Consider the following 144,179-nt stretch of genomic DNA (forward strand, 5'->3'; position numbering starts at 1 on the left):
ACTTGGAATTGTAAATTGGGACCTCAGGCCTCTTTCTAGAGCTACGACCTGAAGATCACTGACGTCATCATTATTCAACAATTTTTTTCTTTTTCACAGTTGTCTTGAAAGCACCATAAATCCAGAGAATGCCAGACTTTGACGGCAAAGTTTGATGACAAAAACTTGCCCACGAAGGACAAAAATTTGCCAACAAAGGACCTTCCTGTTCAAGTGAGCAGAGCACAACATGTTGAGTCCAAAAATGTCTTGTATGTTTGTGCATAAATTATATAATATGCCAGGGAGATATGTATAGTGTAGCTAAGAAAGTAATACTAAGTGTATCTTGTGAAGTAAGCTGCTAGTAGCCCATGTGCCTCACCCTAATAATTTGGTCTATTTTCACCTCTTCATTTCGCCTACTGTTCTGACTTGGTGGTGCACATGTAGCCTATAACCTGTTTTGAGAAATGTAATCATTGAATATTGTAAGAGCTTTCATTGTCTGCTTATATGCCCCATTTCTTTATCCTACAGTTCTGACTTGGTGTGCAGGGAGAACACTGTAAGAACGGCCCATGTTCTGAATTCTGTCGCTGTAATAATTATATTAACTACATCCGTCCTAGCTCGCTCATTAATGTCTTAATCGAAATTACGGATGACCTCTTATTCACTTGTTATCCCCTTTTTTCCATAGTTTGTACATCTCAACTGTCAGTAGAAACCACATTTGTTTAAGCAAGTCAGCCATATCAGATATGTTTTTTAAAAAAGCAGTAAATGAGGCTGAATGAACTGTTTAGCTGCCAGACAAGGCTCCGCTGATAGCCAGGTGTAGCTGTCAGCTACCCAGATATACATGCTAAAATCGCCACTGCACACCAAATGTGCTTGATGGATCGTGGTAAAAGAGCAGGAATAGGTTTTTGTAGGCTACAGTCCAAGCTATGTCTTCCAATGGTGCGACTGCTGTCAGCATCCAAAGATTATCCAACTTGAGTAAAGGCTTGGAGGTAAGGATTACAGTAGTGGTGTAGTCTACAGCGATACGGATATCACTTATTATTGATATCTACATAGCGCATTGATGTGAATCACACTCCTGCTCTGTGCTCTCTCATTTAGCTATTTGCGCCTGACGGATTGTGGTTGTTGTGGATGGCTGGTCACAAATCTAAATGTGTATTTGAACCCAATAATGGTTGAATTCAATAAGTTTATGCTGCCTATCAATCATTGTTTTTGAAACCAGTGGACAGCCAGTGAAAAATGCGCTCTTGCAACAGCTGCATACCGCGGATCCCAGCCTGTGGAATAAAAGTGAGGTTTTTATTGCTCAATCTAATACATGCTTATATATATAAACAAATCCATAGGCCTGATGGACACGTGCTCGAACTCACACACTTTTGATAGACGTATAGGGTCAATCTGTAGTTGCCTCATCCATTTTCGGACTCATAACTTTTTTCTCAAATGTTTGTAAACATTGTAAATGTGAACAAACACTGTATAGCCTCATAACATGGTTAAATATATAATTTGTCTGAGCGTGATTACATTTGTCCAGGCCCATCCCTCAGAATTTTACCAAAACAGAGCCGGGGCAACTGTTTTGTTATCATTTCATCTGTGGATGAGCCCTTTAATCAGCTGCATATTATCAAGATATCAAAGTGTCTCTAAGAAAAAGGTAAACAATAGGCCTATAGCAAATGCAGCATATGTAAATAGCACTTTTCAGTAGTGCTCAAAGCATGCCATTCCATGAGCGCAGCATTTATTTTTCAACTCAAATCAATGAGACCAATCAGTCCTCCATGACAACAAAATCATGAACAGAGTAAGGCTGGCTAAAAAGTCTTTCATTTTGGGGTTATGCTCAGGTAAAACAATTTGACTAATCTATATTTCCAAGTCCTAATCTTGAAAATTAAGGAGTATAACATTTATTGGAATGACTGGAATTCTGATAGACTTTGGTTTTTAATGTAAAGATATACTTTAATCATATTATTATATGTAGTAGAAAGCGATGGGTTAGAAGCCTACATAACCAACCGATAAAGTAAAATGTAACATCCATATATGGCCAGCTGTGTTAACTTTAACATGGATTTATCCTGCAATAGATGTCGTTCAATTTGTAACATACATTTTTGTCTTCTTCTAATGCCTCTTAAGGGGAAAGTAATCTAAAAGTAATCAGATTACGTTACTGAGTTTGGGTAATCCAAAAGTTACATGCAATTTTGGACAGGTAACTAGTAACTGTAACGGATTACATTTAGAAAGTAACCTACGCAGCACTGTCAAGGACACAAGGTAGAGTTTGTATCTAATGTAAGCAACAAGGAGGGTTATCGTTAGGGTGGTCTTCTGGCCCATATTAATCTTTCAAAGCTATCATTGGGCAAAAACAGATATTTTAAAGAGATAATATTTGAAAGAGCTTTATATGGCCTACATAATGCTTCACATATCATTTAAAAGCAGATGTCATACTATATAACAGTAGGAGTCCACAACAACTTTAATGTTACACCACTCACACATGATGTCTTCTGCCACAGGTTGTTTTTCTTAGTCACTGTTCACCATGCATCCTTTAGCAAGCTTAGTGGGGATGTCACTGCCCTGAAGTATGAGTCATCCTTTAGCCCTAAACAAGCTTAGCGGGGATGTCACTGCCCTGAAGTATGAGTCATCCTTTAGCCCTAAACAAGCTTAGTGGGGATGTCACTGCCCTGAAGTATGAGTCATCCTTTAGCCCTAAACAAGCTTAGTGGGGATGTCACTGCCCTGAAGTATGAGTCATCCTTTAGCCCTAAACAAGCTTAGTGGGGATGTCACTGCCCTGAAGTATGAGTCATCCTTTAGCCCTAAACAAGCTTAGCGGGGATTTCTCTGTTTTCTCACTTGGGTCCAGTACACAGGTATATGAGTGATCCTGTCTACTCAGAATCAAAATACAAGCCATTCCAAAGTCTCATCTTATTCATTATTCATGAGCATAGTAAGATGCACTTTATCCAGGCAGACTCAGGCCAGGATGAAAACAAGATCACAATGAGCCGAAAGACCACAGTTGACTTTTAATAAAGGCAATTTCACTGATGTTTGCAGAAATCACATTTGTTGTAAACCTGTAGGCTCAAACGAGAATGACCATGAGTTAAATGCAATGTGATGTCGGAACATTGCGATTTGAATTCTGGCCTCTTGATTCTAAAATAACAGCTAGAACATATTGTGATTAAAGTTCTGGCTGTCCCTGTATTTCTAAATATAGACAGGAATAATAGCTGAGATATTTTATCGTTCACTGGGAAGTTTGTGTTCCAGGGGAAAGAAGAAATAAAATATTTAACATCATGTGATTTATACAATGTTTTACAGTCATTTGCATATCCATTTTCATTATGTGTTACCGCAATCAACTATACCTTCACAGAAGACGAGGGGTCTATACTTGCAAACATTAGAAAATGTTTAAAGTTAAACTTTTTCTCTGTCTTAAAATCCACATCAGCCAATTAAAATCATAGATATAATTGCACGTGTCACGCCCTGACCTTAGAGAGCCTTTTTATTCTCTATTTTGGTTAGGTGTGTGACTAGGGTGGGTACTCTAGTTTGTGTATTTCTATGTTGGCCTGGTATGGTTCCCAATCAGAGGCAGCTGTCTATCATTGTCTCTGATTGGGGATCATATTTAGGCAGCCTTTTTTCCACCTATTGTGTGTGGGATCTTGTTTTTGTATTGTAGCCTTTTTGCACTACAAAGCTGCACGTTTGTTTTGTTACTCTTTATTGTTTTGTTGCTGGTTCACATTAATAAACATGATGAACGCCTTCCACGCTGCACCTTGGTCCAATCCGTCCAACAACGATCGTTACAGCACATGATAGAACGTTACATTTAGCTGTTCCCATCAGATAAGCTGGCACACTTAGCCTTATGCGAACAACACCAGCTGGACTTGATTATTTCCTGTAACAAATTACGCTTCAGCCAATCAAGACTTTATATCCACCAACCAATGATATTTTATAAAATAGTTATTTATTTGGACGGTCTATCTATATACCCAGTCACTACAAAGATACAGGCGTCCTTCCTAACTCAGTTGCCGGAGAGGAAGGAAACCACTCAGGGATTTTACCATGAGGCCAATGGTGAGTTTAATAGGGGCAGCAGGTAGCGGGGCCCATGCTGACACCTTGCAGCAGGATAATAACCAAAAATACAAGGCCAAATATATACTGGAATTGCTTACCAAGAAGACAGCGAATCTTCCTGTGTGGCCAAGTTACAGTTTTGACTTAAATCTACTTGAAAATCAATGGCAAGTCTTGAAAATGGCTGTCTAGCAATGATCAACAACCAATTTGACAGCGCTTGAAGAATTTTGAAAAGAATAATGTTGCACAATCCAGGTGTGGAAATCTCATAGAGTCTTACCCAGAAAGACTCACAGCTGTAATCGCTGCCAAAGGTGCTCCTACAAAGTATTGAGTCATGGGTGTGAATACTTATGTAAATTAGATATTCTTGTATTTCATTTTCAATACATTTGCAAACATTTCTAAAATCATGTTTTCACTTTGTCATTATAGGATATTGTGTGTAAATGGATTTGATTATTATTTTTTAAATCAATTTTGAATTCAGGCTTTAACACAACAAAATGTGGAATAAGTCAAGGGGTATGAATACTTTCTGAAGGCACCGTACACACTGAGTATACCAAACATTAGGAACACCCTCCTAATATTGAGTTGCACCCCGCCTTTTGCCCTCAGAACAGCCTACATTTTTTGGGGCATGCACTCTACAAGGTGTCGAAAGCGTTCCACAGGGATGCAGGCCCATTCTGACTCCAATGCTTCCCACAGTTGTGTCAAGTTGGCTGGATGTACTTTGGGTGGTGGACCAATCTTGATGCACACAGGAAACTGTTGAAAGTGAAAAACCCAGGAGTGTTGCAGTTCTTATAACAAACCGGTGCTCCTGGCCCCTACTACCATACCTACCAAGGCACTTCAATATTTTGTCTTGCCCATTCACCCTCTGAATGGCACACATACACAATGATGTCTCAATTGTCTCAAGGCTTAAAAAGCATTATTTAATTAACCTGTCTCCTCCCCTTCATCTACACGGATTGAAGTGTATTTAATTAACAAGTGACATCAATGAGGAATAATATATTTCACCTGATCAGTCTATGTCATGGAACAAGCAGGTGTTCTTAATGTCTTGTACACTGACATACTAAGGGAATATGCAAAGTATTATATATGAGAAGTGTATGATAAGGGTAACGTGCAATGTATCTTTTAAGGTGAGTGTGTAATGTACAGTGTCTATTTTGTATACAGCATTATTGTGTGTCTAAGACAATGTACCCCTTAGGACATTAAAGTTCATCCTATCCTATCCTGATAAAGAAAATCAAATATGGATCAACATCTAAATATTGCTTCGAGAGTTGATCAAAGCTCAGAATGCCTATATTCTTGATCTTATACCCCTGACAGTAACTGTGGGTTCGAGCCCCCCTTTCTTGTTAAGGAAAACAATGGTCACTGCTGGTCCTTGATGCTCGATTGAAATAACATGTGATGAAGCGATGAAGCGGATAATTATCCCTGTGAGAAGCAAACATAGATAAAAATGAGGGAAATGTTTTATTAACACTCAAACATAGTGTGTACGTGTAATAGGACTCTGACTATGAAAGTTAAAAAATATTACATTTGTAGAAAAAAAATAATCTGAAAATGTTGCAAAAGTGCGTCAATCCCTGCAAACAATAATGAGTCTTTAGGACATCCCCAGGACTTCACAAAATGGTTGCCTAAAGCCGCCAGGACGTTGAGTCATGGTACCCTGGAGGTTTTATCCAGTTCCCGGTTGGTCCTGGAGGGGAAGTCCACGAGAATGTTTTTAGGATGTTCTTGGGACGTTATGTTCTTGTCCCTTGGAAGTCTTGTCTAGTTCTCGGTTTGTCCCGGGGCCATCCCAAAGGACATTTTTAGGACTTCCTTGGGATGTTGTGTAATGGTCCCCTAAAGGTCCCATGAATGTTTTTGGGACGTTGTGTCATTGTACCCTAGAGGGACATCGTCCCCTTTGTCTCGTTCCTGGTTTGTCCTGGGGATGTCACCTGATGGTTGCAAAGAAACGGTTCATTACAGGGACATTCCTAAAAAGGTCCCCGGGACAGAAAAAGGTCCCTCATAGAACGTTCGCTTGGCACCATCAAACGACGTGCTAAGGACTACATAGGACGTCACTTGATGGTGCCAAGAGAACGACATCCCCAGGACAAACCAGGAACGACAATGAAATGTCCTGAGAACGACAATGAAAGTCCCGAGAATGTATTTTAAACGTCCTGACATGGTCCCAATTGAAGTCTTGGGAACTTACAAGGAACTATACAAAGCTCACCCAGAGAGTGTTTCCTTGAGAACATCACGTAACGTTATTAGAACGTTCTCAGAACATCCTAAGAATTTCCTAGAAAAGGTCCTGGCATGGTCCTCAGTGACGTCCTGGTTCCTTACAGGGTATATACATTTGAAATTAAGTCATACGTTGGGAAGAAAAAGTATGTGAACCCTTTAGAATTACCTGGATTTCTGCAACAAAAGACAAACACAGTCTGCTTAAACTAATAGCACACAAACAATTATAATTTTTCATGTCTTTATTGAGCACACCTTGGAAACATTCACAGTACAGGGTTGAAAAAGTATGTGAACCCTTGGATTTAATAACTGGTTTGCCCTCCTTTGGCAGCATTAACTTCAACCAAACGTTTTCTGTAGTTGCGGCTAAGACCTGCACAACTGTCAGGAGGAATTTTGGACCATTCCTCTCTACAAAACTGTTTCAGTTCCACAATATTCTTGGGATGTCTGGTGTGAACCGCTTTGTTGAGGTCATGCCACAGCATCTCAATTGGGTTGAGTTGAGGACTGACTGGGCCACTCCAGAAGGCCTATTTTCTTCTGTTCAAGTTGATTTACTTCTGTCTTTTGGGTTGTTGTCCTGTTGCATCACCAAAACTTCTGTTGAGCTTCAATTGGCGGACATATAGCCTTACATTCTCCTGCAAAATGTTTTGAGAAACTTGGGAATTATTTTTCCCGTCGATGATAGGAAGCTGTCCAGGCCCTGAGGCAGCCCCAAACCATAATGCTCCATCCATCACAGTTTACAGTATGGATGAGGTTTTAATGTTGGTGTGCTGTGCCTTTTTTCTCCACACATAGCATTGTGAGTTCCTTCCAAACAACACGACTTTAGTTTAATCTGTTCACAGAACATTTTTCCAGTAGCGCTGTGGAACATCCAGGTGCTCTTTTGAGAACTTCAGACGTGAAGCAATGTTGTTTTTGGACAGCAGTGGCTTCTTCCATGGTGTCCTCCCATGAACACCGTTCTTGTTGAGTGTTTTTACGTATTGTAGACTCGTCAACAGAGATGTTAGCATCTTCCCAAGATTTCTGTAAGTCTTTAGCTGACACTAGGATTCTTCTTAACCTCAATGAGCATTCTGCGCTGTGCTCTTGCAGTCATCTTTGCAGGACGGCCACTCCTAGGTAGAGTAGCAACAGTGCTGACTTTTCTCCATTATAGACAATTTGTCTTACCGTGGACTGACTTTTAGGGATACTTTTGTAACCCTTTCCAGCTTTATGCAAGTCAGCAATTCTTAATCTTAAGTCTTCTGGCATCTATTTTATTCAAGGCATGATTCACATCAGGCAATGCTTCTTGTGAATAGCAAAATCACATTTTTGTGAGTAGTTTTTATGGGCAGGGCAGCTCTAACCAAAATCTCCAATCTCGTCTCAATGATTCAACTCCAGGTTAGTTGACTCCTGACTCCATTTAGCTTTTGGAGAAGTCATTAACCTAGGGGTTCACATACTTTTTTCAACCTAGACTGTGAATGTTTAAATTATGTATTCAATATAGACAAGAAAAATACAATAATTTGTGTGATATTAGTTTAAGCACACTGTGTTTGTCAATTGTTGTGACTTAGATGAAGATTATTCACCCCTTTGTTGACTCTCCCCAGAGCAATTGCCTCCCTTCCAGAGGCCGACCCAAACATCGCCTGTGGAAGGGAGGCACTAGAGGCGGCCTGCTGGTTCGACTTAGGAGGCACACCACCCATCGCTTCCGAGTATATTACTCGCTAATGTTCAGTCTTGGGATAATAAAGTTGATGAGCTTAGAGCAAGGATTTCTTTCCAGAGAGACATTGGGGCCTGTAACATACTTTATTTCATGGAAACATGGCTCTCTCGGGATACTCTGTTGGAGTCAGTAAAGCCAGCAGAATTCTCAGTACATCGCACAGACAGGAATAAATATCTCTCCGGGAAGCAGGAGGGTGGGGGGAGGGGGTGTTTCATGATTAATGAGTCATGGTGTAATTCTAGGAACATACAGGAACTCAAGTAATTTTGTTTTCCCAACCTAGAATACCTCACAATTAAATGACAACCATATTATCTCCCAAGAGAATTCTCCTCCGTCATCGCCGCGGCCGTTTACATCCCACCTCAAGCCGAAACCTCAACGGCCCTCAAAGAACTTCACTGGACTTTATGCAAACTAGAAACCACATATCCTGAGGATGCATTTATTGTAGCTGGGGATCTTAATAAAGCAAATCTGAGGATTAGGCTGACGAAATTCTATCAACATACTGACTGTCCTACTCGCGCTACTAAGACTCTCGACCATTGCTATTCAAACTTCCGGGATGCTTACAAGGCCCTCCCCCGCCCTCCTTTCGGCAAATCTGATCACGACACCATCTTGCTCCTCCCGTCCTATAGGCAGAAACTCAAACAGGAAGTGCCCGTGCTTCATACTATTCAACACTGGTCTGACCAATCAGAATCCACGCTTCAGGATTGTTTTGATCACGTGGATTTGGATATGTTTTGGGTAGGGTGCGAAAACAATCTAAACGCACACACAGATACAGTGACTAAGTTCATAAGGAAGTGTATAGGAGATGTAATACCCACTGTGACTATTAAAATCTACCCTAACCAGAAACTGTGGATAGATGGTAGCATTGGCGCAAAACTGAAAGTGCGAACCACCACATTTAACCATGGCAAGGTGACTGGTAATGTGGCAGAATATAAACTGTGTAGTTATTCAATCCGCAAGGCAAATAAACAAGCTAAATGTCAGTATAGAGATAAAGTGGAGTCGCAATTCAACAGCTCAGACACGAGACGTATGTGGCAGAAACGGAATACAAAAGGAAAACCAGCCACGTTGCCGAGACCGACGTCTTGCTTCCGGACAGGCTAAACACATTCTTTGCATGCTTTGAGGATAACACAGTGCCACCGACGTGGCCCGCTACCAAGGACTGTGGGCTCTCCTTTTCTATGGCTAACGTGAGTAAAACATTTAACTTCTTATGGATAGGGGGCAGCATTTTCATGTTTGGATGAAAAGCGTGCCCAGAGTAAACTGCCTCCTACTCAGTCCCAGATGCGAATATATGCATAGTATTATTAGTATTGGATAGGAAACACTCTGACGTTTCTAAAACTGTTTGAATGATGTCTGTGAGTATAACAGAACTCATATGGCAGGCAAAAACCTGAGAAAAAATCCAAACAGGAAGTGGGAAATCTGAGGTTTGTAGTATTAAACTCAACCCATTGAATATACAGTGGGATATTGGTTATGTTGCACTTCCTAAGGCTTCCACTAGATGTCAACCGTTTTTAGAACAGTGTTTCATTCTTCTACTATGAAGGGGGGCTGAATGAGAGGGGAATGAGTCAGAGGTCTGCCAGCAGCCTCGAGCTCAGTCATGCGCATTCACATGAGAGGTAGCTCTCGTTCCATTGCTTTTCTACAGACAATGGAATTCTCCGGTTGTGACATTATTGAACATTTATGATAAAAACATCCTAAAGATTGATTCTATACATCGTTTGATTTGTTTCAACGACCAGTAATATCACTTCTTGGAATTTTCATCAGACATTTCCACTGGACTTGCCCGCGCCTCGTGAGTTTCGATTTGTTTACTAAACACCCTAACAAACGGAGGAATTTGGACATAAATGATGGACTTAATGGAACAAATCAAACATTTACTGTGGATCTGGGTTTCCTGGGAGTTCATTCGGATGAAGATCATCAAAGGTAAGTGAATTTATAACATTCTTTGGCTGGAAAAATGGCTGGGTTTTTCTGTGACTTGGTGGTGACCTAACATAATCGTTTGTGGAGCTTTCGCTGTAAAGCATTTTTTAAATCAGACACTGATTCAAATTTCAAACATATAAGTATTATAAGTATTATAAGTATTAGGCACCATTTTAAAGATACAATTCTTGTTAATCCAGAAACTGGTGCCTAATACTTATATGTTTGAGAAATTTGATTTGTGAGATTTCTGTTGATTTGTATTTGGCGACTTGCAATTTCATTGGCTGTTGGCGATGCTAGCGGAATCCCAGTCTCGGACAGGTTAAACGTGTTAACCCTCACAAGGCTGCCTGTCCAGACGGCATCCCTACTCGCATCCTCAGAGCATGCGCAGACCAGCTGGCTGGTGTGTTTACGGGCATATTCAATCTCTCCCTATCACAGTCTGCTGTCCCTACAAGCTTCATGCTGGTCACCATTGTTCCTGTTCCCAAGAAGGCAAAGGTAACTGAACATAATGACTATCGCCCCATAGCATTCACCTCTGTCATCATGAAGTGCTTTGAGAGACTAGTCAAGGATCATATCACCTCTACCTTACCTGACACCCTAGACCCACTTCAATTTTCTTACCTTCGCAATAGATCCAAACACGATGCAATCGCCGTCACTCTGCACACTGCCCTATCCCATCTGGACAAAAGTAAAACCTATGTAAGAATGTTGTTCATTGACTATAGCTCAGCATTCAACACCATAGTACCCTCCAAGCTCATATTTAATCTTGAGGCCCTGGGTCTGAACCCCGCCCTGTGCAACTGGGTCCTGGAGTTCCTGACGGGCCGGCCCCAGGTGGTGAAGGTAGGAAACATCACCTCCACTTCGCTGATACTTAACACTGGGGCCCCACAAGGGTGCGTGCTCAGCCCCCTCCCGTACTCCCTGTTCACCCATGACTGTGTGGCTAAGCATGCCTCCAAGTCAATCATCAAGTTTGCAGACGACACAACAGCAGTAGGCTTGATTACCAATGATGATGAGACAGCCTACAGGGAAGAGGTGAGGGCTCTGGGAGTGTGGTGCCTGGAAATTGTAAATGAGAACGTGCTCTCAATTTGCCTACCTGGTTAAATAAAGGTTAAATAAATAAAAAAATAAAAAAAACAACCTCTCACTCAATGTCAACAAAACAAAGGAGATGATCGTGGACTTCAGGAAACAACAGAGGGTGCACCCCCCTATCTACATCGACCGAACCGCAGGGGAGAAGGTGGAAAGCTTCAAGTTCTTTGGCGTACACATAACTGACAAACTGAAATGGACCACCCACACAGACAGTGTGGTGAAGAAAGCGCAACAGAGCCTCTTCAACCTCAGGAGGCTAAAGAAATGTGGCTTGTCACCTAAAACACACTTACATTTGTACAGATGCACAATTGAAAGCATCCTGTCGGACTGTCACCGCCTAGTGCGGCAACTGCACCACCCGCAACCGCAAGGCTCTGCAAAGGGTGGTGAGGTCTGCCCAATGCAGTAATGGGGGCAAACTACCCGCCCTCCAGGACACCTACAGCACCCAATGTCACAGGAAGGCCATAAAGACCATAAAGGACATCAACCACAAGAGCCAATGCCTGTTCACCCCGTTATCATCCAGAAGGCGAGGTCAGTACAGGTGCATCAAAGCTGGCACCGAGAGACTGAAAAACAGCTTCTATCTCAAGGCCATCAGACTGTTAAACAGCCATCACTAGCACATTAGAGGCTGCTGCCAATAAGCATAGACTAGGAATCACTAGCCGCTAAGGAATGGAACACTAGTCACTTTAATAATGTTTAGATATCTGGCATTACTCATCTCATATGTATATACTGTATTGTATACTATTTTACGGTTTCTTAGTCACTTAATACTGTTTACATATCTTGCATTACTAATCTCATACATATATATACTGTTTTCTATACTATTCTACGGTATCTCATTCACTTAATAATGCTTACATATCTTGCATTACTCATCTTATATATATATGCTGTTTTTCCTATACTATTCTACTGTATCTTGGTCCGTTCCGCTCTGACATCGCTCGTCCATATGTATATAGTCTTAATTCATTCCTACTTAGATTTTTGTGTATTGGGTATATGTTGTGAAATTTGTTAGATATTACTTGTTAGATATTACTGCACTGTCAGAGCTAGAAGCACAAGCATTTCGCTACACCCGCAATAACATCTGCTAATCTCGTGTATGTGATAAATAACATTTTATTTGATCAAATCGAATCAAATTTTATGTCAAATTTGTGCAGAAATCCATGTAATTCCAAAGGGTTCACATACTTTTTCTTGCCACTGTATTTTGTCTGAAATAGCCAAATTGATCATCTTCACCAATCATTTATTTTGCTATCAAAAACATTTTTTTGAAAGAATATTTTTTTTCCCCGTGTTGTCTATGTATGGAGAACATTTAACTTACTATTACTAATATTGGTTGTCCTTTCTGGATTAATTTTGGTTGTCAATTCTGACCATATTTTGGGGGGTTGAAGATATACATTTTTGTTCTTTTGATGTGTAGAGGGGGCATCAAAGTTACTCTTGAAGTATTTGGTTGTGAAACAATCTATTTGGTTGTGAAACAATCTAAATTGTCAATCAATATACACTACATGACCAAAGGTATGTGGACACCTGCTCGTCGAACATCTCATTCCAAAATCATGGGCATTAATATGGAGTTGGTCCCCCCTTTGCTGCTATGACAGTCTCCACTATTCTGGGAAGGCTTTCCACTAGATGTTGGAACATTGCTGCGGGGACTTGCTTCCATTCAGCCACAAGAGCATTAGTGAGGTCGGGCACTGATGTTGGGCAATTAGGCCGGGCTCGCAGTCAGCAATCCAATTAATCCCAAAGGTGTTTGTGGGGTTGAGGTTAGGGCTCTGTGAAGGCAAGTTAAGTTCTTCCACACTGATCTTGACAAAGCATTTCTGTATGGACCTCGCTTTGTGCAGTGGGGTATTGTCATGCTAAAACAGGAAAGGGCCTTCCCCAAACTGTTGCCACACAGTTGGAAGCACAGAATTGTCTTGAATGTCATTGTATACTGTAGCGATTTATTACAATAATGTTCCATTATTAAAGTGGCCAGAGTTGAGTCAGTATGTTGGCAGCCCCTCAATGTTAGTGATGGCTGTTTAACAGTCTGATGGCCTTGAGATAGAAGCTGTTTTTCAGTCTCTCGGTCCCTGCTTTGATGCACCTGTACTGACCTCGCCTTCTGGATGATAACGGGGTGAACAGGCCCTGGTGGTTGATGTTATTGATGACCTTTTTTGCCTTCCTGTGATATCGGGTGGTGTAGGTGTCCTGGAGGTCAGGCAGTGTGCCCCTGGTGATGCGTTGGGCAGACCGTACCACCATGTGGAGAGACTTGCGGTTGTGGGCAGTGCAGTTGCCGTACCGGGCGGTGATACAGCCCAACAGGATGCTGTCAATTGTGCATCTGTAAAAGTTTCTAAGGGTCTTATGGGCCAAGCCAAATTTGTTCACCCTCCTGAGGTTGAAGATGTGCTGTTCCGCCTTCTTCACCACACTGTCTATGCGGGCAGACCATTTCAGATTGTTAGGGATGTGTACGCAGAGGAACTTGAAGCTTCCACCTTCTCCACTGCGATCCTGTCAATGTGGATAGGGGCGTGCTCCCTCTGCTGTTTCACGATCGTCTCCTTTGTTTTGTTGACATTGAGTGAGAGGTTATTTTCCTGGCACCACCCTGCCAGGGCCCTCACCTTCTCCCTGTAGGCTGTCTCGTCATTGTTGATAATCAGGCCTACTATTGTTGTGTCGTCTGCGAATTTAATGATTGAGTTGAAGGCGTGTGTGGTCACGCAGTCATGGGAGAACAGGGAGTACAGGAGGGGGCTGAGCACGAACCCTTGTAGGGACCAAGGGTTGAGGATCAGAGAAGTGGAGGTGTTGTTTCCTACCTTCACCACCTGGGGGCGGCACGTCAGGAAATCCAAGACCCAGTTGCACATGACGGGGTTCAGACCCTGGGCCCGAGCTTAATGATGAGTTTGGAGGATACTATGGTGTTGAAGGCTGAGCTATAGTCAATGAACAGCATTCGGACGTAGGTATTTCTCTTGTCCAGATGGGGATAGGGCAGTGTGCAGTGCAATGTCGATTGCATTGTCTGTGGCTCTATTTGTGCAGTAAGTCAATTGAAGTGGGTCTAGGGTGTCAGGTAAGGTAGAGGTGATATGATCCTTAACTAGCCTCTCAAAGCACTTCATGATGACAGAAGTGAGTGCTACGGGGAGATAATAATTTAGTTCAGTTACCTTTGCTTTCTTGTGTGCAAGAACAATGATGGACATCTTGAAGCATGTGGCGACAGCAGACAGGGATAGGGAGAGATTGAATATGTCCGTAAACCCTCCAGCCAGCTGGTCTGCGCATGCTCTGAGGACGTGCCAAGGGATGCCGTCTGGGCCTGCAGCCTTGCGATGTTTAACACGCTTAAATGTTAGACTCAAGTTGGCCACGGAGAACGAGAGTCCTCAGTCCTTGGGAGCGGGCCGCGTTGGTGGCACAGTGTGCAAGATGCGCAGTCTGTGTTTAACTTCATGGAGAAACTTGTTGATCAAACCTACGATGGTGCAGTAGTAATGGAATGTACCTGCTATTTGTATTTCTAGTCTCCTTCTAGGGACCACGCCCGATGACCCAATCTGCACCCACCGCATCCATCGTCTATAACAAACAGGGCAGGCAGGTGTATTGAGGGTGTGCAACTTTTATTTTCTGTTAAATAAATAAAATACATTTTCATCAAAAATTGGTCTACGTTTGCATCTTTACAGAAAACATGTGTTGCGATTGGAGCTCTGGATTTGCTATGCTGCATTTTGAAACTGAAATAGCAGAGATGTGCTTTGGAAATAGCAACTTAGATTACATTTGATGTTTGCCTTTCCGTACCACATATAGCCTACTACCAAATATGGTGCAAATGCATGCTCAGATGTCACCTTAATGTGAAGAACTACAATGATTTTCTACGCCTGAACAGGTAAAATAATTTGGGTGGTGGAAATTGAATTTGAGTCTGATTTAGCCCATTTTTCTATCAGACATACGAGGATGAACATTACGTTTGTAAGGATATCTATTGAAATTATGCATTTTTATAGAAACACGATACATACACGATCAGGTAATGACTACAGATATGATAAAAAAAGTAATATGTGGATTTGTTCATGCCTAAGTATAAAGGCTTAGATATGTTGGTATGATGACTCATAGCCTTTCTAGAGTTAGAATTTTTTTCAAATCAGGTGCGTGTCTTGAACATATATCTCACCCAACATATCTCCCTGGACTCCTAGGGTAGCAGGGGGATTTCTGAGGTCCGGATTGGATGCATGTAGAAACTGTCCCATTATGGAGAATATCCTAGCTCCATATGTGAAATTAAGGACATGCGTATCTGGAGCATGTCTACTCCTTATATCTAATAAAATGTAAAATATCCGGAAATATATAGATAAAGATATCCCCTGATATTGACCCTTTTCACCCAGTGACACCAGCCCCTTTCCACTAACTCACCACCTCTACCGAGCTATGGCCCAGGCCACTTCCTACAGGAGATTCCCAATTTCCATTAATATTGCAAAAACAACAGGAAAAATGGCTCCTGTTGGATCCATAACTGATTTCAGGACCCTGTTGTTCAAAGATAATTTTTAAAAATCCAAATACCTTCAAAGATCGTCATTGTAAAGGGTTTGAACTCTGTTTCCCATGCTTGTTCAATGAACCATAAAAAAAAAAAACGTTCCACTGGTGCATGTTCATTAAGACACTAACAGCTTACAGACGGTAGGCAATTAAGGTCACAGTTATGAAAATTAGGACACTAAAGAGGCCTTTCTACTGACTCTGAAAACACCAAAAGAAAGATGCCCAGGGTCCCTGCTCATCTGCGTGAACGTGCCTTTGGGCATGCTGCAAGGAGGCATAAGGACTGCAGATGTGGCCAGGGCAATGAATTGCAATGAGACGCCTAAGACAGCGCTACAGGGAGACAGGACAGACAGTTGATCATCCTCGCAGTGGCAGACCACGTGTAACAACACCTGCACAGGATCAGTACATCCGAACATCACACCTGCGGGACAGGTACAAGATGGCAACAACAACTGCCCGAGTTACACCAGGAACGCACAATCCCTCCATCAGTGCTCAGACTGTCCGCAATAGGCTGAGAGAGGCTAGACTGAGGGCTTGTAGGCCTGTTATAAGGCAGGTCCTCACCATACATCACCGGCAACAACATCGCCGATGGGCACAGACCCATCATTGCTGGACAAAACAGGACTGGCTACAAGTGCTCTTCACTGACGAGTCGTGGTTTTGTCCCACCAGGGGTCATGGTCGGATTCACGTTTATCGTCGAATGAATGAGCGTTACACCGAGGCCTGTACTCTGGAGCGGGATCAATTTTGGAGGTGGCGGGTCCGTCATGGTCTGGGGCGATGTGTCACAGCATCATCGGACTGAGCTTGTTGTCATTGCAGGCAATCTCAACGTTGTGCGTTACAGGGAAGACATCTTCCTCCCTCATGTGGTACCCTTCCTGCAGGCTCATCCTGACATGACCCTCCAGCATGAAAATGCCACCAGCCATACGGCTCTTTCTGTGCATGAATTCCTGCAAGACAGGAATGTTAGTGTTTTGCCATGGCCAGCCGAAGAGCCCAGCTCTGTATCCCATTGAGAACATCTGGGACCTGTTGCATCGGAGGGTGAGGGCTAGGGCCATTCCCTCCAGAAATGTCCGGGAACTTGCAGGTGCCTTGGTGAAAGAGTCGGGTAACATCTCGCAGCAAGAACTGGCAAATCTAGTGCAGTCCATGAGGAGGAAATGCACTGCAGTACTTATTGCAGCTGGTGGCCACACCAGATACTGACTGTTACTTTTGATTTGATTTTGACCCCTCCCCCCCTTTGTTCAGGGACACATTATTCCATTTCTGTTTAGTCACATGTCTGTAGAACTTGTTCAGTTAATGGCTCAGTTGTTGAATCTTGTTATGTTCATACAAAATTTATACATGTTAAGTTTGCTGAAAATAAACACAGTTGACAGTGAGAGGACGTTTCTTTTTTTGCTGAGTTTATATACATGGTCAATCAGTAACAGTACCAAATGTATAATGTGCAGGGATACTCTTGTCCTCACTACTCATGGGGTAAAACTATAAACCATCAAGCTGCTGATTTTCCGGTATAGTGATTTTGCCAGCGACCAAGGTGAGGTACATGTCATTACACAGGAGAATGCTGTCTGACCTTTGCCTGAGGTGCAGGGAGACAGAGCAATAGAAAACGTGCAGGGTGTAAGTGTGTCGCCACTGCACATCACAAGCTCACCCCCGCAGCGGTTACAGTTACAGTTAAGATTAGGGTCAGTGTGAGGTTTAGCAATGTCATGTGCAAGTTGCAATTCACTGAGTCACAGTTTATCACAAGGTGTAACTGGGCCCAAACCAGACAAGTGCATCTCAACTACAACTACCTTTTCAACTGGTTTCCTACCCTGGACTGATGCTGTAAACAAACCACAAAAGTGCAATGGAAATCAGTCGGTGGGCAAAACAGTGAGTTTAAAATCAAGAGGACGTGGTCTGCCACCTTTCCCATCCTCTACGATTGAAATGTGTTGTTGTCTCATTTGTTTGGTGACAGCAAGGTCTGCAGAGGTCACAGCACTTTGCTAGTGTTTCCATCCCAGAATCCATCACCACATGCCACACTACTCATCTCAATTTCGCCAAAGCACCGAATCCCTCCGTCGACACCGAGCGACTGTTTCCACTCCCTGCTCTTTATGAACCTGGCACCCTGGTTCTGGTGCTGTCAGTCCTCCAGCTCAGCTAAATGTGATTGATTGACATTGTTGTAGCTGCAGAATTGTAGAGAGTGATGAAGAGAAGAATAGAAAGAGAAGAATTCCGGGACTGAAGGCAAATAAAGACTGGTCAGAGGGTTACAAATATCTCCTCTACTGCTATAATAATACTTTATAATGAGGACAGAAACACAGTTGTACAGTGAGGGAAAAAAGTATTTGATCCCCTGCTGATTTTATACGTTTGCCCACTGACAAAGAAATGATCAGTCTATAATTTTAATGGTAGGTTTATTTGAACGTGAGCGAAAGAATAACAACAAAAAAATCCAGAAAAACGCATGTCAAAAATTGATTTGCATTTTAATGAGGGAAATAAGTATTTGACCCCCTCTCAATCAGAAAGATTTCTGGCTCCCATGAGCCTTTTATACAGGTAACGAGCTGAGATTAGGAGCACACTCTTAAAGGGAGTGCTCCTAATCTCAGCTTGTTACCTGTATAAAAGACACCTGTCCACAGAAGCAATCAATCAATCAGATTCCAAACTCTCCACCATGGCTAAGCTCTCCAAGGATGTCAGGGACAAGATTGTAGACCTACACAAGGCTGGAATGGGCTACAAGACCATCGCCAAGCAGCTTGGTGAGAAGGTGACAACAGTTGGTGCGATTATTCGCAAATGGAAGAAACACAAAATAACTGTCAATCTCCCTCGGCCTGGGGCTCCATGCAAGATCTCACCTCGTGGAGTTGCAATGATCATGAGAACGTGAGGAATCAGCCCAGAACTACATGGGAGGATCTTGTTAATGATTTCAAGGCAGCTGGGACCATAGTCACCAATAAAACAATTGCTATCACACTACGCCGTGAAGTACTGAAATCCTGCAGCGCCCGCAAGGTCCCCTTGCTCAAGAAAGCACATATACATGCCCGACTGAAGTTTGCCAATGAACATCTGAGTGAAAGTGTTGTGGTCAGATGAGACCAAAATGGAGCTCTTTGGCATCAACTCAACTCGCCATGTTTGGAGGAGAAGGAATGCTGCCTATGACCCCTAGAACACCATCCCCACCGTCAAACATGGAGGTGGAAACATTATGCTTTGGGAGTGTTTTTCTGCTAAGGGGACAGGACAACTTCACCGCATCAAAGGGACGATGGACGGGGCCATGTACCGTCAAATCTTGGGTGAGAATCTCCTTCCCTCAGCCAGGGCATTGAAAATGGGTCGTGGATGGGTATTCCAGCATGACAATGACCCAAAACACACGGCCAAGGCAACAAAGGAGTGGCTCAAGAAGAAGCACATTAAGGTCCTGGAGTGGCCTAGCCAGTCTCCAGACCTTAATCCCATAGAAAACCTGTGGCGGGAGCTGAAGGTTCGAGCTGCCAAAATCAGCCTTGAATCCTTAATTTTACATTTACATTTTAGTCATTTAGCAGACGCTCTTATCCAGAGCGACTTACAGTAGAGTGCATACATTTTATTACATTTTACATACTGAGACAAGGATATCCCTACCGGCCAAACCCTCCCTAACCCGGACGACGCTATGCCAATTGTGCGTCGCCCCACGGACTTCCCGGTTGCGGCCGGCTGCGACAGAGCCTGGGTGCGAACCCAGAGGCTCTGGTGGCGCAGCTAGCACTGCGATGCAGTGCCCTAGACCACTGCGCCACCCGGGAGGCCTGGGTGACTTAGAGAAGATCTACAAAGAGGAGTGGGACAAAATCCCTCCTGAGATGTGTGCAAACCTGGTGGCCAACTACAAGAAATGTCTTACCTCTGTAATTGCCAACAAGGGTTTTGCCTCCAAGTACTAAATCATGTTTTGCAGAGGGTTCAAATACTTATTTCCCTCATTAAAATGCACATCAATTTATAAAATTTTTGACATGCGTTTTTATGGATTTTTTGTGCTTATTCTGTCTCTCACTGTTCAAATAAACCTACCATTAAAATTATAGACTGATCATTTCTTTGTTAGTGGGCAAACGTACAAAATCAGCAGGGGATCAAATACTTTTTTCCCTCACTGAATGCTATACTATGCAAACACATTAGATAGTTAGATTGAAAAGCAGCTGGTTAGATTGGACAGCAGCTGGTTAGATTGGATGGCAGTTTTACCTGAAATTGAAAAGAAAATGGCATGAAACAAAATTGAAAAATATACACTGCTCAAAAAAATAAAGGGAACACTAAAATAACACATCCTAGATCTGAATGAATTAAATATTCTTATTAAATACTTTTTTCTTTACATAGTTGAATGTGCTGACAACAAAATCACACAACAATTATCAATGGAAATCAAATTTATCAACCCATGGAGGTCTGGATTTGGAGTCACACTCAAAATTAAAGTGGAAAACCACACTACAGGCTGATTCATCTTTGATGTAATGTCCTTAAAACAAGCCAAAATGAGGCTCAGTAGTGTGTGTGGCCTCCACGTGCCTGTATGACCTCCCTACAACGCCTGGGCATGCTCTTGATGAGGTGGCGGATGGTCTCCTGAGGGATCTCCTCCCAGACCTGGACTAAAGCATCCGCCAACTCCTGGACAGTCTGTGGTACAACGTGGCGTTGGTGGATGGAGCGAGACATGAATTCCCAGATGTGCTCAATTGGATTCAGGTCTGGGGAACGGGCGGGCCAGTCCATAGCATCAATGCCTTCCTCTTGCAGGAATTGCTGGCACACTCCAGCCACATGAGGTCTAGCATTGTCGTGCATTAGGAGGAACCCAGGGCCAACCGCACCAGCATATGGTCTCACAAGGGGTCTGAGGATCTCATCTCGGTACCAAATGGCAGTCAGGCTACCTCTGGCGAGCACATGGCTGTGCGGCCCCCCAAAGAAATGCCACCCCACACCATGACTGACCCACCGCCAAACCGGTCATGCTGGAGGATGTTGCAGGCAGCAGAACGTTCTCCACGGCGTCTCCAGACTCTGTCACGTCTGTCACATGTGCTCATGTGCTCAGTGTGAACCTGTTTTCATCTGTGAAGAGCACAGGGCGCCAGTGTCGAATTTGCCAAACTTGGTGTTCTCTGACAAATGCCAAACGTCCTGCACGGTGTTGGGCTGTAAGCACAACCCCCACCTGTGGACGTCGGGCCCTCATACCACCCTCATGGAGTCTGTTTCTGACCGTTTGAGCAGACACATGCACATTTGTGGCCTGCTGGAGGTCATTTTTCAGGGCTCTGGCAGTGCTCCTCCTGATCCTCCTTGCACAAAGGCGGAGGTAGCGGTCCTGCTGCTGGGTTGTTGCCCTCCTACGGCCTCCTCCACGTCTCCTGATGTACTGGCCTGTCTCCTGGTAGCGCCTCCATGCTCTGGACACTACGCTGACAGACACAGCAAACTTTCTTGCCACAGCTCACATTGATGTGCCATCCTGGATGAGCTGCACTACTTGAGCCACTTGTGTGGGTTGTAGACTCCGTCTCATGCTACCACTAGAGTGAAAGCACCGCCAGCATTCAAAAGTGACCAAAACATCAGCCAGGAAGCATAGGAACTGAGAAGTGGTCTGTGGGCACCACCTGCAGAACCACTCCTTTATTGGGGGTGTCTTGCTAATTGCCTATAATTTCCACCTTTTGTCTATTCCATTTGCACAACAGCATGTGAAATTTATTGTCAATCAGTGTTGCTTCCTAAGTGGACAGTTTGATTTCACAGAAGTGTGATTGACTTGGAGTTACATTATGTTGTTTAAGTGTTCCCTCTATTTTTTTGAGCAGTGTATATTTTTAGCATTGTATACTTTTGTTTCTTTGATATGCACTGCAAATGCAAGTATTTTATTTTGAGGTATACCTGATATGAGCTGGTGGTTTGAAAACTGGGTCTCCCGCGCTCTATGAGCTAGCCATCGGAGCTAAAGCCTAGACATTAGGTCTTCAGTTATTATTAAGGTTATCCATCACATAAGCATGGTTCACCAAACCACAGAGTTGGTGGATATTAACAACAAATAATACATTTTACATTAAGTTGTTTTTGTATCTGTCTAGTAATGACACTAGGGGAAATTGTATTATTGCTTAATAATAATGGTTTTGAGCATTTAATTTTTTTTGTTGACAAGCGACTCAACCCCAGGCATGAAACACATTTTTAATGAGGGCCAATACATTTTAATGAGGGCCAATACATGTGGGTATACTTTGGCTGCATATTACATTCTGACACTTTTGTCCATGTGACATGCTCATGAGAACTTTAATCAGCATTCTGACGTTGATTCCTTTGACCTGTCTTTCTGATATAACTCGTCATTAATTTCTCTGTCTTCCCACACATACAGAAGTTGTATTACAGAGGTGTCAACTGTACAAGATTTCTGGCCAGAGCTACGCCAGCAGTCATAAAGAGTTTTCATAACTCAATCTCAATGGATATTTTTCTCAAAGTAGCAGATAAAAAGTTAGATGTTAGGATGAAATTGAGCTGCCACATAACTTTGGCAGCATATACAGTACCAGTTAAAAGTTTGGACACACCTACTCATTCAATGATTTTTCTTTATTTGTACTATTTTCTACATTGTAGAAAAATAGTGAAGACATCAAAGCTATAAAATAACAGATATGGAATCATGTAGTAACCAAAAAAGTGTTAAACAAATCAAAATATATTTTATATTTTATATTCTTCAAAGTAGCCACACGTTGCCTAGATGACACCTTTGCACACTCTTGGCATTCTGTCAACCTGCTTCACCTGGAATGCTTTCCCAACAGTCTCGAAGGAGTTCCTACATATGCTGAGCACTTGTTGGCTGCTTTTCCTTCACTCTGCGGTCCAACTCATCCCAAACCATCTCAATTGGGTTGAGGTCGGGGGATTGTGGAGGCCATGTCATCTGATGCAGCCCTCCATCACTCTCCTTCTTGGTCAAATAGCCGTTACACAGCATGGAGGTGCGTTTTGGGTCATTGTCCTGTTGAAAAACAAATGAAAGTCACACTAAGCGCAAACCAGATGGGATGGCTTATCGCTGCAGAATGTTGTGGTAGCCATGCTGGTTAAAAGGTACCTTGAATTCTAAATAACTCACGGACAGTGTCACAAGTACCCCACACTATCACACCTCCTACACCATGTTTCACTGTGGGAACCACACATGCAGAGATCATCCTTTCACCTACTCTGCGTCTCACAAAGACACAGCGGTTGGAACCAAAAATATCAAATTTTAACTCATCAGACCAAAATACATATTTCCACTGGTCTAATTTCCATTGCTCGTGTTTCTTGGCCCAAGCAAGTCTCTTCTTATTATTGGGGTCCTTCAGTAGTGGTTTCTTTGCAGCAATTTGAATTTGAAGGCCTGATTCACATGGTCTCCTCTGAAGAGTTGATGTTGAGATGTGTCTGTTACCTGAACTCTGTGAAGCATTTATTTGGGCTGCAATTTCTGAGGCTGGTAACTCTAATGAACTTATCCTCTGTAGCAGTGGTAACTCTGGGTCTTCCTTTCCTGTGGTGGTCTTCATGAGAGCCAGTTTCATCATAGCGCTTGAAAGTTTTGCAACTGCACTTGAAAACACTTTAAAAGTTCTTGAAATGTTCCGTATTGACTGACCTTCATTTCTTAAAGTAATGATGGACTGTCATTTCCTTTTGCTTATTTGAGCTGTTCTTGCCATAATATGGACTTGGTCTTTTACCAAATAGGGCTATATTCTGTATACCACCCCTACCTTATCACAACACAACCAATGGATTTAAAAGCATTAAGAAGGAACATAGATTCCACAAATGAACTTTTAACAACCCACACCTGTTAATTGAAATGCAGTCCAAGTGACTACCTCATGAAGCTGGTTGACAGAATGCCAAGAGTGTGCAAAGCTGTCATCAAGGCAAAGGGTGGCTACTTTGAAGAATCTACAAGTTTAACACTTTTTTTGGTTACTACATGATTCCATATGTGTTGTTTTACAGTTTTGATGCCTTCACTATTATTCTACAATGTAGAACATAGTAAACATAAAGAAAACCCTTGACAGTAGGTGTGTCCAAACTTTTGACTGGTACTGTAAGTAATGTATGTCATCACCACTCTTTAATGTTCATATTTATCACATCAGCTTCTTTACCTGGTTATAGATTTTTTTTAAAGTCTTGTCATAGAAAGTCTTTCACTCTTTTAAATGTTTTCTATAGATGGCAAAATTTGTGTGAGGTTAAACCTTGTTTAATGCATCTCTGACATAGCTTAAGTGGTCATGGGACCCCTTATGGTTCCACCTGACAAAACTTAACCAAATACCTCAACCATAGGTCAAATATTGTCAATTATATCTACTTTCATATTAGTAATAATCATATTTTTTTAACAGTGAAACGTAAATATATAGACTTTAGTCAGCTCTATAGCATGGTAGGATGTTCTTTATAAAAATCACATAATATTTGTATATTCCATTTAGCAGAAGCTTTTTTCCAAAGCGACTTATAGTCATGCGTGCATACATTTCTTAAGTATAGGTGGTCCTGGGACGCGAACCCATTAGTCGGGCGTTGCAAGAGCCATGCTTTACCAACTGAGCTCCAGAGGAATACTTAATACGGCTCAAAGGGCAGTATTCTGACATGAGATCACTGCACTTAACACACTTTTCTCCCATAAAGTCAATGAGTGATTTACACTCAAGTCCGAGTTGTGTGCCTTAATCTCAAATGAATCGGGTCAAATGTAATTAGCTCACCGTAACACATCGGATGAGTCAGTGTGAACTAAAATACCTAGCATCACAAGAGGTTTAATGTAAACTGGGACTAGAAAGCCCAAGCTTATCTTCCAAGCAATATGCATTCTTCTAAGGCCAGCTTAATGAGTCTAAGGCCAGCTCTAATCACATTGTGCATATCGATATATTAACCCTTTCTTCCTCACATTAACTATCTCCTTCCGCACACACACGCACGCACGCGCACGCACGCACACACACACACACACACACACACACACACACACACACACACACACACACACACACACACACACACACACACACACACACACACACACACACACACACACACACACACACACACAAACCTATTCTCACTCTCACCAGCTCTCTGGGGTCTTTAAAGTACTCCTGCCCATTCACCACAAGTGTGTTGACTGGACTGGCAAAGAGTGCAACTGCATCTTCAGGGGCTGGCTGAATTCTTAATGCAGCTGTCGATCGAATATCGGAAGTATTGTCACCATTAATGTTGTTAGAATTATGACAGTATTTCATTGTCAAGAACAAATCCTCCGGGTGTTTGACTTCGATGAACTCAGTCCATCTACTGTGAAGTGATTGATTCTCAGGACATTCTCAGCTTTTGGTCTAAAGACATTGGGCCAATTTCCTTCCATGTGAGCATTTTTCTGTAATATACTGTAGTTTATTTAATCAGGAAGTCTCATTGAGGTCAGAAGACCTTCTCCTACCTAGCCAATGTAGGAAATATATAATCTTCTGCCATGGCTCTGTACTAAATCCAGACACTTGGTTGTTGATTGTCAGAGCTTGTCTAATGTATTCATTATTTATCCAATATTCTTTTTTAAAGAACCAGTCAAAATTGCTGTCACAATTTCCTTTGTCTTGTGTCTTTTATCAAAATGTACAACAGTTGATAAAACTAACACTGTAAAAGTCTGAATTTGTTTTATCAGTGTTATTTATTGATAAGTGCTGGTTAAAAATTAATACAATTTTATTGGTCACATACACGTGTTCAGCAGATGTTATTGCAGGTGTAGCAAAATGATTGTGCTAACGGTCCCCAGTCCGGAGCCTGCAACGACGGTCCCCAGTCCGGGGCCTGCAGCGACGGTCCCCAGTCCGGGGCCTGTAGTGAGGGTTTCCAGTCAGGGGCCTGCAGCGAGGGTTCCCAGTCCGGGGCCTGCAGCGAGGGTTCCCAGTCCGGGGCCTGGAGCGAGGGTCCCCAGTCCGCGGCCTGCAACGAGGGTCCGCAGTCCGGGGCCTACAACGAGGGTCCCCAGTCCGGGGCCTGCAGAGAGGGTCCCCAGTCCGGGGTCGGCGACGAGGGACCCCGCACCAGAGGCGCAACCAAAGTGGGGGGAGCCAGATGGGGTGGGGGGGGGGGGGGGGGTTGGGGGGGGTACCGTCACGCCCTGACCGTAGAGATCTTTTTATTCTCTATGTTTAGTTGGTCAGGGTGTGACTCGGGTGAACTATGTCCTTTGTTTCTATGTTTTGGCCGGGTATGGTTCTCAATCAGGGACAGCTGTCTATCGTTGTCTCTGATTGGGAATCATACTTAGGCAGCTTTTTTTCCTTTGGTATTTGTGGGTAGTTGTCTTTGTTAGTTGCTTTATAGCCTTAGTAAGCTTCACGGTAATTTCCTTGTTCTTTGTTTTGTTGGCGACATTTATCAAATAAAGAAATGTACGCTCACCATGCTGCACCTTGGTCTGGTCATTTCCACGACGACAGCGATCGTGACATCGCAATTCAAAGGCTCAGACACGAGAGGTATGTGGCAGGGTCTACAGTCAATCACGGACTACAAAAGAAAAACTAGCCCCGTTTAGACAGACTAAACAACTTTTTTGCTCGCTTTGAGGACAATACAGTGCCACTGACACGGCACGCTACCAAAACCTGCGGGCTCTCATTCACTGTAGCCAACGTGAGTAAAACATTTAAACGTGTTAACCCTCGCAAGGCTGCAGGCCTAGACGGCATCCCCGGCCGCATCCTCAGAGCATGCGCAGACCAGCTGGCTGGTGTGTTAACAGACATATTCAATCAATCCTTATCCCAGTCTGCTGTCCCCACATGTTTCAAGAGGGCCACCATTGTTCCTGTTCCCAAGAAAGCTAAGGTAACTGAGCTAAATGACTACCGCCCTGTAGCACTCACTTCCGTCATCATGAAGTGCTTTGAGAGACTAGTGAAGGACCATATCACATCCATCATACCTGACACCCTAGATGCACTCCAATTTGCTTACCACCCCAATAGGTCCACAGACAACGCAATCGCCATCACACTGCCCTAACCCATCTGGACAAGAGGAATACCTATGTAAGAATGCTGCAACCTCAGGAGGCTGAAGACATTCGGCTTGTCACCAAAACACTCACAAACTTTTACAGATGCACAATCGAGAGCATCCTGTCGGGTTGTATCACCGCCTGGTACGGCAGCTGCTCCGCCCATAACCGGAAGGCTCTCCAGAGGAAGTGAGATCTGCACAACGCATCACCGGGGGCAAACTACCTGCCCTCCAGGACACCTACACCACCCGATGTCACAGGAAGGCCAAAAAGATCATCAAGGACAACAGCCACTGCCTGTTCACCCCGCTATCATCCAGAAGGCGAGGTCAGTACAGGTGCATCAAAGCGGGGACCGAGAGACTGAAAAACAGCTTCTATCTCAAGGCCATCAGACTGTTAAACAGCCACTAACATTGAGTGGTTGCTGCCAACATACTGACTCAACTCCAGCCACTTTAATAATGGAAAACTGTATGTAATCAATTTGTCACTAGCCACTTTATATTATATAATGTTTACTTACCCTACATTACTCATCTCATATGTATATACTGTACGTTATATCATCTACTGCATCTTGCCAGCTTGATGTAATGTATCACTAGCCACTTTAAACAATGCTGCTTTAAATGTTTTCATACCCAACATTACTCATCTCATATGTATATACTGTACTCTATACCATCTACTGCATCTTGCCTATGCCGTTCGGCCATGACTCATTCATATATTTTTATGTACATATTCGTAGTCATTCCTTTACACTTGTAAGGTAGTTGTTGTGATATTGTTAGATTACATTACTTGTTAGATATTACTGCATGGTCGGAACTAGAATCTCACCGTCCCTCTGGTCTCTGCTGAGAAAAGGGGATACAGTCTGTCACGTAGAGTAGCCCAGAAGCCTAAACTGGAAAACCTAACCTCTATCAAAATAAAAAGATGGCAGAGCCGCAAAAGTTCTTCTGTGCAAGGGTGTTTATTTACATAGTGATTCCAGAACAAAAACAACAGTTCTGCCATCAAACATATACCTTATGGGCCAGCTAAAAACAATGCTGCCCCATCCACAGCTCAATCCTAAATACCTTTCCATGAACTGAAAGAGAGGCTCCTTTTGTAGGGCTAGCCCCTCCCCCCAGAACAATTAACACTAATTAATTAGGCAATTACCTATACCAACCTACATTTTCCATTTAACTAAACATACTAAAGTATGTACATTGCAACACGTTTTTTATGAAACAATATCACAATATAACGTTTACAAAATTACATCACTACTGACAGTGTCTTTCAATATGCCCATTTACATTAATGAGCCATTTGGGACAGGCACTACAAAGTCAGCCCAATCCCTTAGCTCAGGTCCTTATCCAGCATACCTGGAAGCTACAGAGATGGAGAGAGAGAGGAAAAGAACAAACAAACAATGCGCTCATCCACAACATCGATAAGTATAATAAATATTGCTTATCTTAAATATGAACACTGACATAATGTATGTACTAAGACAGAGAAGTTAACTTGTGTGTCGACCCAAATTGTTAACTTATCTGATAACGGAGCAGGGAGGAGTGATGAATGTGTGCATACATTAAAACTTCTTGTCAATAGGGGAGCGCTGTTTTCACTTTGGAAAAAATCGTGCCCAAATTAAACTGCCTCGTACTCTCTTCTAGATCGTACAATATGCATATTATTATTACTATTGGATAGAAAACACTCTCAAATTTCTAAAACTATTTGAATTATATCTGTGAGTAAAACAGAACTCATTTTGCAGCAAACTTCCATAAAGGAAGTGAAAAATCGGAAAACGATGCTCTGTTCCAGGGCCTGCCTATTCAATTGCCTAATATTTATCGATATGCATGCACTTCATACGCCTTCCACTAGATGTCAACAGGCAGTGGAAGGTGGAATGGGATGTCTAGCTTGATCTGAGGCTGAACAAGAGCTTTTGGAGTGACAGGTCCAAGTACGTCGACATTGGCTTCTGAAAAGCGTTCGGTATACACGGCGGATATCTCCGGCTCTGATTTTATTTGATACATGTGATAATAACATCATGAAGTAGTTTTTTTCAACCGAGTTGGAATTTTTCGTTCTTTGCGTCAAGAGAAGATGGGCATGTTCGCGCCACATGGCTAGCTAAGGTTTCTAATTCGACAGGAGAAAAGGACATTCTAAAACGAAACAACGATTTATTCTGGACCTAGGACTCCTTGTACAAGATTCTGATGGAAGCTCAACAAAAGTAAGAACAATTTATGATGTCTTTTCGTATTTCTGTGGAAAATGTTATTTCTATTCTCTGCCGTTTTGGCGGGCGCTTTCGCGCAATAACGCAAGCTGTTTGTTATGGTAAAGTTATTTTTAAAAATCTAACACGGTGGTTGCATTAAGAACCAGTGTATCTTTCATTTGTCATACAACAAGTATTTTTATGTAAAGTTTATGATGAGTTCTTCGGTCAGATTAGGTGAGTGTCCAAACTAGCTCCGGACATTCTGGTGAATCGATGCTACATATTCACAATGTATAACCACGGTTTGCAGCTCTAAATATGCACATTTTTTAACAAAACATAAGTGTATTGTATAACCGGATGTTATAAGACTGTCATCTGATGAAGTTGGTCAAGGTTAGTGATTAATTTTATATCTTTTGCTGTTTTTTGCGAATGCTATCTATGCGGTGAATAAATGCGGTTGTGTGTTTGGCTATTGTGGTAAGCTAATATAATGCTATATTGTGTTTTCGCTGTAAAACACTTAAAAATCGGAAATATTGGCTGGATTCACAAGATGTTTATCTTTCATTTGCTGTACACCATGTATTTTTCATAAATGTTTTATGATGAGTATTTAGGTATTTCACGTTGCTCTCTATAATTATTCTGGCTGCTTTGGTGATATTTTTGATGGTGGCTGCAATGTAAAACTATGATTTATAACTCAAATATGCACATTTTCGAACAAAACATACATTTATTGTATACCATGTTATAAGACTGTCATCTGATGAAGTTGTTTCTTGGTTAGTGACTAATTATATCTATATTTGGTCGGTTTTGTGATAGCTACCTATGCGGTAGAAACATGGTGAAAATATGCGGTTGAGTCTTTGGCTATTGTGGTTAGCTAATAGAAATACATATTGTGTTTTCGCTGTAAAACATTTAAAAATTGGAAATGATGGCTGGATTCACAAGATGTTTATCTTTCATTTGCTGTATTGGACTTGTGATTTCATGATATTTATATGCTATTATTTCCTTATGGCGCTATGCTAGGCTATGCTAGTCAGCTTTTACTGATGAGGATACTCCCGGATCCGGGATGGGTGTTAAGTAAAGGGTAAAGTACCAAATGCTGCCCGCGGCCAGTGACGTCACATTACCTTCCTCCTGTCCTGAAGCGACCAGGTTCGGGAGCCTTGATAGGTAGTCCGCCGTGACGTTTTCTTTTCCTGTCTTGTGAAGGACACAGAACCTAAAAGGCTGGAGCTCTACATACCACCTGGTCACACGAGAATTCCGGTCCTTCATGGTCTGGATCCAGGTCAGTGCTCTGTGGTCCGTGTGCAGGTCAAATTCCCTCCCAAGAAGGTGGTAACGGAGGCTATCTAGGGCCCACTTTATAGCCAGGCACTCCTTCTCGATTGTAGAATAACTGGTTTCCCTGGGCAACAACTTCCGATTCAGGTATAGCACAGGAAGCTCTTGTCTTGGCTCCCCTTGGGCCAGTACAGCTCCAATTCCCACAGCCGAAGCGTCCACCTGCACGAGAAACCTCTTCTGAAAATCAGGGGTCTGGAGAACAGGGAATGAGCACAGTTGTTTCTTCAGCATCATGAATGCTTCCTCACACTCCTCAGTCCACCTCACAGGGTTGCTGGCCACCTTTGAAGTGAGGTTGGTCAGAGGGACAGCGAGGGTCGAAAACTGCGGAATGAATCTCCGGTACCACCCTGCCAGACCTAGGAAAGACTTCACCTGTGTCTTGGTTCTAGGTTGAGGGCTGTTCCTGATGGACTCCACTTTGTCCACCTGAGGCCGAACTTCACCCTTACCCAGCTGGTAACCCAGGTACTTTGTCTCCTGTTTCGCCCACTCACACTTCAGGAGGTTATTAAGCGTGAGGCCTGCATCATGGATCTTCCCCAGGACTCTGCTAAGATGCTGTGTGTGCTCCTCCCAGGAGTGGCTGTAGATCACCACGTCGTCCAAGTAAGTAGCACAGTAATCGTCACAGTCCTGGAGGACCTTGTCCATCAGCCTCTGGAAAGTCGCAGGAAAGCCAAACGGCATGACCTTGATCTGGAACAGGCCCATGGCATCCGGAACGCAGTGTAGGCCATGAAGGCCAAACGGCATGACCTTGATCTGGAACAGGCCCATGGCATCCGGAACGCAGTGTAGGCCTTGGATTGTTCATCCAGGGGCACCTGCCAGTATCCTTTGCAGAGATCCAATGTGGTGATGTAATGAGCTCTACCTATTCTCTCCAGTAAATCGTCAATGCGAGGCATGGCGTAGGCATCAAACTGGGAGATGGCATTCACCTTACGGAAGTCCATGTAGACGCGCAAAGCGCCATCCTTCTTTGGGACAATGACAATAGGGCTGCTCCATTCACTTGAAGATGGATCGACAACATCCATTTCTTTCATGGTGTGGACCTCTTCCTTGAGGACTACCACCAGCCGCTCAGGCACACGGTAAGGATGCTGGCGGACAGGGTTCTGGCCAGGCTTCAAACAAATGACGTGTTCTAGGACTTTGGTTCTTCCTGGTCTCTGACTGAAGAGGGCCGGATACTTGCCAAACAGCTGCTTCATCTCATCTTGCTTGTCTTCTTCCAGGTGAGCCAGTATGACTTCTGCTCATTCTTTCCATGCCTCTGTGACCCCATCCGACTCGTCCTCTTCTTCTACTCTGCGGACCAGAAAGGACTTTCCCTTGGAGAGTTCCTCTTTCTCCTCCCAGGCCTTGAGAAGGTTCACATGGTAGGTTTGCTTCTTCTTACCCTTGTCCGGAAGCAGCACCTCGTAGATCACCGGGCCCATCTTCCTCCCGATTAGGTACGGTCCTTGCCACTGCGCAAGGAGCTTGCTGGTAGATGAGGGAAGGAGGAGCAGGACTTTCTGTCCTGGCTCAAACTCTGTGGCGAGCATGCTGGTCATATCCTGCCTTCTGGGCTTGCTGAAGGTTTGCCCTAGCTTCGTCTCGGTACCGCTCCAACCTGTCTCGCATCTGGAGGACATACTGGACAATCCCCTGTCCTGAGGTAGCTACTGGGGAATCTTCCCAGCACTTATTCAGCCGGTCCAGTGGTCCCTGCACAGGCCATCCATAGAGGAGTTTGAATGGCAAGAAACCTGTCGATGCCTGAAGCACCTCCCTGTAAGCAAAAAGCAGGAAGGGTAACCACTTATCCCAGTCTTTACCAGTGTCAGCTACACACTTCCTCAGCATGTTCTTGAGCATTTGATTGAGTATCCGTTTGGGGATGGTAGGGAGTGGTCCTCAAGCCTTTAATGCTCAGCTGTCGGTGGAGTTGAACCATCAGTCGCGAGGTGAAGTTTGTCCCTTGGTCTGTCAGGATTTCATCTGGGATTCCTACACGAGAGAAGAGCTGAACAAGAGCACTGATTATTTTTGGAGTGGTTATGGAACGGAGTGGGAAGGCTTCTGGGAACCGGGTGGCATAGTCACAGATCACCAATATATACTTGTAACCTGCGCTACTCTTCTCCAAGGGTCCAAAAATGTCCATTGCAATTCTCTTGAATGGGGTAGAGATAACTGGCAGTGAACATAGAGGAGTCCGGTCAGACCTACGGACAGCACTGGTTTTCTGGCACGTGGGGCATGATTTGCAGTATGTTTGTACATCAGTATACATGGAGGGTCAAAAGAAACGGGAGCCTAAGATAGGTCTTATGTTGCCCTAGATGACCTGTATGTGCAAGGTTGAGAACAAGTGGTCTACAGGTAGATGTCACCACCAACTTCCTGCTATCTGCCTCTGACCCAAGGTAGAGTATGTGGTTGTCTACCGTGTAAGTCCCCCCACATGAAGATTGACTGTCCCCAGCTAAGGCCTTGTCAAATAAACCTATCAAAGTTGCATCAGACTTCTGCAGTGTAGCAAAATGTTTTGGAACATCCCATTGCACCTCTAACTCAGACACATCAGCAACGGGTACAGGGCTTCCCACATACATCTCAAGACGCCGCTGGCGTTGTGACTTTCTGGGCCCTTTGGTTCCCCCCTCGCACAGACTTCGCTGTAAAACACTTAATAAACACTTAAACACTTAATAAATCGTAAATATTGGCTGGAATCACAAGATGCCTGTCTTTCATTTGCTGTACACTATGTAATTTTCAGAAATGTTTTATGATGAGTAATTAGGTATTTGGCGTTGGTGTCTGTAATTATTATGGCTGCTTTCGGTGCAATTTCTGATTGTAGCTGCAATGTAAACTATGATTTATACCTGAAATATGCACATTTTTCGAACAAAACATAGATTTATTGAATAACATGTTATAAGACTGTCATCTGATGAAGTTGTTTGTTGGTTAGTTTGGTTGGTTCTTGGTTAGTTAGGTTGGCTTTGTGCATGCTACCTGTGCTGTGAAAAATGTCTGTCCTTTTTTGTAGTTGGTGGTGAGCTAACATAAATATACGTGCTGTTTTCGCTGTAAAACATTTAAAAAATCGGACATGTTGGCTGTTGTCATAAGTGTACTTTTCATTTGCTGTATTGGACTTGTTAATGTGTGAAAGTTAAATATTTCTAAAAAATATATTTTGAATTTTGCGCCCTGCACTTGATCTGGGTGTTGCCATAAGTGTACCGACGTCGGGCTTGCAGCCAGAAGAAGTTAATCAGACTTCCAGATCAAGTGATACAAAACAAAAATGATCCGGGAACTTTTTACCCCTTTTTCTCCCAATTTTCGTGATATCCATTTGGGAGTTCCAATCTTTTCCCAGCGCTGCAACTCCCGTGCAGTCATGGGAGAGAGGAAAGTCGAGAGCCATGCGTCCTTCGAAACAGGACCCTGCCAAGCCGCACTGCTTCTTGACACACTGCTCGCTTAACCCAGAAGCCAGCTGTACCAATGTGTCGGAGGAAACACAGTACAGCTGGTCGACCGAAGTCAGCGTGCATGCGCCCGGCCCGCCACAAGAAGTCGCTAGAGTGCTAATGGACAAGGACATCCCAGCCTGCCAAACCCTCCCCTAACCCAAACGACGCTGGGCCAATTGCGCGCTGCCTGATGTGTCTCCCGGTCACGGGCGGCTGCGACACAGCCCAGGATCGAATCCGGATCTGTAGTGAGGCCTCTAGCACTGCAATGCAGTGCTTTAGACCGCTGTGCCACTCGGGAGGCCGGATCCAGAATTCTAAATAATATATTGGGTCGGGTATGTGCAATTTTAACTGACTTGTCCGGAAGGACCCATACAGATCCAAACACGACTGCTGCAGTAGAGAGAGAAAGAGAGAAATTGTATGATTTACAGTGCATTCAGAAAGTATTCAGACCACTTGACTTTTTACACATTTTGTTACGTTACAGCCCTATTCTAAAATGGATTAAACAGGTTTTTAGAAATTGTTGCAAATAAAAAACAGAAAACCTTATTTACATAAGTATCCAGATCCTTTGCTATTTGACTCGAAATTAAGCTCAGGTGTATTCTGTTTCCATTAATTATCCTTGAGATGTTTTTACAACTTGATTGAAGTCCACCTGAGGTAAAATATATTGATTGGACATGATTTGGAAAGTACACACTTGTCTCTATATGGTTCCACAGTTGACATTGCGTGTCAGAGCAAAAACCAAGCCATGAGGTTGAAGAAATTGTCCGTAAAGCTCAGAGACAGGATTTTGTCGAGGCACAAATCTGGGGAAGGGTACCAAAACATTTCTGCAGCATTGAAGTTCTCCAAGAATACAGTGTCCTCCTTCATTCTTAAATGGAAGAAGTCTAGGAAGACTCTTCCTAGAGCTGGCCGCCTGGCAAAACTGAACAATCGGGGGAGAAGTGCCTTGGACAGGGAGGTGACCAAGATCCCGATGGTCACTCTGACAGAGCCCCAGAGTTCTTCTGTGGAGATGGGAGTACCTTCTAGAAGGACAGCAATCTCTTCAGCACTCCACCAATCAGGCCTTTATGGTAGTGGCCAGACGGAAGCCATTCCTCAGTAAAAGGCACATGACAGCCCGCTTGCAGTTTGCCAAAAGGCACCTAAAGGACTTGCAGACCATGAGAAACAAGATTCTCTGGTTTGCTGAAACCAAGATTGAACTCTTTGGCCGGAATTTTTAATTTCTAATTTCACCTTTATTTAACCAGGTAGGCTTGTTGAGAAAAAGTTCTCATTTACAACTGCGACCTGGCCAAGATAAAGCAAAGCAGTGCGCCACAAACAACAACACATATTTACACATGGAATAAACAAACATACAGTCAATAACAAAATAGAAAAAAGTCTATATACAGTGTGTGCAAATGAGGTAAGATAAGGGAGGTAAGGCAATAAAGAGGCCATAGTGGTGATTCAATTACAATTTAGCAGCTAAACACTGGAGTGATAGATGTGCGGAACATGTATGTTCAAGTAGAGATACTGGGGTGCAAAGGAGCAAAAAAATAAATACCAGTATGGGGATGAGGTAGTTGGATGAGCTATTTACAGATGGGCTATGTACTAGTGCAATGATCTGTGAGCTGCTCTGACAGCTGGAGCTTAAAGGGTCTCCAGCTTCAGATATGGGTCTCCAGCTTCAGCGATTTTTGCAATTCGTTCCAGTCATTGGCAGCAGAGAACTGGAAGGAAAGGTGACCAAAGGAGGAATTGGCTTTGGGGGTGACCAGTGAAATATACCTGCTGGAGCGCGTGCTACGGGTGGGTGCTTCTATGGTAACCAGTGAGCTGAGATAAGGCATGGCTTTACCTAGCAAAGACTTATAGATGACCTGGAGGCAGTGGGTTTGGCGACGAATATGAAGCCAACGAGAGCATACAGGTCACAGTGGTGGGTAGTATATGGGGCTTTGGTGACAAAACAGATGGCGCTGTGATAGACTGCACCCAATTTGCTGAGTAGAGTGTTGGAGGCTGTTTTGTAAATTACATCGCCAAAGTCAAGGATCGGCAGGATCGACAGTTTTACGAGGGTATGTTTGGCAGCATGAGTGAAGGATGCTTTGTTGCAAAATAGGAAGCCGATTCTAGATTTAAATTTGGATTGGAGATGCTTAATGTGAGTCTGGAAGGAGAGTTTACAGTATAACCAGACACCTAGGTATTTATTGTTGTCCACATATTCTAAGTCAGAACCGTCCAGAGTAGTGATGCTGGGTGGGCGGGCAAGTGCGGGCAGCAAATCGGTTGAAGAGCATGCATTTAGTTTTATTTGCTTTTAAGAGCAGTTGGAGGCCACGGAAGGAGAGTTGTATGGCATTGAATCTTGTCTGGAGGTTTGTTAACAGAGTGTCCAAAGAAGGGCCAGAAGTATACAGAATGGTGTCATCTGCGTAGAGGTAGATCAGAGAATCACCAGCAGCAAGAGCGACATTATTGATGTATACAGAGAAAAGACTCGGCCCGAGAATTGAACCCTGTGGCACCCCCATAGACCCCCATAGACTCCGATTTGACACACTGAACTCTGTCTGAAAAGTAGTTGGTGAACCAGGCGAGGAAGTCATTTGAGAAACCAAGGCTATTGAGTCTGCCGATGAGAATGTGGTGATTGACAGAGTCGAAAGCCTTGGTCAGGTCGTTGAATACAGTTGCACAGTATTGTTTCTTATTGATGGCAGATATGATATCGTTTAGGACCTTGAGCGTGGCTGAGGTGCACCCATGACCAGCTCGAAAACCAGATTGCATAGTGTTGAAGGTACGGTGTGATTCGAAATGGTCGGTGATCTGTTTGTTGACTTGTCTTTCGAAGACTTTAGAAAGGCAGGGTAGGATAGATTTAGGTCTGTAGTAGTTTGGGTCTAGAGTGTCTTCCCCTTTGAAGAGGGGGATGACCGTGGCAGTTTTCCAATCTTTGGGGATCTCAGACAATATGAAAGAGAGGTTGAACAGGCTAGTAATAGGAGTTGCAAAAATTTCAGCTGATAATTTTAGAAAGAGAGGGTCCAGATTGTCTAGCCGTGCTGATTTGTAGGGGTCCAGATTTTGCAGCTCTTTCAGAACATCAGCTATCTGGATTTGGGTGAAGAAGAAATGGGGGAAGGCTTGGGCAAGTTGCTGTGGGTTGCAGGGCTGTTGACCGGGGTAGCCAGGTGGAAAGCATGGCCAGCCGTAGAAAAATGCTTATTGAAATTCTCAATTATTGTGGATTTATCGGTGGTGACAGTGTTTCCTAGCCTCAGTGCAGTGGGCAGCTGGGAGGAGGTGCTCTTATTCTCCATGGACTTTACAGTGTCCCAAAACTTTTTTGAGTTTGTGCTGCAGGATGCAAATTTCTGTTTGAAAAAGCTAGCTTTTGCTTTCCTAAATGCCTGGGTATATTGGTTCCTAACTTCCTTGAAGAATTGCATATCGCGGGGGCTATTCGATGCTAATGCCGTACGCCACAAGATGTTTTTCTGCTGGTCAAGGGCAGTCAGGTCTGGAGTGAACCATGGGTTAAATCTGTTCCTGGTTCTAAATTTTTTGAACGGGGCATGCTTATTTAAGATTGTTAGGAAAGCACTTTTAAAGAATAACCAGGCATCTTGTACTGGCGGAATGAGGTCAATATTCTTCCAGAATACCCGTGCCAGTTTGATTAGAAAGGCCTGCTCACTGAAGTGTTTTAGGGAGCGTTTGACAGTGATGAGGGGTGGTTGTTTGACCGCAGACCCATTACTGACGCAGGCAATGAGGCAGTAATCGCTGACATCCTGGTTGAAGACAGCAGAAGTGCATTTGGAGGGCAGGTTGGTTAGGATGATATTTATGAGGATGCATGTGTTTACGGATTTGGGGTGTACCTGGTAGGTTCATTGATAATTTGTGTGAGATTGAGGTCATCAAGCTTAGATTGTAGAATGGCCGGGATATTAAGCATGTCCAAGTTTAGGTCACCTAACAGCACAAGCTCTGAAGATAGATGGGGGGCAATCAATTCACATATGGTGTCCAGGGCACAGCTGGGGGTGGTAGGTGGTCTATAGCAAGAGACAACGGTGAGAGACTTGTTTCTGGAAAGATGTATTTTTAAAAGTAGAAGTTAAAATTGTTTGGGCACAGACCTGGATAGTAATACAGAACTCTGCAGGCTTTCTCTGTAGTAGATTGCAACACCGCCCCCTTTGGCAGTTCTATCTTGTCGGAAAATGTTATAGTTAGGGATGGAAATTTCAGGGTTTTTCGTGGCCTTCCTAAGACAGGATTCAGACATGGCTAGGACATCCGGGTTGCAGAGTGTGCTAAAGCAGTGAATAAAACAAACTTAGGGAGGAGGCTTCTAATGTTAACATGCATGAAACCAAGGCTTTTGCATTACATAAGTCAATAAATGAGAGCGCCTAGGGAATGGGAGTGGAGCTAGGCACTGCAGGGCCTGGATTAACCTCTACATCACCAGAGGAGCAGAGGAGGAGTAGGATAAGGGTACGGCTAAGGGCTATAAGAGCTGGTCGTCTAGTACGTTCGGAACAGAAAGTAAAAAAGGAGCAGGTTTCTGGGCACGGTAGAATAGATACAAGGCATAACGTACATACAAAGGTATGGTAGGATGTGAATACAGTTGACGTAAACCTAGGCATTGAGTGACGATGAGAGAGGTATTGTCTCTAGAGACATCAATTAAACCAGGTGAGGTCACCTCATATGTGAGAGGTGGGACAAGAGGGTTAGCTGAGCCATATTGAGCAGGGCTGGAGGCTCTACACTGAAATAAGTCAATAATCACTAACCAAAACAGCAATGGACAAGGCATATCGGCGTTAGGGAGAGGCATGCGTAGCTGAGTGATCATAGGGTCCAATGAGTAGCTGGATGGGCTGGAGACACGACGAGTCAGACAGCCAGCGGGCCTGGGTTTGCAGGCTAGCAGAAGGGCCTTAGAGGGACATCGTGACGGAAGAAGACTGTTGTAGCCCCCTTGTGTGGTTACGTTTGCAGACCAGTCAGGATGGATCAGCAGGGGTCCGTGTAGTAAAAGGGTCCAGGCCAATTGGAAAAAATAGATTTAGTAGCCCAAGAAATTGACTGATAGACCATTTCAGCTAACAGTCCGGTATGCTCTAGACAGCTAGCGGGCCGCGGCTAGCAGGCTAGTAGATGGTCATTCAGGGGACGTCGCGACAAAGGAGCCTGTTGAAAAACCCCTCGGGCGGATTAAGTTGGTAGTCCAGTCGTGATGGATTGTCGGGGCTCCATATCGGCAATAAAAGGGGTCCAGGCCAATTGGCAAAATAGGTATTGTAGCTCAAGGAGTGGCTGATGGACCTCTTCAGCTAGCCAGGAGATGGGCCTAGTATAGGCTAGCGCCAGGCTAATTGGTGCTTGCTTCGGGACAGAAACGTTAGCCAGGAGAAGCTAATCGGATAGCAGCTAGCAAGCTGCAATGACCCAGGTGAAGAGGTTCAGAGCTTGCGGTAGGAATCCGGTGATATGGAGAAAAAGGAGTCCGGTAAGCTCTGGGTTGAATCACACTGAGCAGAATGGCAAGAGTTGTCCGGTCTAAAGGTTAGGGGATGACCGCTAGTTAGCTGGCTAGCTTCTGTTGGGTGTTCCAGTTCTAAAGTAAAGAAAATAGCCGATCGATACCATATTGGGTGAGGCGGGTTGCAGGAGAGTTTGTTGAAGTTGGGGTTAGGAAAAATATTTAAAAAATATATGTGAAGAAAAAATATATAAAAAGATATATACCTGGGACACGACAAGACGACGACAAAAGACTGCTATGCCGTCTTTGAAAAACAATGCCAAGTGTCACGGCTGAAGGAAACCTGGCACCATCCCTACTGTGAAGCATGGTGGTGGCAGCATCATGCTGTGGGAATGTTTTTCAGCGGCAGAGACTGGGAGACTAGTCAGGATCAAGGGAAAGATGAACAGAGCAAAGTACAGTGAGGTCATTGATGAAAACCTTCACCAGAGCGCTCAGGGCCTCAGACTGGGGCGAAGGTTCAACTTCCAACAGGACAACAACCCGAAGTACACAGCCAAGACAATGCAGGAGTGGCATTGGAACAAGTCTCTGAATGTCCTTGAGTGGCCCAGCCAGAGCCCGGACATGAACCTGATCGAACATCTCTGGAGAGATGTGCAGCGACCCTCCCCATCCAACCTGACAGAGCTTGAGAGGATCTGCAGTGAAGAATGGGAGAATCTCCCCAAATACATGTGTGCCAAGCTTGTAGCATCATACCCAAGAAGACTTGAGACTGCAATCATTGCCAAAGGTGCTTCAACAAAGTACTGAGTAAAGGGTCTGAATACTTATGTAAATATGATATTTAAGTTTTTTATTTGTAATACATTTGCAAAGGTCTCTATAAAACTCAAGTTGTGTTCTCATTAATGGGGTATTGTGTGTTGATTGATGAGGAGAAAAACTATTTAATACATTTTAGAATAAGGCTGTAACATAACAAAATGTGGAAAAAGTCAAGTGGTCTGAATACTTTCCGAATGCGCTGTATACTGCTACTCTTTGCTTTTCACAGGAGTGGCATGTGCAGCTTGTTGTTGGCCAATCATAAGTAATCACATTGGCAATAGGCTACAGTGGCAAAAGTTAGGAGATATCTATCATTGGAATCATTGGAGATGGAAATACAATTATGGATTAAAAGTTAAAGGAGAAGGATAGGCTACAATGACCAAGAGCCAACAGCTAGGCTGCACTTTATATTCTGAAAGGGGCTTTGGTGTATGTAACTTTGCACGGCAAGAAAGTGCATGCAGCCTCAATTAGCCTAGCTAGCTTAGCTAACTTAACTAGCTTCTCCTGGTTTGATGCAGTCAAGACAGGTACGATGATGAATAACCTAACTATGGCAGGTAAGAAAGTAGCTTAAAAATTGAATTTTCTGCTGCTTCCCTCACTTAGATCGAATCGGACTGGGTCTGGATCCGACCAGGTCAATACGGAACAATTCTAGTTGTCCTCGGGTCCATTCAGAACAGATCTCTATATTATATATTTTTTTAATAATGCATATCGGGTCCGGATGGGAAAGCCCCAGGTCCATTTCAGAATGGGTCTAACCTTTTGGACCCGCGAAGGCCTCTAGTCTGCTTTCCCAGCTTCAGGGTGAAGCTCAGTCCACCATTGGGGTGCCAGGAAAGAGAAGACCTTTGACTGTGCCGAGTGGGAGCTGATCCCCGTAGGGGTGGGATGGCCAAGATACCAGAGGTGGCAGAATGGAGTGCTCAGATTGGGGTGTAGTGTTTGAGCATAGCCTCAAGGTAGGGAGGGGCAGTTCCCCTTGCTGCTCCATAAGCAAGCACCCTGGTCTTGTAGTGGATGCGAGCTTAGACTGGAAGCCAGTGGAGTGTGCGGAGGAGCGGGTTGACATGGTGTGACATGGGAGAACACCAGGCGAGCTGCGTTCTGAATAAGTTGCAAGGGTTTGATGGCACAAGCAGGGAGCCCAGCCAACAACTAGTTGCAGTAGCCCAGACAGGAGATGACAAGTGCCTGGATTAGGAACTGCACTGCATCCTGTGTGACATAGGGTCGTATTCTACAGAATGCTTTGCAGAGAATGACAGGGTGTTGTCCAGGGTCACTCCAAGGTTCTTTGCACTCTGGGAGGGGGACATCGTGGAGTTGTCAATTTGATGGAGAGGTCTTGGAGAGGGCAGACTTCCTTGTGCACAAACACTTGATCTGAGAATGTACTTCAATTATGCAATTATTAATGAAGCCTGTGACTGATGTAGTAAACTCCTCAATGTTATCAGATGAATCCCTGAACATATTCCAGTCTGTGCTAGCGAAACAGTCCTGTAGCTTGGCATATACTTCATCGTATCATTTCTGTATTGAGTGCATCACTGGTACTACCTCTTTGAGTTTTTGCTTGTAAGCAGGAATCAGGAGAATAGACTTATGGTCAGATTTGTAAAATAGAGGGTGAGGGAGAACTTTGTATGCATTTCTGTGTGTGGAATTTTGTCGCCTCTAGTTACAAAGATGACATGCACAGATTTCAGTTTTTCTGCAATAAAATCGGCGGCCACTAGGAGATTGCCTCTGGACGTGCATTTTTTTGTTTGCTTATGGCCCTATACAACTCATTGACTGCCGTCTTAGCTAGCATCAGTTTGTGTTGGTAAATAGACAGCTACAAAATATATAGCTGAAAACTCTATTGGTAAATAGCATGGTATGCAGCTTGTCATGAGGTATTCTAACTCAGACGATCAAAACCCCCAGACTTCCTTAACATTAGAGATCGTGCACCAGCTGTTGTTAACAAAGAGACACACACCTCCCCCTTAACCTTACCCGAAGCTGCCGTTCAGTCTTGACAATGCATAGAAAAACCAGCTAGATGTGAATTATCCATGTCACTGTTCAGCCACGACTCAGCGAATCATAGGATATTACAGTTCTTCAGGTCCCGTTGATAGGATATTCTCGAATGGAGCTTGTCCAGCTTGTGCTCTAGTGATTGTATGTTCGCCCGTAGAACGGAAGATATAGGCAGTTTTTGCGGTAACTCTTTTGACTCATCATATACACTGCTGTTACTGTTTATTCCATTTCCTGTTTCCTAATCACTTTATCCCTAACTATATGTACATACCTACCTCAATTAACTCATTCCCCTGCACATTGTCTCCTGTGTGTATATAGCCAAATGATCATTAATGATTGAGTATTTTTTCCTTGTTATTATTTTTCTATTATTATTTCCCTATTGTTCTCTCTGCATTGTTGGGAAGGGCCCGTAAGTAAGCATTTCACTGTTAGTCTACACCTGTTGTTTACGAAGCATGTGACAAATAAAATGTGATTTGTATTGCTAAGCCTATATCTCAAATTGGTTCATGAAGCACATATGTGAGCTTACTCCTGCACAGCGCTTTTCCCATCAACAATGGTGGACGTGCATAAAGATGGCTGCCTCCATGCTCTTACCACAACTGTCTTGTTTGGTAAGTTTGTCGTGTTGTACATTGCTATCCATTACCACTTTTTCTATATCGGCATTAGCACAGTATACACGATCCCAATTATATCTCCAAGATGCTGTCAATTATTAAAACCAAGAAAGTAGCTGATTTATTGGTGAACCATGTCGCACCCCGTAGTTTAAAAACTGCTAAAACAATGACGTTATATGTGTACTCTGCCGTCTTTATGCACATTCGCCATTAGAGAAAGCTGTTTACGTTGTAAAAAGTTATTTAATTCTTGACTGCTATTCTGGTACATCACAAGTGTCTAAATTGAAAACAGGCAGAAAGTCTTGTAATGAGATTAGTAAACGTCTGTTACCTTTCCCCAGCCTTTTGATATAATTAACTACAAGGAACCCCGTCGCTTGCATTTTACAAGGCACGCTACTTTGCTTTCACTTTGCATAATGACAAAGTAATTATAACTTCACTCCCATTCTTGCTAAATATGAGAGAGAGGACATAATATTTCACATACAGCATTGCCCTCTACCTTGTTATTATAATGTTTATGGATTTTGGCTGTTGGATCAATGTAATTACCAATACAGCAACCACCTTATCTGTCGTTTGTCTGTCATTCCTTACAACAAACCCACTGAAATGGAGCTACTATAGAGCTAACAGCCCTTCCAATTATGTGTCTGCTCTACCCCCAGCTTTGTAACGAATGAAACAAATGTGTGTCTGGGGGCTGATTCATTGAGCCTGATCAGAATTGAGAGCTAGTCTCAAGTTCAAGCTGTTTCCTCAGCATTTGGATACACGATGCAGTCAAAGCTGGCACGCTGCGTACTGACAGATTGTCTCAGTGTCCTCTGTGTGTCCCTGGGTCCCCAGGCAATGATTCAGTTGACATGTTGAGCCTATTTTACTGTTCGGCAAACTGTTTCCCCACAGTCCCCTGTTTCTTAGCACCGGTCACCGTTCTTTCTCCATTCAGTTCAGGTTTTCCCATCTACAATGCCTTCAGAAAGTATTCACACCCCTTGACCTATTCCACATTTTGTTGTTACAGCCTGAATTTAAAATTGATTACATTGGGATTTTTTTGTCACTGGCCTACACACAATAACCCATAATGTCAAAGTGGAATATGTTTTTTTTGTTTTGTTTACAAATTAATTAAAAATTAAAAACTGAAATGTATTGAGTCAATAAGTATTCAACTCGTTTGTTATGGCTAGCCTGAATAAGGTCAGGAGTAAAAATGTGCTTAACAAGTCACATAATAAGTTGCATGGACTCACTCTGTGTGCAATAATGGTGTTTAACATGATTTTTAAATGACACCCCATCTCTGTATCACACACATACAATTATCTTTACGGTCCCTCAGTCAAACAGTGAATTTGAAGCACAGATGCAACCACAAAGACAAGAGAGGTTTTCCAATGGTTTGCAAAGATAGACACTCATTGGTAGATGGATAAAAAAAATAAGATATTGAATATCCCTTCGAGCATAGTGCAGTGACTAACTAAACTTTTGATGGTATCAATACACCCACTCACTACAAAGATACAGAATCAAATCAAATCACATTTATTTATATAGCCCTTCTTACATCAGCTGATATCTCAAAGTGCTGTACAGAAACCCAGCCTAAAACCCCAAACAGTAAGCAATGCAGGTGTATAAGCACAGTGGCTAGGAAAAACTCCCTAGAAAGGCCAAAACCTAGGAAGAAACCTAGAGAGGAACCAGGCTGAGGGGTATCCAGTCCTCTTCTGGATGTGCCGGGTGGAGATTATTACAGAACATGGCCAAGATGTTCAAATGTTCATAAATGACCAGCATGGTCAAATAATAATAATCACAGTAGTTGTCGAGGGTGCAGCAAGTCAGCACCTCAGGAGTAAATGTCAGTTGGCTTTTCATAGTCGATCATTGAGAGTATCTCTACCGCTCCTGCTGTCTCTAGAGAGTTGAAAATAGCAGGTCTGGGACAGGTAGCACATCCGGTGAACAGGTCAGGGTTCCATAGCCACCGGCAGAACAGTTGAAACTGGTGTAGCACAGACAATTTTTTGTTTATTTATGTATTAGGGTACCTAATGTTTGACCAGGTGGGACGATAGCGTTGAAGATCTTCTTCTGTTGACACTCCAAAATGTCCCAGAAACATCACAAATGATCCTTTTGTTCGATAATGTCCTTTCTTATGTCCCAGAAATGTCCATTTATTTGGCGCGTTTGATTCAGAAATACACCCGTTTCAACTCGCCCAACATGCCTACAAAGTATCTCATAAGTTACCTGTAAACTTGGTCCAAACATTTCAAACAACGTTCCTAATCCAACCTCAGGTATCCTAAAATGTAAACAATCGATAAAATTTAAGACGGAATAAACTGCTTCTAATACCGGATAAAAACAACGTGGAGCACGCTCCAGTTCACGCGCACCAATTCACCTGCACCAAAACAGTAGAGTCCACCTGGAGTGACACTTACAATGAATAGGACTACTTCTTAATTTCTCAAAAGAAAAACATCGAACAATTTCTAAAGACTGACATCTAGTGGAAGCCATAGGAACTGCAACTAGGTTCCTAATAATAAGGGCATCCCATAGAAAGCAATTGGAAAATCCTATGACCTCAATTTCTTTTTTCCCTGGATGGTTTGTCCTCGGGATTTCGCCTGCCATATCAGTTCTGTTATACTCACAGACAGAAACTTTAGAGTGTGTTCTATCCAAATCTAATAATTATATGCATATTCTAGCTTCTGGGCATGAGTAACAGGCAGTTTACTTTGGGCACGCTTTCCATCCGGAGGTGAAAATACTGCCCCCTACGCAAGAGAAGTTAAGATCCACAACATTTATTCCATGGGACAAAACTAGGTCCAGAGTATGACTGTGGCAGTGAGTAGGTCCGGAGACATGTTGGACAAAACCCACTGAGTGGATGATGTCTCCGAAAGCTTTTTGGAGTGGGTCTGTGGACTTTTCCTTGTGAATATTAAAGTCACCAAAAATGTGAATGTTATCTGCCGTGACTACATGGTCCGATACGAATTCAGGGAACTCAGTGAGGAACGCTGTATATGGCCCAGGAGGCCTGTAAACAGTAGCTATAAAAAGTGATTGAGTAGGCTGCATAGATTTCATGACTAGAAGCTTAAAAGACGAAAACGTTGTTTTTTTGTGTAAATTGAAATTGGCTATTGTAAATGTTAGCAACACCTCCGCTTTTGCGGGATACGCGGGGGATATGGTCACTAGTGTAACCAGGAGGTGAGGCCTCATTTAACACAGTAAATTCATCAGGCTTAAGCCATGTTTCAGTCAGGCCAATCACATTAGTTCTTTGACTATAACTGCCTTGGAAGTGAGGGATCTAACATTAAGTAGCCCTATTTTGAGATATGAGGTATCACAATCTCTTTCAATAATGGCAGGAATGGAGGAGGTCTTTATTCCAGTGAGATTGCTAAGGTGAACACCGCCATGTTTAGTTTTGCCCAACCTAGGTCGAGGCACAGACACCGTCTCAATGGGGATAGCTGAGCTGACTATACTGACTATGTTAGTGGCAGACTGAGCTGGCTAAGAGCCTGCTGCCTGGCTTGCACCCTATTTCATTGTGGAGCTAGGGGAGTTAGAACCCTGTCTATGTTCGTAGATAAGATAAGAGCACCCTTCCAGCTACGATGGAGTCCATCACTCCTCAACAGGCCAGGCTTGGTCCTGTTTGTGGGTGAGTCCCAGAAAGAGGGCCAATTATCTACAAATTCTATCTTTTGGGAGGGGCAGAAAACAGTTTTCAACCAGCGATTGAGTTGTGAGAATTTGCTGTAGAGCTCATCACTCCCCCTAACTGGGAGGGGGCCAGAGACAATTACTCGATGCCGACACATCTTTCTAGCTGATTTACACGCTGAAGCTATGTTTGCGCTTGGTGACCTCTGACTGTTTCATCCAAACATCATTGGTGCCAACGTGGATACCAATATCCCTATACTCTCTACACTGACCAGATTTAGCTTTAGACAGCACCATCTTCAGATTAGCCTAAACGTCGATAGCCCTTAGTTAAGGGCTTGTAAGTAAGTATTTCACGGTAAGGTCTAGACTTGTATTTGGCGCATGTGACAAAGAAAGTTTGATTTGATTTGACATAGCTTTATGAAAAATATATAATGTGCAAATATTGTACAATCCATGTGTGCAATGCTCTTAGAGACTCACATGTGTAATCACTGCCAAAAGGTAATTCTAACATGTATTTACTCTGATGGTAGAATACTTTTCTAATCAGGATACTGTTTATTAGTTTTAATTAATTATATACATTTTACTTCCACATTGACTGCGATCGTTGACAAAAAATGACAATTAAATATATTTTAATCCCACTTTGTAACACAACAAATTGTGGAAAAAGTCAAGGGGTGTGAATACTTTCTGAAGGCAGTGTATATAGTGGCCATCTGATGGGGAGTTGAGCTGCTTTACATTTGGAAAAGGGCCGAAAAACCTCCTGTGTTCCTGTCAGTTTTCTGAGCCCTCAACTCACTTTCTTCTCTCCCTGTTAGGGATAAAACAAAGATATCTGTTCCAGTATACCTTAAATCCTCCCGAATAAGTCGGTCCTCTGATCCAGGTCTGCCCCACTCTGGTTTCTCCCCTCCTGTGGCTCTAAAAATGTCTTTAGACAAGGACAAGAACAAATCTGCATTCCACAAAAAAATGGGTCATTGTCTTGCATGTTTAGTTTAATGTATTTTACCCTAAATCTTACTGTATTTACACAGCTCTTTCGTGGGTATAGTTGACACTGTTATACAACCTGGTCTAGTACTTTTTTCAAATAGAAATGCACTTTCTTTGAGTATTAAAACCTCTTAAACTAGAGTATTTTTGGTTATGCTTGAGGACGTTTACAGGATTAAAAGTTCTATTGGGAAAATACAATACAAATGACATCTTTAAAAATGTATTGAAGAATACATTTATTCAAAATAGCTATGACACTAAGCCAGCAAGAAAACACATCTTAAAAATTCCATTCCATTGCAGTGACACAAAATACAATATGTACAACAGTAAACTTACGCCTAGCGCTGTTCTTTGATTCAAAACTAACTCTCCATCTCAACGTCAATTACTTTTTCATTTACTTCCAGTTTTATTGACCCAGGCTTGATGGCAAGTATGTCCTCCATTTCCTGGACAGGGAACTGGGTCTTGTTGATTTTGGAAAGCTCTGGCTAATGTCCACAAAGGTCTTGCTTTGGAGCAGAATGAAGTAAAGGTACACAGCACCCAGCACACACACACCATCATGAACATCAGGAAGGCATAGGTCTGCAGGGACTCCTGTAGAGAGACACACACTCACAGCAAAATGTTTTAACGGTCCACACGGCAATATGACATCATCATACATAATGGGGTGACTTCCTGTAACCGCTTAGAGATGTCAACAACAAAAAATGTCACATCTTCCAAGACTTGCAATCATTTCAAACAGCTTTATTTCCAGCAACAGAGTGTGGCTGGACATAGTGCTTTCATACTGAAGAGCTGAAGTCTTGCAGGCATTTAATGTGGTGTGTTCTATAATCTATCATGTATTTGGCAGTGAGGAGAAAGTGTCTTTTAAATTACTTCTACAGTATGAAGAGTCTAGATTAAAAAGGCTATGTCACGCACTGTATTTGGTCTGAAGCCCACTGGGACTATGGCCTGCTGGGAATTCAATTGCTCTGACCTAAAATACCGTAGCTTAAAAAACTGCCAAACTCATTGCACTGAAATGAACCAAATACATTCAGGCCAAAAGGAATATTGGATTGCTTTGTAGGAACATTTCAGAATACAAAAAAAAAATCTAAGAAATTTAGAATAAAAAAGAAAGCTTTTACAAGAATGAGCCTGTGAAATGATTGGGATGACCTTTTCCTGAAAAACATCAAGATCCAATGTTGAGGAGTCCCAGAGAAATAATAACAAATAAATGAGTAACCACTTGCACTTTTAATCATTCGGCATAATGAGGGATTTTAAACCTGGCCAGGCAGATTACCAGAGGGAGACTGCCTGGGATACTTGACTGACCCTGACTGTGAGTTTTAATCCATTGTTCATGAGGACATGATGCACCTAAAAGCCATTCTCCATACAGTCTAATATACCTGTAATAAAACACATTATCTATACAGTGGTGACTTCAAAGCCAGAACTGCTTCCATTTGATATTCTTCCTCCCAATGGTTTTGTGGGTTCTTACCACGTCACATTGAGACACACGATGTTTCCTCTTTCGAATATTTCATAAGAGGATCAAAAGGGCTGTATTTGTAAGCCTGACCCAGATACTCTGAAAAAATAGCTTCTGTGTTAGCTAAAATCCCTTAGTCCTGTGAGTTTACACCGATAGACGAATCATGCTAGTTACAAACTCATTTCCTGTAACATTTTTAACCTTAATTTCATCGATCAGATGTTTTTCACAGGCCTATTGATTGCTGCAAGCAAGGAGGTGGCTTCTGTTTTAGGAAGCTTAGTTGTCTGTATTGCTGGTTCAGTGCATCTAGCCTCCCTGAGCCACACACCAAACACACACACACACCTAGAGAGAGGTTTATCCTCGGCAGCGGAAATCTGTGCGTGTTGTGCGATGGGGACACAAGGATAATTAAATATCCCTAATGGAGGAGATGAAGGGGATATAAAATATAATAAATGATCAGAAGGTAAAAGTGTCCCCAGCGCAATAATGGAGCTGGGTTTCTGGAGCCTCTTTTTTTTAAATCATGGTCACTGCATCTCCCCCACACAGAAAATAATAATATTTAATTAGAAATGGGCAGGATCAGCAGCCCAGTCAAGCCTAGTCTAGTCAGGAACAATCCTACATTTGTCTAGTAGTTAGTCACAGCCACCACATTCAGGTGTCCGGGTGTCTCCACAGTTCAATAAAATCAGAAATGATAGTTTGACTAAAGTCTGCATGAATGATTTCTTCCACTTACCACATTAACCATTCAATACGTCATCACAACACCCCCAGTTTAGTAATCTCTCATGTCTATAGTGCAGTAGTGTTGTGGGTTTGCAGTTTAACCTGGTCATGTATTGTTTCGGCATTGTCTATCGTAGCCACTTCGGTAATACTGTGATCCTCCTCCATTTACACCTAATGACCAATCCTTGAGGAGGTTATCGGCTAAACAGTGAGAGGAAAGAGGAGCACTACCTTTTTAAGGTAAGATCAACGCTGAAACAATCCCTTTACTTTCCTCTGTAATGAGCTTTGGGAGAGCCAGAAGTAATAGCAATTTAGAGGCAGTGAGCCTCACCACAGCTATAATACAAGCCTCACCACAGCTATAATACAAGCTTCACCACAGCTATAATACAAACATAACCACAGCTGTAATACAAAACATCACCACAGATATAATGCAAGCCTGACCACAGCTATAATAAAAGCCTCACCACAGATGTAATACAAACTTCTCCACAGCTATAATACAAGCCTCACCGCAGCTGTTATACAAACATCACCACAGATATAATACAAGCCTTACAACAGATATAATACAATCCTCACCACAGCTATAATACAAGCCTCACCACAGCTGTTATACAAACATCACCACAGATATAATACAAGCCTTACAACAGATATAATACAAGCCTCACCACAGCTATAATATAAGCCTCACCACAGCTGTTATACAAACATCACCATAGATATAATACAAGCCTCACTACAGATATAATACAAGCCACACCACAGCTATAATACAAGTCACACCACAGATATAATACACCCCGACACAGCTGCAAAGGGGAAGACAGATGTGGAATATGAAAGTTCCTGCACAGGAAGCAGGGAGGGAGTTAGAGCAGCTTTACAACATGACCACCCTTCTCAATATGTTTCCCAGTGCCAGTCATGATGATTTGTCAATGAAAGCTTGAAAAATTATCTTACTATGAAAATGAAAATGTTGCCGAATGGATGTCAACAAAGCCGATGGGACTGTCTGTCACTTTGATTGGTTTAACAGGTCCTTAAAACCTTATGCTTCCTCAATGAGGGAATAATTCAAAGATGAATACATGGCTTAGCCTGTAAGGTTCTTTATTTTCAAGTTTTAGGGCTTCATGTCAATCATCATTATCCATTCATAGCTACTGTCAAATTCAGTGTAATTATCCAATTTCACAAGCATCCCACTGGGCACAGACGTCAGTTCAACGACATCAACGACGTCTTGATTTACAATTGGATGGGTTTTCAACTAACATGAATTCAACGTGAAATCAACAAAAACTGTCACCATGTCATTGAATTTAGATTAAAAGTTCAGTGGAAAAAATATGAAATTCCCTTATGTTGATGACTTTTTGCAAATCCAATCAGTTATCCACATTGATTCAATATCATCACATAGATTTTATGTTTTTGAAATGACGTGGAAACAATGTTGATTCAACCAGTTTTTGCCCAGTGGCATGTCACATTTTCCAAATATAATTCTGCAAAAGAAAATAAATAGAATCTCTGGTCATTGCGGAAATTACACAAGATAGACATCTCAATATCCATGCAATGCACGTCAAATTGTAACGGCCTAGCCATTGTTTCCAGGAAGAATGAGCCAACCGAACTCAGTATTCAACACAACCATGCTGTGATGTCCAGATAGGGATCTGCTTGAGTTAACTGAGGTCTGTAGCGTTCGCTGTCATTGGACAAATGACATCCGTTTCACTTGCAGAAAAAATGACAAAAGGCAGCATGGCAGAGGTTGTGAGCGGTTGTGACACATGAGAGAATATTAGAACAATGTTCTGCCCTTTTCACAGCCCTAAAAATGTTTGGCAGGCAACCAGGCTTAAGCCCTCTCTGACATAGTCGGGAAAACTCTCTGATTGAATTAAATGAGGAATTTAATTGTCTCTTTCTGCATGGCACATCACATCACTGTTGCTTCCTTTTCATTTGGTTAACTTGAATGGATATTTTGGTCCTCATCTCTGCCTGTATTGTCACACCAGGCCAATGAGTCACCTCGTACGAACATCGCTGCGGCAAGACAGCATCCACTTGACAGCCTGCTGAAATTTCTAAGTGAAGCCACAGTCCTGTCTAGGTTTCAGAGTTTGGGAATTGTTTCAATCTCCCACAACCTGGAGCAGACTGGATAATGAATATTGTCAGGTTTCACACCACCAAAGCATTGTGTTTTCAGATTGACAATTGAATTGACTGAGCCCCATTTATCACCTTCAAAAGCCTTCCGACAAACGTATGATGGACAATGTAGCTACGGTGCCTTCAGAAAGTATTCATACCCTTTGATTTATTCAATTTTTTTGTGTTACAGCCTGAATTTAAAATGGATTATACAGATTTTTTTCTCACACATCTACAAACAATACCCCATAAGGTACAAAGTGAAAATAGGTTTTTAGAAATTGTTGCACATTTATTGAAAATGAATTAGAGAAACATCTCATCCACATAAGTATTCACATCCGAGTCAATACATGTTAGAATCACCTTTGGCAGCTATTACAGCTGAGAGTCTTTCTGGGTAAGTCTCTAAGAGCTTTGCACACCTTGTACAATATTTGCACATTATTACTTTTAAAAGTCTACAAGCTTTGTCAAGTTGGTTGTTGATCATTGCTAGACAATTTTCAAGTCTTGCCAAAGATTTTCAAGCCTATTTAAGAGCAAACTGTATCTAGGGCCACTCAGGAACATTCAATGTTGTCTTGGTAAGCAACTCCATTGTAAATTTGGCCTTGTGTTTTAGGTTATTGTCCTGCCGAAAGGTGCATTTGTCTCCCAGTCTCTGTTGGAAAGCATACTGAACCAGGTTTTCTAGGATTTTGCTTGTACTGAGCTCTATTCCATTTATTTTATCAAAAGAAAACTCCCTAGTCCTTATCGATTACAATCATACCCACAACATGATGCAGCCACCACCATGCTTGAAAATATGAAGTTACTCAGTCATGTGTTGTGTTGGATTTGCCCCAAACATAACGCTTTGTATTCAGGACATAGAATTAATTTATTTCTCCGAATTATTTGTTGTTTTACTTTATTGCAAACAGGATTCATGTTTTGGAATATTTTTATTCTCTACAGGCTCCCTTTTCACTCTGTCATTTAGGTTAGTATTGTGGAGTAAGTACAAGGTTGTTGAAATATCCTCAGTTTTCTCCTACCACAGCCATTTTTAAACTGTTTTAGAGTAACTGTGGTGAAATCTCTAAACGGTTTCCTTCCTCTCCGGCAACTGAGTTAGGAAGGATGAATGTATCTTTGTAGTGACTGGGTGTACTGATACATCATCCAAAGTGTATATTCAATATCTGCTTTTACAAAAACAAAAAAAAGTAAAAAAAATTATCTACCAATAGATGTCCTTCTTTGCGAGGCAATAGATAACCTCCCTGTTTTTTGTGGTTGAATTTGTTTGAAATTAGCTGCTCGACTCTGGGACCGTAAAGATAATTGTATGTGTGGGGTACAGAGATGAGGTAATCATTCAAAAATCATGTTAAACACTATTATTGCACACATAGCGATCCATGCAACTTATTATGTGACTTGTTAAGCACATTTTTACTCCTGAATGTATTTAGGCTTGCCATAACAAATGGGTCGAATACTTTTTGACTCAAGACATAGCATCTTTTAATTTTAATAAATTTTAAAATATTTCTAAAAACATATTTCCACTTTGACATTGTGGTTGTGTGTAGGCCAGTGACAACAAATCTCAATTTAATCAATTTTTAATTCAGGCTGTAACACAACATGTCACGTAGAGTAGGCCAGAAGGCTAAACTGGAAAACCTAACCTCTATCAAAATAAAAAGATGGCGGAACCGCAAAAGTTCTTCTGTGCAAAGGTGTTTATTTACAAGGTGATTCCGGAACAAAAAACAACAGTACTGCCATCAAACGTCTACCTTATGGGACAGCTTAAAACAATGCTGCCCCATCCACAGCTCAATCCAAAATGCCTCCTTATGAACTGAAAGAGAGGCTCCTTTTGTAGGGCTAGCCCCTCCCCTCAGAACAATTAACACTAATTAATTAAGCAATTAACTATACAAACCTACATTTTCCATTAACTAAACCTACTAAAGGATATACATTGCAACACGTTTTTTAAACAATACCACAACACAACATTACATCACTACTGACAGTGTCTTTCAATATGCCCATTTACATTAATGAGCCATTTGGGACAGGCACTATAAAGTCAGCCCACTCCCTTAGCTCAGGTCCTTTTCCAGCATACCCAGAAGCTACAGAGATGGAGAGAGAGGAACAGAACGAACAAACAAAGCGCTCATCCACAACATTGATAAGTATAATTTATATTGTATATCTCAAATATGAACATTGACATAAGTGTGAAATGTATGTACTAAGACAGAAGTTAATTTGTGTGTCGACCCACATTGTTAACTTATCTTATAACGGAGCAGGGAGGAGTGATGAATGTGTGCATGCGTTAAAGAACCAAATGCTGCCCGCGGCCAGTGACGGACTTCTACGTCACACAACAAAACGTGGAAAAAGTCAAGAGGTGTGAATACTTTCTGAACGCACTGTAGATAATGTAACTAGACAATGTACCTAGACAAGCTAGATAACGCATTAGCTAGATAACGCATTCCGGTTTTGACGGTTTGTGTGAATGAGCTCCTGTTCAGGTTTGAGTTTCAGCATTTTTTTGAAAGCCTTCATGTTTTTATGATGAATTGCTCGATAAAGAAGCGAACCAAAGATCACAGGGAGGGGTAGAAGAGGCCGACTGACCCTGTCAGAAGTGACCTGTCACAGGGGGAGCATGGGGTGTTGATGTGACTGGTGTTATCCTGACAGACAGCGGGTCGCTGGGTGCTGGGTCCAGGTGCCAGCGAGTGCCCGGTGAGTCAGCTTGAGGGCCTGGCAGCCCACTCCTAACCCCAGGCACTGACCAATGCTGATGTAACTAGCCGTATTTTGGTGTCCGCTGTTATTTCCCCTCATTTCCCCCACCCCACCCAGTGTATTGTATCATCTCCCTCTCTTCCTTTCTCCTCTCTATTTCTCTCTATATAATGATATATAATGAAAAAAAATTAAACGTAGCATATAAAGTGTTGGTCCCATGTTTCAAGAGCTGAAAAAAAATATCCTAATAACGTTCCATTCCCACAAAAATCGTATTTCTCTCAATATTTTTGAACAAATCCCTGTTAGTGAGCATTTCTCCTTTGCCAAGATAATCCATCCACCTGACAGGTGTGGCATATCAAGAAGCTGATTAAACAGCATGAGGCGCACCTTGTGCTGGGGACAATAAAAGGCCAATCTAAAATGTGCAGTTTTGTCACACAAAGCAATGCCACAGATGTCTCAAGTTTTGAGGGAGCGTGCAATTAGCATACTGACTGCATGAATGTCCACCAGAGCTATTGCCAGAGAATTGAATGTTCATTTCTCTACGATAAGCTGCCTCCAATGTCGTTTAAAATAATTTGGCAGTACGTCCAATCGGCCTCACAACTGCAGACCATGTGTATCCACGCCAGCCCAGGACCTCCACATCTGGCTTCTTCACGTCCGGGATCGTCTGAGACCAAAACAAATCAAATCAAAATGTATTTGTTACATGCGCCGAATACACCAGGTGTGAAATGTGAAATGCTTACTTACAAGCACTTAATTAACAATGCAGTTCATAAAGAGATAAAAACATATTTACCACAAACTAATGTAAAAAATAATTAAAAGTAACACAAGAAAATAACAATAATGAGGCTATATACAGGGGGTACCGGTACTGAGTCAATGTGTACAGGTACAGGTTAGTCATGGTCATTTGAACATGTAGGTAGGTGTAAAGTGACTATGCATAGATAATAAACAGCGAGTAGCAGCAGTGTAAAAACAAATGGGGGGGTTGTCAATTTAAATAGTCCAGGTCGCCATTTGATTAATTGTTCAGCAGCCTTATGGCTTGTCGGTAGAAGCTGTTAAGAAGCCTTTTGCTCCTAGACTTGGTGGTCCGGTACCGCTTGCCGTGTGGCAGCAGAGAGAAACATCTATGACTTGGGTGACTGAAGTCTTTTAAACATTTTTAGGCTTTCCTCTGACACCGCCTAGTATATAGGTCCTGGATGGCAGGAAGCTTGGCCCCAGTGAGGTACTGGGCCGTATGCACTACCCTTTGTAGCGCCTTAAGGTCAGATGCCGAGCAGTTGCCATACCAGGAAAGTGATGCAAACGGTCATGATGCTCTCGATGGTGTAGCTGTAGAACTTTTTGAGGATCTGGGAATCCATGCCAAATCTTTTCAGTCTCCTGAGGGGGAAAAGGTGTTGTCGTGCCCTCTTCACAACTGTCTTAGTGTGTTTGGACCATGATAGTTCATTGGTGATGTGGACACCAATGAACTTGAAACTCCCGTTCCACTACAGCCCCGTCGATGTCAATGGGTGCCTGTTCTGCCCACCTTTTCATGTAGTCCATGGTCAGCTCCTTTGTCTTGCTCACATTGAGGGAGAGGTTGTTGTCCTGGCACCACACTGCCAGGTCTCTGACCTCCTCCCTAAAGGTTGTCTCTTCATTGTCGGTCATCAGGCACTGTTGTGTCGTCAGCAAACTTAATGATGATGTTGGAGTTGTGTTTGGCCATGAAGTCGTGGTTTAACAGGGAGTTCAGGAGGGGACAGCGTGGCAGATGTGTTGTTGCCTACCCTTACCACATGAGGGCGGTCCTTCAGGAAGTCCAGGTTTCAGTTGCAGAGGGAGGTGTTTAGTCCCAGTTTCCTTATCTTAGTGATGAGCTTTATCCGGGATCATGCTGTTGATATGACCCATGACCAGCCTTTCAAAGAACTTCATGGCTACTGACGTGAGTGCTACGGGGTGGTAGTCATTTAGGCAGGTTACCTTCACTTCCTTGGGCACTGGGACTATGGTGGTCTGCTTGAAACATGTAGGTATTACAGACTCTGTCAGTAAGAGGTTAAAAATGTCAGTGAAGACACTTGCCAGGTTGCCCGCATATGCTTTGAGTACACGTCCTGGTAGTCCGTCTGGCCCCTCGGCTTTGTGAATATTGAAGTCTTGTTCACATCAGCTACCGAGAGCATTATCACACAGTCGTCCGGAACAGCTGGTGCTGTCATGCATGCTTCAGTGTTGCTTGCCTAGAAGCAAGCATAAAAGGCATTTAGCTCGTCTGGCAGGCGCACGTCACTGGGCAGCTCGCAGCTGGGTTTCCCTTTGTAGTCCGAAATTAGTTTTCAAGCCCTGCCACATCCGAAAAGGGTCAGAGCCAGTGTAGTAGGATTCAATCTTAATCCTGTATTGATGCTTTGCCTGTTTGATAGTTTGTCTGAGGGAGTAGCGGGATTTCTTATAAGCGTCACGATTAGTGTCCCGCTCCTTGAAAGCGGAAGCTGTAGCCTTTAGATCGATGCGGATGTTTCCTGTAATCCATGGCTTCTGGTTGGGATATGCATGTATGGTCACTGTGGGGATGACGTCATCGATGCACTTATTGATGAAGCCGATGACTAAAGTGATATACTCCTCAATGCCATTGTGTGAATCCTGGAACATGTTCAAGTCTGTGCTAGCAAAACAGTCCTGTAGCGTAGCATCCGTGTCATCTGACCACTTCTGTATTGAGCACTGGTACTTCCTGCTTTAGTTTTTGCTTGTAAGCAGGAATTAGGAGGATATAATTATGATCTGATTTGCCAAATGGAGTGTGAGGGAGATCTTTGAATGCATCTCTTTGTGTGGTCTAGAAAATCATTTTCTCTGGAAACACTTATCTCCCTCACTAGCTTTAAGCACCAGCTGTCAGAGCAGCTCATAGATTACTGCACCTGTACATAGCCCATCTATAATTTAGCCCAAACAACTACCTCTTTACCTACTGTATTTATTTATTTATTTATTTTGCTCCTTTGCACCCCATTATTTCTATCTACTTTTTCTATCTCTACTATCTCTACTTTTTTTTTTTTACTTGCTATATTGTATTTACTTCGCCACCATGGCCTTTTTATATTTTTATTTATTTATATATATTTTGTTTGCCTTCACCTCCCTTATCTCACCTCACTTGCTCATATTGTATATAGACTTATTTTTCACTGTATTATTGACTGTATGTTTGTTTTACTCCATGTGTAACTATGTGTTGTTGTATGTGTCGAACTGCTTTGCTTTATCTTGGCCAGGTCGCAATTGTAAATGAGAACGTGTTCTCAATTTGCCTACCTGGTTAAATAAAGGTGAAATAAAAAAACATGTGACACGCTGGTAGAAATTAGGTAAAATGGATTTCAGTTAGTAGCTAGGAGTGCCGCTTCTGAATGAGCATTGTCTTGTTTGCTTATGGCCTTATACAGCTCGTTGAGTGAGGTCTTAGTGCCAGCATCGGTTTGTGGCGGTAAATAGACGGCTACAAATAATATAGATGGGAGCTCTCTTGGTAGATAGTGTAGTCTACAGCTTATCATAAGGTACTCTACCTCAGGTGACCAATACCTCAAGACTTCTTTAATATTAGACATTGCGCACCAGCTATTGACAAATAGACACACACCCTCACCCCTCATCGTATATCATCCATTTTATTTTCCAATGGTTGCACGTTGGCCAGTAGAACGGATGGAAGAGAAGGTTTACTCACTCGCCTATGAATTCTCAAAGGCAGCCCGACCTCCGCCCCCCTTTTCTCTGTCTTTTCTTCACGCAAAGGACAGAGATTTGGGCTTGTTCCCAAGAAAGCAGTATATCCTTTATGTCGTATTCGTTAAAGAAAAAAATCTTCATCCAGTTCGAGGTGAGTAATTGCTGTTCTGATGTCCAGAAGTTATTTTCGGTCATAAGAGACGGTAGCAGCAACATTATGTACAAAATAGGTTAAAAAAAAGTTACAAACAATGCGAAAAAATAAATAAAATAGCACAGTTGGTTAGCAGCCGGTAAAATGGCAGCCATCCCCTCCGACTAGCCACGCAAACAGCTGATGAAACTGTGGGTTTGCACAACCGAAGAATTTCTGCAAAAACTCCCAGAAACCGTCTTAGGATGCTAATCTGCATGCTCGTTGTCCTCACCAGGGTCTTGACCTGACTGCAGTTCGGCATCCTAACCGACTTCAAATGGGCAAATGCTCACCTTTGATGGCTACTGGAACGCTGGAGAAGTGTGCTCTTCACGGATTAATCCCGGGTTCAACTATACCGGGCAGATGGCAGACAGTAGTATGGTGTCGTGTGGGCGAGCGGTCTGATGATGTCAATGTTGTGAACAGAGTGCCCCATGGTGGCGGTGTGGTTATGGTATGGGCAGGCATACAGACAATGAACACAGTTACATTTTATCGATGGCATTTTGAATGCACAGAGATACCTTGACGAGGTCCTAAGGCCCATTGTCGTGCCATTCATCCTCCGCCATCACCTCGTTTCAGAATGATAATGCACAACCCCATGTCGCAAGGATCTGTACACAATTCTTGGAAGCTAAAAATGTCCCAGTTCTACCATGGCCTGCATACTTACCAAACATGTCACCAATTGAGCAAGTTTGGGATGCTCTGGATCAACGTGTACGATAGCGAGTGCCAGTTCCCACCAATATCCAGCAACTTCGTACAGCCATTGAAGAGGAGTGGGACAACATTCCACAGGCAATAATCAGCAGTCTGATCAACTCTGTGAAGAAGGTGTCCCGCTGCATGAGACAAAAGGTGTTCACACCAGATACTGACTGGTTTTCTGATCCAGGCCACTACCTTTTTTCTAAGGTATCTGTGACCAACAGAGGCATATTTGTATTCACAGTCATGTGAAATCCATAGATTAGGGTCTAATGAATTCATTTCAATTGACTGATTTCCATATATGAGCTGTAAAATGTAAAAATGAACTGTAAATTTTTTTATATGTTGCGTATGTTTTTGTTCAGTGTATTTCTCTCCTTCTCTAACTCCATGTCTATACCACTTTCATTCCTTCCATCTCTGGCTCCTCAACTGTCCTCATTCCTCTTTACAGAACATGATCTAGCTGTGTAGTCCCTTATATCTCACTGTGCTGTACAATAAATCACACGGAGGGCCTCACAGTATTTCGATTTTTTCACCTACTCATCTTCTCTTTCTCTCCCGGTCTGCCTGTCTTGCTCTGTCTCTGGTTCCAACTCACCTATGGACTCTGAAGACACAGAATCCGAGGTGTCTTGGGAGAGAGATGTGTATAGAAACTTGTGTATACAGTGGAACCCTTGACATCCTTCAAATTAGGTTACCTTGCTAGGCTGAGTTTGCTGAGAGAATGGTGCCCAGGTTATTCTCCTGTATGGCACAAATGACAGCTGATAATGGAAATATACGGCTATTTATTTCCATCAGGATTTTCTTCCGGTCAAAATGTGTATCAATGTTTTTATTTGTCTGCTTTTATGTTTTTTTATCGGCTACAAGCCGGAAATTAGAGACTAATGGAAATGCTGGGCTTTAGCTCAGAGTTAGCCTTTCACCTCCATTATACAGTGCGTCAATGGTGTTGACTGCAACAGTGGAGTTTGGAGACCTCGGGGGGCTGGGGCGAGAACAGGGTGCACGTTTGATGGAAGGTCACTTCACATCATCGGTATGTTGAACGTTGTCGCCGTTGACAGCTCTTTGTGCTCAAAATTTGGGCGGAAGTTTTTGTCCAAAACTTTACATTTTGCTCTTTGAGTCAACCTTCCAGGGCCCATCTGAATTATTCAGTTCAATATCCTCCATGATTAAAACTCCCAGGTGCAGACCTTTCTACTTCTACCCTCTGTGTCACTATGACATTAGTATAAATCCAAGAAGCACATTCACACACACACAGACATGCACACACACATTCACAAAGTGAAATCCTTAATACCCATTCTTTGCATTCACACAGAGATACAAGCATTCACACATACTCTGACAGAACAAGACACTTTTTACCTTTATTTAACTAGGCAAATCAGTTAAGAACAAATTCTACTAAGATTACAACAATAGAATCTTACAATCTTATCAAATTTGTACATTATAGTAATTGCTTCGGCTGGTGATTCTATTGTACTCCATGCAACACAACGGTGTCGAGAGCTGCCGGCATCTCAGTGTTTTCTGAATCACTAATCACTCATACTGTGAGCCATCTTTCTCGAGCTTCTCCTCCCTGTAACTGATTACCTAATAATGAAATGTTGCTCAATATTAAAGATGGAGTCTTGCACAGAGGTCATGTCTGGATCTGAGAATGAGTCACAAATAAAGAGGTAATTTATTCCAGTGCACGCACACACACACACTCACACATACACACTGCATACACACACACTTCCCATAAGCCTGGCAACAACTACATTTCACAGAGTTGGAATGCCCCTCATTATTTTAGTAATAGGGTTGCTTGCTGATAACCCCCTTTTCGAAGGAATCAAACCATATCGAGAGGTCATACGATTCAAGTGAAGGCAGAGAAAAATATGCGATTGTGTCTTGAATTGAAGTGAAGGTATTCATGCTAGAGCTTTGCCGGGCTTTTCAAGTGCAAATGGATTGATATAGAATAATGATAGACCACACTAGAATTCTCCTCCTTGCAACAGCGCTGATGGAATTAGGGCCTTCAAATGTTCCATCAAATTCAACTGGTCCCTCTTTATACATTTACATTTGAGTCATTTAGCAGATGCTCTTATCCAGAGCGGCTTACAGGTAATTGTTAGACTGAGAGTCTGCATGTTGAGAGTCTGCATGTTGAGAGTCTGCATGTTGAGAGTCTGCATGTTGAGAGTCTGCATGTTGAGAGTCTGCATGTTGAGAGTCTGCATGTTGAGAGTCTGCATGTTGAGAGTCTGCATGTTGAGAGTCTGCATGTTGAGAGTCTGCATGTTGAGAGTCTGCATGTTGAGAGTCTGCATGTTGAGAGTCTGCATGTTGAGAGTCTGCATGTTGAGAGACTGCATGTTGAGAGACTGCATGTTGAGAGACTGCATGTTGTGAATGCACGCCAGAAAGAGAGGAAGAGAGGAGAGAATGAGAAAGGTAAGAGAAAAGGAGAGAGTGGAACGTAGAGACCTCAAGGGGCTGCAGGCGAGAGCAGGGTGCACAGAAGGTTACTTCACATCATATGTATTGAAAATGGAAGCTCTAGCCATAGCATATATATTGTATCTACTTAACAATGTTTTATTCATAGAGATCCTATTCATTTATTAGAGGGGCTATGTCATAAACCCCTCAATGTTCCAGAATGGTATGAACATAGCATAGCATAGAACATAGCATAGCACATAACAGTATTGGTGGACAGTATTTTTACATGAACATCCTACTGGAACTTATGGTGTACAGCCACCATGCGCAAGGACACAGAGACACACACAACCACATATCACACACAATCACACACCCCGTGACTAATCCTTCGATCTCATATCAGCAAGCTCTCGCTCCTCTGTTCCTTCTACCATTTGTCAAGGTCATTTATTTTGTTTGTCACAGCTATACTATTTACTGCTGAGGTTGTTTGTCATGGCTATAGAGCCCCACAGTGGAGGTGTCAGAATACCCATAAAACCTAGCGATCAAACAGGGATTCTTTTTTACTAGGCAAGTCAGTTAAGAACAAATTCTTATTTACAATGAAGGCCTACACCGGCCAAACCTGGATGACGCTGGGCCAATTGTGCGCCACCCTATGGGACTCCCAATCACGGCCGGTTGTGATACAGCCTGAATTGTTCCAATTGTTTTCCTACCCTTCATTTTTCCCACAGGGAACTTTAGTTTCACTTAAAATAAGGGCTGTGTTTTGTGTAGGCTTACCCTAGCATGACCTTTATGTCCATGTAAATCTCTCTATGACAAGATGACGTTTATCAATATATTCTGCTCTATGCTCTGTGATTGAAAATGCTAATTTTCATCAAAGTAGCCATCACACAAGACTACAAATCCCTGCAAGCTCATGCCCATCATCTCTAGCTGACACCTTTGCTAATAGGTATTGTGTCAATTTAAAACTTGCACAAGATATTTCACATAATTGTACATTTAAAGAAATGTAGCCAAATGTATTAATTACTAAATGTATCTAACATTAGATAGTTAATCCAGAGATTCTTACCTTTCCTGCGATTTGGCAGTCTCATCCAGATCATCATGGCATTTGTAGTTCTTTATGATAGCCACATTAGCAGCTAATTACCATTTCATTTTTTTGGGGGGGTGGGGGTAAGTAGAGTCAAATATATTGATAAAAGTCACATTGTCCTAAAGAGATCTACATGGTTATCAAATCATCACGTCATGGTAAGCCTACACAAAACACAACGCTTATTTTAAGCATGCTCAGTCCCCTCCTGTACTCCCTGTTCACCCACGACTGCATAGCCAGGCACGACTCCAACACCATCATTAAGTTTGCTGACGACACAACAGTGGTAGGCCTGATCACCGACAACGACGAGACAGCCTATAGGGAGGAGGTCAGAGACCTGGCCGGGTGGTGCCAGAATAACAACCTATCCCTCAACGTAACCAAGACTAAGGAGATAATTGTGGACTACAGTAAAAGGAGCACCGAGCACGTCCCCATTCTCATCGACGGGGCTGTAGTGGAGCAGGTTGAGAGCTTCAAATTCCTTGGTGTCCACATCAACAACAAACTAGATTGGTCCAAACACACCAAGACAGTCGTGAAGAGGGCACGACAAAGCCTATTCCCCCTCAGGAAACTAAAAAGATTTGGCATGGGTCCTGAGATCCTCAAAAGGTTCTACAGCTGCAACATCGAGAACATCCTGACCGGTTGCATCACTGCCTGGTACGGCAATTGCTCGGCCTCTGACCGCAAGGCACTTCAGAGGGTAGTGCGTACGGCCCAATACATCACTGGGGCCAAGCTGCCTTCCACCCAGGACCTCTACACCAGACGGTGTCAGAGGAAGGCCCTAAAAATTGTCAAAGACCCCAGCCACCCCAGTCATAGACTTTTCTCTCTACTACCGTATGGCAAGCGGTACCGGAGTGCCAAGTCTAGGACAAAAAGGCTTCTCAACAGTTTTTACCCCCAAACCATAAGACTTCTGAACAGGTAACCAATGGTTACCTGGACTATTTACATTGTGCCCCCCCCCCCCCCTAACCCCTCTTTTACGCTGCTGCTACTCTCTGTTTATCATATATGCATAGTCACTTTAACCATACATCCATGTACATACTACCTCAATTGGCCCGACCAACCAGTGCTCCCGCACATTGGCTAACCGGGCTATCTGCATTGTGTCCCACCTCCCGCCAACCCCTCTTTTTACACTACTGCTACTCTCTGTTCATCATATATGCATAGTCACTTTAACCATACCTACATGTACAAACTACCTCAATAAGCCTGACTAACCTGTGTCTGTACATAGCCTTGCTACTCTTATTTTCAAATGTATTTTTACTGTTGTTTTATTTCTTTACTTACCTACACACACACACACACACATACCTTTCTTTTGCACTATTGGTTAGAGCCTGTAAGTACGTGACAAATACACTTTGATTTGAAGTGTTTCTGAAATCCCCCATGGGGAAAAATTAATGGTGGAAAAACGATTGGAACCATTTCCTTGTTTGACTGCTAAGTTTAAGCAATATTATGACTACTGTGGTACGCTATACTGTATACTGCTGAGGTTTACAGTAAATCCCCAACCCACACACCCCTCTGCACAGCAGTCACAGATAGCTCTGTGCCTCTTGTTTCAGTAATGGGCCCTGGGGACATTCCTCTGTTCCTCTGAGATGGAGTCCTGCTGCCGCAACACATTTCACTGATGTGACGTAACAGGGCTCGGATGTGAGGACAAGTCATGCTTCCCCCCAACACGTAGCATTACGTTCCCCCCACTAGAGTGCGAGAATGAGAGGGGCAGGGTCGGGCCCTATGACAGGTTTTCCCCAAACAACAGAGAGGAGTGGTGGTGGTGATTGTACAGTGCCATTAGGACCAACTCGAGGAAGATTTCCGGACAAGAAAACGCTTTGGTCATCACTTCCTCTTTGCTTTTGTGATGTCACGCATGTCACACTTTCATGGGACATCATATGATATAGTGTCAATTAATAAGGTGAAAGTCACCAGAGATGGAGCTGTACAGTAATGAGGTGAAGTTTACCACAGATAGTGTTGTGCAGTAGGTGAAGGTTACCACAGATAGTGTTGTGCAGTAGGTGAAGGTTACCACATAGTGTTGTGCAGTAGGTGAAGGTTACCACAGATAGTGTTGTGCAGTAGGTGAAGGTTACCACAGATAGTGTTGTGCAGTAGGTGAAGGTTACCACAGATAGTGCTGTGCAGTAGGTGAAGGTTACCACAGATAGTGCTGTGCAGTAGGTGAAGGTTACCACAGATAGTGTTGTGCAGTAGGTGAAGGTTACCACAGATAGTGCTGTGCAGTAGGTGAAGGTTACCATAGATAGTGCTGTGCAGTAGGTGAAGGTTACCACAGATAGTGTTGTGCAGTAGGTGAAGGTTACCACAGATAGTGTTGTGCAGTAGGTGAAGGTTACCACAGATAGTGTTGTGCAGTAGGTGAAGGTTACCATAGATAGTGCTGTGCATGAAGTTTACCACAGATAGTGCTGTGCAGTAGGTGGAGGTTACCATAGATAGTGCTGTGCAGTAGGTGTAGGTTACCACAGATAGTGCTGTGCAGTAGGTGAAGGTTACCACAGATAGTGCTGTGCAGTAGGTGAAGGTTACCATAGATAGTGATGTGCAGTAGGTGAAGGTTACCACAGATAGTGCTGTGCAGTAGGTGAAGGTTACCACAGATAGTGCTGTGCAGTAGGTGTAGGTTACCACAGATAGTGCTGTGCATTAGGTGTAGGTTACCACAGATAGTGCTGTGCAGTAGGTGAAGGTTACCACAGATAGTGCTGTGCAGTAGGTGAAGGTTACCACAGATAGTGCTGTGCAGTAGGTGAAGGTTACCACAGATAGTGTTGTGCAGTAGGTGAAGGTTACCACAGATAGTGCTGTGCAGTAGGTGAAGGTTACCACAGATAGTGTTGTGCAGTTGGTGAAGGTTACCACAGATAGTGCTGTGCAGTAGGTGAAGGTTACCACAGATAGTGCTGTGCAGTAGGTGAAGGTTACCACAGATAGTGTTGTGCAGTAGGTGAAGGTTACCACAGATAGTGCTGTGCAGTAGGTGAAGGTTACCACAGATAGTGTTGTGCAGTAGGTGAAGGTTACCACAGATAGTGTTGTGCAGTAGGTGAAGGTTACCACAGATAGTGCTGTGCAGTAGGTGAAGTTTACCACAGATAGTGCTGTGCAGTAGGTGAAGGTTAGCATAGATAGTGCTGTGCATGAAGTTTACCACAGATAGTGCTGTGCAGTAGGTGAAGGTTACCACAGATAGTGCTGTGCAGTAGGTGAAGATTACCACAGATAGTGTTGTGCAGTAGGTGAAGGTTACCATAGATAGTGCTGTGCAGTAGGTGAAGGTTACCACAGATAGTGCTGTGCAGTAGGTGAAGGTTACCATAGATAGTGCTGTGCAGTAGGTGAAGGTTACCACAGATAGTGTTGTGCAGTAGGTGAAGGTTACCACAGATAGTGCTGTGCAGTAGGTGAAGGTTACCACAGATAGTGCTGTGCAGTAGGTGAAGGTTACCACAGATAGTGCTGTGCAGTAGGTGAAGGTTACCACAGATAGTGCTGTGCAGTAGGTGAAGGTTACCACAGATAGTGTTGTGCAGTAGGTGAAGGTTACCATAGATAGTGTTGTGCAGTAGGTGAAGGTTACCACAGATAGTGTTGTGCAGTAGGTGAAGGTCACCATAGATAGTGCTTTATAGTAGTGAGGTGGTCACCACAGATATTATTGGGCAGTAATAAAGCCAACTCAGGCAAGGTGACAACACAAATCACATTGTGTAAGGGGTGCGAACTGGCGGAAGAGAAGTCAGACGCAGGAGAGAAATAACTGTGTTTCCAACGGCGCAGTTTATTAACAAAACCCACCGGAAAACAGAATAATAAAATAAATGGGAACATAACCCAACGCACATCAGGACAGACGTGCACAAGCACTTACAATAAACAATCACCGACAAGGACATGAGGGGAAACAGAGGGTTAAAAAGACAACATGTAATGAATGGGATTGGAACCAGGTGTGATGGAAGACAAGACAAAACCAAAGGAAAATGAAAAGAGGATCAGCGATGGCTAGAATGTCGGTGACTTCGAACACCGCCCGAACAAGGAGAGGGACCAACTTTGGCGGAGGTCGTGACACATTGGAACAACAGTAAATATGTCGTTCCCCACGAATGATGCAGCGTCCCCCCCTTGGGGCAACTGATATACAGTGTGTGATTAATACATTTCTATTACAGTTTTTTCCAACTGCTTACACACGTTTTCAAAACTGTCTCCTTTTTTCAAAACTCTACACACAATTCCCAAAACTGCACACACAAAATGCAAAATGCCTCATATCTCCTTCAAAATGTAACACTGCATTCAAAATGCCATAAACACGTCAGACTGAAGCATTTGCAGAAAATGGCAAACACTGCTTTCATAATAGGGCATTTTTGGATATACCATGTAACACTGTTGTTCTAAATCTAAAGCTCTTTGGTCTTTCATAGGCTTATATCTACATTTCAATACAATGTTCTACAGTGAAAGTAATCTGCTGAGAGGGGTAACAAGTACACTGTAAACACCAATGCAATGTAGAAACCGAAAATATTTATTATGCCAAACATTACTGTTGTATATAGTAGCATACAACAAAACCATAAACATATGTAAACTAAAAGTATATTCTTTAGAATACAGTAAAGAACACAATTGTGTGTGTGGGGTCCCTGGGGGGCAGTCCAGGAATTGGTGGGGGGGGGGGGGGGGTAAGTCACCAGTGCGAAGCAACGCTTCATCTCTTCTCCGGCCTGGGTCTGGCCACAATACTTCGTCCACATCACAAGATACGTTTTCTCTTGCCAAACATCGAGGGAAGTATCTCCTAGCATGGCGTATCCAACCTTGGACAGAGGCAACCTCTATGTCCCCACATGCGTCCTCCATTGCCTGGAGAAGCGGCATGCGGGCATAGGGTTGGCTATCATACACTTTCCAGCGCCAGGCTGAGAGGAATTCCTCTATGGGATTTAGAAAAGGTGAATATGGGGGTAGGTACAAAACTACAAACTGTGGATGGGTGGCAAACCAGTTTTGGACCAGAACAGCCCGGTGAAAACTAACATTGTCCCAAAAAAACACAAATCTAGCAGGCTCCTGATCTGGATCAGGGACAAGCATTGTGTAAATTGCATCCAGAAAAGTGAGCATATGGCCGGTGTTGTACAGTGTGGCATTGTGATGGTGGACCCTGTTTTGAGTGATGGCAGCACACATATTATATTACCCCGACGATATTCTCTGTAACAGACAAAGGGATATACAGATGAGTAAATATGGTATGTCTGAAGTACTGGAAGTAGTGTTGCATACATACCTCTACAAAGTCATGTCGCATATTCTTGACTCTGTCAGAGTTTCTCTCAAATGGCACCTTGTAAAGTTGTTTCATCGTCACTCGGTGCCGTTGGAGGATGCGTTGTATGGTCGACAGGCTTACAGCATTGATGTTGTTAAATATGGTGTCATTATTTAAGATATGCTCTCTTATCTCTCGAATCCTAATTGCATTGTTGGCCAAAACCATATTTATAATTGCAGTCTCTTGTACATCTGTAAACAAGCATCCTCGTACTCCATGATGTCTTTGCCTTTCCACTCTGTACAGAATTCAAACACAGTATGTGTTCAGCATAGGAACTGTAAACAATGTACAAAAAATGTAGTACAGCATGATAACCAACCTCATTCATTCAATGCAGTGCAGTAAATGGATGGCTTAGAGTTACAAATGTTTATGCAATACTATGCAGTCATATGTATTTTACAGTGCATTACTGTAATGCTAAAATAGTCATTAGATAGCTGCATACCTGTTCTCATTTCTGAAGGTTCGAATTATGGACGCCACTGTAAATGGACTCAAGTTGGGCTGGACTCTCAGTCCAGCCTCTCTCATGGTCAAACCGTGGTTGATCACATGATCAACAAGTGTTGCCCTAATCTCATCAGAGATGGCTCTCCTTCCTTCTCTTCTTTGCCCTCGTCCTCTTCTTCCTCTTCCTCTCCCTCCTACTCCTCTTGCTCTCTGTCCATTGTTGGCATCCATTGTTCAAAACAGGTAATCTGACCTTTTTCAAAACAGGTAATCTGACCAGTGATTGGTTAGTGATCAGTTAAGCTATTAGTGTTTGTACATGTGAGGAGTGTGTGTTACCTGGTGAATAAGTGTAGCATTTTGATTGGTTGTGTTTGCAAAAGGAAAGCAAGTCACTTCCTGTTAGATGTTTGTGTTTTAGGTAGAGAATTGTGTGTAGTGTTTTGAAAAAAGTGTTTTATGCAATTGACAACTGAGTCAAAGGCTGAGAAATAGCTTATGGTTTTGGATATTTGATGTGTAGTTTTGCACTTTGAGTGAGAGGTTTCAAGAATCGTGTGACATGAAAAGATTTTGTGTGTAAGCAGTTGGAAAACACTGTAATTACTATAACTCCTTTGGCCAATCAGTGTAATTTTGTAAATGCCGGGTCTCTATGGCAAGACGCATCATTCACCCAAGTTTCATCAAAATCAGGTCCGTGCTGTAATATTGCGTGTGACTAATGTACTGACAAATGTACGGAGACAGATCCATAGTCCCCTCTCCCATTTCATCATGGGAGACAATAATCCAAGTGTCCGTTTCCAAGGTGTGCATGTTGTAATATGCATGTGTGTGCGTGTGGAGTGCGTGTGGAGTGTGTTGTTAATGTGGAGTGTGTTGTTAATGTGGAGTGTGTTGTTAATGTGGAGTGTGTTGTTAATGTGGAGTGTGTTGTTAATGTGGAGTGTGTTGTTAATGTGGAGTGTGTTGTTAATGTGGAGTGTGTTGTTAATGTGGAGTGTGTTGTTAATGTGGAGTGTGTTGTTAATGTGGAGTGTGTTGTTAATGTGGAGTGTGTTGTTAATGTGGAGTGTGTTAATAACATGGAATGTGTTTCTCCCCATCTCTCTACATTAGAATCCTCAGCATTATCTCTGGTCGGTTAGACAGACATAATTGATCATAAATTATAAATGCTATTTTTGAAAGATGATAAATGTTCAATAAGTTGTTCATGAATATTCTCTTTGGTTTCTTCTCTTGCATATAACATGCCTCCTTCCTCATATTACATGTACTGTAGATCATGTATTCTGTGGTCCTCTGTGAATCAGTTGATATAGAATGGTGCTTGCTATGTCAGGATCGTGGGTTCGATTCCCGCTGGGGCCACCCACACGTAATGTATAATGCACACATAACTGTAAGTCACTTTAGATAAAAGTGTCTGCTAAATGGCATATTTATATTATCATGCCTGTATCTTATCACTGGTGTTGAAATATACTATTACGCAACATGAAAGTGTTATCAAACATAGTCCAAATTCCCCAACATCCACCTCAACAAATCTGTTGGTTATACCAACACCTCCCCAGGGTTAATCAGGAGAAAACTCAACGTGGTGTTTGCCAAATGTGGCCAAGATCTCCGTAAGCTGTGATAAAACCCTATTCCAAGAGAGCAAAGCCAAAGAGATCCCACTGGGATCACTAGAAAAGGTAGGCAAGTTCTGTAGGTAAAAGTATTATTAATGAACTCGGCCAAAGACTGCTTTGTTCTAGTGCGCTATACTAATGCAAGGAGGAGATTTGTAACACACAAAGCAGCTTTTAGCTAATGGAGGTGTATCTGTGCACTGCTTTGTGAATAGCGATCAAAGATAATGAGAGAGCGATCCAGGCCAATCTATAGAGTAAAGGCACACAGATAATGAAGGGGTTGAGATGTCCTTGAACGTGGAGGTAGAGAGGACAGATGAGTGAGAAAGTGATTAGCGACAAAGGAGAGAGAGAGATGGGATAAAGTGGTAGGTAAATAGGACACAGAGCGATCAATGGGCACATTTACATGCACATAGTACAATTATTTTCAATATAATAGTTTGATTAAAATGTTTACATGCTTTGCAAGAAGACAAATGTCCATAATAATCCTGTTTACATAGACACATATGAAATTAGTCTACCTGATTGGACTTCGATAAATGCAAAAAATCTGAAAAGGCAGACACCTGTCTATATAAGGTCCCAAAGTTGGCAGTGCATGTCAGAGCAAAAACCAAGCCATCAGATCAAAGGAATTGTCCATAGAGCTCAGAGACAGGATTGTGTTGAGACACAGATCTGGGGAAAGGTACCAAAAATGTTGAAAGTCCCCAAAAACACAGTGGCCTCCGTCATTCTTAAATGGAAGAAGTTTGGAACTACCAAGACTCTTCCTAGAGCTGGCCGCCCCGGCCAAACTGAGCAATCGGGGGAGAAGGGCCTTGGTCAGGGAGGTGACCAAGAACCCAATGGTCGCTCTGAAAAAGCTCCAGAGTTCCTTTGTGGAGATAGATGGTTGTCCTTTTGGAAGGTTCTCCTATGCAGCACTCCACCATTAAGGCCTTTATTGTAGAGTTGCCAGACGGAAGCCACTCCTCAGTAAAAGAAACATGATAACCCGCTTGGAGTTCGCCAAAAGAACTCTCAGACCATGAGAAAAAAGATTCTCTGGTCTGATGAAACCAAGATTGAACTCTTTGGCCTGAATGCCAAGTGTCACGTCTGGAGAAAACCAGGCACCAGTCATCACTTGGCCAATACCATCCCTACGTTGAATAATGGGGGTGGCAGCATCATGCTGCTGGGATGATTTTCAGTGGCAGGAAGACTAGGCAGGCTCAAAGGAAAGATGAACAGAGCAAAGTACAGAGATCCTTGATGAAAACCTGCTCCAGAGTGCTCAAGACCTCAGACTGGGATGAAGGTTCACCTTCCAACAGGACAACGACCCTGAGCACACAGACAAGACCCGTTGCGGACCCTGATGTCTTCCTCCCAGACAAACTAAACAACTTCATTGCTCGCTTTGAGGACAATACAGTGCCACCGACACGGCCCGCTACCAAAACCTGCGGGCTCTCCTTCATCGCAGCCAACGTGAGTAATACATTTAAACGTGTTAACCCTTGCAAGGCTGCCGGCCCAGACGGCATCCCTAGCTGTGTCCTCAAAGCATGCGCAGACCAGCTGGCTGGTGTGTTTACGGACATATTCAATCAATCTCTATCTCAGTCTGCTGTTCCCACATGCTTCAAGAGGGCCATTGTTCCTGTTTCCAAGAAAGCTAAGGTAACTGAGCTAAATGACTATCGCCCTGTAGCACTCACTTCCGTCATCATGAATTGCTTTGAGAGACTAGTCAAGGATCACATCACCTCCACCCTACCTGACACCCTAGACCCACTCCAATTTGCTTACCGCCCCAATAGGTCCACAGATCCACAGACGCAATAGCAATCGCAATCACACTGCACACTGCCCTAACCCATCTGGAAAAGAGGAATACCTATGTAAGAATGCTGTTCATCAACTACAGCTCAGCATGTACCCTCCAAACTTGTTATTAAGCTCGACACCCTGGGTCTCGACTCCGCCCTGTACAAATAGGTCCTGGACTTTCTGACGGGCCGCTCCCAGGTCGTGAGGGTAGGAAACAACATCTCCACCCTGCTGATCCTCAACACCCCAGAAGGGTGCGTTTACAGCCCTCTCCTGTACTCCCTGTTCACCCAGAACTGCGTGGCCATTCACGCCTCCAACTCAATCATCAAGTTTGCAGACGACAGCACAGTGGTAGGCTTGATTACCAACAACAACGAGACGGCCTACAGGGAGGAGGTGAGGGCCCTCGGAGTGTGGTGTCAGGAAAATAACCTCACACTCAACGTCAACAAAACAAAGGAGATGATCGTGGACTTCAGTAAACAGCAGAGGGAGCACCCCCTATCCACATCGTTGGGACAGCAGTGGAGAAAGTGGAAAGTTTTTAGTTCCTTGGCGTACACATCCAGGACAAACTGAAATGGTCCACCCACACGGACAGCGTGGTGTTGAAGGCGCAACAGCGCCTCTTCAAACTCAGGAGGCTGAAGAAATTCGGCTTGTCACCAAAAGCACTCAAAAACTTCTACAGATGCACAATCGAGAGTATCCTGTCGGGCTGTATCACCGCCTGGTATGGCAACTGCTCCACCCACAACCGTAAGACTCTCCAGAGGTTAGTGAGGTCTGCACAACGCATCACTGGGGGCAAACTACCTGCCCTCCAGGACACCTACACCACCCGATGTCATAGGAAGGACCTAAAGATCATCAAGGACAACAACCACCCGAGCCACTGCCTGTTCACCTCGCTATCATCCAGAAGGCGAGGTCAGTACAGGTGCATCAAAGCGGGCACCGAGAGACTGAAAAACAGCTTCTATCTCAAGGCCATCAGACTGCTTAATTAACAGCCATTACTAACATTGAGTGGCTGCTGCCAACATAATGCCACTTTATATAATGTTTACATACCCTACATTACTCATCTCATATGTATATACTGTATTCTATACCATCTACTGCATCTTGCCTATGCTGTTCGGCCATCGCTCATCCATATATTTATATGTACATATTCTTATTCATTCCTTTGTTGTGAAATTGTTAGATTACTTGTTAGAAATATACTGCATGGTCGGAACTAGAAGCACAAGCATTTCGCTACTCTCGCATTAACATCTGCTAACCATGTGTATGTGACCAATAAAATTTGATTTGATTTGAAGACAACGCTGTAGTTGCTTTGGGACAAGTCTCTGAATGTCCTTGAATGGCCCAGCCAGAACCTGGACTTGAACCCGATCGAACATCTCTGGAGATACCTGACAATAGCTCTGCAGCAACGCTCCCATCCAACCTGACAGAGCTTGTGAGGATCTGCAGAGAAGAATGGGAGAAACTCCCAAAATACAGGTGTGCCAAGCTTGTAGCATCATACCCAAGAAGAATAGAGGCTGTAATCGCTGCCAAAGGTGCTTCAACAAAGTACTGAGTAAAGGTTGTGAATACTTATGTAAATATGATTTAAGTTTTTGATTTTGAATACACTTGCAAAGATTTCTAAAAACCTATTTTGGATTGTCATTATGGGGTATTGTGTGTAGATTAAGGGGGGAATCCCTTTTAGAACAAGGCTGTAATGTAACAAAATGTGGAAAAAGTGAAGGGGTCTGAATACTTTCTGAAGGCACTGTACAAACGAATGTCTATAATATTGACAAGATAGTCAAGTGACTCTTTTTGCTCAAATATTTTTTATTGAACACACACACAAGAATGGTGTATAGGTACTTAGTAGAAAATACAAATCTGCAATTCTTATATAAACATAAAAGAGCAGACAGATACAAAAAGACCCAAGAGTTATAGGTAAAAAATAAATAATACAAAATAAGATATACAGAACAAGGACAGGTAAACAGAAAGAGGGCATATCCATCCTTCCATCAACCCTCCCTTCATCATTCATCAACTCTCCCTTCATCATTCATCAACCCTCCCTTCATCATTCATCAACCCTCCCTTCATCATTCATCAACCCTCCCTTCATCATTCATCAACCCTCCCTTCATCATTCATCAACCCTCCCTTCATCCTTCCATCAACCCTCCCTTCATCCTTTCATCAACCCTCCCTTCATCATTCATCAACCCTCCCTTCATCCTTCCATCAACCCTCCCTTCATCATTCATCAACCCTCCCTTCATCATTCATCAACCCTCCCTTCATCATTCATCAACCCTCCCTTCATCATTCATCAACCCTCCCTTCATCATTCATCAACCCTCCCTTCATCATTCATCAACCCTCCCTTCATCATCCATTAACCCTCCCTTCATCCTTCCATCAACCCTCCCTTCATCCCTCCATCAACCCTCCCTTCATCATTCATCAACCCTCCCTTCATCATTCATCAACCCTCCCTTCATCATTCATCAACCCTCCCTTCATCATTCATCAACCCTCCCTTCATCATTCATCAACCCTCCCTTCATCCTTCCATCAACCCTCCCTTCATCCTTCCATCAACCCTCCCTTCATCCTTCCATCAACCCTCCCTTCATCCATCCATCAACCCTCCCTTCATCATTCATCAACCTCCCACTGCTCGCATGACGGGGTAAGCACATGCCATCCAAGGGTAGATTGAAAGTTCACAATTGAGAGTGCATTGAAATGTACAAATGCACAGTTCCCGAATGGTTGAAGTTAGATAGGAGAGGTTGAGTGTTTGCCAAATCACTGAGCCATAATTTGGTATCGGGAACTCCCTTCCTTTTCCAAAACACCAAGATTATAATTTTTTTTGCCGAAATGAGACTGTAAGAGATTAACCAACCCCCCAAAACAACTAATCTGTTTAGGGTTTCTGACACTCCCAGGATGATCAGAAGCGGGTCTGGGTCAAATAACCTCTCCAGAACCTGTTAGAGGATCCTAAAAATTCCACACCAGTAACCATGCAAGTTAGTTCATAGGGCAAAACAATGGAGCAGTGTACTTTCCGCAACCTGACATTCATCACACATAGGGGAGTAATCTGGAAATATCCTATGCAGCTTAGTTTTGGAATAGTGTAATCTGTATTATATGTTGAATTTTATGAGACGATGTCTGGAGTTAATGGAGCAGGTGTGAATATACTCCAAGCTATCTTCCCAGTCTGCTATGGAAATGTCAGTGCCTAGCTTATCCTCCCATGTTGCCTTAATGGCATCTGTAGAAGGTGTGCTAACAGATTAAAAGGCGTCATATAGATAAGATATCAGTTTGCATGAAGTAGGACAGATTTTGATGCATCCGTCAAACATGGAAGATTTAGCATTTCCAAATGTAAAAGGATGTTTTCTAACAGTCTGTAATATGTAGGTATCTGAAAAAGTGACTTCTGGAAAGATTATAGGTTTCCCTCAGCAAATCAAAGGAGGCAAAGGTCCCTTCGATATACACTGCTCAAAAAAAAAAGGGACACTAAAATAACACATCCTAGATCTGAATGAATTAAATATTCTTATTAAATACTTTTTTCTTTACATAGTTGAATGTGCTGACAACACAATCACACAAAAATTATCAATGGAAATCAAATTTATCAACCCATGGAGGTCTGGATTTGGAGTCACACTCAAAATTAAAGTGGAAAACCACACTACAGGCTGATCCAACTTTGATGTAATGTCCTTAAAACAAGTCAAAATGAGGCTCAGTAGTGTGTGTGGCCTCCACGTGCCTGTATGACCTCCCTACAACGCCTGGGCATGCTCCTGATGAGGTGACGGATGGCCTCCTGAGGGATCTCCTCCCAGACCTGGACTAAAGCATCCGCCAACTCCTGGACAGTCTGTGGTACAACGTAGCGTTGGTGGATGGAGCGAGACATGAATTCCCAGATGTGCTCAATTGGATTCAGGTCTGGGGAACGGGCGGGCCAGTCCATAGCATCAATGCCTTCCTCTTGCAGGAACTGCTGACACACTCCAGCCACATGAGGTCTAGCATTGTCGTGCATTAGGAGGAACCCAGGGCCAACCGCACCAGCATATGGTCTCACAAGGGGTCTGAGGATCTCATCTCGGTACCTAATGGCAGTCAGGCTACCTCTGGCGAGCACATGGCTGTGCGGCCCCCCAAAGAAATGCCACCCCACACCATGACTGACCCACCGCCAAACCGGTCATGCTGGAGGATGTTGCAGGCAGCAGAACGTTCTCCACGGCGTCTCCAGACTCTGTCACATGTGCTCAGTGTGAACCTGCGAACATCTTCCAACCTGTGAAGAGCACAGGGCGCCAGTGGCTAATTTGCCAATCTTGGTGTTCTCTGGCAAATGCCAAACGTCCTGCACGGTGTTGTGCTGTAAGCACAACCCCCACCTGTGGACGTCGGGCCATCATACCACCCTCATGGAGTCTGTTTCTGACCGTTTGAGCAGACACATGCACAATTGTGGCCTGCTGGAGGTCATTTTGCAGGGCTCTGGCAGTGCTCCTCCTTGCACAAAGGCGGAGGTAGCGGTCCTGCTGCTGGGTTGTTGCCCTCCTACGGCCTCCTCCACGTCTCCTGATGTACTGGCCTGTCTCCTAGTAGCACATCCATGCTCTGGACACTACGCTGACAGACACAGCAAACTTTCTTGCCACAGCTCGCATTGATGTGCCATCCTGGATGAGCTGCACTACCTGAGCCACTTGTGTGGGTTGTAGACTCCGTCTCATGCTACCACTAGAGTGAAAGCAACGCCAGCATTCAAAAGTGAACAAAACATCAGCCAGGAAGCATAGGAACTGAGAAGTGGTCTGTGGTCACCACCTGCAGAACCACTCCTTTATTGGGGGTGTCTTGCTAATTGCCTATAATTTCCACCTTTTGTCTATTCCATTTGCACAACAGCATGTGAAATTTATTGTCAATCAGTGTTGCTTCCTAAGTGGACAGTTTGATTTCACAAAATCAAACTGATTCACAGAATCAAACTGATTGACTTGGAGTTACATTGTGTTGTTTAAGTGTTCCCTTTATTTTTTTAAACAGTGTATATTTTGGTTTGTTTAACAATTATTTGTTTACTACATGATTCCATATGTGTTATTTCAATGTTTAAGTCTGTTTAAGGATGCCTTTCAGAACCCCATTTGAACACCTTTCCTTTTTGTTTTTTGATTTTGATTTGTTAGTTCCGTTTAGTTGTGAGCGGCATTTTTAGTTTGTCAGCTGGGAATGTGACAAACAACTTAACCATTATGAAACTTCTATTCGATCAAATAAGTTGCGTAGCAAATTAGCAATTACATTTTTTGTTGCTTAAATTTGACACTCATGGACCTCCATACAAAAATTCCTTACTTCGTGGGCTTATTTTGGTGGACAGATTTTGGGCGAAGTAAAACCTCTCACTTCTTCCTCTCTGACATGCCTCTTTTAAGACCTTATGATCTGTGAACCGTACATGACACAGACAACATATTGATGTCATTATACTCCTTATTGTGTGATCACGCTCTCCGCAGCCGATGTGAGTAAGACCTTTAAACAGGTCAACATTCACAAGGCCGCAGGGCCAGATGGATTACCAGGACGTGTACTCCAAGCATGTGCTGACCAACTGGCAAATGTCTTCACTGACATTTTCAACCTCTCCCTGTCTGAGTCTGTAATACCAACATGTTTCAAGTAGACCACCATAGTCCCTGTGCCCAAGAACACAAAGGTAACCTGCCTAAATGACTACCGACCTGTAGCACTCACGTCTGTAGCCATGAAGTGCTTTGAAAGGCTGGTCATGGCTCATATCAACACCATTATCCCAGACACCCTAGACCCACTCCAATTTGGTTACCGCCCCAACAAATCCACAGATGATGCAATCTCTATTGCTCTCCACACTGTCCTTTCCCACCTGGACAAAAAGGAAGACCTATGTGAGTATGCTATTCATTGACTACAGCTCAGCGTTCAACACCATAGTGCCCTCAAAGTTAATCACTAAGCTAAGGACCCTGTGACTAAACACCTCCCTCTGCAATTGGATCAGGAACTTCCTGACAGGCTGCCCCCAGGTGGTAAGGGTAGGAAACAACACATCCGCCACGCTGATCCTCAACACGGGGGCCCCTCAGGGATGCGTGCTCAGTCCCATCCTGTAAAGGTGATGATTGTGGACTACAGTAAAAGGAGGACCGAGCACGCCCCCATTCTCATCGACGGGGCTGTAGTGGAGCAGGTTGAGAGCTGTCCACATCACCAACAAATTGACATGGTCCAAGCACACCAAGACAGGCGTGAAGAGCGCACAACAAAATATATTCCCCCTCAGGAGACTGAAAAGATTTGGCATGGATCCTCAGAAGGTTCTACAGCTGCAACATCGAGAGCATCCTGACTGGTTGCATCACTGCCTGGTATGGTAACTGCTCGGCCTCCAACCGCAAAGCACTACAGAGGGTAGTGCGTACGGCCCAGTACATCACTGAGGCCAAGCTTCCAGCCATCCAGGACCTCTATACAAGGCGGTGTCAGAGGAAGGCCCAAAAATTGTCAAAGACTCCAGCCACCCTAGTAATAGACTGTTCTCTCTGTTACCGCACGGCAAGCAGTACCAGAGCGCCAAGTCTAGGTCCAAGAGGCTTCTTAACAGCTTCTACCCCTAAGCCATAAGACTCCTGAACATCTAATCAAATGGCTACCCGGACTATTTGCATTGCCCCCCCCCCCCCCCCCCCTATTTTACACTGCTGCTAATCTCTGTTTTTATCTATGCATAGTCACTTTAATAACTCTACCTACATCTACATATTACCTCAATTACCTCGACTAACCGATGCCCCGCACATTGGCTCTGTGCAGGTACCCACTGTATATATCCTCGCTATTGTTATTTTACTGCACTTTAATTATGTGTTACTCTTATTTCTTATCCTTATTTTTTTTTAACTTTTTTTAAAACTTTTTTTTTTTACTGCATTGTTGGTTAGGGCTTGTCAGTAAGCATTTCACTGTAAGGTCTACTACACCTGTTGTATTCAACGCATGACACAAATAAATTTGATTTATTGTGTGCTCTATCATATGGAGTATGTCTAGATTCTGAAATACACATAAAAAAATATATATTAATATCTCAAAACTACCCTTTGGGATTTTGTTCAATTTAACACCTTGATTGGAACGATATACTACAATTTACACTACAAGTGGGCTCTCTGCTAATTCTGAAGTTATGATTAATGTTATGAGCGTCACCAACACAGTGAAAGGGACAATGGATTTAAAGTAAACCCTGCTGGTAATTTGCTGAATGTACAATCCTAAATGAGGGTTGTAATTGGTTTATGACCCATAATGTATATGTCTATGTATAAAATGGGTCATTTCATTAAAAGTACCAGAGAACCTACTATGGAAATGTAACGTTTTTGAAAAGTATATTGTTTCAAACAATATATCTAAGAATAAGCTAAATCCAAAAGGGTAGAATTGAGATATGAATATTTGTAATGTTGAATAAATGAATGTGGAATGTTTTTTGAGACATACTCCATATTTGAGAGGACACTATAAGGAGTATAATGCCGACGTTGTCTGTATCATGTACGATTCACAGATCATAGGTTTATAGCAGGCATGTATAGGTCTAAAAAATGCCTGAAATGGCTACTTTCATCATGATACAAATGTAAAAAGCATGTCAAACATCCTTCCTCCCAATTTAGTTTCAATGTGAGAATTGCCAGAACAACCTGAGATACCAAAAACATTTCCAGGATACGCTGGCATGAAATCACCCATAAGCAGAGTACAATAATACCATAATGCTACACTGAACACAAATTTAAACGCAACATGTGAATGGTTGGTCCCATGTTTCATGAGCCGAAATAAAATCAGACATTTTCCATACACACAACAAGCAAATTTCTCTCATATTTTGTGACCAAATTTGTTTGCGTCCCTGTTTGTAAGCATTTATCCTTTGCCAAGATAATCCATCCACCAGACAGATGTGGCATATAAAGAAGCTGATTAAACAGCATGATCATTACACAAGTGCACCTTGTGCTGGGGATAATAAAAGGTCACTTTAAAACGTCCAGTTTTCTCACACAACACAATGCCACAGATGTCTTTGAGAGAGCCTGCAATTGGCATTCTGAGTGCAAGATTGTCCACCAGAGCTGTAGCCAGAGAATATAATGTTAATTTCTCTACCATAAGCTGCCTCCAACAGTTTTAGAGAATTTGGCAGTACATCCACCCCGCCTCACAACCGCAGACCACGTGTAGCAACGTCAGCCCAGGACCTCCACATCCGGCTTCTTCACCTGAGGGATCATCTTGAACATGTGAACTTTTATGTGCCTTAATTACAAACTTCTATTGGTCCATAAACATGAATAAATATTTAAATTATGAGCCTAATTTAGCCAAAACAATGCTGCCCTGAATTTAGCTGGTGCTATGGGTGAAAGTTTAAGTAGAACTACTTTCTGGAGGACAATGCCATGCGGACTCACTGCGTTTACGTTTGAATTCTATAAGAGATGGGTGGGGCTAAGAGGGTGTGAATGATGCTGAATTGGCTTGTCAAAGAAGACCTCTCTAGCACTAAAATCTTTTGAAGGCATTTTCTCCAACTTTTATCCTAAGTCGGATAACACATTTATCAACTGTTAAAGCAGCATAACTTGGTTTCCTCCAACTACAGTGTATTATATACAATGTTGAAGCGCTGTAGTCTGTACTTTTATAGGAATGTAAAAAAAGCAAATCCCTTAGATTTGATTTAAGCCCCCATAGAGAAATCCAGTCACATTTACAAATGTGTGTGGGTCCTAGTCTTTCACCCCTAACTTGGGTCCTTTTGTATGATCATGTTAAATTGTTGTGGATCCAGCTGAAATATCGGTATGTGTGAGTGCATAGGCCTATAAATAAGCTACATTTTATAGTCCAGTCGTAACTCCCAAGCCAAAAACTATTCTCGACACAATGTACCCTGCCCAGCATATTACAAATATAGAGAAAGAGAGTGAGTTTCTGGGAGTAAAAGGAGAAGAGAGTTAAAGAGACTATGTTGCTGCTCTGCCTGGGGCTGTGGGAGCTGTGTAAGAGATGAAAGTGTGCCCTGCAGTTTCAGAAATGTTCCAACCTTAGAATCTAATAGTCTATTATTTCTGACACCATTATACTTTTCTCTTGGAAAACATACAGCACGCACACACATTCTGATAATGGTGGTAAGCACATAGCCACACATTTTGAAAAAACACACACACTCACCTGCATGAACGGAAACAAAAGGCAGACTAGAAGTTGGCGAGACAGTTGACAACCTCGGCAATCATAAAGGCTACGGTACACAGATTGGTACGACTGCTCAAAAGCTCTCCGGTCAGGACAAAGGGTATTCCACCTGAGAGAGAAGAACAGAACAGAAACACGGTCAACTATTAATCCTCGGAGGCTGTCTTAATATGGACACCGTATAGAGTGTCCTCAAAGTATTCATACCCCGTGACTTTTTCCAAATTTTGTTATGTTACAAAATGGTATTCAAATGGATTTAATAGTCTTTTTTATATCTACACAAAATATTTGAAGTATGCTGAAATTATTTTCAAAATTTAGGGAAAATAAAACACTAATATATCTTGATTAGATAAGTATTCAACCCCCTGAATCAATACATGTTAGAATCTTTGGCAGTGATTACAGCTGTGAGTCTTTCCTGGTAAGTCTCTACGAGCTTTGCACACCTGGATTGTACAATATTTGCCCATTCTTTAAAAATTCTTCAAGCTCTGTCAAGTTGGTTGTTGATCATTGCTCGACAGCAATTTTCCAGTCTTGCCATAGATTTTAAAGCTGATTTAAGTCAAAATTTGAACTAGGCCACTCAGGAACATTCAATGTCTTCTTGGTAAGCAACTGCAGTGCATATTTGGCCTTGTGTTTTAGGTAATTGTTCTGCTCAGAGGTGGATTTGTCTCCCGGTGTCTGTTGGAAAGCAGACTGAGCCAAGTTTACCTTTAGGATTTTGCCTGTGCTTAGCTAAATTCCATAAATTTTCATCCCCCAAAACTCCCTAGTCCTTACCGATGACAAGTATACCCACAACATTATGCATCCACCACCATGCTTGAAAATATGAAGAGTGCTAATCAGTGATGTGTTGGATTTGCCATAAACGTAATGCTTTGTATTCAGGACAAAGTATTCTTTTCCAGTATTACCTTACTGCAAACATGATGCATGTTTGGGAATATTATTATTCTGTATAGGCTTCCTTCTTTTCACTCTGTAATTCAGGTTTGTAGTGTGGAAGAGCTACAATGTTGTTGATCCATCCTCAGTTATCTCTCATCACAGCCATTAAACTCTAACTGTTTTAAAGTCACCATTGGCCTCGTGGTTTCCTTCCTTAGGAAGGATGCCTGTATCTTTCTAGTGACTGGGTGTATTGTTACACTATCCAAAGTTGAATTAATAATTGCACCATGGTCAAAGCGATAATTGACGTCTGTTTATTTTGTCTGTTTATTTATGTTTTATACCAAATCTACCAATAGGAGCCCTTCTTTGCGAGGAAATTGGAAGACCTCCCTAGTATTTGTGGTTGAATCTCTGCTTGAAATTCACTGATCGACTGAGGGACCTTACAGATAATTGTGTATGTGGGGTACAGAGATAGGGTAGTCATTCAAACATCATGTGAAATACTATTATGGCACATAGAGTGAGTCTATGCAACTTATTATGTGACTTGTTGAACACATTTTTACCCCTGTACTTATTTAGGATGCCATAACAAAAGAGTTGAATACTTACTGACCCAATATCTTTCAGCTTTTCATCTTTCATCTTTTTGTAAACATTTCTTAAAACATTATTAGACTTTGACATTATGAGGCATTGTGTGTAGATCAGTGACACAAAATTTCAATTGAATCCATATTAAATTCAGGCTGTAACACAACAACATGTTGAAAAAGTCAAGGGGTGTGAATACTCTCTGAAGGCAGTGTAAGTTGGATGAATCCAACTAGACCTGGGTCAAATACATGTGGGTATGGAAGTTCAAAAAACATATCGTTTCAATAAACTGTCTAAACAATTCAAAATGTTATGTGGCCACCTTTGATTTGAAATGTTTAGAGACAGAATTTAAAATGGATTAAAATGATATCTTGTTATTTTTTTAAATCTTTATTTAACTAGGCAAGTCAGTTAAGAACACATTCTTATTTTCAATGACAGCCTAGGAACAGTGTGTTACCTGCCTTGTTCATGGGCAGAACGATTTTTACCTTGTCAGCTCAGGGATTCAATCTTGCAAACTTTCGGTTACTAGTCCAACACTCGAACCACTAGGCTACCTGTCAACCCGCTGAACCGTTTCATGCATTAGAGCCTTAAATTTGTCCTCTGGTGTGACATAATAATTGCTAATATTGTATAAAGATTAAATTAATCTCAAGTAGACAATAATTTTTTTAGGTCATTTTTTTGTTACTTCTGTATTTAAAATCAGTAATCATAAGGAATTGGAATTTGGAATTTCAATTGAAAAACACAATTTTCTGGTATAATGACAATAACCAAGTGTCTCCCCATTACATTTTTAATTTGACAACAAACTAGTTAAACAGCAAATAGTTGACTTGTGTATTATGATGTTACCTGCCTCATGCTTTACAATATTTTTTATATTTCGTTCAAGACAACAACTTATTTTCCTTTAATTCATTAGTGTCACCTCATAGGATTATGTCACACCGATGGACAGTACACAACAGGCAGTCAAATTTGACTGTTAAAACATAATTAATGGCACTCAGAAGTTTCTGACCGCTGTAAAATACATCCTTTTTAAAGGATTTAAAGTGTACTCATTCCAATTGTAGGGCCTCAAAAGTGTCCTGAATTGTTAGTGGGTAATTTGCCCACCTTGTGCCTTCCTTTGATGTGGTAGCCGTTTCTTAGACTCCCTACCTGAATCTAACCCTCATTCACCGTTACCTGTGGTCACGATGGTATGTACAGAAAGAGAAGGATGAAGGGGATGGATGGTCTAATGCAGGGAGTGAGAACCAGGAGTGGGTACATCAAAGCCAGTCTCCAATATCTGCCTGGACCATCACCAGGGCAATGGTAAAACAAATGGTCACCAGCAGGGAGGGAGAAACAAGGTGTGAGAGAATTAAAAATGTAAATATTGCACTCACAACCACTTAAAATGATAAAAATTACAACAAAATACAAATAAGTCTAATAAAAATAAGTGTTATGTGATGAAAAGTTAATCTACAAATGTACTTATATAAGTTTATGAATGGGTTATGTCCCCTGGAGTGACAGCTGTTTCCTCTGTCACACCATGGGAAAAAATTTGTCACGGAAATCTCAGGCTGTATGGTCCACTTTGGGTCTTATTGTAAAAAAATCCATATGATTTCACCACAACTTTTTTTCCTGTCTTTTTATACTTCAATTTTAAAAAAGGATATTTATTTTCAATGACTCAGAAGGCAGAAGGCATCACACTAAAGGGTTAAGAAATTAACCCATTTAATGTCAATGGCAGAAAAGTGCAATATAAAAAAACTGTTTATAATAAAGCGTACAATCTGTTCAGTTTACAGTTTACAATTACACAGCTAACACAATCACTTCAGACTGAAGCTGGTAAGCGCAAAGGAGCTGAATTTCGTTTGACCTATTTTTCTATTGACATTTAAAATCCAATCAATCAAATCAAACTCTATTTGCCACATGCGCCAAATACAACAAGTGTAGACTTTACAGTGAAATGCTTACTTGCAAGCCCTTAACCAACAGTGCAGTTCAAGAAGAAGTAGTATTTACCAAGTAGACTAAAATAAAGTCAAAATAAAAAGTAACACAATTAGAATAACAATAACGAGGCTATATACAGGGGCCACCCGTACCGAGTCAGTGTGTGGGGGTACAGGCTAGTTGGAGTACTCTTCATAAGTAACAAACAAACAGTGAGTAGCAGCAGTGTGCAAAAAGGAAAGAATCCGGTGGCGATTTTTATGAATTGTTCAGCAGTCTAATGGCTTGGGGGTAGAAGCTGTTGAGGAGCCTTTTGGTTCTAGACTTGGTGCTCCGGCAACGTTTGCCGTGCGGTAGCAGAGAAAACAGTCTATAATTTGGGTGACTGGAGTCTCTGACAATTTTATGGGCTTTCCTCTGACACCGCCTTTTAAAAAGGTCCTGGATGGCAGGAAACTTGGCCCCAGTGATGTACTGGGCTGTTCGCACTACCCTCTGTAGCATTTTGCGTGCCCTCTTCACGACTATCTTGGTATGTTGGACCATGATAGTTTGTTGCTGATGTGGACACCAAGGAACTTGAAACTCTCAACCCTCTCCACTACAGCCCCGTTGATGTAAATGGGGGCCTGCTTGGCCCGCCTTTTCCTGTAGTCCATGATCAGCTCCTTAGTCTTGATCACATTGAGGGAGAGGTTGTTGTTCTGGCACCACATTGCCAGTTCTCTGACCACCTCCCTATAGGCCGGCTCATCATTGACAGTGTTGTGTCGTCAGCAAATTTAATGATGGTGTTGGAGTCGTGTTTGGCCATGCAGTCGTGGGTGAACAGGGAATACAGGAGGGGACTAAGTACACACCCCTGAGGGGACCCAGTGTTAAGGATCAGCGTGGCAGACGTGTTGTTGCCTACTCTTACCACCTGGGGGCCGCCCGTCAGGAAGTCCAGGATGCAGGAGCAGAGGGAGGTGTTAAGTCCGAGAGTCCTTAGCTTAGTGATGAGCTTCGTGGGCACTATGGTGTTGAACGCTGAACTGTAGTCAATGAACAGCGTTCTCACATAGGTTTTCCTTTTGTCCAGGTGAGAAAGGGCAGTGTGGAGTGTGATTGAGATTGCGTCATCTGTGGATCTGTTGGGGCGGTATGCGAATTGAAGTGGGACTAGGGTGTCCGGGAGGATGCTATTGATTTGAGCCATGACCAGCCTTTCAAAGCATTCCATGACTACCGACGTAAGTGCCAAGGGGCTGTAATCATTTAGGCAGGTTACGTTATCTTCCTTGGGCACAGGAACTATGGTGGTCTGCTTGAAACATGTAGGTATTACAGACTCGGTCAGGGAGAGGTTGAAAATGTCAGTGAAGACACTTGACAGTTGGTCCGCTCATGCTTTGAGTACACGTCCTGGTAATCCATCGGGCCCAGCAACTTTGTGAATGTTGACCTGTTTGAAGGTTTTGTTCAGATCGGCTATCGAGAGCGTCATCACACAGTCATCCAAACAGCTGGTGCTCTCGTGCATGCTTCAGTGTTGCTGTCACATTCTGTCCCTAGTTATTGTGTTAATCCTTTGTTTTTGGTCAGGACGTGAGCTGGGTGGGAATTCTATGTGTTGTGTTTCTATGTTGGGTGTAATGTGTTGCCTGATATGGTTCTCAATTAGAGGCAGGTGTTTGACATTTCCTCTGATTGAGAACCATATTAAGGTAGGCTGTTCTCACTGTTTGTTTGTGGGTGATTGTCTTCCGTGTCTGTATGTATGTTTGTACCACACGGGACTGTAGTGTTGGTTTGTAGTCTGTACCTGTTCGTGCGTTCTTCGTGTATTTGTAAGTTCTCATGTTTTAGGTCAGTCTACGTCGTTTATTTGTTTTGTAGTTTGTTAAAGAGTTTTCGTGTTTCGTTCGTTCTGTTAATAAATATTCAATTATGTCTTCACAACCCACTGCATTTTGGTCTGATCCCTACTCCTCCTCTTCAGACGAAGAGGAGGAGAGAAACCGTTACAGAATCACCCACCCACAAAGGATCAAGCAGCGGGAAAAAGGGCAGCGACAGCAGCAGCAGAAATCCCAGGACTCCTCGACATGGGAGGAGATTTTGAACGGAGAAGGACCCTGGGCACAGGCTGGGGAGTATCACCGCCCCAAAGCTGAGCTGGAGGAAGCGAAAGCTGAGCGGCGGCGATATGAGGAAGCAGCACGGCAGCGCGACAGGTACGAGAGGCAGCCCCCAAAAAATGTTTTGGGGGGGATAGAGAGGAGTGTGGCTAAGCCAGGTAGCAGACCTGAGCGCACTCCTCGTGCTTATTATAAGCAACGCGTCACTGGTCAGGCACGGTGTTATGTGGTTAAGCGCACGGTGTCGCCAGTGCGTGCCCATAGCCCGGTGCGCTATAGGGCAGCCCCCCGAAAGTGTCATGTGAGTGTGGGCATCCAGCCGGGGCGGATTGTGCCTGCTCAGCGCGTCTGGTCTCCGGTACGCAGTTTCGGTCCAGGGTATCCTGCGCCGGCTCTGCGTGCTGTGTCTCCAGGGCGCTGGGAGAGTGCAGTGCGTCCTATGCCTACGCTCTGCTCGTACCGGGCAAATGTGGGAGTGGAGCCTAAGGGAGAGGTGCGCGTAGTAGGCACTAGATCTCCAGTGCTCATCCACAGCCCGGTTCAACCTGTGCCTGCACTCTGGAGGGTACGGGCTGGAGTAGTATTTCAGCCTGGGGGAGTGGTGCCAAGGCTGCGCACCAGAGCTCCAGTGCTCCCTCACAGCCCGGTCCTTCAGGTGCCTCTTAACATCAAGCCTCCTGTAGGTCTCTCCAGTCTGGTGGGTCCTGTGGCAGCCCCACGCACCAGGCTGTCTCTCCGTCTCCTCCCTACAGTTGTGCCCGTCTGTCCAGAGCCGCCTGCACTGCCAGTCTGCCCAGAACTGCCCGTCTGTCCCGAGCCGTCAGAGCTGCCCGTCTGTCCAGAGCAGTCAGAGCTGCCCGTCTGTCCCGAACCGTCAGAGCTGCCCGTCTGTCCCGAACCGTCAGAGCTGCCCGTCTGTCCCGAGCCGTCAGAGCTGCCCGTCTGTCCCGAGCCGTCAGAGCTGCCCGTCTGTCCCGAGCCGTCAGAGCTGCCCGTCTGTCCCGAGCCGTCCGAGCTGCCCGTCTGTCCCGAGCCGTCCGAGCTGCCCGTCTGTCCCGAGCCGTCAGAGATGCCCATCTGTCCCAAGCAGTCAGAGCCGTCCGCCAGACAGGAGCAGCCAGAGCCGTCCGCCAGACAGGAGCAGCCAGAGCCGTCCGCCAGACAGGAGCAGCCAGAGCCGTCCGCCAGACAGGAGCAGCCAGAGCCGTCCGCCAGACAGGAGCAGCCAGAGCCGTCCGCCAGACAGGAGCAGCCAGAGCCTTCCGCCAGACAGGAGAGGAGGAGAGAAACAGTTACAGTTGCTTGCCTCGAAGCGAGTATAAAAGGCAGTTAGCTCGTCTGGTAGGCTCGCGTCACTGGGAAGCTCACGTCTGGGTTTTCCTTTCCAGTCCGTAATAATTTTCAAGCCCTGCCACATCAGACAAATGTCAAAGCCGGTGTAGTAGGATTCCATCTTAATTCTTGCCACTAGGGGGGTGCCATTTCGACATAGCACAAATTCGTATCCAAATTAAACTGCCTCGTACTCAATTCTTGCTCGTACAATATGCATATTATTATTACTATTGGATAGAAAACACTCTCTAGTTTCTAAAACCGTTTGAATTATGTCGGTAAGTGAAACAGAACTAGACAGAGCAATTCTCCTAAGAGGATTTGAAAATGGTGAAATCTGCTTGCTGTTCCCAGACCTGTGGATAACCCTGACTGTCTTCTATTGGTTGAGATGCACTGCATACGCCTTCCCCTGGTTGTTAGCGAATAGGGAGTCTTGAAATGGCGTCTCTACGTAGTTCCTAAAGTCTATAAATTGATTGGGAACGAAGTGGCTGATTCTTTTCACCTTCGCTCGGGCGCACTGAGGAGCTGGGGACGTTCTTTTGGAACCATCGGTTATACATCTCAGACATTTCCGGCTGTGTTTTTATTCGATATAGGTGTTGAAGACATCGTAATGTTGTTATTTTGAACCGAATTATATCAGTTTATGTCAGTATATTGCGATTTTCGGGTATTTATTTTCTTGGCGCTGTAGAAAGTTGGGTAGCTCTCTTTCTCAAGCTAATGTTTACTGCTATTTGCAAAGTGGAAGACGACATAATACAACCTAGCAACGATTATTTTGGACAAACGACGCCTTTCCCAGGATTCTGATGGAAGCCCGGAAGATAGTAAGCAATTTTTTATGTATTAATTCGTATTTATGTTGACAAATGGCAAATAATTATTCCGCCATGTTTTTCGGTGCATCTTGCTTTAGCGCACGCTGTATCACTGAAGTAACGTTAATTTGAAAATTGTAACCCAGCGATTGCATTAGGAACTAATTTGTCTTTCAATTGCTGTCCAACCTGTATTTTTTTTGTCAAGTTTATTATTAGTTATGGATTAGATTAGGTTCCTGTCCAAGATGACGCCCGACAGATTGCTTGAAGTTCTGGCCACTAATCACGTTGTATAACCACAAATTGTGCTGCTAAATATGCACATTTTCGAACAAACTCTATATGCATTATGTAATATGATGTTACAGGACTGTCATCTGAAGAATTCTGAGAAGGTTAGTGAAAAAATTTATATATTTTGGGGGTTATTACGTTATCGCTATTTTTACCTTGAATCAATGCTGCTGTGTGGTTGGCTATTGTGGTTAGCTAAAATAACGCTATATTGTGTTTTCGCTGTAAAACACTAAAAAAATCTGAAATATTGGCTAGATTCATAAGATCTGTGTCTTTCAATTGCTGTACGCTGTGTATTTTTAAGAAATGTTTTATGATGAGTAATAGCTAATACACGTTGCTCTCTATAGTTATTCTAGTCATTTTAGTGAGAGGTGATGGGGGCTGCAATGGTAAACTATGATTTATACCTGAAATATGCACATTTTTCTAACAAAACCTATGCTATACAATAAATATGTTATCAGACTGTCATCTGATGAGGTTGTTTCTTGGTTAGTGGCTATTTATATCTTTATTTGGTCGAATTTGTGAGAGCTGCTGATGGAGTAAGAAAATGGTGGAGTATGAGAGTGGTGTCTTTTGCTAACGTGGTTAGCTAATAGATTTACATATTTTGTCTTCCCTGAAAAACATTTTAAAAATCAGAAATGATGGCTTTATTCACAAGATCTGTATCTTTCATTTGGTGTCTTGGACTTGTGATTTCATGAAAATGTTATTATATGATATCCCTGTGGCTTTAGGCTAGGCAATGCTAGTCAGCTTTTGTGATGGGGGTGCTCCCGGATCCGGGTTTGTGAGGCGTTAGAGGTTAACCTTTCAGGAGCCTCTACCCCGGGTCCGGGAGCACCCCCCCCCCCCCCCCCACACTGATTAGCATCGCTAGCATAGCGTCACAATTAAATAGTAGCATCTAAATATCATTAAATCACAAGTCCAAGACACCTAATGAAAGATACAGATCCTGTGAATAAAGCCACCATTTCAGATTTTTTAAATGTTTTACAGGGAAGACACTATGTAAATCTATTAGCTAAACACGTTAGCAAAAATCAAAATTTTTCTTTGTCCACCATTTTCTCTCAACACCAGTAGCTATCACCAATTCGGCTAAACTAAGATATTGATAGCCACTAACCAAGAAACAACCTCATCAGATGACAGTCTGATAACATAGTTATGGTATAGGATAGGTTTTGTTAGAAAAATTTGCATATTTCAGGTATAAATCATAGTTTGCCATTGCAGCCACCATCACAAATCTCACCAAAGCTCCTAGAATTACTACAGAGAGCAACGTGTATTACCAATTTACTCATCATAAAACATTTCTTAAAAATACACAGCACATAGCAATGGAGAGACACAGATCTTGTGAATTCAGACAACATTTCAGATTTTCTAAGTGTTTTACGGCGAAAACACAATAAATCGTTATATTAGCATACCACATATGCAAACGTTACCCGAGCACTGATTCAAGCCAAAGAGAGCGATATCGTTATCATCGCCAAAATATATTAATTTTTTCACTAACCTTCTCAGAATTCTTCAGATGACACTCCTGTAACATCATATTACAACATACATATAGAGTTTGTTCGAAAATGTGCATATTTAGCCACCAAAATCATGGTTAGACAATGACAAAAGTAGCTCAGCTGGTCAGAAAATGTCGTGCACCATATTAGACAGTGATCTAGTCTTATACATAAATACTCATAAACTTGACTAAAAAATACAGGGTGGACAGCGATTGATAGACAATTTAATTCTTAATACAATCACGGAATTACATTTTTTAAATTATCCTTACTTTTCAATACAGGTTGCTAATCAGTGTGGGGGGGGGGGTGGGCGGTGCTCCCGGACCCGGGGTAGGTGCTCCCGGACCCGGAGTAGGTGCTCGGTAGAGGTTAACTACCTTATGATGTTTCTAACACCTATAACGAGTAAAAAGATGACTGACGCTATATTACTGGCTAAACCAAGGCTTGGAAAAAGGCCAGTCAGATATCCTTCTTGCGTTGAGCGCAGAGTCCAAAGGAACGCTACTTCCGGTATTTGGTGATTTATAGAGCCAATGATTGCGCAATCGACTCCATTCAAATTGTCACCACTTACTGACATCTAGAGGAAGGCGTGGGCAGTGTTTGTATCCTCATAGGATCTACAGTGGCTTTAAAACTGATCTGGAACCAGAGGCCAAGAGTTCTGAAAACTCACTCACTGGGAGGAAAAGTGCTGTAGAATGAGTTCTGTTCCACTCAGAGACATAATTCAAACGGCTATAGAAACTAGAGAGTGTTTTCTATCCAATAATAACAATAATATGCATATTGTACGAGCAAGAATTGAGTACTAGGCAGTTTAATCTGTAGAGAAAATTATGCTAATGCGAAACAGCACCCCCTATAGTTGCAAGAAGTTAATCCTGTATTGACGCTTTGCTTGCTTGATGGTTCGTTGGAGGGCATAACAGGATTTCTTATAAGCGTCCGGATTAGTCACCCGCTCCTTGAAAGCAGCAGCTCTAGCCTTTAGCTCGATGTGGATGTTGCCTGTAATCCATGACTTCTGGTTGGGATATGTACGTACAGTCACTGTGGGGACGACGTCATTGATGCACTTATCGATGAAGCCGATGACAGGTGGTGTATTCCTCAATGCCATTGGATGAATCCCGGAACATATTCCAGTCTGTGTTTGCAAAACATTCCTATATTGTAGCATCTGACCACTTCCGGATTGAGCGAGTCACTGGTACTTCCTGCTTTAGTTTTTGCTTGTAAGCAGAAATCAGGAGGATAGAATTATGGTCAGATTTGCCAAATGGAGAGCGGGGGAAAGCATTATATGCATCTCTGTGTGTGGAGTAAAGGTGGTCTAGGATTTTTTTCCCCTGGTTGCACATGTGACATGCTGGTAAAACTGATTTAAGTTTGCCTGCATTAAAGTCACTCGCCACTAGGAGCGTCGCTTCTGGGTCAGCATTTTCTTCTTTGCTTATGTAGTTGGTTGAGAGCGGTTTTAGTGCCTGCTTTGTTTTGTGGGGGTAAATAGACGGCTGCGAATAATATAGATGAGAACTCTCTTGGCAGATAATGTGGTCTGCAGCTTATCATAAGGTACTCTACCTCAGGTGAGCAATACCTTGAGACTTCTTTAATATTAGAAATCGCGCACCAGCTGTAATTGACAAAAAAACACACACACCCCACCCCTCGTCTTACTAGAGGTAACGTCTCTGTTCTGCCGGTGCATGGAAAATCCCGCTAGTTCTATGTTGACCGTATCTTCGTTCAGCCACGTCTCGGTGAAACATAAGATGTTACAGTTTTTAATGTCCCATTGGTAGGATCATCTTAATAGTCGGTCATCAATTTTATTTTCCAATGATTGTACGTTAGCTAGAAGAATTGAAGGCATTGGGAGTTTACTCGCTCGCCTCGATTCTCAGAAGGATCCCCAATCTGCGTCCTCTTTTCTGGAGTCTTTTCTTCACGCAAAAGGCGTGGATCTGTGCCTGTTCCAGTGAAAGCAGGATATCCTTCTCGTCAACTTCTCTAGGGTAGGTGAGAAGCATCCCACCAGGCCAACATCCCACCAGGCCAACATCCGGTGAAACTGCAGAGAGCTAACATTTTAAATACACCATTCGCTGTATTAAACATTCTTGTAAATACATGTATCTACATCATTTAAAAGATTAACGTCTTATTAATCTAGCCGCTGTGTCAGATTTCAAAAAGGTTTACTGCAAAAGCAAACATGCGATTTTCTGAGGACGGCGTCCCACACACACAAGTATTACTAGCATTTTCCAACCAAGCATTAGCGTCACGAAAGTCAGAAATAACAATAAAAAAAATCGCTTACCATTGAAGATCTTCCTCTGGTGGCAATGCCAAGTGTCCTAACTACACATTGAATGTTCGTTTTGTTTGATAAAATCTATTTTTATAGCCTAACATGAAACATTTGTAAACCGGTTGCGTCGTGATTTCCGTCTCATTCAACTTTGGACGAAGCGTTCGTGGTAATTACACACACTAAACAAACGTTTATCCAGTCATGGTTGGTTTCATTGCAATCCTCTGGTTGTTACTAACATGATGGCTTTTTTCCCGGGACGTAATTGACCGAAGCAAACCGATTTGAAGACACCAATCAATGAACTCATTGCGCACCAATGGTAGGACCGGTCTATCGTTGATTGACTGTATTTTGGCCCAATGACCACTAATCATCTTGAAATCTAGCTTGGAAGATAGCCAATGAGCTGAGGTAAACGGCAATATGTAATGGTTATTCATTTGAAGACCAGCCTTTGTCGTAAACTCTGGCTTAAAAGAGGTTTATTCGCTATTGCAAATCCTACTTGACGGAGCCACGAGTGTTACGCATAGCAGTACATATTCAATAGCATTTTCAACAAGTTTATATATTTAAATTATGGCGAATAAATCATGAAAAGCTAAAACAAAGTCTAGGTATACAGATTTAACCCAAATTATAGAGGAAATTGATAGACAGCCACCCATCTCACAGCTAGCCTTCAGGGAGATGCTCATCCAGGAGCTTGCTAGCTACAGCAAGTCCACTGCAACACCTTCTGCTCCGTCAACCAGTAGTGTTCACCTGCCCAGATTCATCTCTGCAGGCATGAATGTGCCTCAGGGCAAAAAGGGCACAGTGGGGAGGCGACGTTGTGCCCTTTGTCACAGGAAATGCCCCATCAACTGCACCACCTGTTCAGTAAGCCTCTGCTTTACAGCAGAAATAGACTGCTATGGGCCATGGCACCAGGACTGACGGCTGAGGGTCTTCACAATATTTATCTATTTGTTTATAAAATATGCAATATTGTAAATAGAACATGTGTAAATAGTTACCCTTGTATTTATTATTATTTTTTATATGTTTTTTTTCATATATATTTATTTTTTGGGGGTGTGTTGGAATAGCATTTATGTACACTGCTCAAAAAAATAAAGGGAACACTTAAACAACATAATGTAACTCCAAGTCAATCACACTTCTGTGAAATCAAACTGTCCACTTAGGAAGCAACACTGATTAACAATACATTTCACATGCTGTTGTGCAAATGGAATAGACAAAAGGTGGAAATTATAGGCAATTAGCAAGACACCCCCAAAAAAGGAGTGATTCTGCAGGTGGTGACCACAGACCACTTCTCAGTTCCTATGCTTCCTGGCTGATGTTTTGGTCACTTTTGAATGCTGGCGGTGCTCTCACTCTAGTGGTAGCATGAGACGGGGTCTACAACCCACACAAGTGGCTCAGGTAGTGCAGTTCATCCAGGATGGCACATCAATGCGAGCTGTGGCAAAAAGGTTTGCTGTGTCTGTCAGCGTAGTGTCCAGAGCATGGAGGCGCTACCAGGAGACAGGCCATTACATCAGGAGACGTGGAGGAGGCCGAAGGAGGGCAACAACCCAGCAGCAGGACCGCTACCTCCGCCTTTGTGCAAGGAGGTGCACTGCCAGAGCCCTGCAAAATGACCTCCAGCAGGCCACAAATGTGCATCTATTAGCTAACCACGTTAGCAAAAGACACCACTTTGTTACTCCACCAGTTTTTTACTCCATCAGTAGCTATCACAAATTCGACCAAATAAAGATATAAATAGCCACTAACCAAGAAACAAATTCATCAGATGACAGTCTGATAACATATTTATTGTATAGCATATGTTTTGTTAGAAAAATGTGCATATTTCAGGTATAAATCATAGTTTACCATTGCAGCCACCATCACAACTCTCACCAAAGCAACTAGAATAACTACAGAGACCAACGTGAATTACCTAAATACTCATCATAAAACATTTCTGAAAAATACATAGTGTACAGCAAATGAAAGACAGGCATCTTGTGATTCCAGCCAATATTTCCGATTTATTAAGTGTTTTACAGCAAAAACAAAATGTAGCGTTATATTAGCTTAGCACAATAGCCAGAAACACTTGGGCGCCGACGACTACGACAAATATATGAAATAGCATCATAAAATGTTTCTTACTTTTGCTGATCTTCCATCAGAATGTTGGACAAGGTATCCTTTGTCCAGAAGAGTCGTTGTTTGGATTCAGAACGGCAACTTTCCCTCTTCATTTAGCAAGCGCGCTAGCCGGGTGGTACAAAACTCTCCATGTCAACAAACGGAAGAGAACGGAACACAGCAAAACTCCCGAAAAAATGTCAATAATCTGATGAAACTATATTGAAAAAACATACTTTACGATGATATGGTGACATGTATCAAATAAAATCAAAGCCGGAGATTGTAGTCGCCTATAACGGCAGCTAAACAAAAGGCAATCCCACTGTCCACCTCGCGCTCTTCAGAGTACCGAAAATGGGGGACACGTCATTCCAAGATGATGTGTTCCATCTCAGACCAAGATAATCACCTAATTTCTTCTCTCACAGCCTCTTGACACCCAGGGGAAGGTGTATGACGTGCATGTATACTAAGAGGTCTCGTGCCCATTTATAGGCAGGAAGAAGAACAGAGCATCGATTTCAGACTTTCCACTTCCTGGTCAGGAAGTGTGCTGCAGAATGAGTTCTGTTTCACTCAGAGAAATAATTCAAACGGTTTGAGAAACTAGATAGTGTTTTCTATCCAATAGTAATAATAATATGCATATTGTACGAGCAAGAATTGAGTATGAGGCCGTTTGAAATGGGCACCTTTTTATCTGGCTACTCAATACTGCACCTTGCAGCCCAAACAGGTTAACAGAAAAACTTTTTTACAGTCTGCGGTGAGTAATCGCTTTTCTGATGTCCAGAAGTTAGTTTTGGTCATAAGAGACGGTAGCAGTAACATGATGTACACAATAAGTTAAAAAATGTTAAAAAATGTTTCATCTGCCCAGCCAGATGAAACATTTTTGTATACAGTGTATATATCCATAGAAATGGAGATAATGTCTAGATGCTTTTTCTAGTGGAGGTCAAGTTTATAAATTGCTTGGCTGGGCAGATGAAACAGTGGATCTGTAAAAGTAGTAGTAGTGCATTGCTAGGTAACGACAAAATGATGGCTCTTTTTAATGTGGCCATGTGTGTGTTGTCTAGTATATCATGGGCAGGATAGACTCTAACAATGGGAATTCCAAACCACCCGTTGTATAATGTTTCTTGAAACAGACTTCTTTGTCAAAAGTACAAGAGTAGGTGAAAGGAATTGTATTCATGTTTTTATTAATTAACTTAAGTTCTAAGTTTCACAACCTTACCTGGGACAGTCACACCACTGAACAATTACCATGTTTGGTATAAAATGACAACGCTTTAAGTAATATGTCACACTTTTAACTAATTTAAATGAAGTTATACCATTGTTTGCCATTATGGACACAAAAAGGGAGTCACGTCAACTAGCCATGTGTATTTGAGTATCTCGCATTTAAAATATTATTTCTGTGTATTTAGCATTTTCAAATACACAGCCCAAATGAAGTACTTTTATATGAGTATTTGGAATGATTATTTGTGGAAACCAAATACTCTACAAATTGTATTATTACAAATATTATTTTCAAATACCTGGGCGAAATGCTTGGGAGTAAATTTGAATCAGTGTATTTGAGTATTTTCAAAAACATTAAAATATTGAACGACTTGTCTTTTCAAATAAAATGTATCTGAATACTAACTTAAAATGTATGTGAAAGTAAATGAGCCTTTAGCTCGTTTATATATTTGAAATATATAAAAACAAATATATTTGAAATAATATTTGAACCCAGATCTGTTCCAAATGCATGATTTAGCTTGAACAGTAAAATCGGACTAATGGAATGTAAGCAGGTACATTTTGGCAAAGAATATTACGTTTCATTACTGACAATTAGGGTAGCAATATTCAGGGAACTTTCAATAAATTCCCTGGTTTTCTTGTAATCCCATTTGGAGGATGCCCGGAATCTATTGAAAGATCCCTGAATTTTGCAACCCTACTAACAATACATCTACAGCCCCTGTTCCATTCCACACGGTCTAGCAGGGCCTGGGGACATTGATAGGCCACCGGCTGTGTCCTGTTTTGACCAATAGTTGACAGCGGGTAGGTGGTGGGCCGAGGCCGAAAAACGTGAAGTTAAAAAATTCGCAGATTGTTTTTGTACATGACAGTAAATCATTCTTATGATGACTATAACATTTATTGGCACTTTCAATTCTTGCACGTTTTCATGAATAGTTTATTTCAACACTGTCTGCTCAGGCAAATTTGCCGAACTGCTAAACCTGGAACCAATCAGAACTCCTGTACATACCCATCGTGATGAAGGCAGCCAATGGAATGCATATATCTACGATGTAAACACAGCCTCTTGTGAAAAGGATGAAAAGGAACAGATATACTGTAGCTAGCAATCAAAGACTGAAATAAGAAAAATGATCTGTTTGAGTACACTTTAAATCATGCAGCATTCAATACGAATTGTCTTGATCGTGTGAATCATTCAATCATATACTTTGCATAGAAACCCAAATAAAAGCAAGCAGATTGACAGGTGTTTGTGTGTGTGTCATGTATGCTAGAATGGAGGTTTAAAAATGCCAACTCCGTATGCATATTAGCCACTACAAATACACATATAGCATATCTTGCAATGCAATCTTCTGTAAAAACAGTACAATGTGCTTTGCAATATGATAACCGAAGTTGATTTTCTAAACCACACAAGTTCTCAAATAGCAGCTGCCCAATACCATGGTGGGCATGCATAATGTTGGATGCATTGGAATACAATGTATGAATGATTAAAAAAAAAATTTAACCAGGTAGGCAAATTGAGAACACGTTCTCATTTACAATTGCGACCTGGCCAAGATAAAGCAAAGATAAAGCAAAGCAGTTCGACACATACAACACATACAACAACACATAGTTACACATGGAGTAGAACAAACATACAGTCAATAATACAGTGAAAAATAAGTCTATATACAATGTGAGCAAGTGAGGTGAGATAAGGTGAGATAAGGTGAGATAAGGGAGGTGAAGGCAAATAAAATATATTAATAAATAAAAATATAAAAAAGGCCATGGTGGCGAAGTAAATACAATATAGCAAGTAAAAAAAATAACACTGGAATGGTTGGTTTGCAGTGGAAGAAGGTGCAAAGTAGAGATAGAAATAATGGGGTGCAAAGGAGCAAAATAAATAAATACAGTAGGTAAAGAGGTAGTTGTTTGGGCTAAATTATAGATGGGCTATGTACAGGTGCAGTAATCTATGAGCTGCTCTGACAGCTGGTGCTTAAAGCTAGTGAGGGAGATAAGTGTTTCCAGTTTCAGAGATTTTTGTAGTTCGTTCCAGTCATTGGCAGCAGAGAACTGGAAGGAGAGGCGGCCAAAGGAAGAATTGGTTTTGGGGGTGACCAGAGAGATATACCTGCTGGAGCGTGTGCTACGGGTGGGAGTTGCTATGGTGACCAGCGAGCTGAGATAAGGGGGGACTTTACCTAGCAGGGTCTTGTAGATGACCTGGAGCCAGTGGGTTTGGCGACGAGTGTGAAGCGAGGGCCAGCCAACGAGAGCGTACAGGTCGCAGTGGTGGGTAGTATATGGGGCTTTGGTGACAAAACGGATGGCACTGTGATAGACTGCATCCAATTTATTGAGTAGGGTTTTGGAGGCTATTTTGTAAATGACATCACCGAAGTCGAGGATCGGTAGGATGGTCAGTTTTACAAGGGTATGTTTGGCAGCATGAGTGAAGGATGCTTTGTTGCGGAATAGGAAGCCGATTCTAGATTTAACTTTGGATTGGAGATGCTTGATGTGAGTCTGGAAGGAGAGTTTACAGTCTAACCAGACACCTAGGTATTTGTAGTTGTCCACATATTCTAAGTCAGAGCCGTCCAGAGTAGTGATGTTGGACAGGCGGGCGGGTGCAGGCAGCGATCGGTTGAAGAGCATGCATTTAGTTTTACTTGTATTTAAGAGCAATTGGAGGCCACGGAAGGAGAGTTGTATGGCATTGAAGCTCGCCTGGAGGGTTGTTAACACAGTGTCAAAAGAAGGGCCAGAAGTATACAGAATAGTGTCGTCTGCGTAGAGGTGGATCAGAGACTCACCAGCAGCAAGAGCGACATCATTGATGTATACAGAGAAGAGAGTCGGTCCAAGAATTGAACCCTGTGTCACCCCCATAGAGACTGCCAGAGGTCCGGACAACAGACCCTCCGATTTGACACACTGAACTCGATCAGAGAAGTAGTTGGTGAACCAGGCGAGGCAATCATTAGAGAAACCAAGGCTGTCGAGTCTGCCGATGAGGATGTGGTGATTGACAGAGTCAAAAGCCTTGGCCAGGTCAATGAATATGGCTGCACAGTACTGTTTCCTATCGATAGCGGTTAAGATATCGTTTATGACCTTGAGCGTGGCTGAGGTGCACCCATGACCAGCTCTGAAACCAGATTGCATAGCGGAGAAGGTATGGTGGGATTCGAGATGGTCGGTAATCTGTTTGTTGACTTGGCTTTCGAAGACCTTAGAAAGGCAGGGTAGGATAGATATAGGTCTGTAGCTGTTTGGGTCAAGAGTGTCCCCCCCTTGAAGAGGGGGATAACCGCAGCTGCTTTCCAATCTTTGGGAATCTCAGACGACACGAAAGAGAGGTTGAAAAGGCTGGTAATAGGGGTGGCAACAATTTCAGCAGATAGTTTTAGAAAGAAAGGGTCCAGATTATCTAGCCCGGCTGATTTGTAAGGGTCCAGATTTTGCAGCTCTTTCAGAACATCAGCTGACTGTATTTGGGAGAAAGAGAAATGGGGAAGGCGTGGGCGAGTAGCAGAGGGGAGGCCAGTGCTGTTGACCGGGGTAGGGGTAGCCAGGTGGAAAGCATGGCCAGCCGTAGAAAAATGCTTGTTGAAATTCTCAATTATAGTGGATTTGTCGGTGGTGACAGTGTTTCCTATCTTCAGTGCAGTTGGAAGCTGGGTGGAGGTGTTCTTATTCTCCATGGACTTTACAGTGTCCCAGAACTTTTTTGAGTTTGTGTTGCAGGAAGCAAATTTCTGCTTGAAAAAGCTAGCCTTGGCTTTTCTAACTGCCTGTGTATACTAGTTTCTAGCTTCCCTGAAAAGTTGCATATCACGGGGGCTGTTCGATGCTAATGCAGAACGCCATAGGATGTTTTTCTGTTGGTTAAGGGCAGTCAGGTCAGGAGAGAACCAAGGGCTATATCTGTTCCTGGTTCTAAATTTCTTGAATGGGGCATGCTTATTCAAGATGGTGAGGAAGGCATTTAAAAAAAATATCCAGGCATCCTCTACTGACGGGATGAGATCAATATCCTTCCAGGATACCTCGGCCAGGTCGATTAGAAAGGCCTGCTCGCTGAAGTGTTTCAGGGAGCGTTTGACAGTGATGAGTGGAGGTCGTTTGATCGCTGACCCATTACGGATACAGGCAATGAGGCAGTGATCGCTGAGATCTTGGTTGAAAACAGCAGAGGTGTATTTGGAGGGAAAGTTGGTTAGGATGATGTCTATGAGGGTACCCGTGTTTACGGAATTGGGGTGATACCTGGTAGGTTCATTGATAATTTGTGTGAGATTGAGGGCATCAAGCTTAGATTGTAGGATGGCTGGGGTGTTAAGCATGTTCCAATTTAGGTCGCCTAGCAGCACAAGCTCTGAAGATAGATGGGGGGCAATCAGTTCACATATGGTGTCCAGAGCACAGCTGGGGGCAGAGGGTGGTCTATAGCAGGCGGCAACAGTGAGAGACTTGTTTTTAGAGAGGTGGATTTTTAAAAGTAGAAGTTCAAATTGTTTGGGAACAGACCTGGATAGTAAAACAGAACTCTGCAGGCAATCCTTGCAGTAGATTGCAACACCGCCCCCTTTGGCCGTTCTATCTTGTCTGAAAATCTTGTAGTTAGGGATGAAAATGTCCGAATTTTTGGTGGTCTTCCTAAGCCAGGATTCAGACACGGCTAAAACATCTGGGTTGGCAGAGTGTGCTAAAGCAGTGAACAAAACAAACTTAGGGAGGAGGCTTCTAATGTTAATATGCATGAAACCAAGGCTATTACGGTTACAGAAGTCATCAAAAGAGAGCGCCTGGGGAATAGGAGTGGAGCTAGGTACTGCAGGGCCTGGATTCACCTCTACATCACCAGAGGAACAGAGGAGGAGTAGGATAAGGGTACGGCTAAAAGCTATGAGAATTGGTCGTCTAGAACATCTAGAACAGAGAGTAAAAGGAAGTTTCTGGGGGCGATAAAATAGCTTCAAGGAATAATGTACAGACAAAGGTATGGTAGGATGTGAATACAGTGGAGGTAAACCTAGGTAATGAGTGATGATGAGAGAGATATTGTCTCTAGAAACATCATTGAAACCAGGTGATGTCATCGCATATGTGGGTGGTGGAACTGAAAGGTTGGATATATAGTGAGCAGGGCTAGAGGCTCTACAGTGAAATAAGCCAATAAACACTAACCAGAACAGCAATGGACAAGGCATATTTACATTAAGGAGAGGCATGCTTAATCGAGTGATCATAAGGGTCCAGTGAGTAGAGGTTGGTTGGGGTCACGGCGATCCAGACAGCTGGCCGGGTAGCTGGCTATCGGTAGCAAGATAACATAGGATGGAGGTCTGTTTTTTTTATTATTTTTTTATTATTATTATTAGAAAAAAAATTGTCACCTCGTTCGTTTCCGTCGGTAGATTAGTGGGGTTCCGTGTGGTAGAGGGGATCGATCCAATTAGCAAAATAGATATAGTGACCCAAGAAAAAAAAAGAAAAAAATTGTCAGGTATACTTATTTAGATAGCAGCCGATAAGACAGCTAATAATTAGCAGATGGGTATTCAGAAACGTCGCAATGGAAAAGCCTGTTGAAACCACCTCGGACAATTATGTCGGCAGACCAGTCGTGATGGATCGGCGGGGCTCCGTGTCGGCAATAAAGGGTCCAGTCCAATTGGCAAAAGAGGTATTGTAGCCCAAGAATTCTCTGGTAGACCTCTTCGGCTAGCCGGCAGATGGGCCTAGCTCGAGGCTAGTGTAACGGATGTGAAATGGCTAGCTAGTTAGCGGGTACGCGCTAGTAGCATTTCAATCAGTTACGTCACTTGCTCTGAGACTCTAAGTAGGGTTGCCCCTTGCTCTGCAAGGGCCGTGGCCTTTGTGGAGCGATGGGTAACGATGCTTCGTGGGCGACCGTTGTTGATGTGTGCAGAGGGTCCCTGGTTCGCGCCCGTGTCGGGGCGAGGTGACGGTTTAAAGTTATACTGTTACATTGATGCTGTTGACCCGGATCACTGGTTGCTGCGGAAAAAGGAGGACGTTGAAAGGGGGGTGAGTGTAACGGATGTGAAATGGCTAGCTAGTTAGCGGGTACGCGCTAGTAGCATTTCAATCAGTTACGTCACTTGCTCTGAGACTTTAAGTAGGGTTGCCCCTTGCTCTGCAAGGGCCGTGGCCTTTGTGGAGCGATGGGTAACGATGCTTCGTGGGCGACCGTTGTTGATGTGTGCAGAGGGTCCCTGGTTCGCGCCCGTGTCGGGGCGAGGGGACGCCGTAAAGTTATACTGTTACACTAGCTCAAGGCTAACTGGTGCTTGTTTCGGGACAGAGGTGTTAGCCAGTAGTAGCCACTCGGTTGCAGCTAGCTAGCTACGATGCTACGATGATCCGGTGTAATTGTCCAGAGCTTGCGTCAGGAATCCGGTGATGTGGTAGAGAAAAAGCAGTCCTATATGCTCTGGGTTGATATCGCGCCTGCAGACTGGCAGATATTGGCCCGAGCTGAAGCTGGCTGGTGTCCGAGTTAAGGGTGAAGACCGCAGCAGTGGCTAACTGACTACTAGCTAGTAGCTAGTTATCTGGCTAGCTTCTGATTGGGGTTACGGTTCTAAAGTATAAAAAATAGCAGATCCGTACCACATTGGGTGAGGCGGGTTGCGGGAATGTATATTCAGTTCCTAGATGGAAAGTGAAATTAAAATATATACGAAATGTATACAAAAAATACGAGGACTATTTACGCGGGACAAGACGGGACAAGACAAACACACGTCCGACTGCTACGCCTTCTTGGATCTGCTTATGATAAGGAGCCTGTATGAGTATAGAAAAAGCTGTTGGGAAATTAAAGTTCATTAAATGTGTGTATATAGAGGTGGTTTAAATGATGCACTTTCCTACTATCCTTTTAAAAGTTGACAGTGCCAAAATCTTGCCGAACCATTCATTATTCTACTAATTATGACTGAGTGTGAGATATGTTTTCCATCATGTATGTTTCATGCATATACAGTGCATTCGGAAAGTATTCAGACCCTTTGACTTTTTCAAAATGTTGTTATGTTACAGCTTTATTAAAAAATGGATTAAATGTTTTGTTCCCTCATCAATCTATACACAACACCCCATAATGACAAAGCAAAAATCTGGTTTTTGAAAATTTTGCAAATGTATTAAAAAGAAAGTGAAATATGATATTTACATAAGTATTCTGACCCTTTATTCAGTACTGTGTGTTGAAGCACTTTTTTTCATTTCACTTCACCAATTTGGACAATTTTGTCTATGTCCATTATATGAAATCCAAATAAAAATCTATTTAAATTACTCTTTGTAATGCAACAAAATAGGAAAAACGCCAAGGGGGGTGAATACTTTTGCAAGGCACTGTAATTTTTCCCTTCTGTGTGTTACAATTGTAAAATCATATGTTCGTCAACTAATTCTACATTGAATTTAATCTTTGGCAAAAAGCACTTGTTTTTGTAGTTGTGGTTTTTCATCTCTAAAATGCACTAGACTGTGAAAGACAAAATCCACAAAGAAAAGACAACAGGCAAATTCATATAGGGTCCCAATCTCTAAATAGTGATGGCAGGGCTAGTTCAAACTGCAGTAGGATGGATCTCCACACAGGTAAGAGAATCAGCCCATACTTGGTGCTTAGCATTTGTTTGATCTCTGGATACAGGAGCTGAATAGATCATGTGAGACAAAAGTGAGAGACAAGAATGAATAAAGTATATCATCACAGCATAGGAATGTAGTTTGTGAGCTACAAAATGAACATCCTGACAGTCTGAGGCAGGGTGCTCTGCAATCATCCTACTCCAACTATTGACAGGGATAATTTGGCATTTCTTATTTGTCAGTATGAATGAAATTAGTGGGTCCTGCCTTGATGACTGAATTTGATTTACACTACTTGTCCTATTGATTTTTGTAGTCTTTAATTATTACTTGGAATGAACTGATAGCTAAAAAGGTTATTGTACCAGAATGACATGCTAGCTAGTGGTAAAGCTATTTGCTGTTGATAGCTAGCAACAGATACTGTATACTTGTTGTAGCTAACTAGCAAGCTAGCTACATTACTGCGGTTGCTGTGTTCTAAGTTGGGCGACATTTTACAGCTTGCATTGATGATATCACGTTTCTATAACTAAATTGATTACAAAAACTATATATTCTTTACCTGATAGCAGTTTGTCGGTTGGAGTTCTCTCTCGAGATGTCACCAGCTGTCTATTACCTTAGATACGGATAACGTGATTGGCAGACGTGATCACCAGACACAGTACCATGGATTGTACACAAGTTTTGATTGATTTACAGTTTAGTACTCACCGGTGTTTGAGAATATAAAAATGTTGGCAAGAATTTACATTGCCAACAAACAGAAATGTGTTCAAAAGAAACAAATATACACAACATGTAAAAACCAGCTCCTCCCTCAACAGAAATCGATTATCTCGAAAACTAAAGCAGATGGCTTGCTACGGCCCACCACCTAAGGTGTGCCACAGAACAGATAGACTCAGATGATTTGTCATCATGAGAGATCTTTTCTATTTTGTTGATCAATATCTATGTTTGTACTCCAGCAATACTCTAACACAGTGTTTGTTAATCCTCGGGAACCAAAAGAGTGCACATTTTAGTTTTTGCCCAGGACTACACAGCTGATTTAAATTGGTCAACTTCTCATAAAGCTTTAATGATTTGAATCGAGTGTGTTATGCTAAGGCAAAACAAATGCACCCCTTTGGGTCCCCAGGAACAGGATTAATAAACACTGTTCTAACATGGGCTTTGACCTGGGTTTCAATACTATTTCGGGTTCAATTACTTTCAAATGCATTTGAAATGTGTTTGAACCCAGGTCGGCTCTAGTGACATAAAAATAAGAAGACAATATTTCAACCCACATTACATTAAATTTGGTAGATTTCATCCAGATTTTCAGTCAGACACAAGCTACTGAAAATGTTCCAAGTTGACCCTGTTACTGTAAAATAGTCTAGAGTCCCTCAAGGAACACAGACGGCCGAAGCAGAGATGCAACATTTTTAAGTTTGCATTTTCATTTCATTTCCACACAGATCCCTAACACACATAAAGTGTGCTTTATTCTGTGGATAGAGTACTCCTGATATCACCATGAGTAATACGTATAATTTGTCTTTAACTGTTGTGGTCTAATACTGTCTCTTTGCTAGCTAGGGCCATCTACTTTAACTTTTTATGGCTGCAGGGGCAGTATTGAGTAGCTCTGATAAAAGGTGCCCATTTCAAACGGCCTCGTACTCAATTCTTGCTCGTACAATATGCATATTATTATTACTATTGGATAGAAAACACTCTCTAGTTTCTAAAACCATTTGAATTATATCTGTGAGTCAAACAGAACTCATTTGGCACAAGCTTCCTGACCAGGAAGTGGAAAGTCTGAAATCGATGCTCTGTTCTTCTTCCTGCCTATACATGGGCATGATACATATTAGTATACGTGCACTTCAGACACCTTCCCCTGGATGTCAAGAGGCGGTGAGAGAAGACATTTCGTGTTTATCTTGGTCTGAAGTGGAATACAAGTGGAGTATGACGTGTCCGCCCATTTCCTGTTTTCTGGAGAGCGCGAAAGGGGACTTGGATTTGCCTTCTGTTTAGCTGCCGTTATAGGCGACTAATATCTCCGGCTTTGATTTTATTTGATACATGTGACCATATCATCGTAAAGTATGTTTTTTCAATATAGTTTCATCAGATTATTGAAAATTTTTCGGAAGTTTTGCCGTGTTTCGTTCTCTTCCGTTTGTTGACATGGAGAGCTTCGAGCCACTTGGCAAGTGCGCTTGCTAATTCAAGAGGGAAAATGAACATTCTAAATCCTAACAACGATTGTTCTTGACAAAGGACACCTTGTCCAACATTCTGATGGAAGATCACCAAAAGTAAGAAACATTTTATGATGCTATTTCATATATCTGTTGTGCATGTGAACTAGCCGCCGGCGCCCAACTTTGGGGTACTCAGCTATACCGAAGCTGGATGTCGTAATGAAGTTATTTTTTAGAATTCTAACACTGCGATTTCATTAAGAACTAATGGATCTATCATTTCCTATACAACATGTATTTTTTAGTTATGTTTATGAATAGCTATTTGGTCAGAATATGTGTGTCAGAAAACGTGTCAGAAAAATATCGTTGCTGTTTAGACGTTGTGGAAAAAGTAGCTAAGATAGCAACATGTATAACCACTGATTTCAGCTCTAAATATGCACATTTTCGAACAAAACATAAGTGTATGTATAACCTGATGTTATAGGACTGTCATCTGATAAAGAATATCAAGGTTAGTCAAAAATTATATATCCTTTGCTGGTTTGTTACGATCGCTAACTTTTACTGCTGGGAAATGGCTTGTCTTTCTGGCTATTGTGGTAAGCTAATATAACGCTACATTATTTTTCCGCTGTAAAACACTTAATAAATCGGAAATATTGGCTGGAATCACAAGATGCCTGTCTTTCATTTGCTGTACACTATGTATTTTTCAGAATTTTTTTATGATGAGTAATTAGGTATTTGACGTTGGTGTCTGTAATTATTCTGTCTGCTTTCGGTGCAATTTCTGATTGTAGCTGCAATGTAAACTATGATTTATACCTGAAATATGCAAATTTTTCGAACAAAACATAGATTTATTGTATAACATGTTATAAGACTGTCATCTGATTAAGTTGTTTGTTGGTTAGTTTGGTTGGTTCTTGGTTAGTTAGGTTGGCTATGTTTATGCTACCCGTGCTGTGAAAAATGTCTGTCCTTTTTTTGTATTTGGTGGTGAGCTAACATAAATATACGTGCTGTTTTCGCTGTAAAACATTTTAAAAATCGGACATGTTGGCTGGATTCACAAGATGTGTACCTTTCATTTGCTCTATTGGACTTGTTAATGTGTGAAAGTTAAATATTAAAAAAATATATATTTTGAATTTCGCGCCCTGCACTTGAGCTGGCTGTTGTCATAAGTGTACCGACGTCGGGCTTGCAGCCATAAGAAGTTTTAAGTGCAGTTTGTCTTCCCAGTGGCCTACTTGGTGTGCGAACTGCTGACTGATCATAGTTTGCAGATGATTCTGGTTGATATGTCAACTAAGGGGCAGTGCAATTTGTGATTTGTTTTAGTAATCAGTGGCTGTATTGGAGGAGGAGTGCTTTCATATCTCCTAAGCAATCAGCAATTAGTGTTAGTACTTCAGTCTCCCCTGTTTTCTCAGCTGGAGCTGTGTAAGCGGTGGTTTTGTCACAAATCTAAGACCGTCGCCGAAACAAAGGCGGCTCTGCGGAGTTGTTTGAGGAGGAAAAGAAAGGGAATCTCCACCCCACTCTCTCACTTGAGTAACTTACCTAGTTATTTTCAGATCACATTTTTGCTATTTTTGTAGCTTTGGCAAGTGTGTGTGTTTTATATACCTGCTTGCTCCTCTCCCTGTAGGCTTTACAGACGCTCCACACCCCTTGGATACAACCCTTATAATTTAGTGTACCCTGCGCACACAACTCATGTGGATTTCCAGGTCTCTGGCAGCGTTTGGATCTGCCAATCTGCGGTAAAGAACGCTGAGTTCATCTCAGTTTATGCTGCCCTTCAGTCCCTTGACTTTTTGGCCCTGAAGGAGACATGGATCACCCCAGAGAACAATGTTACTCCAACTGCTCTTATCTCATCTGACTACGTTCTCTCTCATAGTCCAAGAGCATCCAGTCTTCATGGTGGTGGCACAGGTCTAGTTATTTCTTCTAAGTGGAGATTTTCTCTTTCTGCTTCTCTTACCCATCCATCTCCTCATTTGAATTCCATGCTGTCACTGTCACTTGTCGATTCAAGCTTAACATTATTGTCAGCTATCGCCCACCAGGTGCCCTTGGAGAGTTCCTCAATGAGCTTGACACCTTGATAAACTAATTTCCTGACAATGACTCTTCGCAACTTCAATCTCCCGTCGTCTGCCTTAGATTACTTTCTTTCCAACTCTCTCCCTCGTCTCTTTTGACCTCACCCTTTCCAAATCACAAGGCAGGCAATACGCTTTACCTCATCTTTACTAGAGGCTGCTCGCCTACTAACCTCACTGCAACCCCCCTCCAGGTCTCTGATCACTAATTTGTTTCCTTTTCTGTCTCCCTTTCTTCCAACCCTAACCACTCAGCCCCTACCCAGATGGTCATCTTTGCTCTCTCTCTCCCACTACTATCTCCTCTATCATCACTCCCTTCTGCTAAATCCTTCTCCGTCCTGTCTCATGATTCTGCCTCTTTGACCCTGCTCTCCTCCCTTTCCACATCCCATGAATCACAATGTCCCCTTTCCTCCCGGCCGTCTCGGCCCTCCCCTCCTGTTCCGTGGCGAGTGAGTCATTATAAGCTTACAGAACAGGGCTGCGGGCAGCTAAGCAGAAATGGAGGAAAACGAAACTTCTGGAGGACCGATCATCCTTTCACTTCCTCCTCTCTACCTTCTCTTCCTCTGTATCTGCTCTTAAAGCCACCTGCTACCACTCAAAATGTCAAGCTTCTGCCTCTAAACCTAGGAGACTCTTTTCCACCTGCTCCTCCCTCCTTAATCCTCCACCCCTCCCCACCCCCCCACCCCCCCTCTCTGTGGACGACTCTGTCAACCACTTTGAAAAGAAGGATGATGACACCCGCTACTCATCTACTCAGCCTATTGAGTCCACTGGTCTCACTCACACATCTACCCTAGCCCTGCCCACTCGATACCATCTCCTCCTCCCACATCTCTGGAGACCTTCTCACATCCCTCATCAACTCATCCCTGACCACTGGCTGCATCCCATCTGATTTCAAAATAGCCCGAGTCGCTCCCCTCTTCAAGAAACCAACACTCATCTCACTTCAGAAACTATAGATCTGTATCCCTTTCGTTTCTTTCCAAAACACCTGAGCGTGAGGTCTCTGATCAACTTTCTTGTTCTCTCTAAGATCTATCTTCTTGACCCTAATCAGTCAGGCTTCAAGATGGGTCACTCAACCGAGACTGCACTTCTCTTTGTCATGGAGGCTCTGCTCTCATCCTCCTAGATCAATCTGCTGCCTTCGACACCGTGAACCATCAGATCCTCCTCTCCTACCCTCTCAGGGCTGGGCGTCTCAGGCTCTGCACACTCTTGGACTGCATCCTACCTGGCAAGCTGCTCCTACCAGGTGACGTGGAGAAGATCTGTGTGTGTACCAGACACTCTCCTCTTCTCTCTATACACCAAGTCACTCGGCTCCATCATATCCTCACGTGGTCTCTCCTATCATTGCTATGCAGATGACAATCAAATACTTTTCTCCTTCCCCCCCTTCTGATACCCAGGTGGCAAGGTGGCGACACACATGGCAAGGTGGCGACACACATCTCTGCGTGCCTGGCAGATATATCAACTTGGATCCCGGCCCACCACCTCAAGCTCAACCTCGACAAGATGGAGCTGCTCTTCCTTCCGGGGAAGGCCTGCACCCTCAAAGACCTCTCCATAACGGTTGACAACTCCAGAGGGTCACCCTCCCAGAGTTCAAAGAACCCTGTCATTCTCTGCAAACATCAAAGCAGTGACTCACTCCTGCAGGTTAATGCTCTACAACATCCGTAGAGTACGACCCTACCTCACACAGGAAGCAGTGCAGGTCCCAATCCAGGCACTTGTCCTCTCCGGTCTGGACTTCTGCAACTCGCTGTTGGATGGGCCTCCCGCTTGTGCCATCAAACCCCCACAACTTATCTGCAGCCTGCCTGGTTTTCAACCTTCCCATGTTCTCTCATGTCATCGTGCTCCTCTGCACACTCCACTGGCTTCCAGTCGAAGCTCTCATCCACTACAAGACCATGGTGCTGCGGAACAGCACCCTGCGGAACAGCACCCTGCGGAACAGCACCCTGCGGAACAGCACCCTGCGGAACAGCACCCTGCGGAACAGCACCCTGCGGAACAGCAAGAGGAACTGCCCTTCCCTACCTTCAGGCTATTCTAAAACACTACACCCCAACCCAAGCACGCTGTTTTGCCACCTCAGATCTCTTGGCCCTCCCATAGGAGCTCAGCCCAGTCCATGCTCTTCTCTGTCCTGGCACCCAAATGGTGGAAACAGCTTCCCCCTGAAGCTAGGATAGCCGAGCCCCTGCCCATCATCTGAAAACCTACCTCTTCAAACAGTATCTTAAACAATCTTCCTCTTCACCTCGACCACCCCACCCTTCTAGCTCTGACTACTGATAGCTACTGACTGTATTGGGGAAAAATTAACTTTCTATGCCTGTGATATGTGGTTGTTCCACCTAGCTATCATAAGATGAATGCACTAACTGTAAGTCGCTCTGGATAAGAGCGTCTGCTAAATGACTAAAGTATAAACAAACACACACTTACACAGGCATGCATCCACAAGCGCCAATCTGTAACCGCTCACACACAAGTTTATTATGGCATGCAACGTTGTGCATTATAGCATTCAACAATATCAAAGATGTCACTTCAAATAAGTAACATGCCACAGGGACAATTTCCCCCTTTCTAAATCCACATTCAAGTTTTCATATATGACAAATGGCATCTGTTTTTTTATTTATTTTTTTATTTCACCTTTATTTAACCAGGTAGGCTAGTTGAGAACAAATTCTCATTTACAATTGCGACCTGGCCAAGATAAAGTAAAACAGTGAGACACAAACAACAACACAGAGTTACACATGGAATAAACAAGCGTACAGTCAATAACACAATAGAAAAAAAAGAAAGTCTATAAATAGTGTGTGCAAATGGCGTGAGGAGATAAGGCAATAAAAAGGCCATAGTAGCGAAATAATTACTATTTAGTAAATTAACACTGGAGTGATAGATGAGCAGATGATGATGTGCATGTAGAAATACTGGTGTGCAAAAGAGCAGCAAAGTAAATAAAAACAATATGGTAGGTAGAGGTAGGTAGATTGGATGTGCTATTTACAGATGGGCTATGTACAGCTGCAGCGATCGGTTAGCTGCTCAGACAACTGATGTTTAAAGTTAGTGAGGTAAATACAGTGGGGCAAAAAAGTATTTAGTCAGCCACCAATTGTGCAAGTTCTCCCACTTGAAAAGATGAGAGAGGCCTGTAATTTTCATCATAGGTACACTTCAACTATGACAGACAAAATGAGAAAAAAAATCCAGAAAATCACGTTGTAGGATTTTTAATGAATTTATTTGCAAATTATGGTGGAAAATAAGTATTTGGTCACCTACGAACAAGCAAGATTTCTGGCTCTCACAGACCTGTAACTTCTTCTTTAAGAGGCTCCTCTGTCCTCCACTCGTTACATGTACTAATGGCACCTGTTTGAACTTGTTATCAGTATAAAAGACACCTGTCCACAACCTCAAACAGTCACACTCCAAACTCCACTATGGCCAAGACCAAAGAGCTGTCAAAGGACACCAGAAACACAATTGTAGACTTGCACCAGGCTGGGAAGACTGAATCTGCAATAGGTAAGCAGCTTGGTTTGAAGAAATAAACTGTGGGAGCAATTATTAGGAAATGGAAGAAATACAAGACCACTGATAATCTCCCTCGATCTGGGGCTCCACGCAAGATCTCACCCCGTGGGGTCAAAATGATCACAAGAACGGTGAGCAAAAATCCCAGAACCACACGGGGGGACCTAGTGAATGACCTGCAGAGAGCTGGGACCAAAGTAACAAAGCCTACCATCAGTAACACACTACGCCGCCAGGGACTCAAATCCTGCAGTGCCAGACGTGTCCCCCTGCTTAAGCCAGTACATGTCCAGGCCCATCTGAAGTTTGCTAGAGAGCATTTGGATGATCCAGAAGAAGATTGGGAGAATGTCATATGGTCAGATGAAACAAAAATATAACTTTTTGGTAAAAACTCAACTCGTTGTGTTTGGAGGACAAAGAATGCTGAGTTGCATCCAAAGAACACCATACCTACTGTGAAGCATGGGGATGGAAACAACATGCGTTGGGGCTGTTTTTCTGCAAAGGGACGACTGATCCATGTAAAGAAAAGAATGAATGGGGCCATGTATCGTAAGTTTGAGTGAAAACCTCCTTCCATCAGCAAGGGCATTGAAGATGAAACGTGGCTGGGTCTTTCAGCATGACAATGATCCCAAACACACCGCCCGGGCAACGAAGGAGTGGCTTCGTAAGAAGAATTTCAAGGTCCTGGAGTGGCCTAGCCAGTCTCCAGATCTCAACCCCATAGAAAATCTTTGGAGGGAGTTGAAAGTCCGTGTTGCCCAGCAACAGCCCCAAAACATCACTGCTCTAGAGGAGCAGTGATGGAGGAAGGAGGAATGGGCCAAAATACCAGCAACAGTGTGTGAAAACCTTGTGAAGACTTACAGAAAACGTTTGACCTCTGTCATTGCCAACAAAGGGTATATAACAAAGTATTGAGAAACTTTTGTTATTGACCAAATACTTATTTTCCACCATAATTTGCAAATAAATTCATTAAAAATCCTACAATGTGATTTTCTGGATTTTTTTTCCTCATTTTGTCTGTCATAGTTGAAGTGTACATATGATGAAAATTACAGGCCTCTCTCATCTTTTTAAGTGGGAGAACTTGCACAATTGGTGGCTGACTAAATACTTTTTTGCCCCACTGTATAAGTCTCCAGCTTCAGCGATTTTTGCAATTCGTTCCAGTTATTGGCAGCAGAGAATTGGAAGGAAAGGTGGCCAAAAGAGGTGTTGGCTTAGGGGATGACCAGTGAGATATAACTGCTGGAGCGCGTGCTACAGGTGGGTGTTGTTATCGTGACCAGTGAGCTGAGAAAAGGAGGAGCTTTACCTAGCATAGACTTATAGATTTCCTGCAACCAGTGGGTCTGGCGACGAATATGTAGCAAGGGCCAGCCGACTAGAGAATACAGGTCACAGTGATGGGTGGTATAAGGGGCTTTGGTGATAAAACGGATGGTACTGTGATGGATGCATCTAGTTTGCTGAGTAGAGTGTTGGAGGCTATTTTGTAAATGACATAGCCGAAGTTGAGGATCGGTAGGATAGTCAGTTTTACGAGGGTATGTTTGGTGACGTAAGTAAAGGAGGCTTTGTTGCGAAATAGGAAGCCGATTGGAGATGTTTAATACGAGTCTGGAAGGAGAGTTTACAGTCGAGCCAGACGCCTAGGTATTTGTAGTTGTCCACATATTCTAAGTCAGAACCGTCCAGAGTAGTGATGCTAGTCAAGTGGGCGGGTGCGGGCAGCGAACGATTGAAATGCATGCATTTAGTTTTACTAGCGTTTAAGACAAGTTGGAGGCCACGGAAGGAGTGTTGTATGGCATTGAAGCTCATTTGGAGGTTAGTTAACACAGCGTCCAAAGAAGGGCCAGATGTATACAGAATGGTGTCGTCTGCGTAGAGGTGGATCAGGAAATCACCCGCAGCAAGAGCAACATCGTTGATATATACAAGGAAAATAGTCGGCCCAATAGAGACTTCCAGAGGTCCGGACAACAGTCCCTCCGATTTTACACATTGAACTCTGTCTGAGAAGTAGTTGGTGAACCAGGCGAGGCAGTCATTTGAGAAACCAAAGCTGCCGATAAGAATACGGGGATTGACAGAGTCGAAAGCCTTGGCCAGGTCGATGAAGACGGCTGCACGGTACTGTCTTTTATCGATGGCGGTTATGATATTGTTTAATACCTTGAGCGTGGCTGAGGTGCACCCATGACCAGCTCAGAAACCGTATTGCACAGCGGAGAAGGTACGGTGGGTTTCGAAATGTTCGGTGATCTGTTTATTAACTTGGCTTTCGAAGACTTTAGAAAGGCAGGGCAGGATGGATATAGGTATATAACAGTTTGGGTCTAGAGGGTCACCCCCTTTGAAGAGGGGGATGACCGCGGCAGCTTTCCAATCTTTAGGGATCTCGGACGATACGAGGGCGAGGTTGAACAGACTGGTAATAGGGGTTGCAACAATGGCGGAGGAGAGGGTCCAGGTTGTCTAGCGAGGGAGAAGTTTTAATGTGCGTGGATACATTTTTCAGGACTGTGCAAAGACAAAAGCTCAATCTGAACAAGAGGAACTTTATTATTGACAAGTAGAGCTTGTTCATGAACCCAGCTACAGTATATTACTTGTCATACTAATGATCATGTAATATGAAAGACAAAAATGGAAGTCATATTGTTATATTGGTCAATATACAGTACCAGTCAAAATTTTGAACACACCTACTCATTCAAGCGTTTTTCTTTATTTTTACTATTTTCTACATTGTAGAATAATAGTGAAGACATCAAAATTATGAAATAATACATATGGAATCATGTAGTAAGCACAAAAGTGTTGAAGGTCTTACTCACATCAGCTACAGAGAGCGTGATCACACAGTCGTCCGGAACAGCTGATGCTCTCATGCATGCCTCAGTGTTGCTTGCCTCGAAGCGAGCATAGAAGTGATTTAGCTCGTCTGGTAGGCTTGTATCACTGGGCAGCTCGCGGCTGTGCTTCCCTTTGCATTCTGTAATAGTTTGCAAGCCTTGCCACATAAGACGAGCGTCGGACACAGTGTAGTACGATTCAATCTTAACCCTGTATTGTCGCTTTGCCTGTTTGATGGTTCGTTGGAGGATATAGCAGGATTTATTTTAAGCTTCTGGGTTAGAGTCCAGCACCTTGAAAGCTCCAGCTCTACTCTTTAGCTCAGTGTGAATGTTGCCTGTAATCCATAGCTTCTGGTTGGGGTATGTACGTACAGTCACTGTGGGGAAGACGTCCTCGATGCACTTATTGATAACGCCAGTGACTGATGTGGTGTACTCCTCAATGCAATCGTAATAATTCCGGAACATGTTCCAGTCTGTGATTGCAAACAGTCCTGCAGTTTAGCATCTGCTTTATCTGACCACTTTTTCATAGGCCGAGTCACTGGTGCTTCATGCCTTAATTTCTGCTTTTAAGCAGGAATCAGGAGGATATAATTGTGGTCAGATTTACCAAATGGAGGGCGAGGGAGAGCTTTGTATGCGTCTCTGTGTGTGGAGTACAGGTGATCTAGAATTGTTTTCCCTCTGGTTGCGCATTTAACATGTTGATAGAAATTTGGTAAAATTGAATTAAGTTTCCCTGCATTAAAGTCCCCGGCCACTAGGAGCGCCGCCTCTGGGTGAGCAATTTGCTGTTTGCGTATTTCCTTATACAGCTGACTGAGTGCGATCTTAGTGCCAGCGTCCATCTGTGGTGGTAAATAAACAGCCACGAAAGTATAGATGAAAATTCTCTTGAAAAATAGTGTGGTCTACAGTTTATCATAAGATACTCTACTTCAGGCAAGCAAAATCTAGAGACTTCCTTAGATTTCGTGCACCAGCTGTTGTTTACAAATATGTACAGACCGCCCCCCCCGAGTCTTACTGTGTGCTGTTCTATCTTGCCTGTGCAGCGTATATCCTGCTAGCTGAATATCCATATCATCATTCAGCCATGATTCCGTGAAACACAAGATGTTACAGTTTTTGATGTCCTGTTGGTAGGATATTTGTGATCACACCTCATCTAATTTATTGTTCAATGATTGCACGTTGGCAAGTAATATTGACGGTCACGGCAGCTTTCCCACTCGCCTTCTCCAGATCCGTCTGAGACACCCCGCTCTGTGTCCTCTGTACCTGAATATCTTTCTCTTGCCAATAACAGGGATGTCAGCCTTGTCAAGTGTTCGCAGTATATCCTGTGCTTCCTGCTTGTTGAAGAAAAAATCTTTGTCTAATCCGAGGTGAGTGATCACTGTCTTGATATCGAGAAGCTATTTTTTGCCATAAGATATGGTGCCAGAAACATTATGTACAAAATAAGTTACAAATAACGCAAAAAAATGCACAATTGGTTAGACGCCCGTAAAACTGCTGCCATTTCTTCCGGCACCATTTTAGCTCTATTTTAGCTTTACAAGGATACCCATAAGATAATGAAGCCACCACTATAATTTGCAATAGTAATGTTTTGTATAGGATTTTCTCCAAACAACACTTTGTATTCAGAACGAAAAGTTAATTGCTTTGCCAAATTTTTTACAATATTACTTTAGTGCCTTGTTGCAAAAAGGATGTATGTTTGGAATATTTTAATTCTGTACAGGGTTCCTTCTTTTCACTCTGTCAATCAGGTTAAGATTGTGGAGTAACTACAATGTTGTTGATCCATCCTCAATTTTCTCCTATCACAGCCATTAAACTCTGTAACTGTTTAAAAGTCACCTATAACTGTTTTAAAGTCATCATTGGCCTCGTGGTGAAACCCCTGAGCGGTTTCCTTCCTCTCCGGAAACATCTAAAGTGTAATTTATAACTTCACTATGCTCCAAGTTATATTCAGCGTCTGCTTTTTTTTACCCATCTACCAATAGGTGTCCTTCTTTGCGAGGAATTGGAAAAACCTCCCTAGTCTTTGTGGTTGAGTCTGTGTTTGAAATTCACCGCTCGATTGAGGGACCTTACAGATAATTGTATGTGTGAGATACAGAGATGAGGTAGTCATTCAAAAATCATGTTTTACAATATTATTGCACACAGAGTCCATGCAACGTATTATGTGATTTGTTAAGCAAATAGTAGTCCTGAACTTATTTAGGCTTGTCATAACAAAGAGGTTGAATACTTAATGACTCAAGACATTAACTTTTCATTTTCAGTCATTTGTAAAAAATGTAAAAAACAGAATTCCACATAAATGTCATCTATTTTAAATTCAGGCTGTAAAAAACAAAATGTGGAAAAAGGGGTGTGACTACTTTCAGAATGGACTGTAAATTACATTTCCTCCGGAACCACTGGGCCGATCTTGATAAAACTTGATATGTAGCATAAGGCCTCTCAACGCAATATTTTCCAGGCCAGCATCTCAAACATGGCTGCTATGGACCAATAAACATTCAAGTGGGTGTGTTCTGATTTGTAAATGCATATTCATCAGACACAGATATTTCGTATTGTAACAAAACTTGACACACATGTTCACATGGTGGTGCTATAACAGGCACATCTTGATCTGTTTGACTCAGAGTAATGAAATTGATGGAATTTCGAGTAAAAGAATGGTGTTGCATCCCTCCAATAGAGTACCAGTATAACGACACAGGATGAGACCCAGATGCAGGAACAGGAGGCAGATGGTTCGAGTCTCTGATATTTATTAATAGACAAGGGGCAGGCAAGAGGTAGGTCGAGGACAGGCATACATTCATAAACCGGCTCAGAGTCAGATACTGTAGGTACAGGATGGCAGGCGGGCTCAGGATTAGGGCAGGCAGCAATTTTCAGAATTGGGAGAAGTAGAAGACAGGGACTAGAACAACAGGCATACAGAAAAACAAGCTGGCAGTCTTGTCGAGACAAGACGAACTGGCAACAGACAAACAGAAAACACCGGTGGAAATACTCAGGGGATAATGAGAACAAATGGGAGACAACTGGTGGGGGGTGGAGAAAAGCACAAGACAGGTGAAACAGATCAGGGTGTGACAACCAGACACTTGTAGAATCTGTACCAAGGTGCATTAAAGCTGTTTGGGTGGCTTGTGGTGCTCCAATGCCCTAATAAGATATACAGGTGTTTCATTTATGTTGGAAGTTACCTGTACATACTGTATAGGCTATGTGTTCAGTCCAAAAATGGTCCCAGGGGGTATGTTCTCCATGCAGTGTCATAAAGCGTCCTGCTTAATAGCTAATCATTAGCCACACACATTTAATTTGTATTGGAATTGGATTTCATTTGTGAATGTTATGCATGCAGAAATGTGTATGTCTAGAGTCTGAGCTGGAATTGGTAGGGAAGTGAAACTAATATTTGCCATTCTTGAATGAGTCCAAGATAAATGTAATTGCTCATTTCCATACTCAGGTGTGTGCCTGCAGAATCCATAAACAGTAACTACAAACTAGAGTGGGATATTTTCGATTCGGTCCTGGCTGAGATAAGGAGAGCTGTGATATTAGACCTCCAGGTGTGGCCGAGTTAGGCCAGGGCTAGGCATGCATGCACACACACACACACACACACACACATTACACTTACGTTTTTATGGCACATTAAGGCATATTGAGTATTAACACATGCCACATTTTTCACAAGCAATTAAACAGGTCAACATTCACAAGGCCGTGGGGACAGACGGATTACCAGGACGTGTGCTCCGGGCACGTGCTGACCAACTGGCAAGTGTCTTCACTGACATTTTCAACATGTCCATGATTGAGTCTGTAATACCAACATGTTTCAAGCAGACCACCATAGTCCCTGTGCCCAAGAACACGAAGGCAACCTGCCTAAATGACTACAGACCCATAGCACTCATGTCCGTTGCCAAGAAATGCTTTGAAAGGCTGGTAATGGCTCACATCAACACCATTATCCCAGAAACCCTAGACCCACTCCAATTTGCATACCGCTCAAACAGATCCATAGATGATGCAATTTGTATTGCACTCCACACTGCCCTTTTCCATCTAGACAAAATGAACACCTACAGTTGAAGTCGGAAGTTTACATACACTTTAGCCAAATACATTTAAACTCAGTTTTTCACACTTCCTGACATTTAATCCGAGTAAAAATCCCTGTTTTAGGTCAGTTAGGATCACCACTTTATTTTAAGAATGTGAAATGTCAGAATAATTGTGGAGAGAATTATTTATTTCAGCTTTTATTTCTTTCATCACATTCCCAGTGGGTCAGAAGATTACATACACAGCCTATCTATTGTTCACCTAATACCTATTTTTTACTTAAAATATGCACTGTTGATTAGGGCCTGTAAGTAAGCATTTCACTGTAAGGTCTACTACGCCTGTTGTTTTCGGCGCACGTGACAAATAAACTTTAATTTGATTTAATCATTAAACTCCTCAGTCCTTTTCAGGATAAAAAATAAACTGAATGGAGCTAATCACAGGCAAAATCCTAGAGGAAAACCTGGTTCAGTTTACTTTCCACCAGTCACTGGGAGATGAATTTACCTTGCAGCAGGACAATAACCTCCAATATAATGCCAAATCTACGCTGGAGTTGCTTACCAAGAGGACAATGAATTTTCCTTAGCGGCCTAGTTACAGTTTTGACTTAAATATACTTGAAAATCTATGGCAAACCCTGAAAATGGTTGTCTAGCAATGATCAACAACCAATTTGACAGACCTTGAAGAATTTTGAAAAGAAGAATGGGAAAATGTTGCACAATCCAGGTGTGGAAAGCTCTCAGAGACTTACCTAGAAAGATTCACAGCTTTAATCACTGCCAAGGGTCTTTCTACAAAGTATTGACTCAGGGTTTTGAATGCTTATGTAAATGAGCTATTTCATATTCAAAACATTTGCGAACATTTCTTAAAACAGGTTTTTACTTTGTCATTATGGGGTATTGTGTGTACATGGTTGAGAAGAAATATATAAATCAATTTTAAATTTAGGCTGTAACACATCCGAATGTGCAATAAGTATGAGGGTATGAATGCCTTCCGATGTCACTGTAAGTGTTTTTCACAAAATTCAAAATAGCAGAACATTTTACATTTTTAATCGCTAGTTACAGCATCACCATCTGGCCAATTGGCATGGCAATGCATGAGAGGGTGTGGACTATGGGCCTTTAACATCATGTCAAGTTGCACCCTTCTAGGCCTTACCATTAACATAATTTGCATATTAATAATGAATGCGAACAATACAGTGCCTTCAGAAAGTATTCACATTCCAAAAACTTTTTCCACATTTTGTTCTGTTACAATTTATAATGGATTAAATTCAGATTTTGTGTCACCGGCTTTAACACAACACCCCATAATGTCAAAGTGGAATTATGTTTTTAGACATTTTTACAAATTAAATCAATATGAAAAAATGAAATATCTTGAGTCAATTAGTAATCAACCACATTTTTATGGCAAGCCTAAATAAGTTCAGGATGAAAAAAGGTGCTTCATAAGTCACATAAGATGCATTGACTCACTCTGTGTGCAATAATAGTGGTTAACATAATTATTTTATGATTATCCCATCTCGATTGTTGAATGATTACCCCAATAATAGTGTTTAACATAATTTTTGCTACGTCATCTCTGTACCGTACACATACAATTATGTCACGTTCCTAACCTGTTTTCTCTTGTTTTGTATGTGTTTATTGGTCAGGGCGTGAGTTTTGGGTGGGCAGTCTATGTTTTCTATTTCTATGTTGGGTTTTTGTGTTCGGCCTGGTATGATTCTCAATCAGAGAATGTATGTTTATCGTTTGTCTCTGATTGAGAGTCATACTAAGGCAGCCAGGGTTTCACTGGTGTTTTGTGGGTGTTTGTTCCTGTGTCAGCGTTTGGGCCACACAGGACTGTTGCAGGTTAGTCACGTTTGTTGTTTTGTTAATTTGTAGTGTTTGTTGGTTTGCCATTAAATCATGAATACTTACCAATCCGCATCTTGGTCCGATCCATTCTCCTCCTCGTCTGAGGAGGAGAACGACTACGACAACCTTTACAAATTATCTGTAAGGTCCCTCAGTCGAGCAGTGAATTTCAAAAACAAATTCAATTACAAAGACCAGGGAGGTTTTCCAATGCCTCGCAAAGAAGGGCACCTAATTGTAGATGGGTAAAAATTTAAAAGCAGACATAGAATATCTATTTGAACATGGTGTTATTCATTACACTTTGGATGGTGTATTAATACACCCAGTCACTACAAAGATACAGGCGTCCTTCAAAACTCAGGAAAGCACTCAGGGATTACAACATGAGGACAATGGTGACTTTAAAACAAAAACATCCATCCTGTTTGATATAAGGCACTAAAGTAATACGGCAAAAAAAATTGGGCAAAGAATTAGCTATGTCCTGAATACAAAGCGTTATGTTTTGGCCAAATCCAACGCACCATATAACTGACTACCACTCTTCTTATTTTTAAGTATGGTGGTGGGTGCATCATGTTATGGGTATGCTTGTCATCAGCAAGGCCTAGGGAGTTTTCGGGGGGATAAAAATAAACGGAATAGAGTCAAGCACAGGAAAAATCCTAGATGAAAACCACCATACAAAATCACCTCCACCCCTGATGTTTAGAACATGTGTTTTGCTTATGTTGAGTTTTTATTTTGTGCTTTATCTGAGGCCTCCCCTCCTTTAATATGGTGGCAGCTACAACCTTCTCCCAGTCATACTAAACAGTATGGTTGTATGGTTGTGCTCTTTGGGAAATTGCCAAGTTAATGAGTTGCTGATTTAATCAAGTCCCTTGTGGGGAATACAGAATTGATATACTATAGCAGTACACTACATCATATCAAATGTTATTTGTCACATGCACCGAAACAATAGGCGTAGACCTTACTTTGAAATGCTTACTTACAAGCCCATAACCAACAATGCAGTTAAGAAAATACCACCAAAAAAGTAAGAGATAAGAAAAAATAATAATTAAGGAGCAGCAATAAATAACAAAAGCAGGGCTATATACAGTGGGTACCGGTTCAGAGTCAATGTGTCAATGTGCGGGGGGCACCGGTGTTGAGGTAATTGAGGTAATTATGTACATGCAGGTAGGGTTATTAAAGTGGGTATGCATAGATAATAACAGAGAGTAGCAGCAGCGTAGGAGAGGGGGTGCAAATAGTCCGGGTAGCCATTTGATTAGCTGTACAGGAGTCTTATGGCTTGGGGGTAGAAGCTGTTTAGAAGCCTCTTGCACCTAGACTTGGCGCCCCGGTACCGCCCGCCGTGCGGTAGCAGAGAGAACAGTCTATGACTTGGGTGGCTGGAGTCTTTGATAATTTTTAGGGCCTTCCTCTGACACCTCCTGGTATAGAGGTCCTGGATGGCAGGAAGCTTGGCCCCAGTGATGTACTGGGCCATACACACTAACCTCTGTAGTGCCTGTAGTTAGTTTGTTGGTGATGTGGACTCCAAGCAACTTGAAGCTCTTAACCTGCTCCACTACAGCCCTGCCAATGAGAATGGGAGCGGCTTGGTCCTCCTTTTCCTGTAGTCCACAATCATCTCCTTTGTCTTGATTACATGAGGGAGAGGTTATTGTCCTTGCCCCACACGGTCAGGTCTCTGACCTCCTCCCTATACAGTGCCTTGCAAAAGTATTCACCCCCTTGGCGTTTTTCCTATTTTGTTCCATTACAACCTGTAATTTAAATGGATTTTTGTTTGGATTTCATTTGATGGACATACACAAAATTGTCCAAATTGGTGAAGTGAAATGGAAAAAAATAAAAACTGAAAAGTGGTGCGTGCATATGTATTCACCCCCTTTGCTAGGAAGCCCCTAAATAAGATCTGGTGCAACCAACTACTTTCAGACGTCACATAATTAGTTCAAAAAAGTCCACCTGTGAGCAATCTAAGTGTCACATGATCTTAGTAAATTTACACCAGTTCTGAAAGGCCCCAGAATCTGCAACACCCCTAAGCAAGGGGCACCACCAAGCAAGCGGCACCATGAAGACCAAGGAGCTCTCCAAACAGGTCAGGGACAAAGGTGTGGAGAAGTACATATCCAGGTTGGGTTATAAAAAAATATATGAAACTTTGAATATCCCACGGAGCACCATTATTCCATTATTACAAAATGGAAAGAATGTGGCACCACAACAAAGCTGCCAAGACAAGGCCGCCCACCAAAACTCACGGACCAGGCAAGGAGGGCATTAATCAGAGAGGCAACAAAGAGATCAAAGATAACCCTGAAGGAGCTGCAAAGCTCCACAACGGAGATTGGAGTATCTGTCCATAGGACCACTTTAAGCCGCACACTCCACAGAGCTGGGCTTTGTGGAAGAGTGGCCAGAACAAAAGCCATTGCTTAAAGAATATTAAGCAAACACGTTTGGTGTTAGCCAAAAGCATGTGGGAGACGCCGCAAACAAATGGAAGAAGGTACTCTGGTAAGATTAGACTATGCAAACACAACACCTCTTATCACCCCGAGAACACAATCCCCCACAGTGAAGCATTGTTGTGCCAGCATCATGCTGTGGGGATGTTTTTCTTTGACAGGGACTGGGAAACTGGTCAGAATTGAAGGAATGATGGATGGCGCTAAATACAGGGAAATTCTTGAAGGAAACCTGTTTCAGTCTTCCAGAGATTTGAGACTGGTACAGGCGTTCACCTTCCAGCAGGACAATGACCCTAAGCATACTGCTAAAGCAAAACTTGAGTGGTTTAAGGGAAAACACTTAAATGTCTTGGAATGGCCTAGTCAAAGTCCAGACCTCAATCCAATTGAGAATCTGTAGTATGACTTAAAGATTGCTGTACAACAGCGGAACCCATCCAACATGAAGGAGCGGGAGCAAATTTTCCTTGAAGAATGAGCAAAAATCTCAGTGGCTAGATGTGCCAAGCTTATGGAAACATACCCCAAGAGACTTGCAGCTGTAATTGCTGCAAAAGGTGGCTCTACAAAGTATAAAGGCTCACGTTTTTTTGTCTTATTTCTTGTTTGTTTCACAATAAAAAATATTGTGCATCTTCAAAGTGGTAGGCATGTTGTGTAAATCAAGTGATACAAACCCCCCAAAACTCCGTTTTAATTCCAGGTTGTAAGGCAACAAAATAGGAAAAATTCCAAGGGGGGTGAATACTTTCGCAAGCCACTATAGGCTCTCTCATCGTTATCGGTGAACAGGTTCTACCACTGGTGTGTCATCAGCAAACTCATTGATGTTGTTAGAGTTGTGCCTGGTCATGCAGTCAAGAGAGAACAGGGAGTACAGGAGGGGACTGAGCATGCACCCCAGAGAGGCCCCAGTGAACGTGGCAGATTAGTTTTTACTTACCCTTACCACCTGGGGGCGGCCCGTCAGGAAGTCTAGGATCCAGTTGCAGCGGGAGGTGTTTAGTATCAGGGTCCTTAGGTTAGTGAATAGATTCTAGCGCACTATGGTGTTGAACGCTGAGCTGTAGTCAATGAATAGCATTCTCACATAGGTGTTCCTTTTGTCCAGGTGGGAAAGGGGAGTGTGGAGGTCAATAGAGATTGCATCATCTGTGGATCTGTTGGTCCAGTATGCAAATTGGAGTCGGTCTAGTGTTTCTGGGATAATGGTGTTGATATGAGCCATGACTAGCCTTTCAAAGCATTTCATGCCTACAGACATGAGTGCTACGGGTTGTTAGTCATTTAGACAGCTTACCTTAGTGTTCTTGGGCACAGGGACTATTGTGGTCTGCTTGAAACATGTTGGAATTAGAGACAGACAGGGAGAGGTTGAAAATGTCAGTGAAGACACTTGCCAGTTTGTCAGCAAATGCTCGGAATGCATGTCCTGGTAATCTGTCTGGCCCAGCAGCCTTGTGAATGTTGACCTGTTTAAAGGTCTTACTCACATCGGCTGCGAAGAGCATGATCACACAGTCATCCGGACCAGCTGATGCTCTCATGCATGTTTCAGTGTTGCTTGCCTCGAAGCGAGCATAAATGTTATTTAGCTTGTCTGGTAGGCTCGTGTCACTGGATAGTTCTCGGTTGTGCTTCCCTTTGTTGTCTGTAATAGTTTGCAAGCCCTGCCACATCCGACGAGCGTAGGAGCCGGTGGTACAATTCGATCTTAGTCCTGTATTGATGCGTTTCCTGTTTGATGGTTCATCGGAGGGCATAGAGGGATTTCTTATAAGCTTCTGGGTTAGAGTCCCGCTCCTTGAAAGCGGCAGCTCTACCCTTGAACTCGGTGAGAATGTTGCCTGTAATCCATGGCTTCTAGTTGGGATATGGACGTACAGTCACTGTGGGGACGACGTTGCACTTATTGATAAAGCCAGTGACTGATGAGGTGTACTCCACAATGTCATCGGAAGTATCCCGGAACATATTCCAGTCTGTGCTAGCAAAACAGTCCTGTAGTTTAGCATCTGCTTCATCTGACCACTTTTGTATAGACTGAGTCACTGGTGCTTCCTGCTTTAATTTTTGCTTGTAAGCAGGAATCAGGAGGATAGAGTTATGGTCAGATTTGCCAAATGGAGGGCGAGGGAGAGCTTTGTACGTGTCTCTGGAGTGGATTAAAGCTGGTCTAGAATTGTTTTCCCTCTGGTTGCACATTTAACATGCTGACCGAAATTCGGTAAAACTGATTTAAGTTTACTTGCATTAATTCACCGGCCACCAGGAACGCCACCTCTGGGTGAGAGTTTTCCTGTTTGCTTATGGCGGAATACAGCTCATTGAGTGCAGTTTTAGTGCCAACTTCGCTCTGTGGTGGTATGTAGACAGCTTTGAAAAATACAGGTGAAAACACTCTAGGTAGGTAGTGTGGTCTACAGCTTATCATGAGATACTCTACCTCAGGCGATCAATACTTTGAGACTTACTTAGATATCGTGTACCAGCTGTTGTTTACATATATGCATCGGGCCCCGCCTCGTGTCTTACCAGAGGCTGCTGTTCTGTCTTGGGTGTGTAACCCGCCAGCTGTATGTTCTTAATGTTGTCATTCAGCCACGACTCGGGGGAAACATAAGATATTACAGTTTTTAATGTCCCGTTGGTAGGATATACGTGCTTTCAGTTCATCCCATTTATTTTCCAACGATTGAACGTTTGCCCTTGCCTTCAAAATCTTTGTTATCTTCTCCAGTGAATTGCGGGGATCGGGGCCTGGTCGGGTGTCTGCAGTATATCCCTCGCGTCCGAATCCTCATCTAATTTGAAGTGAGTAATCTCAGTTCTGATGTCCAGAAGCTCTTTTCGGTCATAAGAGATGGTAGCAGCAACATTATGTACAAAAATAGTTACTAACAAAATAGCATGATTGGTTGAGAGCCGATAAGACGGCAGCCCTACCCTCCGGGGCCATCATTAATTACTGGAACAGTTGTGTAAAAAGTGAATCAGTAAACATTTAAACCACAGAGGTGCCTTTGAACCATCTTCTCATGAAAGTTGTTATATTTTTTTTGCATTTATGACATGTCCACAGCTGGGTTTGCTTAGACAATCCAGGGTTTGAACTTTTCAACTTATGAATGTGGTCTGTTTTCATCCAGCCTTTCAAATAATTGTTGCAATCATCATTAAACTAGATGTTTTCATGTTGTACATTCAACTTCATCTGTCCAATTCACATAATCACAAAAAATACATCCAGAATATTCCATCTCATACAGTAGGCTAAATTCTTGTTCAGGTGCCGTTTAAAACCTGATGAGGACAGGGGGTGCTGTTTTCACTTTTGGGGAAAAACGTCTCCAATTTAAACGGCCTCGTACTCAATTCTTGCTCGTACAATATGCATATTATTATTAGTATTGGATAGAAAACACTCTCTAGTTTCTAAAACCGTTGGAATTTTGTCTGTGGGTAAAACAGAACTCATTTGGCAGCACACTTTGTGACCAGGAAGTGGAAAGTCTGAAATCTATGTTCTGTTCAAGTGACTGCCTATAAATGGGCATGATAGGTATGGCTATACGTGCACGTCATACACCTTCACCCGGATGTCAAGAGGAAGTGAGAGGAAAAAGGAGTTGATTATCTCTGTCTGACGTTGAATAATCCCTCTTGGAACAAGGTGTCCCGCATTTTCTGTTTTCTGCAAGGCGCGTGTTGGGAGCTGTTATTGCCTACTGTAAACCAGTCGTTATGGGCGAATATGATCTCCGGTTTTGATTTTATTTGATACATGTTACAATATCATCCTGAAGTATGTTTTTTCAATATAGTTTCATTAGATTATGGAAATTTATTCGGGACGTTAGTTGTGTTGCGTTGTTTGACTTTGTTGACGTTGGAGAGCTTAGCGCCGCATGGCCAGTGTGCTTGCTAATTCAAGAGGGAAAAATAACGTTCTGAATCCAAACAAAGACGCTTCTGGACAAAGGACCAAAGGTACAACATTCTGATCAGCAAAAGTAGGAACCATTTTGTGATGCTATTTCATATATCTGTCGAACTGTGTACTAGTAGCTTTGCGCTCAGGTTTTGGTTATTCCCTTACCATAACTAAGTCTTATGTCGTAATGAAGATATTTTTAGAATTCTAACACTGCGATTGCATTAAGAACTAATGGATCCATCGTTTCCTATACAACATGTATTTTTTTGTAATGTTTATGAATAGCTATTTGGTCAGAATAGGTGAGAGTCTAATAGAAATATCCGCACATTCTGGGGAAAAGATGCTACGTTAGCACGTTATGCTACGTTGTATAACCACGGATTTCAGCTCTAAATATGCATATTTTCGAACAAAACATAAGTGTATGTATAACCTGATGTTATAGGACTGTCATCTGAGGAAGGTTTATGAAGGTTAGTGAAATTTAATATCTTTTGCTGGTTTATTCGCTAACGCTAACGTGCCTATTGCTATCGCTAACGTGCCTTGATGAATGAATGATGTCGTGTGGTAGGCTATTGTAGTAAGCTAATATAATGCTATATTATGTTTTCACTGTAAAACACTTACAAAATGGGAAATATTGTCTGTATTCACAAGATCTTTGTCTTTCATTTGCTATACACCATGTATTTTTCAGAAATGTTTTATGATGAGTATTTCGGTATGTCACGTTGGTGTCTGTAATTATTCTGTCTGCTTTCGGTGCAATTTCTGATTGTAGCCGCAATGTAAACTATGATTTATACCTGAAATATGCACATTTTTCGAACAAAACATAGATTTATTATATAACATGTTATAAGACTGTCATCTGATGAAGTTGTTGCTTGGTTTCTTTGGTTTGTTCTAGGTTAGTTTGGTTGATTTTGTGCATGCTACCTGTGCTGTGAAAAATGTCTGTGCTTTTTTCTATTTGTTGGTGAGCTAACATAAATATATATTGTGTTTTCCCTGTAAAACATTTTAAAAATCGGACATGTTGGATGGATTCACATGATGTGTATCTTTCATTAGCTGTATTGGACTTGTTAATGTGTGAAAGTTAAATATTTAAAAAAAATATTTTTTGAATTTCGCGCTCTGCCTTTTCAGTGGAATGTGGGAGGAGTTCCGCTAGCGGAACGCCAGAGCCAGACAGGTTAATTTAATAGAGTCCAATGTGGCTCAGTTGATATAGCATGGTGCTCACAATGCAAGGGTTTTCGGGTATGATTCCCACGGGGGACCGGTATAAAAAGATATAAAAATATATGCACTCTCTACTGCATGTCGCTCTGGATAAGAGCGTGTCTGAAATGAAACTGTAAACTATTCCTATTGGATGAAGGTGAACTGATAAGAGGTCAGAGAAAGTTCACAGCTGGTTGTCACAACTTGGCAGTTTCCTCCCGGTGACGTTGGAATGCCAGCCAGTAACTAGGTAGTGTGTGTCATCTGTACCACTAACAGATGTTTCTGCAGGGCCTCTGAGGAGGTGGTGTGAAGTGGCAGGCGTTGCGGGGAGAGGGTGAGAAAAACTCTGGATTCCCCTCTGCTAAGCCAGTCACTTGGCTGACCCCTGAGTGATGAAGGATGGATAGAGCTGAAAGGTGTGACTGTTAACCTCTTGACGCTAGGGGTCAGATTATTATTATTTTTTTTTTAAATAACGTTCCCAAGGTAAACGGACTATTTCTCAGGTCCAGATCGTAGAATATGCATATAATTTACAGATTAGGATAGAAAACACTCCAAATTTTCCAAAACTGTCAAAATATTGTCTGTGAGTATAACAAAACTGATACTGCAGGCGAAAACCTGAGAAATTCTAGCCCGGAAGTGTTTTTTTTTTAAATCTGTGTTTCCTGTCCCGTCTTTCTTCCATTTAAAGGGGTATCAACCAGATTCATTTTCCAATGGCTTCCTCAGGCTGTGACCAGGCTTTAGACATAGTTTCAGGCTTTTATTTAGAAAAATTAGCAAGATTTTTGGTCATGTAGTGTATGTAAAACTGGGAGAGGACAACAGCTGTCTTACAATCCTGTTAAATTCTCCAGACTATGCTGGAGAATACTCGTTTGATTCATTAATGCACAGTCATATCTTGGTATTGAAGGTACAATGCAGCCGTTTTTATCTCCATATTAAGTCATTTCTGGGTAACAATTAAGTACCTTACTCTGTTTTCCATCAAAATGGTAAAAACAAAACAAAAAAATAGCTTCTTAGCAAATAGCAATTTCTCAAGTTAGAATTTTGGGAAACACTTTACCTGTCACCCAGCGTCATAACACGTGTCATAGTATGTCATAACTTGTCATAACACTCAAATAACACTGTCATGAAACATGTTTAGACCTTTTGTGACACATATTGCATTATTTTATGGCTGGTGATGACGCCTACATAAGAGTGTCAAAACCCACAAGGCAGAACATTCCATTACACCATAGCCTAAATAATCAACATAATCTTTGGTGCTGTCGCTCATACAACAAGGGCCTGGGTCAATACAGTCTACATTAGATGAATGGAGAATACCTAACTTCATTAGTTAGCACACACAGAGCGGTCCTTATTAAACTGTTATTATTGGCTATACAAGAAGGCGTTGGATCCGCAGCTCACTCCTTTTAGAATTGCTACAGAATTACAATGTGTTTACCTGTGTTTTAGGTTATTGTCCTGCTGAAAGGTGGATTTGTCTCCCAGTGTCTGTTGGAAAGCAGACTGAACCAGGTTATCCTCTAGGATTTTGCCTTTGCTTAGCTCCATTCTGTTTATTTTTATCCTAAAAAAACTCCCTCGTCCTTGCCGATGACAAAAATACCCATAACATGATGCAACCACCACCATGCTTGACAAAATGAAGAGTGGTACTCAGTGACGTGTTGTGCTGGATTTGCCCCAAACATAACACTTTGTATTCAGGACTTAAAGTGAATTTCTTTGCACCATTTTTTGTAGTTTTACTTTAGTTCCTTATTACAAACAGGATTGCATGTTTTGAAATAGGTTTAATTCTGTACAGGCTTCCTTCTTTTCACTCCTTCATTTTGTAACTGTTTTAAAGTCACCATTGGCCTTCCTCTCCGGCAATTTTAAAAAGCCTGTCTGCTTTTTAAAATGTTTATCTACCAATAGGTGCCCTTCTTTGCAGTTGAATCTGTGTTTGAAATTCATTGCTTGACTGAGTGTCCTTACATACAGATAATTGTACGGTATGTGTGGGGTACAGAGATGAAGAAGTCATTCAAAATCATGTTTAATTTAAGGCTGTTTAACGTTACAAAATGTGGAAAAGGTCAAGGGGTTGAATACTTTCCACATTTAGTTAGGTTACAGCCTTATTCTAAAATGTATTACTTTTTCCCATCAATCTACACACACTACCCCATATTGACAAAGCAAAAACAGGTTTTAGAAATATTTGCTAAAAAAAAAAAAAATGGAAATATCACAGTTACATAAGTATTCAGTATTTTTTTGAAGCACCTTTGGCAGCGATTACAGCATTGCGTCTTCTTGGGTATGACGCTACAAGCTTAGCAGACCTGTATTTAGGGAGTTGTCCTATTCTTCTCCGCAGATCCTCTCAAGTTCTGTCAGGTTGGATGGTGAGGGTCGCTGCACAGCTATTTTCAGGGCTCTCTAGAGATGTTCAAGTCCGGGCTCTGGTTGGGCCACTCAGACATTCAGAGACTTATCCCAAAGCCACTCCTGCATTGTCTTGGCTGTATTCTTAGGGTCATTGTCCTGTTGGAAGGTGAACCTTTTCCCCAGTCTGAGGTCCTGATCACTCTGGAGCAGGTTTTCATCAAGGATCTCTCTGCACTTTGCTCCATTCATCTTTCTCTCGATCCTGACTATTCTCCCAGTCGCTGCCGCTGAAAAACATGCCCACAGCATGATCTTGCCACCACCATGGTTCACCGTAGGGATGGTGCCTGATTCCCTCCAGACGTGACTCTTGGCATTCAGGCCAAAGATGTTCATTCTTGGATTTCTCAGACCAGAAAATCTTGTTTTTCATGGTCTGAGAGTCCTTTGGGTGCCTTTTGGCAAACTCCAAGCGGGCTGTCATGTGCCTTTTACTCAGGACTGGTTTCCGTCTGGCCACTCTAACATAAAGGCCTGTTTGGTGGAGGGCTGCAGAGATGGCTGTCTTTCTGGAAGGTTATCCCATCTCCACAGAGGAACTTTGGAGCTCTGTCATAGTAAAGGGAAAGGGGGATAACACGTCAGTTGTACAACTGAATGCATTCAACTGAAAAGTGTCTTCCGCATTTAACCAAACCCCTCTGACTCAGAGACGTGCGGAGGGCTGCCTTAATCGACATCCACGTCTTTGGCGCCGGGCAGAACGACAGATTTTTACCTTGTCAGCAGTGACCATCGGGTTCTTGGTCACCTCCCTGACAAAGGCCCTTGTCCACCGATTTCTCAGTTTGCTCGGCAGGCCAGCTCTCGGAAGAGTTTTGGTGGTTCCAAACTTCTTCCATTTAAGAATGATGGAGGCCACTGTGTTCTTGGACCTTCAATGCTGCAAACATGTTTTTGCACCCTTCCGCAGATTTGTGCCTCGACACAATCCTGTCTCGGAGCTCTACGGACAATTCCTTTGACCTAATGACTTGGTTTTTACTCTGACATGCACTGTCAGCTGTGGGATCTTATATAGTCTGTTGTGTGCCTTTCCAAATCATGTCCAATCAATTTAATTTACTACAGGGGAATCCAATAAAGTTGTAGAAAAATTTCAAGGATGATCAATGGAAATAGCATGTACCTGTGCTCAACTTCGAGTCTCATAGAAAAGGGTCTGAATACTTATGCAAATAAGGTATTTCTGTATTTTTATATATATATATATACATTTACAAGCATTTCTAAAAAACTGTTTTTGCTTCGTCATTATGGGGTATTGTGTGTAGGTAGATTGATGAGGAACATGTTTTATTTAATCCATTTTAGAATTAGGCTGTAACGTAACAAAATTTGGAAAATGTTAAGGGGTTTGAATTCTTTGCGAATGCACTGGACTCGGACATGGTTTCCATAACTCTGTGGAATTTCCAGTACTTCCTACCTATTTATCATCTAGTGAGCATCGCGTAATGCTGTACTGCAATCGCTCCTGCTTCACTGAGTTTCAATTGAAGGCTAGAGATATTATCTAACCACGAACACAGACACTATAAAAAAAACGAATTACATAATAAAGATAGAGGCACAGCAGCAGAACGCAATCCCCCCTTCCCATCTTCAAAACAAAAGGTATAATAGTATTGCTCTAATATGGAAAATAATCATGAAAAGCAAATAACAATCTTGAACACCAGAAGAATATTTGTACAAATTTCTAATAAGTAGTTTTTCTTCTTATGTCATTGGTATAGTTTTATGTGGTGACCTATATTACTTATTGACAATTTAATACATTATTGTGGGGCATTGATAATACATTTTTAGACTAAATATATTAATTATATGAGTCATTTATGATTATTATAAGAAAAGTTGATGTTCTGAGAATGTAACCTCTACGAAATAAATGCTTCCTTAAAAGTTTCACATTGTTTTTTATAAATCAACATGACAATTACTATCACAAAAATACAATATTTGTATATACATTTTCCTTTTCAGGCATGAGTTCCCATGGTCAAGGCTGGGCATTTGATAAAGCTACAGTTATGCCTTTGCTCTCCCATTCTTGGTTTGTAACTAATCCCTGCTTAGCTTTGATATTTGTCACTGTCTACTACCAATGTGCTATTGTGAGAATTATTGTTGAGAGATCTCCAGTTAATAACTAAGTAGATTCACTGCTGCTATCAGTCATTCCTCCTTCTTCTCCTCTTCCTCCTCCTCCCCCTCCTCATGTCCTCCCCATTGTCCTCTTCCCCCCCTCCTCCCTTCCCGCTCCTGCTCCTCCTCTTCCTGCTCCTCCTCATGGCAGACTTTGCTTCTTTTTTCAATAAGTGTCACATTGCATGCATCAATAACTTCAGACAGTGGTATGCAAGTGCCTTTAAAAGTGTATATCCCATGTATGTGAGACCTTAGAAGGTATAGCTTACATGTCTTCTGTATGTTTTTTAAATAATACATGCAACATTTCTGTTATGTCTAAATGTTAACCACCCATTTAAGTCAGTGTATTTGCTGCCATATCTATTTATTTTATTTTATTTATTTCACCTTTATTTAACCAGGTAGGCAAATTGAGAACACGTTCTCATTTACAATTGCGACCTGGCCAAGATAAAGCAAAGCAGTTCGACACATACAACAGCACATAGTTACACATGGAGTAAAACAAACATACAGTCAATAATACAGTGAAAATAAGTCTATATACAATATGAGCAAGTGAGGTGAGATAAGGGAGGTGAAGGCAAACAAAATAGATATATAAATAAATAAAAAATATATAAAAAGGCCATGGTGGCGAAGTAAATACAATATAGCAAGTAAAAAAAATAACACTGGAATGGTTGGTTTGCAGTGGAAGAAGGTGCAAAGTAGAGATAGAAATAATGGGGTGCAAAGGAGCAAAATAAATAAATACAGTAGGTAAAGAGGTAGTTGTTTGGGCTAAATTATAGATGGGCTATGTACAGGTGCAGTAATCTATGAGCTGCTCTGACAGCTGGTGCTTAAAGCTAGTGAGGGAGATAAGTGTTTCCAGTTTCAGAGATTTTTGTAGTTTGTTCCAGTCATTGGCAGCAGAGAACTGGAAGGAGAGGCGGCCAAAGGAAGAATTGGTTTTGGGGGTGACCAGAGAGATATACCTGCTGGAGCGCGTGCTACGGGTGGGCGTTGCTATGGTGACCAGCGAGCTGAGATAAGGGGGGACTTTACCTAGCAGGGTCTTGTAGATGACCTGGAGCCAGTGGGTTTGTCGACGAGTGTGAAGCGAGGGCCAGCCAACGAGAGCGTACAGGTCGCAGTGGTGGGTAGTATATGGGGCTTTGGTGACAAAACGGATGGCACTGTGATAGACTGCATCCAATTTATTGAGTAGGGTTTTGGAGGCTATTTTGTAAATGACATCAACGAAGTCGAGGATTGGTAGGATGGTCAGTTTTACAAGGGTATGTTTGGCAGCATGAGTGAAGGATGCTTTGTTGCGGAATAGGAAGCCGATTCTAGATTTAACTTTGGATTGGAGATGCTTGATGTGAGTCTGGAAGGAGAGTTTACAGTCTAACCAGACACCTAGGTATTTGTAGTTGTCCACATATTCTAAGTCAGAGCCGTCCAGAGTAGTGATGCTGGACAGGCGGGCAGGTGCAGGCAGCGATCGGTTGAAGAGCATGCATTTAGTTTTACTTGTATTTAAGAGCAATTGGAGGCCACGGAAGGAGAGTTGTATGGCATTGAAGCTCGCCTGGAGGGTTGTTAACACAGTGTCAAGAGAAGGGCCAGAAGTATACAGAATAGTGTCGTCTGCGTAGAGGTGGATCAGAGACTCACCAGCAGCAAGAGCGACATCATTGATGTATACAGAGAAGAGAGTCGGTCCAAGAATTGAACCCTGTGGCACCCCCATAGAGACTGCCAGAGGTCCGGACAACAGACCCTCCGATTTGACACACTGAACTCGATCAGAGAAGTAGTTGGTGAACCAGGCGAGGCAATCATTAGAGAAACCAAGGCTGTCGAGTCTGCCGATGAGGATGTGGTGATTGACGGAGTCAAAAGCCTTGGCCAGGTCAATGAATATGGCTGCACAGTACTGTTTCCTATCGATAGCGGTTAAGATATCGTTTATGACCTTGAGCGTGGCTGAGGTGCACCCATGACCAGCTCTGAAACCAGATTGCATAGCGGAGAAGGTATGGTGGGATTCGAGATGGTCGGTAATCTGTTTGTTGACTTGGCTTTCGAAGACCTTAGAAAGGCAGGGTAGGATAGATATAGGTCTGTAGCAGTTTGGTTCTAGAGTGTCTCCCCCTTTGAAGAGGGGGATAACCGCAGCTGCTTTCCAATCTTTGGGAATCTCAGACGACACGAAAGAGAGGTTGAAAAGGCTGGTAATAGGGGTGGCAACAATTTCAGCAGATAGTTTTAGAAAAAAAGGGTCCAGATTATCTAGCCCGGCTGATTTGTAAGGGTCCAGATTTTGCAGCTCTTTCAGAACATCAGCTGACTGTATTTGGGAGAAAGAGAAATGGGGAAGGCTTGGGCGAGTAGCAGAGGGGAGGGCAGTGCTGTTGACCGGGGTAGGGGTAGCCAGGTGGAAAGCATGGCCAGCCGTAGAAAAATGCTTATTGAAATTCTCAATTATAATGGATTTGTCGGTGGTGACAGTATTTCCTATCTTCAGTGCAGTTGGAAGCTGGGAGGAGGTGTTCTTATTCTTCATGGACTTTACAGTGTCCCAGAACTTTTTTGAGTTTGTGTTGCAGGAAGCAAATTTCTGCTTGAAAAAGCTAGCCTTGGCTTTTCTAACTGCCTGTGTATACTGGTTTCTAGCTTCCCTGAAAAGTTGTATATCCTGTTATGGCTGCACGCTGAATATTGAAAAAACTGGAAAATGTGTGCACATTTTCAAACGGCCTCCTAAGAAACTTTTTATTTTCCAATATGCATATATTTACTACTGTTGGATAGATAACAGTCTGTAGTTTCTAAAAAGGTTTGAATTGTTTCTCTAAGTCGAACAGAAATATTTTTACAGCCATTTTCCCAGCCGAATTGAGTTTTCCAAAATGCGATGTGTCTCTTTAAGACCTTCTCTATAAAAGGCCATTTGACTTGGGACGATAGAGACACGTCACAGGCGTCCGTCAGACTGTAATGCGGAAGTGAGAATTGAAAGGAGTCGAATATCTCGTCCCTGGACTGAATAACACAACTTCTTGTGAGACCTGCGCAGTTAAAAAAAAAATCCGGGCGCGAAGGATAATTTGGTCTCAGCTTCTGGAACAAGGTAGATAACGTTGAATATGATGCCTGACTACGATATTATTTGATACATGTCACAAAATCATCCTAAAGTATGTTTTTTCAATATACTTTAATTATATTATTGCAATTTATTCTGGACTTTAGATGTGAAACGACGGAAGAATTTTTTGAAGAAACGCTTTCTGGCGCAGCAATGCTATCGTGCTAGCTAACCAAAGAGGGAAATAATTCGTTCTGGAACCCAACTAAAGACTCTACTGGACATTGGACCCCGTTACAACATTCTGATGGAGTATCAAGAAAGATAAGACCCAATTTGGGATGCTTTTTCATATATATGTCGAACTGTTGAATGCTAACTCTGCTAACTGTGCTAGGCTAGCGCTTGACTAGAATCAATGCTGCCTTATGCTAGCTTCTGTTGTTAGCTAATATAACGATATATTGTGTTTTCGCTGTAAAACACTTCAAAAATCGGAAATGTTGGCTTTATTCACACGATATCTGTCTTTCATTAGTTATCCACCATATGTTTTTCTGAAATGTTTTATGAGGTGTAATTAGTAGCCGACGTTGGTGTATATATTTTCTCTGGCTACTCCCGGCTGGATTCAGACTCAAGCTATGTATTAGCATTTTTGGGTAGCATCAATGTAAAACTGATTTATAGCTAAAATATGCACTTTTTATGAACAAAACATAGATTTATTGTGTAACATGTTATATGACTGTCATCTGAGGTCGTTTTTTCTGGGCTCTTTAGGTTGGTTTTAGTTTATTTCGGTTGGTTGTGCATGCTACTTCAATCATAATTCATACTTCATAATCATAATTCATACGTGTCTGTCCACTTTTGTATTTGGTGGTGAGCTAACATAAATATATGTGGTGTTTTCTCTGTAAAACATTTAAAAAATCGGACATGTTGGCTGGATTGACAAGATGTTTATCTTTCAAATGCTGTATTGGACTTGTTAATGTGTAAAAGTTAAATATTTTTAAAAAATAGATTTTGAATTTCGCGCCCTGCAGGGGTGTCATTTTCGGTCCGAGGTCGGGCTTGCACGCCAAACAGGATATCACGGGGGCTGTTCGATGCTAATGCAGAACGCCATAGGATGTTTTTCTGTTGGTTAAGGGCAGTCAGGTCAGGAGAGAACCAAGGGCTATATCTGTTCCTGGTTCTAAATTTCTTGAATGGGGCATGCTTATTCAAGATGGTGAGGAAGGCATTTAAAAAAAATAACCAGGCATCCTCTATTGACAGTGATGAGTGGAGGTCGTTTGATCGCTGACCCATTACGGATACAGGCAATGAGGCAGTGATCGCTGAGATCTTGGTTGAAAACAGCAGAGGTGTATTTGGAGGGAAAGTTGGTTAGGATGATGTCTATGAGGGTACCCGTGTTTACGGAATTGGGGTGATACCTGGTAGGTTCATTGATAATTTGTGTGAGATTGAGGGCATCAAGCTTAGATTGTAGGATGGCTGGGGTGTTAAGCATGTTCCAATTTAGGTCGCCTAGCAGCACAAGCTCTGAAGATAGATGGGGGGCAATCAGTTCACATATGGTGTCCAGAGCACAGCTGGGGGCAGAGGGTGGTCTATAGCAGGCGGCAACAGTGAGAGACTTGTTTTTAGAGAGGTGGATTTTTAAAAGTAGGAGTTCAAATTGTTTCGGAACAGACCTGGATAGTAAAACAGAACTCTGCAGGCAATCCTTGCAGTAGATTGCAACACCGCCCCCTTTGGCCGTTCTATCTTATCTGAAAATCTTGTAGTTAGGGATGAAAATGTCAGAATTTTTGGTGGTCTTCCTAAGCCAGGATTCAGACACGGCTAAAACATCTGGGTTGGCAGAGTGTGCTAAAGCAGTGAACAAAACAAACTTAGGGAGGAGGCTTCTAATGTTAACATGCATGAAACCAAGGCTATTACGGTTACAGAAGTCATCAAAATAGAGCGCCTGGGGAATAGGAGTGGAGCTAGGTACTGCAGGGCCTGGATTCACCTCTACATCACCAGAGGAACAGAGGAGGAGTAGGATAAGGGTACGGCTAAAAGCTATGAGAATTGGTCGTTTGGAACGTCTAGAACAGAGAGTAAAAGGAAGTTTCTGGGGGCGATAAAATAGCTTCAAGGAATAATGTACAGACAAACGTATGGTAGGATGTGAATACAGTGGAGGTAAACCTACGTAATGGGTGATGATGAGAGAGATATAGTCTCTAGAAACATCATTGAAACCAGGTGATGTCATCGCATATGTGGGTGGTGGAACTGAGAGGTTGAATATATAGTGAGCAGGGCTAGAGGCTCTACAGTGAAATAAGCCAATAAACACTAACCAGAACAGCAATGGACAAGGCATATTTACATTAAGGAAAGGCATGCTTAATCGAGTGATCATAAGTGTCCAGTGAGTAGAGGTTGGTTGGGGGCACGGCGATCCAGACAGCTGGCCGGGTAGCTGGCTATCGGTAGCAAGATAACATAGGATGGAGGTCTGTTTTTATTTTTATTTTTTTTATTTTTTTTGTCACCTCGTTCGTTTCCGTCGGTAGATTAGTGGGGTTCCGTGTGGTAGAGGGGATCAATCCAATTGGCAAAATAGATATAGTGACCCAGGAAAAAGAAAAAAAAATTGTCCGGTATATTTATCTTCTACTGCCTCAGAAACCCGGATCCGGGAGCACCCCCCACCCCCCACACACTGTTTAGCATAGCTAGCATAGCTTCACAAGTAGATAGTAGCATCTAAATATCATTAAATCACAAGTCCAAGACACCAGATGAAAGATACAGATCTTGTGAATAAAGCCACCATTTCCGATTTTTAAAATGTTTTACAGGGAAGACACAATATGTAAAGATGTACATCTATTACCTAAAAACACATTAGCATAATCCACCATCTTTTATTTGTCCACCAACACCAGTAGCCATCACCAATTCGGCTAAACTAAGATATTTATAGCCCCTAACCAACAAAAAAACTCATTAGATGACAGTCTGATAACATATTTATGGTATGGGATAGGTTTTGTTAGAAAAAAGTGCATATTTCAGGTAGCTGCCATAGGTTACAATTGCACCCACCGTCACAAATGGACTAGAATAATTACAATGAGCAACGTGTTTACCTAACTACTAATCATCAAACATTTCGTAAAAATACACAGCATACACTAATCGAAAGACACAGATCCTGTGAATACAGACAATATTTCAGATTTTCTAAGTGTCTTACAGCGAAAACACAATAAATCGTTATATTAGCATAGCACATAGCACATAGCAGCCCAGCATTGATTCTAGCCAAAGTGAGCGATGAAAGTCAACATCGCCAAAAGATATTAATTTTTTCACTAACCTTCTCAGAATTCTTCCGATGACACTCCTGTAACATCATTTTACAATATACATATACAGTTTGTTCGAAAAGGTGCATATTTAGCCATACAAAACCGTGGTTACACAATGAAAATAGTAGCAAAACAAGCCTGAAAATGTCGGTCGCCATCTTTCAGAGTGATCTAGTTTAATTAATAGCTAATCATATACTTGACTAAAAAATACAGGGTTTACAGGAATCGAAAGACAAATTAGTTCTTAATGCAACCGCTGATTTACATTTTTAAAATTATCCTTACTTTTCAATACAGGGTTCGCCAAGTGAAGCTATACCAAACAAAATGGCGAAATATGCGTTTAAAATATTTCGACAGAAACACGATTTATCATATTAAATATTGCTTACTTTGAGCTGTTCTTCCATCAGATTCTTGGGCAATGTATCCTTTCTATGTTATAAACGTCTTTTGGTCGATAGATGTCCTCTGTCCTTCGAAATGTCCACCACCAACGACCGACACCCCAAAACGTGTCCAAAGTTTCAGAGTGCACAACAAATAAATTCCTCTAAAATCGCACTAAACGGATATAAATTGCTATAAAACGGTTCAAATTAACTACATTTTGATGTTTTTAACACCTAGAACGAGTAAAAACATGACCGGAGAAATATTGCTGGTTAGAAAACGATTTGGAACGAGGCAGGTCCGATGCCCTTCACGCTTCAGGCGCACGACGAGAAAGGGCGGTCTCTATACATTTTGGTCTTTTATACTGGCTGTGAATATCCCATCGATTCCATTGAAAGCGTGATGACGTACAGACACCCAGAGGAAGACGTAGGCAGTGTCGGTTTCTTCATAGCATTCACTGTCGCCTTAAAAACAGACCCCAGATCAGAGGTAAAAAAATTTGAAATCTGAACCCTGTCATGAAAAGTGCTGTAGAAATTGTTCTGTACAACTCAGAGACAAAATTTCAACTTCTATAGAAACTAGAAGGTGTTTTCTATCCAATAATAACAATAATATGCATATTGTACGATCAAGAATTTAGCACGAGGCAGTTTAATTTGGAGACACAAATATGCTAATGCGGAACAGCACCCCCTATAGTTCCAAGAGGTTATTTAGATAGCAGCCGATAAGACAGCTAATAATTAGCAGATGGGTATTCAGAAACGTCGCAATGGAAAAGCCTGTTGAAACCACCTCGGACAATTACGTCGGCAGACCAGTCGTGATGGATCGGCGGGGCTCCGTGTCGGCAATAAAGGGTCCAGTCCAATTGGCAAAAGAGGTATTGTAGCCCAATAATTCGCTGGTAGGCCTCTTCGGCTAGCCGGCAGATGGGCCTAGCTCGAGGCTAGCTCAAGGCTAACTGGTGCTTGTTTCGGGACAGAGGTATTAGCCAGTAGTAGCCACCTGGTTGCAGCTAGCTAGCGACGATGATCCGGTGTAATTGTCCAGAGCTTGCGTCAGGAATCCGGTGATGTGGTAGAGAAAAAGCAGTCCTATATTCTCTGGGTTGATATCGCGCCTGCAGACTGGCAGGTATTTGCCCGAGCTGAAGCTGGCTGGTGTCCGAGTTAAGGGCGAAGACCGCAGCAGTGGCTAACTGACTACTAGCTAGTAGCTAGTTATCTGGCTAGCTTCTGATTGGGGTTACGGTTCTAAAGTATAAAAAATAGCAGATCCGTACCACATTGGGTGAGGCGGGTTGCGGGAATGTATATTCAGTTCCAAGATGGAAAGTGAAATTAAAATATATACGAAATGTATACAAAAAATACGAGGACTATTTACGCGGGACAAGACAAGACAAACACACGTCCGACTGCTACGCCTTCTTGGAGCTAATTACTGACAGCTTCCAGGTAGAACATAAAATAATCTTGTTAAATACTTCTCTATCTTTTCCATATGGGTATTAAGAGTTGATGTAACAGACTATTTTCATATTCCTGTTGTATCACTGGCCATTTTCCATCGATTCAGACAGGAGACAACTACCTACCGGAACTAAAACATTTTCAATGGAAGGAGGCAACATGAGGAGCCTTGAGCGACGCAACCATTGGCAATGCGAACAAGGCTTGAGGCGTGATGAGAGCCATGGTATTGAGAACTTTGCTCAGCGAAGTTCAGCGTAGTGCAAATATGAAAATGATTGATGACACTGCAGGGGGGTATTCAATCTGGATAGTGAAGGTCTCTCAAGCTAGCTTTGAAACACCCATAAATTGCAAGATAAGGCCAAGTGATGTGTTGCCATACCACCAAACTGCTTTCAGTAAAAATGGACAGTTACACTCAATGGACCAAACTTGTCTACCTTTAAATCAGTGCTGGTCTTTTTCCCTGAAAATCAGTCATGAACATCAGTGCATGACAGATCATTAAAAATACATAGAGATCTCAAGCTGGAATTTGTCCCAATAAGAGCTACACAAGAACGCCATGACATGCTTGTCTGAGTATTTAATGTAAATAAACATTATTTAAATTTTGGCTTCAAAGCTAAGCAACGTCAACCCGATATCTTCTGTAGAAATGAGGTACATCAAGAGCCTCAGTCCTGTTCAGAGAAAATGAAAGAGATCAAAAGTTGGCGGCTATGTGAAGTCATTAAATCATGGCGGCACCACATGAACCATGCTCCCTAGTGGTGAGAAGGTTCACCCGCTCCCGCCCACAATAGCTAATAACCCATCACCAACCTCCCAACTATATAAGATGAAGTGAAAATCTGAGGCCTGCACCCAACCCACTAGTATAAAATGCGCTGTAGGCTACAGCCAGAGACAGTGGAACGATTTTTTGACAGGGGTGCAGGTTTTTCGACATATTGATAAGAAACTTGTCTATAATAAGATATATGCAGCTTCTCATCTGTCATTATATGTTGCCCTTGAAGACAAAATAAATCCTTGCTCACCAGAATAAATAAATAAATAAATCGATAGAATGAATTCATCAATCTAACCAAATGTGACTCGTTTCAGGAATCTAGGTGTATATTGCGTGTGCCTACTTCACAGGAGCGCCATTTGAACATACATTTTTTGGGGGATCAAAATGCATTTTTTGGCAGAAATGCCATCTGGAACATGTGAACTTGCATGTGCCTTAATACGAAACTTGTATGCCATCTGTAAATACGAATAAAATGGTTAAATTACGAGCATAGTTGGTTTAGCGATGGGAAAAGGCAACAACATTCCCGCTAGCCATGATTGGCCGAGATATTTCAAAATATATATT

Source organism: Salvelinus fontinalis, chromosome 18 (genome assembly GCF_029448725.1).
Source record: "Salvelinus fontinalis isolate EN_2023a chromosome 18, ASM2944872v1, whole genome shotgun sequence".
NCBI classification, from domain to species: Eukaryota; Metazoa; Chordata; class Actinopteri; order Salmoniformes; family Salmonidae; genus Salvelinus; species Salvelinus fontinalis.